At 40.4% G+C, this 121,896-nt stretch overlaps 2 protein-coding genes across 6 annotated transcripts; both read left to right on the top strand.

Annotated features, from left to right (window-relative positions):
- The first annotated feature begins 13,304 nt into the window (after nucleotides 1–13,304).
- On the top strand, nucleotides 13,305–61,376 carry Gfpt2 (glutamine-fructose-6-phosphate transaminase 2). Its single transcript, XM_047556431.1, is given in 25 exon segments — nucleotides 13,305–13,397; nucleotides 29,143–29,250; nucleotides 30,405–30,503; nucleotides 31,235–31,360; nucleotides 34,659–34,717; nucleotides 35,446–35,535; nucleotides 35,537–35,581; nucleotides 37,939–38,000; nucleotides 38,240–38,241; nucleotides 41,660–41,736; nucleotide 41,781; nucleotides 42,240–42,282; nucleotides 42,284–42,320; nucleotides 42,322–42,356; nucleotides 46,783–46,946; nucleotides 48,605–48,700; nucleotides 48,803–48,900; nucleotides 49,210–49,330; nucleotides 51,455–51,597; nucleotides 51,600–51,614; nucleotides 51,926–52,040; nucleotides 54,251–54,378; nucleotides 56,930–57,097; nucleotides 58,878–59,039; nucleotides 60,476–61,376. Coding segments are annotated over 25 exon segments (2,046 nt in total). The 5' UTR covers nucleotides 13,305–13,390; the 3' UTR covers nucleotides 60,521–61,376.
- A 10,332-nt stretch (nucleotides 61,377–71,708) lies between these two features.
- Mapk9 (mitogen-activated protein kinase 9) lies at nucleotides 71,709–121,499 on the top strand. 5 transcript variants are annotated; one of them, XM_047555472.1, is made up of 13 exons: nucleotides 71,709–71,924; nucleotides 73,871–73,925; nucleotides 82,525–82,695; nucleotides 92,444–92,573; nucleotides 95,142–95,200; nucleotides 98,272–98,410; nucleotides 109,023–109,188; nucleotides 111,514–111,585; nucleotides 115,454–115,636; nucleotides 116,968–117,092; nucleotides 118,149–118,212; nucleotides 119,690–119,761; nucleotides 121,114–121,499. In XM_047555472.1, exons 3-13 carry the CDS (start codon nucleotides 82,574–82,576, stop codon nucleotides 121,254–121,256), a joined length of 1,275 nt encoding a protein of 424 aa, XP_047411428.1. In that variant the 5' UTR covers nucleotides 71,709–71,924; nucleotides 73,871–73,925; nucleotides 82,525–82,573; the 3' UTR covers nucleotides 121,257–121,499. The 5 variants fall into 5 exon arrangements, with proteins under 5 accessions (XP_047411428.1, XP_047411427.1, XP_047411426.1 ...); XM_047555471.1 differs by lacking the exons at nucleotides 73,871–73,925; nucleotides 111,514–111,585 and adding an exon at nucleotides 111,084–111,155; XM_047555470.1 differs by lacking the exon at nucleotides 73,871–73,925.
- Nucleotides 121,500–121,896: the final 397 nt, after the last annotated feature.

The raw sequence follows: 121,896 nt of genomic DNA on the forward strand, positions 1-121,896 counted from the left end.
GAATGGGCAAACACTTTTTGTTTTGGATCAGCAGGAGCTAAGACAGTGTTAGCGTGTCCCTTTCAGGAATGCAGACACTTGTTAGCAGTGACTCTGCTCTGATTCCATCTAGGTACATCTAGGATATACTGGGCTAGAGAGCTGTGAATCTGGAAGATGGCTTGTTGTCAGCTATTTTTGCTTACCAATGTCTACAGACACATGAGAGGGCCCAAAGCATTTCACTCCACAGACTGAGATCATGACGTAATAATTTGCACATTTAGAGGACATAGAGTCCCTTGTTCTCCCTGCTTTGGTTTCTCCACCAAGGAGTAGACCAGCCAAACTGAATGGTGCCAAGAAGCCCATGGCTCTTGATTAGCAGTTTCGGGTAAACTAGGGAGGACAAGGTATCATGGAAAACAGTTGGTGGTGGGAGAGGACACTTGGACCCCATCACACCTAACTGGGTGTTATCCCTCCACTGAGCCTGTGATGGCCCCAGGACTCAGGGACCTGAGTCTACCTAAAGCTCTGGTCTACCTGAAGCTCTGCTCATGCCTCCCCAGCCTCTTGAGCTCATAGCTCTTCAGAGGGCCTGAGTCTGAGGACTGCCACAGGCCACTTAGCAGGCAGAACAGGAGGATCATGCTGCCTCTCCCAAGTATGGGGCCAGCCTCTCTGCTTCAAAGAGTACCATGGACAAGAAACTTCCCCTCTGCCTTCAGAAGCTTTTAATTTCTTTTTTTGGGAGGGAAATGATGAAAATGTTCCAAAGTGATTGGAGTGTTGGTTGCACAATTCTATTAACATGCTGAATTAACCATTGAATTGTACACTTCATTTTCCAGCTTTGTTGAGGCATAATTAACAAACAATTATGTACAAGTATAGTATACCACATAATGTTTTGGTAGATGAAAACATTGTGAAACGATTATCACAATCAAGCAATTAACATATCCACTCACACCCCTATAGTTGCTGGTGTTCATTTCTTTTATAGTGATAATATTTAAGATGTACCCTCTTGGTAAATTTCAAGCATGTGATATGGTATTATTAACTATAATCATCATGCTGTATGAATATGAAAACTTATTCCTCCTATATAACTGAAACTTTGTGCCCTTTGGCCAGCATCTCCCCATTTGGTACACTTTAAATGAATGAATTGTATGAGTGAATGATACCTCAGTAAACCTGCTAAATAGAAATCAAAAGCACATTGTGGATGATGTAATACAATGACATCTAGTGGTCTGCTTTAATCAGCTTTTTTGCTGCTATGATCAAAAGATCTTACAAGAACAATTTTAGAGGAGAAAAGGTTATTTTAGGGGCTCATCGTTTCATTCCATAGATAGTCGACTCCATTGCTCTGGGCTCAAGGCAAGGCAGAAAATCATGGCACAAGAGTATGGCAGAGGAAAACAGCTTAGGACATGGGCCCAGGAAGCAGAGAGAGAGAGATAGAGCTCCCTTCACCATGGACAAAATATAAATCCCAAAGTTACTCTTCTCCCACAATGACCCACCTTCTCTAGCTACACCCTAACTGCCTACAGTTTTATCACCCAGTTAATCCTTATCAGTGGATTAATGCACAGGTTAGGTTAAAACTGTCATGACTTGATCATTTCATTTCTGAACTTTCTTGCATTGTCTTATATGTGAACTTTGGGGAACACCTAATATCTAAACTGTACTTGACAATATAGCCTGTGCAATCATCTCAGTCTCAGGGCTGTATGACATTTCCTTGTGGATAAATTCCATTCACCATGTGACCAGTCCCCTTTTGATGGATGTTAACTATTTTCAGTATTTGCTAAGTTTAAAGAGCATTAGGTGAACATCTAGAATATTTTTTTGCTCAGGTATTCATTCTCTCAATGGAATAATGTAGTCAGAATGTATACATTTTGATCTTTGATATACATGGCCAAATTTCTCTCTAGAAAGTTATATTCTTTGAAATTTTCCTGGGCAATGTAGGAAAGGACCTGCCATCTCTGTATTATGGAAGAGGAGAGTGCCTGCCTAAGGCTGCAGAGTGTACAAGGCTCCACCCTGACCAGTCCTGCTCCAGGGTCAGCCCTCTCTGTGCCCTTGTACTGATTTTCTTGCCTTGCACTGTCATTTTCATCTGTCCCTTGCCTTCAGTGTGCTGGCTTCTGGCTCAGGGAATGCTACTTTTGCAGCAGCTTATGATCCCCACACATTTTCAGTGCCTGCTCCTGAGCCAGGAAACAGGCATCCTTGGGAGCACATTTACTCAGGCCTTGCAGGGGTGGAAAACACTTGTTACAATCGGACCATCCCAAGTGGGAGAAAACAAATGACATAGGGGAAGTTGTAAAAGTTTTTTATGGATAATGTTTTAAAAGTCTTAGAGACATGCCTGCCATTGTGACACTGTTTTGTAATCTGATTTAAACCTGTAAGGTTTTCTGCAATTTCAATTTCTATTTGTTTGTTTATTTATTTATTACAGTGCTGAGGATCAAACTTAGGGTCTCATACAGAGTAGGCAAGTGCTCTACCACTGAGCTACACCCTTAGCCTAGTTTTAAAAGGTATCTTTGAGGACTAGGGCTGTAGCTCAGTTGCAGAGCACTTGACTAACATGCACAAGGTGTTCCCTGGGTTTGATCCCCAGGAATGTAAAAAATAAAAAGAAAAGAAAAAAGATATTTTTGAGACAATTGAGGCGGTTTGAATATGAAGTGAGTGTTAGATTATATTAACATATTTTTGTTCATTCTCTTTGGTGTGATATTGGTATTGTGGTCATCAGAGTCTTTATTTGTAAGTCGAACCATATTAGGATTTGTTCAAGCAAAACCAAACCAAACAAAAACTGAAGGGACAGATGAAATAAGAATGGTTAAGTATTGATGATTGGCTTTGGGGGATAAGTAGGAGGAGGTTCTTCAGACTACTTTTGTGCATGTTTGAAATTTTTCATAATAAAAAATAGATGTGTATGTGTGTGTGTGTTTGTGTGTGTGTGTATATATATCTGCTAAGATCAAAAAGGTTTTCTAAAGATAATATTGTTGAGGAAAGGAAGTTGAAACGTGCACCCTCCAGTTTCAGTTCATGAGAAGGGGAAGATGGTTTTTGTAGACAGGTCAAGTTATTTCAGAATATAATCAAAACATTATCATGTCAGCAGAAAGTCTTTGTCTTGTCTTTCCCTTTAAAAGCACCAAGATCCCCATTCATGTCAGCTTAGGCTGTTTAGAAAAAAAAACCTTCATCCCTAGCAGCAGGCCCCTTACTGGTGCAAAATGGACAGAACAAACATCCAGGCAAGTGCTCCTGTGTTCTCTGGCAACTGGTTTCCCAGGACACTGTGAGTAATGGGATCCCCACTCTCAGCATTTCATGGGAAATTGAAGTTATGATAACAGTCGCCTCACACGTCATATAAGCAGGTGGCATTGCTTCCACACCCCATGAGAAACCTCAAGGGATTTCACAAAGATCAGTACTTGGAGGGCCACATCATGGGAAGAGCTACCTTGCACAGGGTAGTGCACATGAAGGTGATGGATGCCTAAGTGACTGGGTAGGCCACATGGAAACTCCCAACCCCAGCAATTCCAAGCCCAGAGAAGCAAAGGCCAAACAGTGTGATAATCCCTGGGGTCAACAATCAACCTTGCCAGCTAAGCCTAGGGCCCCACCTAAGCAAGGAACAAAAAGCTTTAGATATCCAGGGATGCATGACCAAAGGCAGATTGGACCAAGGCACGCAGGACTCTTTTCCTTTGTTTTATCCTTACTTTCAAATTCTTTCCACTTGAGGTCAAAGTAAAACCTCACAAGCTTGAAAACCTAACCTTACATTCTGACACCTTAGCAACTTCATGGGAAAGAGAGCCCCTCTTTTCTGGGTCCAGTAAAACTCCTCTTAGATGACACTTACTGCTTCCCCTTGCCCTGATGTAGATTCTTTGTCCAGCCCAGAACATATCCCTGTATATCAAGTGTAGTGCCCTTGGCATCCAGGTCAGGGTCACGTGTCCATTCCAGTACCTAGTGGACCCATGCGATCCAATAGCCTTTCAGCAGAGAAAAGGGTGATTCTCCAAAGGAAATTCAGGGTGCTATCCCCAGAAGGGAGGCAACAGGTACAGACGTCCGTTCTGCCCATTGGTCACCAGAAGGCACAACTACCTGTATGCCTAGTAAACACCAGGCCCTCCTCCCTCATTAGGAAGGTCTGGGTGGGTCTCACATCCAATTGCCTCAACAAACATGGAAACAAAATGATAAAATAAGCAGGGAATAGCTCCAGTCATTCTCAGGTGCCTAGTCCATGTTCGCAGGCTGGGATGACCCTTGCTCAGGATATCCTCCATTGTCTTATCTTTGTGGTTTACCTACAATCAACCCTTCTCTGCTGTCGGATGGAGGAACACCAAAAGGGTCCTGGTCCCAAGATCACCTCTCTATCCCTGACCTGGGCTCTAAGAATTACAGTCAAATGATTCTGCTAGACTGAACAACTTGGAGATGATAAAGGTATGGTTTAGATGTGATTTGTCCCCCATGAATTTTTGTACTGGAAACTTGATTCCCAGTGTGGTGACATTAAGAGGTGGTAGGACCTTTAAAGCTAGGGACTAGTAGGTCATTGATGGCACTGCCCTTGGAAGGAATTAAGATAGGTCTCAAGAGAAGGTTGTTATAAAAAAAAAAAGAGAGAGAGAGAGAGAGACTGACCCCTCCCTACCCTCTGGATTCCATATTGTAAGGTACTCTCTCCCTCTTGCACACATTCCTATCATTGTGCTGGCATCCACCATGAAGTGATGCAGGTGAGGGGTGGTTGTCTACAAAGGCAGTATACTGCCCCTTGGACTTTCACCGTCCAAAACTGTGAGCTAGAAAAACCTCTTTTCTTCACAAGTCAATCAGTCTCAGATAGTTTTCATAGCAATAGAAAATGAATTAATGCAGGTATTCACCTCCTAACTCAGAAAAACCCCTCTTCCTCCACCCCCAGGAATCTGTAGGACATCAGCAGTATATGGAGTAGTTGGTTTAGCCACCTCGGGGGCCAGGTTGGAAATTCAGATGAATAGGACATCCAGCACCTAGTCTAAGAGCAAGAATGAGGAGAACTTGGGGATAGGCCCCTCTAAGACACAGCCACACTCACTACTAGACAACTATTACCCTTGGGGTGAAGCCAGGATGGTCAGTTCTTCTCATTGGTCATGAGAAACTGGAAGTCCAGGAGACAGCTTTGGACACTTCTTAATCTTGACTTAGTAGATAAGAGCGCGAGGAAATAAAAATGCATGATCAGGGTCTGTGCAAAAATCAAGTGACAACTAGAGTGACCAATTATAATTATTTGCTCAGGACTGGGGAGTTCCCTGGAACATGGGAATTTCAGTGCTAAACCAGGACAGCCCTGGATAAACTCAGACAGCTGGTCCTTCTCAGTTACACCCTGAGACAGGGTAATTGAGAAGCATTTCTTGAATGTAGTATACAAGGTTAAGGGTATACCCAGCATGACCTCTCCTAGATCCAAAGAGGCCAGATCTGGGGAGAGCAGCTGTGGGAGAGGCCACTAGACAGATAGTGATGGTGGTGTTCAGGGAGGAGTGGTGATCAGGCTAGTGGCTAAGGTAGACTGAGTTCTTTGGAAGAGACCCAGTCCCACTTGGGGTGGGTAAATATTCCAATCTTGCACCCACTTCTTCCCAGACCACCTGGAGGGTGTTTCTCACTGGCCAAAGTCAATCAAAAGCCAGAGTGCCTGAGATCTCCCCATGAAACCATCTGTAGAGAACAGAGTGAGTGAGTGGATGAAGAACGTTATCTGCAAGGGTACAGGGTAAACACTTACACAAAGGCAAAACCAAAGTCAAGAGATCCAAATGCAGGCCCTTTCAGAAAAATGCTAACTCACCAAGGTAAAGTATACTTAGCCACTAGTCCTCATTCCTCTCTGATCACTATGGTGACTCAAGTGAGTGACACAGACTATTCAGAGTTCCTTTTGCCTACATCACAGCATCCCTCAGAGGATGTGGTCTGGGAAGCCTTGAGTCCCTCACACTGGGGCCCCTGTACAGGGTCATTCTCATCTCTCATCTTTCTGGTAAAAGTATGCAGATCTGGGTTTGGGGGGATTTTTGTTTTGTTTTGTTTTGCTTGTTTTTTTTTGTTGTTGTTGTTGTTGTTTAGTTGTAGTTGGACACAATACCTTTATTTTATTTATTTATTTTTATGTGGTGCTGAGGATTGAACCCAGTGCCTCACACATGCTAAATGAGCCCTCTATTGCTGAACCACAACCCCAGTCCCCAGACCTGGTCTTTTGATGATCCACTGTATCCCTTGTGCAGCCAGTCCCTCCCCCCATTTTCCTGGAATGATTCTGGGGTATTTTGGGGGACTCTGGAGGTCAGGCCTCCTATGGACCCTACCAGTTTCCAGAGCCTGGTTCTCTGGGCTTCCCATTGAGCATGTGAGCTCTTTACACACTGCCAATAGCCACCAGAGCCTTATACAGCCAAGAAGCAGGCTAGAGCAGCCCTTGCTGCTGAGGGTTTAATTCCATGGCCAGCCCAGGGCTGAGCACTTCCATTAAAGCAAGGGTCAGCAAACCAGGGCCTACTGCCAAATACTGCCCCTGGCCTTGTCTTTGTGTGCCCAGCAAGCTAAAATTGGTGTTCATATTTTAAAAGGATGTGAAAAAGAAATAAAATAAAGCTATTTACCTAATGGATTCTCTCTTGTCTTGCTCTACTGGGTCAAGCCCCAGGCCAAGCTCCTCACCATATCCCTCTCTGTCAGGGCATCTTCCCCTCTGATTTTACTAGGGAAGTGCCCCAAAAGGAAGAGGCTCTGATGGGGCAGGCCAAACCAGTGTGCACTGTTACTGCTTCCTCCCAGCTCTTCAGAGCACCCTGCCACAGCCTTTCAGGAAATGCCTGTTTATACAATGGGCAGATCAGTTAATATGAAATACCTACCTTTGAATTATTATTTTAAAAAATGCTCTTGGTTCCTTCCCTATCTGTCTCTGCCTTTTTTGGTATCAATAAGACCTATAAATGGGGCACATGATCCCTGTCTCCACATTCCCCACTGCTCCCTATTTTCTTCTATCACTTGCCTTTCTTATTTTCATTACCTGTTTGCATCCTGTGGGCATCTGGTCCTAGACAAAGTATAGAGGTTCAGCAATCACTGAATGCTTACTTCCTATGCCTGACATGCTTTTTCCCACCCCTGGGTCTTTGTATACGATATCTTTTTTCTGCTTGAAATTCTCTTCTGACCTCATTTGCTAGTTGAATTCTTTTCCAACTTATAAAATTCAGTTAGAATTGAAGCTCCACCCCGTGTGTGTGTGTGTGTGTGTGTGTGTGTGTGTGTGTGTGTAAGCCTGCAAGATTATGAGTTCCTCCAGGATGGAAACTGACACAGGACAGGGACATGGGAGTATCAAGGACTCTTTGATATATGAACAATCAAGCTTTACTTTGCCTAATGGTTCATGAATGTGAGGCTTCTCTCTGCTCCTGCAAGGTCCCCAATCTGTACTTTATATGGTGCCTGAGGAGATGCTTTGACTGAAATAATTAAGCAGCTTGTTGAGGGGTGAGCTTAGGTTGTACCATGTAGGAGTGGAAAGACCAATCAGCTGTCTCAATCCATATGACAAAATACCACAGACTGGGTGGCTTGTAAACAACAGAGACTTATTTCTGTTCTGGAGGTTGTGAAGTCTAAGATCAAGGCACTGGCAGATTCAATGTCTGGTGAGGACCATTCCCTGGTACATAAATGGCACCTTTTCACTATATCCTCACATGGTAGAAGGGCAAGACAACACTCTAGGGCCTCTTTTATGAGGGCATCAATCCCTTATAACCTTCCTTCGTGACCTGATCACCTCGCACATCATCCCCACTTCTTATTATCTTGGGGTTAAGATTTCAATATACAAATTTTGGGAGGACCCAAGTATTCAGACTGTAGCACCAGCCCACTTGTCTTGGCTGGGGGCTGACAAGAATTGCAGACTGAGGTGTACCTGCCACTCTTTGACCACCTCTGTTTCACAGATTTCTACTCATCCTCCATAGTCCCCTGTCCTCTTCCCACCAAGCAAAGTGAAGACCTAACTTTTCCAGGAAGCAATGGTACCAGAGGTACATTGGGTACACTGACGTTGCTGGGCTTTTCAGCAGGATTTGAAGTTCTTTCTAACCAGAAATCAAACTCCAGCTACAAAACAGTGTTACAATATGACCAAGTCATTTAAATAATGACTTTATGTGCAGAGAATAACATTTGGAGGGGTGTACAAAGTTGTCAGTGGTTAACTCTAATATTTCTGAAAATCAACACCTATTTCTTCTATAAGAAAAAAAGTTCTAAAAATGTAGAGTAGTCCTTTTTAAAAAAATTAACTTGGTCATAAAAGAATGTATGGATTCAACTTTGTGGCAGATCTTGTATGTTCCCCAGGAAGAAGGAAGGCAAAATCAGCTGTTGTCTCTCAAAAGCTCCACAGAAGAGTCACCACTGTGCAGCCACAGACTGGGTTGAAAGGGGCTGGGAAACTTCTATCTTGCTCAGTGCTGGGGTGAGGATGTGGGAGCCATTTGTGGGTCAAAATTTGGGCTACATGACCCTCCCATTGCTTTTTGCCCAGTCAAGCTTCTGATTAACCCTAGGTGAACCCCCACCATTGCTCTTAGGAAGGATTCCTGACTCAGTTTCACAACCAATTCTCCATTTCTGGCTGTCCTCAAACGCTGGCCCCAGACCAATCCCTCAGAACACTCCCTAACTTTTTTTGGCCCTACTCATCTGGTCATCCATCCCATCCCCACAGGTAGAGTGAAGGGTTGAGGAGGCCTTCCTGCCCCACTCCGAGGTCTGGCTTTAAGCTCTTCTGTACCTTGTCCCTTCCACCTTGAATCTAGCTGAGGGTCAGCCATCCTGAACCCACATTTTCCATTCAAGTCTCCATACCTGGAACAATTCATTTGGAAAAGTCCAGGGGCAGATTCTGGCCTGGTCTCCAAGAATCTGCCACCCTGGGCACCACTCACAGGTCCTCCCAGAATCTCCCAAATCCCCAGTGATTCAATGCAGGAATCCCAGCTGCAAGCCTCAGCACCTTGCATTCCCACCTCCCTGAACCCCTTTGTGGAAATCCAGGAAGCCCCATGTTTCATGGCCCTAGGTTGAAGGGTCTCTGGGCAACACTAAGAGCTGCCTGGCATTTCTGCATGGGGAGGGATAAAAGAAGATTTGGAAGATCAAATGACCATCCCAGGTTGCCCTATAGTCACAGCCCCGACAGATGCAGGTAGAGATGGGGCTGGTGGACAGTTGGTAACAAGACCCCTGATGACAATGTAAGAGATGACTAAAGCCCAGTCATGACCCCTGCAGAAGTTAGAGGTCAACCCTCACAAAGTCGCAGCCCCTATAACTCTTCTCAGACCCTAGGGGAAATATCAGAAGGAAAAGCAGCTTAAAAGGGCCTATGTCCAGGGGGATGACAGGCATATATCACGTCCATCAGGACAGCCATGGAACTTGATTAGTCTCTTTGCATTGGGAGCTGTAGGGAGGAAAAGAAGGTAGAACGGATCTCTGTTTGGGGAAAATCAAACCAGTGAGTGAATCCTTCAACTATAAAGAGCTTTAAAAGGCCTGTGTACTGAAAAAGGCAAGTCTATGGCTGCTATTTGAAATTCCAGCCTGTGGTCCCACCCCGCAGGCTGACTTGGTCAAGATACTCCTGAAAAGTGAAGCTAGAACCAGCTATGGAGCTATTCTGGGCACTGAACATCTGGAATCCACTGGAGGTATACTTTGTGCCCTGCTCCAGCGAGACCCCTTAGAATTCTGGCTCCAGTTGTACAAGCTCACCCTCCTCCAAGCATAGGTATGGGGCCAGACTGGGAGAGGCATCTATGCTCTGCTTCACATCCCTCCTCCAAAAGAGGCCATACCTGATGTTTTAGTCAGCTTTTTTTTTTTTTTTTTTTTTTCACAGCAGTGATCAAAAAGACCTGACCAGAACAATTAGAGAAGGAAAAGTTTATTGGAGGATCACGGTTTCAGAGGTCTCAGTCCACCGATGGCTGACTCCATTCCTCAGAGCCTGAAACAAGACAGAACATCTTGGCAGAAATGTATGGTGGAGAAAAGCAGCCCGCTGGAGACATGGCACCAGAAAGCAGAGAGAGAGTTCTCTTCTCTGCAACAAAATATAAACCTCAAAGTCACACCCCCAATGACCCACCTCCTCCAGTCACACCCTGCCTTCCTACAGTTACCACCCAGTAATTCCTGTCAGAGGATTAATGCACTGATTATGTTATAGCTCTCATAACCCAAAAATTTCACCTCAAAATTTTCTTGAATTGTTTCACACATGAGCTTTTGGGTGACACCTAATATCTAAACCATAACAACTGGGCTTCCTGATCCAGATCAGTCCCTTTTCCCTGGGAAGATTGCTTAATCTCACTTAGCACCCCTGAGCTGCATCAGGATAGGTTTCCAACACAGATGAAGTCAGGAAAGGGAGCTGCCTCTAGCCAGCAGGATTTCACAGGCCAGGGCCATCAGCTGCCTGTATAAGTGCTACCTTGTACCTCAGATACCAGTTCCAGCAGATTGAAAGAATCAGATCTCTACCTGATTGCAAATGACAGAAGTCACTTCACAATGCCTCGAGCAAAGATTGGAATGTGTTGAGCCTGTCTTTGTCCCTTGTGTGTAACTATAACAGAATACCACGGATTGGATCACTTATTAGCAATAGAAGCTTATCTGTCTCACAGTTCTGCAGACTGGGAAGTTCAAGTCAAAGGGTTGCATCTGGGGAGGACCTTCTTACTGTGTCATAACATAATGAAAAGCACCAGGTAGCAAGACAGCATAAGATACCAAACTCGCAGCCTCAAGCAAATTGTAAATAGCTTTAATTCATTCTTGAAGGTGAAGCCCTCATGGCATAATCACTTCTCAGAGATCCTAACTCTGTGTGTATGTGTGTGTGTGTGTGTGTGTGTGTGTGTGTGTGTGTTGCTAAGGATCATACCCAGGCCCTTACACATACCAGGAAAGCACTTTACAACTGAACCATATACCTCACCCAAGATCCCACCTCTAACACTACTGGGAATGTTTTCTAACAACATGCTTTTGAGGGGTTGTGTTTAAACCATGAAATTCTAATACTGAAAAGTCCCAGGGCAGATTCTGGCTTCAGCCCTGGCTGAATCCAGGGTCTCCTAAAATGTGTATCTTTCTCTATTCTACAGGATCTGCTCTGCTCTGTATTGCTCAGAAAGTTTTCCACTCCAAGGGTGACAAGAAGACCCCCAAACTCACAGGCTATCCTCTGTTGAGCTGCAGAGCTCAACTGCAGAACTGCAGTTGATCCAGAAGAGATCAACTCATCTTTTTCTGATGGTTTCTTCCATGTCTCTGAGCATGTTGTTGAGAGCTCAGCATAGGCCACATGCTGATCCCTGAACCAATGCTCAGGTCAGGAGGGTATGGTGGCTTTGTGTTCAGGCTCAGGCCCTTCCCTCCCAAAGGATTCTCAGGGGTTGGTGCCCAAAGCAGAAGGGACGCTAGGTGGGCAGTTGATACAGATGCCTCCATAGCAGTCATTCAAGACACTTCTCACTATAGAGATGTGAATCCCCAAAGAGGATAGAGGTAGGACCCGGGCTTCTGGTGCCTTGGTGCTCGTCGAAGGTCTGATGACATCACCCAGTTTCCACCTCAGTTACAAACAGTGGAGGGCAATATGAAGCAGAGCATCCTGATCTCCATACCTGAGTTCTGGCCCTCAGACATGGGACTTTTGCACATACCTTCTTCCCCCTTATTTAGTCTGTTAACTTCCTTTGACAACCTACCTTGACTCTGGACTGACTTACACCAACCCTAGCCCCAGTCCAGTCCCAGGCAGAGCCAGGCAACCCTCTCCACCTTTCTGACCCAGGCCTCTTCCTGTAGCCCATCTGGAATTGTCCAACTCTCTGTGTGACCACTAGTGTAGGATATGCTTCTCTGTCATTTTGTAAGTGCCAGGAGGGCACAGGCTGAATCTGTTCTCATTGGTCAAGTCCCTGGCACCAGGACGGTATGAATTGGATGCTTGGGAATGAGTGAATGAATGAATGACTTGGTAATGGGAAAGGGGCAAATGCTGTGGTCACCAAATCAACTCTATTTCCCACAAGCCATGAAAAGTTCATTCTTCGATTTCTCCTTCTTCTTTTTCCTAACACAACTGGGAAGGATCTGTTTAGAATTTCAGGATTATTTTTTTCTAAGTTAAAAAAAAAAAAAAAAAAAAAAACAGATGGCTTCAAAGTACGCAAATACTGGGCCAGTTCTCGTGACCTTCCTCAGGAGACGAGGGGCCTGGAGTTCAGTGGGGAGGGAAAGGACGGCCGGGAACCAGGGCTGGGGAACGCCAGCCTGGGTGACTCACAGAGGGGTCAGATTCAGGCTCCACGCCATTCTGGAACTGAGGGGGCTCTCTTACCCGCCAGCTGCAAGCGAGGCAGCTCCAGAAGGGGGCGGCTTTCTGGGCCGTTCCCAGTTTTGCTTCCAACCTGAGGAATCCCTGCCTCCAAATTCTGGCTTTGTGGTAAATTTCAGGTTAGGATTCTACCACTGCTGTAGTCATCCAGTAAAGTCCCTTTCCATCTTCAAGGAGACTCGATTTTCTCTTCTTTCAACCAAGAACAGTAGTTCTTTCTTCTTGGGCTGGGGACCAGGTTTATGGGTCTATTGTGTGACCCTGTTTTATGCTCTGAAAAAAGTCTGGCACACAGAGGGGTGCATACTAATAGTAAAGAACCCATCGTGGGGTTTTTCTTGCGCACGTATGTAATGTCTGACTTTGTGCTGTGCATTACACAGAGTGTTTTGAATCTTCACCTCGACCTGGGAGGTAGGTTCTATTGTTGTCTCCATTTTACAGATGAGGAAACTGAGGCACGGAGCTATAAGTTCCTTGCCCAAAGTTCCATGCCTGGACAGTGGTTGACTTGATCTGAACTCCCGTAGTTGGTGTACTCGAGCCCAGCCCGAAGCCCTCGCGTTACATTCGGGACTTCGCTTGGGAACCGCCTTTCATCCCCTTCCCTGACTCTTGGGGGCCCTGTCCCCACCGTTGTCTAGACAACCAGGGGCCAATGGGGAGCAGGCAGGCGGGCAGAGGCCCCGCCCCTGCCCCACCCATCTCTGAGGGCTATCCATTATAAGAGCCGGAGACCGAGCGGCGCTAGCCTAGCCCGCGGAGTGCAAAGCGCGCACGGAGTACACGGAGTATCTGGACTGAGCAGACAAGCGGATCCCGAGAGGAGCAGTCACCATGTGCGGTAAGTGCAGCGTTGATACGCAGACCCCTCCTCCAAGGCTCCTCCGCGCTTCGGCCACAGAGCAAGAGCAAGGGACCTGATGAGGGGCTCCTATCTGTCCCAGTGCCCGACCGTGGGGCTTTCATTGATCAGGCCTGCCTCTTCCCACCCCCTGGCCCGGGAGAGGTGTCTCGGGGAGGTGTTAGGCTGATGCCCAACCTCGGTCTCCGACATTGCGAGAGGACCCGGGCCAGACCCGTCCTCAGAGGGGAGGAAATCAGTCCGGTCCTGGACCTGGAGCCCCCGCAACATAGAGGTGTCCCCACCCCATGTCCAGCGAGGGCTTTTCCCCCCACTTCTCCCGAGTCGCCCACAAAGGCCGCCGCGCGCAAGCTCGCTCACCCTGGGGGCAGGGTGTCCAACTCGTGTCTTAGCCCATCGCGCCCACGGAGGAAAGGCAACCCCACGAGCCCTCCTAGCAGTCCCTCGGGCTCACCCCGGGGCATCCAGAGCAGCTCCTGGTGCGCTTAGAAAGGGCCTGTGCATCTTTCTCGCGACCCGAAATGAACCTTTTACCCCTAGAAGGGTGGATTCCGTGTTGACGCTTCTTTGCTGAAAAGAGCTCTTGGCAAGGTGGGGAAAAGGCAGTTATGGCCCGGTAGCCTATGTCCTAAGCTAGGAGAAGGAGTTCAGGGCAGACATCTGGGCACGGCTCCGGCTCCGGCGTCCAGATTACCGCGGAGTCCGGAGCTGTCCCGCTGGGCATCCGGGCAGTGGGGAGGGCGGCCATGGCCCTGGGCTCACATCTGTAATTCCTTACTCTCCTGGCTGGGCCGCCTCCTCTGGCTGGCCGGGAGAGACGGGAACTTCTGCTGGGACAAAAGGTCACTGTACTTTTTTTTTTTTTTTTTTTTTTTTTTCCTCCTTGAGTAGGATTCAGTTACCCATTCCAGCCTCCTGTGGCTGGAGAACCTGGTGGAACTTTTGAAGCTATGAAAGGCGTCTCTCTGACTTCGCTGAGGGATGCAGGGTGGGGAGTGCCAGCGGTGAGCCCAGGGCCAAGGTCTGTACAGGCCTGTTTCCCAGGCCAGAGGATCAGGGAAAACGAAGACTGACCAAGGAGTGGGCAGCTGGCTTTGAGATCGAGCCTCACCCAGGTGGAGTAGGAATCAGTTTAAATTCCTGAAACTTCAGCCAAAATCTCAGGACTTCCAGGCATCATTTGCAATGTGTAGGGCTGCCCTCGGGCATTTTGGGGGATAGAGATGAGGCAGTTTTGCCAGATTCCCCCAAGCTCTTCAACTTCCCAACCCTCAGGGTAATATTCAAGACCCTGACTCATTGGTGGCCTTAGAGCCAGACTTCTATGGTAGACCCTGACACTAGATAGGCTTCCCTTCCTCTTCAGATGTCCCTTTGTCCAACCCACCACCAACATCACCACCACCCCCACCCTGCTTCCTACTTGCATTTGGCTTTCTCCCATGTCTTTCTGTGCTTTGGGGACTCTACCTCCTCCAAATCTAAAAAATCATAGTTTTTGTTATGCTTTCTTAAAGGATTATACATGTGTTGTTCCTTCAGGAAAGGTTGAACTTTGTGTCATACCCAGTCTGTAACTGCACATCTTTGGTACTGATTTGTCGTTGTGAAAGAAGAGGCTTGAGGTCACCAAAGGACACACAAGGGCTCAGAAGCAGCCTTTGCCCACGGGGTTGCCCACTCAGAGCCAGAATCAAAGGGGATATGCTACATTAGGAGTCTTCCTCAGAGTTCATTTCTCTAGGGGTGATCCTTACTAATGGGGTGGAGAGGGGCAGTACTGCTTAGGGAATCATGTAGAATTCTTGTATAGGAAAATTATTTCTTTTTCAAGTAGAGCAAGAGAAAGTCTCAGCTTGGTGCTCATGTGGCTTAACATCCCTCTGACACTTGCCAAACACCCTTTGAACAGAGGCAGCCATTCCAGGTTCAGAGCAGGCAACAACAGCTGGCTGGAATTAAACATGTTGGTCTGGGTTTTTTCAGATTATAGTCTGCGTATGTATGGCAAAGAATACTGGTTTCCCTTTCATGGTTTTCTTTTATAGTGAATTCATTAAGTTTTTGAAAACCTAGTCAATTTTACAGGAAAATAGTAAAGAAATGATTGTTCCATTGGCACAAAAATACAGCAAAAATTGTGAAGATGCTAAATTATGAAGATGCTTCTGAAAAGAAACATAAAACCTCTTTGATTTACATTGGGGGAAATTGAGACCTGGAGAGGTCTGTGCACATCTGTGTCTGAACAGGAATTGTTTTAGGTCCTTTCTCTTGGCCATGCCTGTTACTGTTATTCAAAGCAGCCTCAGGTCTCAGATCTACTGGGCTGTTCCCTCAGGGATTAAAATCAAAGACCCTTCCTTATCAGTTAGTTGGTGATCATGTTCAGATTATGTCTTTGCTGCTTCATCCACAGAAGATCAGGACCTGACAGTATTGATCCTCCACAAACTGAGCAGACGGCACTGAGAATTTAGCTGAAATGACTCTTGGGTACTCATGTGTGGTTTTGTTGGCATCTGAGAGTTGCTAGCATCTTGCTAACTTTTTTTGCCAATAGGAAGGTTACTATATTTCCTCCCCTCCCCCTTTTCCTTTCTCTCTTCGTGCAGCCCCATGTAGATATCTGCTCATGGACAGGGCCTATATTTTCCAGGCCCTGGGGTTTTGAAAGTCATGTGGGTGTGATTACCCCTTAAGAGAAGGGGAAGGTGAGTTGGAAGGCCAATCTGGAGGCCAGTTACTGACCAGGGACTAGATAACCCAGCAGGTAAATGCTGCCAGAGAGAGAATCTCTGGCACAGGCTACAACCTGATAGTCCCAGGTCAAACCAGCCAGCTAGATACCTTTTTGTTCCATGCACAGGGTTTAAACATTTTTTAAAAAATTAGTTACCAAATTACAAAATCGGGAGAGTTCATCTAATTTTTTTTAACTTCTCTTGAAAAAAATCTGAAGATGTGAAGATTTGAAGATGATAAAACCTGAGTGCATATTTTGAAATAGTATATAGGTGGTCACTTGAACTGGGCACCAGCTTCCCAATTCTCCAGCCCACTTCCATCTGCCTTAGCCACCCCTGTTACCCATTGGTTCCCAGCAACCTGAACTTAGGATGCTGTCACAGAAGACATAAGAAACTAACTTTCCCAGAAGGAAAGGGAGGACCTGGGACAGTGCTCCAAGGATCCAGACTCAGGTTATGATCTCTGAAGAGTGAAGGAGATAACAGGCATGGCAGGCTAGGGGCACAGAATCACTGTAGTCTCTGCCTTCATGGTCACATCACTTTCTCTTCTGCATCAGAGTCCCTACTCCCATCTTAAAAGGACACTTGTTATTGCTTTTAGGACTCTAAGATTATCCAGGATAATCTCCCATTTCAAAATCCTTAACTTCCTCTCATCTATAAAGTCCTTCTTCCACATAAGGTAGCCTTTACAGATTCTAGAGATACTATTTATCTTGCTTGGATTGTCACTTTCAGGTGCCTCCCCCGCAACACACTCCAGACAGTCCAGTGCTGTGAATCCAAGATGCTTGAATCTTGGCCATGAGGACCTTAGCCAGCGGTCCACCAGCATCCCCCACCCCCATAAGTCCCATTGTTCCATCACTCTCAGACTGAACCCACAGTAGTTAGAAGATGAGTGCAGACATCAGTTAAATATCCTCTTCTTCCCTGGCATGATGCCACATACCCTATTGAACCAAACAGATTTAATAGTATCTTTAAATGTCAGTTATCACATCATATAATTGTGGCATTTGCTGCATCTTGCCATTTGTATACATAGGCTCCCTGTTCATCTCTTCCCTACAAGAAGCAGCATAGTTTTTATTCCCCAGAATCAAGAGGGGCCAGGACACACATACACACAATTCATTTGCCTGTAGAGCAGTCCTTTGAGAGTGCTTGTTGAGTGCCTCTTCTCTCAGCTGGAGTAGAGATCATTTACTGTGATAACTCAGGAAATGACAATTCAAGGAGATTAAATGACTCAGGGAAGGTATTACCTTTTTTCCACCTACTTCTGACTTAAAATTACATCATCAAATGTGATACTCCTTTCCTCCTTGTAATGTTTCAATTCATAGATGGATTCTTCAGAAGGAAGTGTTGTCTCTCATGAGGACTGAAATTGATGAGGGCATAGACTCTCGGGTCAGGTTGCTAGACTTTATTCCTCTCTAAACCTCAATAACCTCCCTGGCAGAAGAGTGTAAAACAGAGACCTCTACCCCGCGATGTGCTGATAAATGTTTAACACCAGGCTCTCTGGTTTGCCAATTTCTGGAGTCTAAATACTCCCCACCCCAACCATGGCTAGTGTCAGGCCATCAGTGTGAGGTCCCTGAATTGAAGTTAGGAAGTAATAATCCACAGTGAGTCTTGGAAACCAGTGCTAGTAGCTCCAGCACATGGCTGCCCCCACTCATAGGATAGACACTGGCATTCTTGAATAGGAAATTTAGATTTACCAGAGTCTGTGCACAGTAGCAACTGCCTCAACCCTGGCTGCCTCCCTCTTCTCCCGACTCCTCTTTCTTCCTAGCTTGTGTGCTTCCTCCACTGGTCAGACATATCTATCAGGGGTTTCCCAACTTCAGAGAAACCTCTGGAAATTTTGTGATATAACATTAGTAAAAAGTGTTTTTGTTTTGTTTGTGAATTGAATCCAGGGATTCATACATGCTAGGTAAGTGCTCTACCACTGAGCTACGTCCTCAGCTTCATTTTGAGACAGGTCTTGCTAAGTTGCTCAGCCTATCTTGGAACTTACGATCCTCCTGCCTCAGCCTCCTGAGTAGCTGGGGTTTACAGGCTGCACCATTGTGCCCAACAGTAAGCAGTGCTTTTAAATTAAGGGATTGGCCAGGCACAGTGGCACATACCTGTAATCCTAGCAGCTCGGGAACCTGAGGCAGGAGGATTGCAAGTTCAGAGCTAGCCTAAGCAACTTAGCGAGGCCCTAAGCAACTCAGTGAGAACTTGTCTCTAAATAAAATATTTTAAAAAGGGCTGGAGATGTGGCTCAGTGGTTAGGCCCCTCTGGGTTCAATCCCCAGTTCCCCCCAAAAAAGAAAGAGATTATTTTTGTGTTTAATAAAATTAGTTTTTAAAGAGAGAGTGACTTGAGTTTCTAATCAATCTGGGAGATGAATCTAAAGATGAATTCAGCACAGAAGCAATTGGGCAATTTAACCTGATCATCTAACTCTTTTTTTAGTTTTCAAAGGAAATATTTCTTACTGGAGGAAAAAAAAAAAAAAACAGTATGGCTTCTTTTATAGCCAAATTTTGGCAGTTTAAATAAAACTTCTGTTTTTTTCTTAAAACGTTTCTTTTAATAAAATTAGAGTATAAGGCATTTCCTGATTTTTTTCTTGGTGAAATCTTTAAATGACATGGACATCAGGAACTTTTCTAATAAAAATAGAAATGCCTTGTCTGTGTTCACTGCAGGAAGCAGAGTCTACTGTTATCTGGTAAATTTATCTGGAGATAATTTTAACCCAGGGAGTCCCAAGGAGGCCTGGGACTGGTTAAGATTAGAGGAGCCAAGACCCCCTGCTGACCTTGAGCCAGACACCAGATCCACTCAGGGATGCTGATGTGGTCATCAGGCCTTGTCCTTCTCTTTAAGAACTTGGCTGTAGGACCACACGTTTCCATGCTACCTCCACCTTTACCCTTGTATCTTTAAGGAAGCAGTGGGAATTATCATCCGCACCTCACTGATAAAGTGGCCTGTCCAGTATATACGAGAGCAAGGACTGGACAGTAAGAGAGGACGCAGCCTCCTCTTCAGCCTCATTATGGCTTCCTCACCCCTGTGTACCTTGCCCAGGAGAATAAACCAACAACTTCTTTCTTTCTCAAGAATTGTACGAGCACTCCTTAAGTCAGAAACCCATTTGGTCAACTTTTGTTCAGGCGGGTAGTAATGCAATTTGGGACTTAAGACTAGCATCTAATCTGCACTCGTTTCGTGGTCTTAAAAGGTCAACCACTTCAATTCTGAGAAATAATGGATGGTGGTAGAAAGAGAGGCCTCAGTATGGGGAGGGTCGCAGTCTGGGTGGGCAGTAATATAGCTCCTGTAGAACAAGTCCCTCCTCTGGGTGGGGTACAGGTAAGGCCTCTGTCAATGTGGAATTGCTCACTCTCATCCACAGTGTGGATACTGTTTTTTATTGGGAAACTGATGCACAGAGAGATGATGATATTTTCCAAAACAACATCAAATCAGGATGTGAACCCCAGCCTGTCCAGTCGTGAAGTTGACTATCTTTCTTCATCTTCCCGCCCCCAAGTTACCCCTCCCCCCTCCCTCCCAAAGGGCTCTGGGGATTGTAGAGAAGATTACAGGAGTTCAGTGCTCCTAGTTCTACTTGACAGCTGGAAATCCAGGGAAGATCACTTCCATAAGTTGGTGGTTGTCATTATCTATCACTTGGGGATTGAGATCTGGACTTGAGAGTCCCTTGCCTGTGTGGCCCTCCACAGGGCCTTTTGATCTCGAATTCCTGACTGATCTCTCTAGTCTTCTGCAGAGAGTGCTAGTAACCCCAGACCTCTGAAGCGAGATGGAGCTACTAGGTCATAGTCCCCTCTCAAAAAGGGCATCAGGAGATCCTCTGTATTTATCTGTGCCTTTCTTTCTGGAATCTTTCCTCATTCACTTTCCTCATTAATTTTAACAGTGGATCCTTAAAAAGTCATTTGAGACCTCTGGGTGCCAGGGCAGGAGTGTAGGCATGGAGTGTGGCTAAGCTGGAGTTGTTGGGCCAGGGAAGCCTCTCTGTCTGACACCCAGCCAGGCTTTCTGTGAATCACCTTGGCTCTCTTGCCTGTGAGAAGGGTGCGTAGCTCAGGGCTCTCTTTGCAGAGGTCACTGAGTCCTCTATTTTCAGACCCTCTTGCTTTCTGCTCCCCTGTTATCAAGCCCAGTGCTCTGTGCATTTCTCAGGAGCCCCCACAGCCCCTCCCGATCCAGCCCTTCTGAGTGCCCAGCTTCCACCATCTGGCTATATCTCCTACCACTCCTCCTGCCTTGGTATTTCACTTGATAGATAAGAGTGCTTCCAAATTCTTAGCCTGGTACCTATTCCCTGGTGGTTCTACAAGGAAATTGCAAGTGTAAGAAGAGGCACCCCATGGAGACTTCCTCCTTGATTTCTTTGGAAGGACCGAGAGAATCAGAAAGGGAAACACTCCCTTCAAAGAGGTTTACTGCCCTGACCTCTTGGCTTATTTATAATCCAGTCATCTCTTGGTAAGACCTCTCTTAAGTTATGGGCAACCCTTGGGGTAGAAGCCAGTCAGGGGCAAGAAGTGAAAGTAGAAAATTACAGATGTTTTGAAAAAAGGAATGGACAAATAAAAAGGGGAGTTCAGAGGAGAGAAGGACTGTTTTCCTTTAGGGTGAGGAGGATAAAGAAGACATCTTGTGAGAATTGGCATGGGGGCACTGCTGCCTGCTCAGGGCACACCACAGAAGTGGAACCTGTAGGTTGGGCACTGCAGGGGAGTGTGGAAGTAAGAATGGGTCAGATTCAAAGGAAGGAGAGGTGGATGCCAGTCTGAGGATAGCAACTGGCCATGGCAGGAAGAGAAGGGGAAGGAGGAATGTAAATGGAGCCGGCCTTGCTGTGGTTACCGAGGCCCTGGTGGGAAGAGCCTAGACAGGAAAAGAAAGGTGGAAGGAGAAGCAGGAGTGTCCTAAGGTGGGTTGGATCTCTCGGGAAGCAAAGGAAGAGCATGTCTATTTGATAGCACCTGGCCTGAACCCAGCCAAGGGAGTTCTGAATTCTTCCATCCTTTGCCAGGTGGGCATTTCCCTGTAAGCCAGGGACCTTCTGTTGGAGCTATTTTTCACCCCTTGGGATAGCTGCTGATTTGGGGGTGGAGGGGCAGTTGTGATGAGCCCAGTGTTGCAATCAGGTAGACCTGGCTGTGAAATACTCAAGGGTGTGCCTTGCCCAGGACCTCAGGTGCCTTGACCTTGGAACCTCAGATTGTCCATTAATGAAAACCACAATCTCTCAGCACAGGGTGTTGTGAGGATTCAACAGGATATGGTTTGGAAAAGATTAGCACACAGAAGTCTTTTTAAATGGTGGCGATGGTGGTTTATTTTCAATCTACTCAGCAGAATTCTGGAACCCTCTCTTAGGACCTGTCCTCATTTCAGTCCTGGGATCATCACTCTGTGTGGGGAGTAGGTGTAGGAGTAATGTTTAGGGACAATAAGCCTAAGCGTTTGAGGGTCTTGGGGTTAACCCTGACATTGGCACTCAGGGACCCCAGCTCAGACTACCCACCTCCCCAGCCTTTTTGTCCCTTATGAGTTCCAGAAAACACATCTGCTCATGGATGACTGAATGTGGTGTTGTCTCAGCCCCAGCTCCAAGGCCACTGACTTTGGTCATCCCTTATCCATTCATTTATTCATGCATTCATTTATTCAGCACTATGTATTGAGCACTTAACATATGCTAGGGCTAGGTACTGAGGGTGCAGCAATGGTTAAGACAGATGTGTTCCCATCATGAGGGTTGCAATTTAGTGGGGAGTCAAAAAGACAGGGAAGCAAGTGCTGTATAAGAAATAAAAAGGGCTCCATAGCTTTAAAAGGGGGAGGGGTAAAAGGCCTGCTTTAGGTCTCATGGGTAACCTGTCAGCTGAAATCTGCAGAATGAGCCAAAGCAGGCTTTGTAAAGAGCCAGCCCCAGGAGCCGTCTGATCCCCACTCAACAGGAAGTCCCTTTCCACTTCTCAGCCCCTAGCCCCTCTGCCTGGGACTTGAGAGGCCCCTGTATACCTGTGTCCTCTCTTGACCCATTCTGTGAGGTCCACCAGCACTTTGCTGCACCCAGCACAATGACAAGGCCCTCTTGAGCCAGAAAACTGTTTATGGGATGAAGTAAATCTTGCTCAGGCCACAGCCAAATCACACATTTGACTTAACCATTGTTTGTCCAGGCAAAGTTTCAAGGAAAAATAATGGCAAAATAGTACTATTTACCCCTTGTTTTTTCTTAATAATTTCTCATGGGATGACCATGCTCTGCAAGCACACCAGCATTTACACCAACAGCACCATAGCAGTAGGAAGCTCCTTGTCCCATTTTATTTGAATGTCTTGCTTACTATGCAACAGGCACTATTCTATGTGGTTTATGAAGACACTTTGAATTGTCACATCAACCATGGTGAGTAGATGCTACCATCACCTGTTTCACCAATAAGAAAATTGAGTTACAGGGATTCAATGGTTTGCTCAAGGCCACACCGAAATCAAGGAACAGGACTGGATTAGTATTTGGCTCTGGCTGTGATCTTTGGTCACCACTCTCTGTGCATCTTGTTATAGCCAGTAATGGCAAGAAAAGGAAAGAGGCCAACCCAGATGGGATGAACATGAGCCTGTCTTTTTACAGATGGGGAGATGTGCTCAGATGACCCTTTCTATCCTCTTGTGACTGTTCCTTCAGGTGAACAAGGCTAGGTAACCACAGTGAAGTCCACTTGGTTTGATCCAGCTCAGAATGTGGAGAGGCAGGAGGGCCTGGCCAGGACAGGAACTGCCATCTGAGGCCCTGCAAAAGAAAGGGGACTCTGTGAACAGCAGACTTGATGAACCAGGCTGACCATTCCAAGGTGGCGCTGTTCCTGGGAAAGCAGAGCCAGGCAGAGGTTTGACCAGAAGTCAGGTGCCTCGTCATCATTGTTCCTGTCCTTGCAAACTCTCAGACCCTCTTACTGGGGTGACCGTAAAATGGAATGGAATATTTTCTTATTTAGATCTTTTCTAACTATCTATATAACAATCATGGACTCAACACTGATTCATACACTAGCACTTAGGCACATGGTGAACTATCTTAACCGTAGAGAGAGGACACATGCAGTAGTAAGAGGAAGAAGTTTCTGCCACACATTCAGGGTCCTCTTCAAGGGTGACCACTGCCCCCTGAGTCTTAAGTTCCTTCCAGAAATATAGTTGTCCTTCCATATCAGTGGATAATTGGTTCAAGGGCACCCGTAGATAACAAAATTCACAGATGTACAAGTCCCTCATAAAATGACACAGTATTTGCATAGAAGCTACACACATCCTCCCTACTTTCAATCATCTCTAGATCCCTTATAATACTAATACCATGCTATGTAGATAGCTGGTACATTGTCTTGTTTAGGAACTAATGACAAGGAAAAAAGTCTATACATCTCAGTACACATGCAAATTTTCTTCCAAATATTTTTGATCCACAGATTCAACCAACTTTGAATGGAAAATATTTGGGGGGAAAAGTTTCAGAAAATTCTAAACAGCAAAATTTGAATTTTCAATGCACTGAGTACTATCTAGAATCCCTGAGAATGACATGGTGTGTAAGCCTTTTTTTAGGTATTCAGTTATCTAGAGAGGATTGAAAGAATACAAGAAGAGACTGGAGGTATAATTCAGTGACAGAGCACTTGCCTAGCACACACAAAACCCTGAATTTGATTCCTGGCACTATAAAAATAAAATAAAATAAAATTTGGCTGGGGATGCATGCACAAGGCTCTGGGTTCAATTCTCAGCACAGGAAGGAAGAGAGGAAGGAAGAGGGAAGAAAGAAAGAATAAAAGAAAGAAAGAAAGAAAGGAAGAAAGGAAGGAAGGAAGAAAGGAAGGAAGGAAGGAAAAGGAGGATGTGTGTAGGTTGGTTACATGTAAACACTACACCATTTTATATAAAAGATGTGAACATTTTCAGATTTTGGTATCCTCAAGGAATCCTAGAATCAATCCCCTGTGAATACCAAGAGAAGACTACTCTATGCAACTCCTTGCCCCACCCTGCATAATTTACTTATGTTTTGTAAGTTGCTTTTTTCACTTCATAGCTTGGAGATTTCTATTGCTTTCCAAGAGAATGCACAGCTTCACCTCATGCTCTGTGGAGGGCTACCTGCTGAAGTCTGTTCTGTGCACCTGCATTGGCTCTCCCTGGTCCCTGTTAAGTATCAGACTTTCTCTAGTCTTTGGTGACCACAAACAACATTGAGCAGCTATCCTTTCACATGCACACATGCATTTCTGCAAAGATGTCAGAAATGCAACAGCATTTCAAGAAATGCAGCAGCTCTGGTCGACATGTGTACATTTTGAATTTTGAGAGATTGCCAAATTGCTTTCAAAGAGGACACACAAATTTAAATTCTCACTTATTGTCAAACTGTTTGATTACTGATCTTCTAGCTTAAAAAATGGATTCTCATTGTAGCTTTTATTCATGTATGGAAGGGATTCCCAAAGAGATTTCTGTTATTTTATTATCTTCTTTTAATAATAAAAACTTGATAATAAATATCAGTATTAATGTTTTATTCACTTAAGTTCAGTAGAGTACAGAGAGAATCCAGCCAAGAGAATGAGCTGCACAAGGAAAAAGGAGGTGCTTAATTAAAGAAATTACTGAATAGAGATTTCATGTTGAAGATTAGATTTATGCCTTCTTGCTCAAAGACTAAAAACCACTCCTTGGCAGCCTTCCTTCCTGTAGTCAATTTCCAAACTGCCCTGAGTGGCCACTGAGCCTCCTGGCTGGGTTTGAATAAAGCCGGTTCCAGAAGACAAGGACCCTTTAATGGTCCCAGCTCACTGGGGGGCTCTGATGGCATCCCCTGCACCCCGCTTGTACTTCATTGTGGATCTGAGGTGCCATATAGAATGTATATTCCAGACACATGGTCAGAAGTAAAGTGTGGCTATGAGGAGGAGGATTGCAGAGGAGAATTAGCAAGTTGAATCCAAGAGGCTTCATGTGAAAACAGTCCAGATTTTAAATCTTTTCAGACTGTCCATGTACCTTTCTGGGTCTTTATGTCCTCTGCAATGCACATCAGCTCCCCTTAGTGAACATAGGTATTACTTTGGAACATTTCCAGGATGCTAGGAAAGTTTAGTTTAAAAAGACTCTAACAATGATCTACAATTTACCCTCTTATCCATGGGGGACTACCAGTAAAAGTCTCTGAAGCCTGAAACCATGAATCGTACCAAACCCTAAAATTTTAATACCTTTTCCACTTCTACTAAGCACTTATACAGTGTGACCATATAGTTGCAGCTTGAGGTGTGACAGCAAAACTAGCATGAATTTCATTTTCCTTTGCAATTTCAGATTCTTGCTACAGATCTTAGCAATCTCAGTATATGATTTATTTTTCTTTTCTAATTTAGTCAAGAACTTCTACCTTTTCAGTTAAAGGAAGTACTTTATAGCTCTTCTCTGGCATATTTGAGTTGCCAGCATCAATACTCCTGCACTTTGGGGCCATTAGTAAATAAAATAAGAGTCGCTTGAACACAACCACTGTGGTACTGTAGCAGTCTGTCCAATAACGCAGAAACTACTAAGTGACTAACGGGTGGGGAACATGTACAGTGTGGACATACTGAACAAAGGGAAGGTTCACTTCCTGGGCAGGAGTGGGAAACCATCCTCAGAATGTCATGCAATTTAAAATTTACGAATTGTTCATTTCTTGAATTTTCCATTTAATATTTTCAGACTGAAATCTCAGAAATCAAAATTCCAAATAAGGGAGGACTACTGCATTGAGTTGCTTTCACCCTTTACCTAACTGTCCTCCATAACTATGTGACTTTTTTTTTTATTGGAATTTGACCATACCATCCAGGAAACTTTCTATTGTTTGCAGAAAAATGAACATTGGGAATAATTTCACCTAACCGTAGATTGTGGCAATGGTTGCACAACTCTGTGAATATATTCAAAACCATTGCTTTAAATGAGATAATATTGTAAGATAATATTACATATTTATAATATATAAGTACATTTATATCTCAAGAAAATGTCAAAAATTTGAATGTTGATATTAAAAGGTAACTGTCTTTTTTAAATAAATAAGATGACAAAAATAGATACAAGGGTTAGATGTCTTTTTGGTTTGAAGTATAGGGTAAAAAGTGTGAGCTCCTGGCATCATAAATGGTCAGCAGCAACCCTGCAGTAGCAGGCACCTTCTCTAGAGGGCCCCTCGGTCCCACAGGGAGGGAGGGAGGGACCCAAACTGCACACACAGCCCTTATATTCAGCACCTCTCACCTGACCTGAGGTCAGCAAGGAAGATGAAAATAGCTTACCATCAAAATTGCCCTTGACAGCTTTAAAATTTAAAAAAAATTCTGTAACTGCTTAGAAAGTACACTGTGTATATTTTTATATCCAAACCCCATACCTTAATAGGAGGGTGCAAATATATCTCATGTACAATAATGTACAGTATTTAAGAATGCTAAATATAATTTAAGTACTGTTTAATTTTATGTCCTATTTTTTGACCAAGTATATGTAGATGAATGTTAGTAAGTTAAATGTTGGTATGAGGGGATCCGACCTATGGTTTGGGAATATAACATTTGTTTATTTGAGGTTTAGTGTTTCATTTGGATATACTATAAGAACTTGAATCTAATCTTCTTAAGAGTTGGAGGTATTATAGGTGATTTAGTATATAATCGTGGTTGGTTCTGGGTAATTCATAGGTAGGTTGTCCTCTGTGGAGGTGGATTGCTGGAAAAATTTTAATCCTAGTCAAATCTTCCTCTCATCTCAGCAAATGCAATGGGAACATAAACCTTCTTTAACCCTCATGGATTCATCCTGGAGGCAGCACTGTCCAGTGGTTAAGAACATTTAAGTCCTAAAGTCAGGTCTCCTTGGTTCCACTCTCTACTCTAGATGAATGACAGCCTCTCCAGGCTTCAGTTAAGAAGAGGATAGTGGCAGGATCAGCACTCAAGACTGTCAAGAGTTTTGATTGACAGCTCTATGGAAACAGTTGGCCCAGTGCCTGGCACATAGTGAGATTAACTTTTGCTGTGATCTGAATGTTAATGTTCCCCTAAAATGAATATGTTGAAATTCTCACTCCTACAGCAATGGTATTAGGAGGTGGAACTTTTGGGAAGTGATTAGGTCATGGGGGCAGAATCCTCATGAATGCAATTAGTGCCCTTATAAAAGACCCAAGAGAGGGCCTTCATCCTTCCACCATGGAGGTTAGAGTGAGAAGAGCTCTATCTCTGAGAAAGTGGTTCTTCACTAGACAATGAATCTGTTGGCATTCTGACTTTGGACTTCCCAGCCTTCAGAACTGTTCAGAATATACTTCTGCTGTTCATAAATCACCCAGTCTATGGTATTTTATTATAAGAGCTTGAGTGGACTTGACAGTTCTATGAATATCCCTGAACCCCAATAACTTCATGTTCCATATTATTGCTTTTTTTCCCATTAATACAGCTTTATGGTCATTCCATTCTACATACATTTATTGAACAAGAATTGTGTGCCAAGACATAGAAAAATGTACAGACATGTCAGCCTGTGTGCTCGTCATAGTCTTTTTGTGTTGCTTTTACAAAATAGCACAGGCAGATAACTTTATAAGTAAACAAGTTTATTTGGTTCATGATTCTTGTGACTGAAAGAGTCAAACAGCATGGCACCAGGGCCCTGGTGAGGGCTCCCTTGTCTGCATAACATGAGAAACAGAAAGGGAAAGGCTGCATACAGAAGAGACCAAATGTGGAGTGACCTCACTGTATAACAACGTTGTCTCATGAAAACTACAGGTCACCCCTGTAAGACCCAACCACACTGCAAGACCGGCAGTAGTCCATTCCCAGGGTGGAGCCCCCATGAACAAATTGCCTTTAACTAGCTCCACGGAACTCTTATAGGTTCCACCACCTCAATACCACCACACTGGAGACCACACATGAACCTTTGTGGACAGACCACATCCAAACCATAGTAACTCTTGTCAGGTACTGTAGATGTCCAATGATGCAAGACTTGCATCCATATGGCCCAGAGATTGGATCACTCTTGTCAAGAGCCAGGAGGTGGGGTGGGAACTGAGCTTTGAAGCTGGCAGTTCTTCCCAAGTGGGGACAAAGAGGTTGAAAGGACAGAGGGATGATGAAACGGAACACTTACAGGGCAGGAGAGAGGCAGATGCAGATGAAGGGCATAGTTGCAAATGGGAGTAGAAGAATGTGAATAACATGATTATTACTTCTGTTTGGAAAAATATTACTTTGAAATATAAATACAGAAAAAAAGGTTAAGTAAAACCTTGGCTTACCAGCCTAACTTGACAATAAGGATTCTCCAGGGGATAAAGGGGGATAAGATGGGTTTTCTTGCTGTAATAAAACTAGTGCTTATTTATGGTTCAACTCCAAACCATACAGACAAGTAGAAAGTGGAAACAAAGGCTCCAGCTTCTGTCCCCACCTGCCACAGGGGGCTGCTGTGACTTCCTTATGATTCATCTCAGGCATGTTCTGTGAAAATCAAAGAATGCATGGAGTTGGGGATTTTAGATGTCCCAAGATGACTGGGTTGCTTTGCTATCCTTTACAATGAAAGCTTTCTTCTGCAAGTACATCCAGAGGATAAATTCTCTGCAGTGGAATTGCATGGTCAGGGGTTCATGAGCATTTTTATCGTAAGGGGAAGGGCTGAGTACAACACCCTTATGCCAGGGAGAGTCACATTTTCCTCTGCAAGCAGCCCGAAAGCCTTCCTGAGATGCCACCGATGCCTGCATTCCCAGGTGTATTTTCTTTTAAACATGATCAGAGTGTTTTCTTAATGTGAGATTTTTTTCCTCTTTGAACAGGAATCTTTGCTTACATGAACTACAGAGTCCCTCGGACAAGGAAGGAAATTTTTGAAACCCTCATCAAGGGCCTGCAGAGGCTTGAGTACAGAGGCTACGATTCAGCAGGTAGGGGCTGCAGGTCACCTCATGGTCTTGGGACACTTGTGTGGCTTCTTCTTCTCTCACCCATTTCCTTTTTGGTGGGGCTTTCTACAATCTGGGCTTTTTTCTGGTACTTCACCTTCATGTTTCTTTTCAATATAAAAATCATACTTGTTCATTAAAGAAACTTGAAAACTACAGAAAAGTAAAGAAAACTACCTTTAAGAACTATAGAAAGGAAGAAACAAAGGTTGAAAAAAATTCATTGACAGTATCCCCCATCCTAGATATCTGATCTGTGCAATAATATATCACCTATGCTTAATGATACTAAACTGTATACTTAAAAAATTTGCACTGGGCAGTGGTGCACACCTGTAATCCCAGTGGCCAAGGAGGCTGAGGCAGGAGGATCTCGAGTTGAAAGGCAGTCCTAATCAACTTAGCAAGACTCTGCCTCAAAATAAAATATAAAAAGGGTTGGTGATGTGGCTTAGTGGTTAAGTGGTTTAATGCTTAGTTACTGGCATTAAAAAAAAAAAGAAAGAGAAAGAAAGAGAGTAGGTCTTATGTTAAATGCTCTTAGCACACATAACACAATATTAATACTAGTAATAATAATAAGGATAAGAGGAAACTTTTGGAAGAGATGGGTAAGTTTATGGCATCGATCATTGAGATCAATACTTATTTCCAAACTCATCAAGTTGTGCACATTAAGTATATACAGCTTCCTTATATCAATCATACCTCAATAAAGTATCCTCCATCTATATCTTGGTGCCCTTCATGTGGTCATCGTTGTACATTTGTATAGTCTGAAATGGGGAAGGGAAGAGATGTTATACATAGATTTTTGTTTGTCTCTTTTCCCTGTCATATTTATACAATTGTGTAATCATGTGTGTGTGGGTATGGGTATATTTTTTTCTTTTCTTGATGTTGGGGATTGAACTCAGAACTATTCTATTGTGATGGAAACATGAATTGCCATTGCCTCTTTGGGGGTGGAAAAAATGGATGGAAATGACCTAAGGGTAATTTCTGGGTAATAGAATTATTCTGTAGCTTGTAAGGTGTTTGGGTCACCCTAGTGTGTGCACTTATCAAAACTCACTGATATTTTGCATTTTACAATTTCAATAAAAATTAAAAATATAAAAAAATTTGAATTATAGGTGTGGCCATTGATGGGAATAATCATGAAGTCAAAGAAAGACATATTCAGCTAGTCAAGAAAAAGGGAAAAGTCAAGGCTCTGGATGAAGAACTTTACAGTAAGTAGGAAATGTTCTGCATTTCAGTGCAGCTTGGGTCACGTGAAAATACTATATTCCAACAGCACTCAAAACTAAATCTATGAATTTACCTAAGCTTGAATGAATAGCAGAAAGGGTAAGTCTTTGTTGCAAAAATATGTTTCACAGAGTGTAAATGGTTAATTTGAGACAGTGGCACATGGAGACTTTTAAAACAATTTTAAGTTACATATTTATTTTAATTTTTCTGGCAAATGAATGGTTTTTCTATCTGTAGTAGTGATATATCATTTTCTTTTTTTTTTTTTTTTCCCTTCAGTATTGGGGATTAAACTCAGGACCTCACACATGCTAAGCAAGTACTCTATCACTGAACTACATTCCCTGTCCTTTTTATTTTGAGACAAGTCTCACTAAGTTGTGCAGGTTGATCCCAAGTTGGTGAGCCTTTTGCTTCAGTCTCCAGAGTAGCTGAAACTGCAGGTGTGCACCACATGTCTGGCTATCATTTTCTTTTTAAAAGTGGCTTGTTTTGGTTAGGAAATGAGTTACGTTCTTAATAAGTAGTAAGTAAACTTCACGAAACATGGGTCTGGCTGAAATCCCCCTGGTGGGGCCTATGGGATTGATGGTGAGGATGTGCTATTGACTTGGATGATGTGTCTTGGTGTAATGACAGCAACTCTGCTTAACAGCCCTATGTCAATGCTTACTTTTAAAGTGCATCAAACTAGTTTTCCTTTTATTAGGACAAGACAGCATGGATTTAAAGGTGGAGTTCGAGACACACTTTGGTATTGCCCACACACGCTGGGCCACCCATGGGGTCCCCAATGCTGTCAACAGCCACCCACAGCGCTCAGACAAAGGCAATGGTATGTTGCGTGGCCCTTCTTCCCTTTTCTGATGGTCCTACCTCACCCTGAATTACATTTCAGGTATGATCCTTGCCAGAGTGGGTTCCATGCTCACCTGGAAATGATTTTTCTTCTGTCCTGTCTTCCCAAGATAATCCAAATGTCCCCTCTGCTATTGGCAGGTGGACCTAGGCCTTGGTCAGGAGGCAGACTCGACCTGGCCCCTAGGTGATACTAACCTCCCAGGCACCCATAGGAAAACAATGGCATTTTACTATGAGAGCAGCTGGCTCTTTGGAACCCAAACCCAAGAATGGAATATGGCAATGTATTAGTGCATTTTTCTATTGCTATAATAAAATATCCCAAGCTGGGTATTTTACAAAGAAAAATGGTTTATTTAGCTGACAGTTTTAGAGGCCCAAAGTTCATGTTCAGGCAACCCAATCTATTTGACCTCAAGTGAGCACCCCCTTGGCTTCATCACAACTTAGTGTAAAAGCAGAAAAGGAAACTGGCTGTATACGGAAAGGGTCAAACACACTGAGGATCTATCATCTAGCACATAAACCTGTGGGAAACACAAATGATATCCAAACCACAGCAGGCAGTGTGAGAGACTGAAGGGCCTTGGCACTGGTTCTCTCCAAGAGACCAAGGTGTTTTGGAAGCCTGGGCCCTTAAAGGGAAAGGTGGGGTTCCCAGGCCTCCAAGGATAGGCAAGAGTCTAAAATATAATCTAGGCCTTCCAGACGATGCTCATTTGGGGTTAGTCAGGTCAGGAGCTCTGTAAGATTTACACCTGGGCATGACTGGGGAGAGTGTTCAGCAGAGAAAATGAGTCGGCCGGCGGCCCCATGCTGAGATATCCCCTGGCATAGTACAAGCTCTTGCCATACCTTAAATTAGAGTAAAGATCAAATACCTCAGAACAGTTGTTGGGGGCTTCTTAGCAGGCACTAAGCTACACATTTGATAAACCTTATTTGTTAAATCAAACCAGGGAGAGAGCGAAAGCTTCTTGCTCACTGTCCTTTACCCAGTGTGGATCAGTGGCACCTCAAGGCAGTGTGCAATACCAGGCAGGAAAGGCAAACACCCCACCCTCAACACAAGGTGCAGGGTGCTACTTCTTCTCCCCAAATCACTTTGAATGGGTTTGCCAGCCTGATTTGGAAACAAAGGCATTTTCCAGAAAATGGAAGGAGAGCAGAGCTACTGGGGATACACCTGTGCCCATGTCAGAGTCTTTCAGTAGTGAGGGTTTTGTGGGGACTTTTCCTTGGGTTCAGTCCATATCCTGACCAACAAGGCATCCCACAATCAGGGCAGGTACCCTCTGAGGAGGACACCCAGGAGGAAGACAGCAAGCCTCACAGTGCTGAGAACCTGGCCAAACCCCAAATCAGATGCTGAAGCTAGTCCCTGAGCAGCAATGTGGACTAAGAAAACACTGCCAAGAAGACCATGTGCCCTGGAATATTGCAATTCAGCCATATCCTCCTGCCCACCCCAAAGTGATAAGGTGAACCTCATCAGAAAACCCCCAGTGCACACAATGATTCTGATTGTGTCCCCAAAGCAAAGAAGCTCCAAGGAAACCCACCCACACCCAAACTTGGAAACTCCTGCTCTGACTCAGGATGAGTAATTGAAAAAGAGAACAACAAGGGCAATATATAAAGATTTGTAAAATTTAATAATTTGCCAGTGGAAGTCTTAGCACCCAGCCACTACATCTCACAAGGAAATTACACAAAAAAGTTTTTGCAGGGCTAGGTGTATAACTCAGTGACAGAGTGCTCACCTAGCATGCATAAGGACCTGGGTTCAAATTCCAACGCTGAAAAAGAAAAAAGTTTTTGCAAAGAAAACATAGACTTTAGAGAGCAAATAAACTAAGACAATAGACTGAAATGGAAAAAAAAAGTGATAGTTAAGAAAATAACATACAAAAAATAATGCCACAATTTTTATAAAAATAAAAAAACTGGAGAGTGGGATATAGTCAGTTAATAGAGATCCAACATAGGGTTAACTTGTGTTCACAAGAAATGATCAGAGCAAATGAAATTATAAAAGAAGACATAAAGTTATATAGCAGAACTCAGCTGTGGCCATCACCAACTGCTTAAATTGGGTTTTTCTCTCTTTTTTCTTTAATTTTAAATCTCATTTTGAAACCAATACATAAAAACATTAAAATTATACATACTTATGGTGTACCATGTGATACTTCTACAGGTATGCGCACTGTACAATCACACAAACTTTTCTCATTTGTGTTCTCTCATTTTTTGTGTGTGACCTCACAAAAACAAGCAGATAATTTTTCTTAAAAAGGAATAAGTCATGGTGAACCAAAAGAATAATGGAAGAAGTTTTAAAATATGTAATAAATCTCTTCTGAATTGAAGAAAAACTTGAGTTGGAGATACAAAGAGTCCCTGAATAATAGTCAATACATGTAAGGGGTATCCAACACATCCCAGGGTAATTATGGATCTCAAGGGCAATCAAGTATCTATCATCTAGGACAAAGGGGAAAGAATGTTACTTGTGCCCCAAAACTCTCAGGTTGGCCTTAGACTTTTCCTCCAAGGTACTTATTCATCAGCTATTTATTGAAGCAACACAATGGTGACTGAGGCAAACATATCCCTTGCCCTTCCAGGGCTTCTCTCACCTGTGCAGGGAGCTGACCAAAGGGAGTAGGGTGTGCAGGTGGCCTCAGGAGAGGTGGGAGAAACTGCAGCTGGTAGACACTGCTAAAGAGACAGGCCTTTGATCACATAGGAATGTGGGTGAGCCTAGGGATGCTAGAACCTCCAGATTTTTCTCCCTAAGAAATTTTAAAGCAAAAACTCAAAAAAAAATTAAACTCTAATATTTTTACAATACAATGTGAGTCAAACAAAGCACACTGGCCCACTGTTAGTTTGTGACCTCTTTGAGCCTAAAATCTGTTGAGAATGCCTGTAATCATTTCTGGGTAATGAAGGGTTAATCATCCCTTGCTTGACGTAAATAACAAAGCGTATTTGATAATATTGTAGACCAAAAGGAAGAGCTCTGTGCATATATGTGGGTAGGTTGATGGATGCTTGCTATTGAAAGATAAATGTATATTTCCTCAGGTTTAAATTGTAATTATCATAGACATCAGTTCTAATCACAAGAAAAGACGTTTGCTTAACACAAGTCTTGTTGGGAACAGTTTGCAGAGAGTTTTCAAGTCATCAAATCCCTTTCCTTTGCATCTTATTTGAACTTCACTTCTTATTAACACTTCTGCCTTCACTAAACTTTCTTTCAGAATTTGTCGTCATCCATAATGGGATCATCACGAATTACAAAGATCTGAGGAAATTTCTGGTAAGAGACCTCCCCCGTGTAACATCTAAATCAAGTAATATTGATCTTCTCCTCAGAAACTTTCCAACCAGTATGTTTTCCTCCAAAAACATGGTCAGGGGCTGGGGAAGTAGCTATTTGATCCCCAGCACCACACACACACACACACACACACACACACACACACAGGGATTGAGTGAAACCCATTCTTGGCCACATCACAACATTAAGTGTGAACCTCAGCCCCAGCTGAGGTACCACACCCAGAATCTTGTTTGGGAACATACCAGGGCTTTAGGATTTACCTCAAGGACCACTGCAGATTCACAGAATCAAAAACCAGGGTTAGGGTTTTATTAAAATAGTTGTGCTGTGTAACATATCGACTCATATGCCAAATGGAATGCGGGCTGGGGAGTGAGACAGTGAGGATCCCCAGTGTGAAAAGGTTGTGTGGTGGTGGTTGGGATGTGGGTGGATTTGACTCAACTTATTTTATCATTTCAACTGCCGTTATTTTGCAATGTCTAGATTAATGGCAAGGACAAGTTCCTGAGGAGAGATGATCTCAGGGAATACTAGGATGACTCAGAGGTGTTTGGCTATGTGATTCTGGCAAACATTTTTTGTCTCTTCCCAGTTTTTCTTGTTCTCAACTTAAGTCAAATCATAAGGGACAAGAGGGAGTTGGCCAGGCCAGTTACACAATGACCATTATCTGTCACCCCATGTCCAACTTCATATTCCAGGAAAGCAAAGGCTATGAATTTGAGTCAGAAACAGACACCGAGACCATTGCCAAGCTGATTAAGTATGTGTTTGACAACAGAGAAACTGATGGACATTACATTTTCAACACTGGTCGAGAGAGTCATTCAACAGTTGGTGAGTTAGTCTCATCTGTCTAAATTATTCCTTCATTTTTTGTAAGCACTTAGTAGGCCAAATTTGCACAAAGTACTCAGAATGAAAGTTGGGTCATCTAGCACATCTGGACTTAAGAGGTTACATCCTTGTATAATTGGGAATTCTATATTTTATGTGGTAAATACCAAATAGAAAGTGCCTGGCTTCATGTTAACACCTTTGAGTTGCTGACTGCCTTTATAGTCTATGGTTAGGTACAGTCTCACGTTGCACATGTGGTCCTGGCAGCTCATGCTGCTGTCTTTTCAGTTGAGTTTGTGCACTGTTAGTTATATACATGAGATCCTCTCTAACAATGGTAGAGACTTAGAATTGTAGTCAGGGCCTCCTGATCAGTAAAACAATTTTTGGTCATAGGGGAGAAATGCCCACAATTACTAAATGGAGAAGGAAGGAAGGGAAGGAAGAAGTAGGGCCTGCAGATGCAGCTTTCTGATGTTTGATTACAGATGGGTACAGTCAAATGACTGAGGGACAGGAGAGTGATGCAGTTGTGGGAGAGGATTGTGTTTTTGTGATAGGTATCAGAGACACTCTACATCTACATGCTGAAGAGAATGGCCCAGAGGAGGGAGCAAGAAAAGTCAGTGATGTCCAAAGTACTATACTGAAAGAGCAAAGTCCCCACAAAGAGAGAACATTCTGGGGGATTGTGCAAGGGGAAGCCCCTCCTTGGATATTGAGGTAGAGCAGATGCAAGCCCTTGTGGGATGGTAGGAGGAGAAGAGGAGGATCAGCTATTCCAGAGCCCATCCTCCAGGGTGTCACTGCCATCCAATAGCTCCTCCAAGGCAGTGGCATCCTGGAGATAATGTTGAGGGAACAGAATCCAGGACATCCTGGATTAGGGGCTGTCCCAGGACCAACCCACCCCAAATACCAGATCCATGCTCAAGTCCCTTATATAAAATGGTATAGTATTTGCATATAACCTACGCACATCCTCCTATGTACTTTAAATCACCTTTAGATGACTTGTAATACCTAATACAATGTAATTACTGTGTAAATAGTTGTTATACTACATAGTTTAGGAAATAATGACAAGAAAAAAAAAGTCTGCACATGTTCAATAGAAGCAACCATCATAGGCCTAAGTATATAGTAGTATACATAATGACAAAATTCCATTTTTCAGCAGTTAGTTGAATCTGCAAATACAGAACCCACAGATATGGAGGACCAACTGTTCTTAAAATACAGTGTAATATACTATATAATGTACAGTAAACCAATTTGTTATTGCAGCACAAGTATTTCTACTTTTGTATTTGTAATTTTAAATTTTAGAAATGCATCCTCCATAATGGCACTTTTAAACCTGTAGCTTTTCTTATCTGAAGCAGCACAAGGCTCTTTCTGGCAAAAAATGGGAAGTGGATTTCTATTTAGTACTTTACTATTGACAAAAGCAGTAGGAAAAATGTGAGGCCACTCAGGATCTGCCTGAAACTCCTTCATCTCAGGCAGGACCTCTGAGGCCTGGGGATGTGGACCTTGGGTCCCCTGGCTGTGTGTCTGAGTCTGCAAACTAGACAGAGTACGTTGCTTCACTGGGCCTGGGTCTACCCAGGGTTCCAAAACTTGGGGGATTTCACGTGGAAATTTGGATTTATAGCTGGTTATACATAACTGAGGTCTACCAGGGTCCTGTTAAATTGCCACAGGAAGGTCAGAATGCAGGGGAGAATTTTGCACCAGGAATTTAAGTAGAAAGAGCTGTCAGAGTACTGAGTTAGAAGAGCTAGATTCTAGTTCTGAGTTTGCACAAACTCATTAAGCTGAAACACAGAGGGCAAATGACAATCACAGGCTAGAAATAATAACAGGCTTCTCTTGGATTCCTTAGAGTCCTGGCACTGTTCTAAGCACTTACAATGCATTAGCTTTTAATCGCAAAGGTATAAAAGATAGAACTATTCTCTTCTTGGTGCCAGATCAGGAAAATGAAGCACATGGAGGCTGAAGTCCTACCCAATTAAGAGATGGAGCTAGAATTTGAACCAGGCTCTAAGTGCAGTTCTGGATTAGCCTCTTTAATCTCACAGTTTCTCCCTGAATAGATACCATCCTGAGGCTCAATGCAGGGCACAAAATTCACAAGTTCCAGTCTTTGGTACTTCAGCCTGGTGCTCTCTCTTTGACTTTTTCTCTTGACCTCATCCTGCACAAGCTGCCTCTGCATTTAGCTTCCAAATGACCCCAGGACTACATGCTACTAAGAGGAGCCAAGGGAGACATGCCAGGGGCAATGGACTGCAGCAGCTGGACTAGCCAAAGTCATTGTCCTTCATCCTTTTTTGATGTGTTTTCAGGAAGGTGCATTTGCTTTGGTTTTCAAGAGCATCCACTACCCAGGAGAAGCTGTTGCCACAAGGTGAGACAAAATGCTTTGACATTTTCAATAACAAATAAATTAGATAAAATTACTTAGTTTGAGGTACAGTGGAGGTGTAGGGCCTCTGGGAAACTGGGAGGACTTAATGGAAGGAAAGGACACAGTGTCTTCACCCCACTTCAACAGTGTCTCTGTGGCATGTGGCACTAGAGCTCCTAATTTTTTTAGAAAGCGAAATCAGATAACTGGATTTTTAGGTGGAATCTCCAGATTTTGAGAAGTTGACAACAAATTCAAATAAAAATAAAACTGTATGGAGGGAAGGGGTCATATCCCAGTTTTGTGGGACTTGATGTCTATACAATTTGGGGGACCCCCTATAAGTAAAAGCATGCAAAATTATGAACATGAAACGAGGAATCACAGTGAACAATGATTTGTATTCGGTACTGAAAAGTCCTTGCAGGCTCAGAGCTCATGCCTCATCTCTTCATGGCAGGGCATCCCAGGAATCAGCCCATAGGTCTGGTTCAGTCCACACGTACCTCTGTTATATTTACCACTCCCCATAGTTCCCAGTGCTGCCTTGGATTCAGAGAAACAGATTATGTGTACTCTTGTTTTTTAAAGCATTCAGATGGATTGATCATCCATCCAGCCATTCAGCTATACTCGTTGAGCACTTACTAGGTGCTGGTTTGTGGGGACCTAGCAACTTTCAACCTGGTCTCTGCTCTTAAGGACTAGACAGTTGTTCAGGAAGACAGATAAAAGCAGAGGGTAGTGATACTCTGTTATTGGGGCTGGCAGTACCTGTGCACCAGGGACCTGAGGTAAGCAGGTGCCATCCTGGGGAAGGCAGGCAGCAGGAACATCTTCCCCAGCAGAGGGACTATATTGGAAAAGATAAGAGGCCAGAGACAGTGTGACACTTGAGTATCTCATTTTGGCCAGGATACTCGTAGGGTAGAGGGGGTCACTGAGACTTCCAATCTCAATGTGTGCTTACTGACACCTGCTGTGGGCCACACATGGAGATAGCAGTGAGCAAGGTGGTACAGACCTGACCCTTACATTCAGGTGGACAGTGAAGCTGTGGGCAGAGGACTGACTCTAAAGGACCTCAGTGACATACAGGCTGAGGACTTTATTCTGATGTCACAGGGGAGTCATCGAGAGTGTACGTGTATCCCTGAGAGACCAGGTCAGAGAGGGTAAGGCTGTCACAAAGACTGTCAGAGTATCCAGAGAGAAAATGATAAGAATTTATCATCATTTTATTTTTTTTAGGACAGGGACTTATTTATCATTTGGAATACAATTCCTTCAAATCATAGAATTATAAAATACCAGTTGCTTCTTAACAAATTTAGAAGCTCCCATTTAAAATTTGATAATATCTGATATTACTGTCTCAAATGAAGTAGAAGAAGGCAACATGAAGAAACAATAAAGCCTTATTTTTCTAAATTGCTTATAACTGATGGCTCTGTAACCTCCAGAACAATTTTTGGGATATCCTGGGAGAATTCTACATCTCAAAGTTTCGAGAAATCATAAAGCTTAATCTGCAACAATAAGATTTAGGGAGCTATTTGCCAAGAAAATTAGAATAACCACATATTTTCCCACTGCCAATGTTAGAAAGACGATTTAAGCTAGTTCCCCACAGGACCCAGAACTTTGGCTCTGATTTGCTTTAGACACAATGAAAGATTGTCTGAAGTATTCAAAGTGCTCACAGCATCTTTTTCCAAGCTGTGAACTCTGTCCCTCACCTTGAGAAGTCAGAAGAGGGATCCAAACAGGTCAACACTACCAGAAAATAAGGTCTGTTGTTGCTGAAGAAATAGTAAGGGTCTGTATTAGTTCAGGTTAACAGATCAGATGACACAGGTGGACTGAATTCAGGCTAATGAACAAGTGGTTCATTGATATACATTAGCAAGAAATTGGTTGAGATAAAATGTTACCTCTGTTATATTGAATTAATATGTTTGAGACAGCACTCGAATGTCTTATTAAAACATGCTCAGAATTTCTTCTTCTTAATATATTAGTTAAAATGCAAGGGGAGAATGGCTCACATCTCTTAGTAACTATATTAGTTCCCCTCACCTAAGGTTTTTGCTTTCCTGAAGTTTCAGTTATCTGTAATCAACCAAGGTCCAAATATCCAATGTTATTTCTTCCAGAAATAAACAACATATAAGTTTTAAATTGTTATAATTTTATTATAGTTGTTTTTAGTCTCTTACTGTGCCTAACTTATAAATTAAGTTTATCATAGGTAGGTATAGGAAAAATATCGTATTGTATATGTAGGATTTAGAACTATCCATGGCCTCAGGCATTCTCTGCGATGTCTTAGAAGGTACCCCACATGGGAAAGAGAGGATCACTAAAATGGAATTTTACCTGCCCAGTTCTGAGAATTAGAGGTCTAGAATGTGTGAGTTATAAAAATGATCTGCTTATTTCTATATATATCCAATGTGTATTTGATTTGCATACTGCAATTATAAGAATGAGCAAAGAATTCGGTTTTGAAGGCAAGATGCCATTAATCATGGAATACCTTAAATGCATTCCCCAATACAAGTTGTAAACCAGAAAGAAATATTGTGAAGTGCTTCACTGAAGATTCCTTTCTGAGAAATTCAGAGAGCCAGCGACTGGTGACTGAGACAGAAGCCCTAGGAAAAGAGACCTGAGTTAGAGGCCTTCACCCTGGTCACCTGTAGGAATTCCCCCAAGATTTCACCTTGTGAAATCACTGTCCCCTTTTATAATGAAGTCCACTTTGTATAGGTTGAAGATTCTAAACTTCAGCCAGGAGGTGTCACTCAGATAGAGCCAAAACCACTCTGAAAATTGCTTTAAGTAGCACTCAAAGTAAAGTACAGTCTTCTCTTGGTGTCTACAGGGACCCTGGAACCAATCACCCTTCAGATACTAAAATTCTTAGAAACTCAAGTCCCTTATGTGAAATGACATTGTGTGTATAATCTACCCACATCATCCCATATACTTTCAATCATCTCTAGTTTACTTATAATATTGAGCATAATGTAAATACTCTGTAAATAGTTGTGATACTGTTTTGTTTGGGGAATAATGACAAGAAAAAAGTCTTTATGGGTTTAATACAAACACAGGTATATTTTTTTCCTGAATATTTTTAACCTGCAGTTGGTTGAATCACAGATGCCAACTGTACACACAAAAGTCGGCTACCTTCGTGTCCATGAAAGCTAGAGAATAATGAGCTGGAGAAAGGGAAAACAAAAGGGAGACCCTGGTCACCTAATGTTCCCGCTCTAAGGGTTTGCAGCAAATGAAGGCTGCTTAGAGGAACAAAGCGTTCCCTCATGCCACCCAGGGTTAGCACATGTGGAGATTCAGGAACTGGAGGAGTCCAGATTCTGTGAGGGTGGGAGTAGAAAGGTTATCAGGTTATTGGGCAAGTGGTTGATGCCATGTTATTGATCCGGGATCTGTTTGCTAGCCTGTTGATCCCTGCTCCAAATCTTGAGAACATGTTTGTATGGTCAGGGCATCCATTCTAGGAGACCTATACACAATTTCTGCTCCAGAGAAAGGGCTAGATTTGGGAGTCCCACTTCAGATGCAGGGAAACTTCTAGCCTGGGTGTCCAAGGTGTTGGGTAACTTGATGCTTTATTCTACCTACAGGAGAGGGCAGCCCACTGCTAATTGGAGTCCGAAGCAAATACAAACTCTCCACAGAGCAGATCCCCATCTTGTATAGGAATGTAAGTTTCCTGAGGAAGACTTGAACAGCATAGCTACTGAACAGTGTCTCAGGACTCAGCAACTATTCTAGTGGGGTCGACTCCCCTCCAAGGAAAACAGACCTCACTCTAACTGGAAACTCAGCCAGCACAACAACTTTAGGTCTAAAGGATTTTCATGCCATGGAGACTTAGCACCATCATTTTAAAGCTTTTCCTTTTGGATATTTTCAAAACATATGCAGAAGTAGAAAGAACAGCATGCAGCTTGGTATAATGGCAACCATTTGATTTGAGTGTTTCTTTGTTTTTGTTTGCCTTACTCTCCACTATAGCCCTTTAAATGCTCTTGCAGTGGTACTGTGCTATTTAGGGAGCTTTTACAGGATTTGGCTGATGCAGTCAGAGCTAAAAATTTGCAAATTTTCTCCCACACATATTCAAAGGGGAAATGGGCTCCTTGCCGCATGTTATGCAAATGAAATAGTCTACTGGGATTTGCAATCCATTCCTTTATTTACTAGGTAATATTGAGAATGTGAAGAATATCTGTAAAACAAGGATGAAAGACTGACAGCTCCACCTGCCTTCATGCTGTGGGCGATAAAAGCAGTGGAATTCTTTTTTGCTTCTGATGCAAGGTAACTTCCCTGGTATTATGTAACCAAGGATTGGTCTGTCTAAAACACAACTTTTTTTTTTTTTTTTAAGTGCTGGGCATCTATCCTTGAGCTAGGCAAGCCCTCTACTGCTGAGCTATACCCCCATTTCTATCATTCTACTTATCCCATATTTCATCTGTTTTCTTGTGACTCAGTAGGACCTAGGTCAGGGCAGATTTCAGTCCCTGTGGCCTGGAATCCTTACGCTGTGAGCAACTGCGTGATTCTCTTGGATAGCACTGGTGGCCACAGCCTGGATCCACTGATGGTTATTTACAGCCTGCATGGAATAACTTTGAAAAAACTTAAAAACTTGAATTCTTAGCTTTTCTGGGAAAACTAGCAGATCTGAACTTGCTGGACTGTGCTCCCTTAGCCCCTGTTGTCTGGGAGTGTTCCAAGGCTGCTTCCTTTAGATGAGCCAAGTGTCTCAGACCTCATTCCTATACCCAACCCCACATTTGCCTATGATTGACCATTCTCAAAAGCCAGAGCCACAATTTAGAAGGTTTTGTCCAATCTTCTAAAGTCCATGTCCTCACAATCCCTAAATAATAATTTTGGAAATTTGAGAAATTCTACCTCAGTACAGAAGTTATATATATGCACATACACACATGTGCACACATACATGGAGGGAGGGAGAAGAGGGACAAAAAGAGGGAAGCAAGGGAAAAGAAGTGGGAGTGAGGACAGGAGAAAAGGGAGAGAGAAAGGAGAAAGAGCGAGCTAAATAGAAAATCACTGTGACTACCAGTACTACCTCTTTTGTCCAACCCTTTATTATTTCTTTTCATGCTGCAGGCTTTTTTCTCTTTCTCATCCACCCGCTGTTAGGGTCTTGCTGTGAAGCAGTGACGATTCCAGGCCAGGTCTCCTGGGAAATAGGAAGTAATAGGAATCTAGAGCTCATAAGTAACACCAATATTCATGGGCAGTATTTCTCAAAGTGTGTTCCTCAAAGCACTCTTTCAGTGAGAAGCTAATATTATTTCAATGATTCTAAAGCACACAATTAGTTTACAGATTTTGGCATCTATAAGTGGCATCTTGCAATTATAATTTGCTGAAATTTTTATTTCTTAGAAATGTACAAAATAATTATGATCTTACAATCAGTGGTACCTTGTATTAGGTGAAATATGTTATATGTTTCTCAAATTAGAGAAGACATGACTGCTTTGAAAGAAAATGATATAATTATTCAGAGGCAATACAATTATACACTTTTTATATCCAGCTGAAAGGCTGTTAGAACTAATACGAGCAGCTAGTCAGAAAATAAAGATGTGGAAATCTTACATCCCAGTAATAGCCACTAATCTATGAACTGCTGGAACAGGAACTTCATCAACCTTATTTCTTTTAGTGTCTCCTCACATGACTAGGCACAGGAGGCTCTCAGTAATTTTTTGTTGAATAACAATAAATACTACTCACCATAATTGAAGAAAAAAGTTTTCATTAAATTCCTTAGAATAAATTTTAATAAAAATAGTCCAGAAACTTGAGACTCTGAAAGTTTACAATGAGAAATAATAAGAGATTTGGATAAAGGGAAGGATTCTACATTCCTTGGTAGAGAACTTTAATATTACTTTTAAAATTATGGAAATTCAATTTTAAAATTAATTTAATAAGAATTTCCTTGATAATCTTGCTTCTCCCCCAAATCAATTTGTAAATTCAATGCTATAATTAAGACCCTCAATATTCTTTTGTTTGCTTGTTTAGGTTATTGAAACTTAAAAAAGTGATTCTGTAATGTATATTGTATAGATAAGAAAGCCAACTGTCTTAGTCCATTTTCTGGTTCCTATAGCAAAATACCTGAGACCAGATAATTTAGTAAGAATAGAACTTGATTTGACTCACAGATCTGGCAGCCAGGAAGTCCAAGAGTATGGTGTTAGCATCTACTTAACAACTGGTGAGGTACATCATAATATGGCAAAGAGAAATCTTGCTTTTGTAACAAAGCTACTCCTGTGGTGACTCATTAATCCATGAATGGATTAATCAATTAATCCTTTAATATATTGTGAAGGCAGAGCCCTCAAGACCCCACTTCCAAATACTGCTAGCATATAACTTTGAGGATTAAGTTTCCAGTGCATGAATTCTGGAGGGATTCCAAACCATAGCACTTAACATATATTGAGAAAGGAGAATCATAACGGTGACCCTCCCAGATCTGAAGAACATTTGGGCAACAACAGCCAGCATGTGCTGTGCACTTACAGCTGAGTGCTGTGCTGAGGGCTACACTGGGACTATCTCATTTAATAATCACAACAAAATCCAGATGAAGGCACAGAGATCATCTGTTTCACAAGGAGGAACCTGAGACAGGACCCCAAAGGGTTATCTGTGTTACCTGAGGGCACAGGACTGTAGTAGCACCTTGGGTCTGTCTAACTCCTGGGCCAGTTGTCTTAATGACTAGACTATATTACCATCCATTTTGTAAATTAAATTTATATTTAAACATGTATATGGACTTGCACGCATGAATATAAGCACATGAATGAACATGGATATAAACATTAAGCACTTTCAGGAGAGAAGCACTATGGCCTAAGCAGTGTTTATCTCTGAGAGATGGGATCAGGCCCTTTATACCTGATACTCTGTTTTCTACTTTTTATACAATGGGTGCATATTGTTATTTTTGTGCAGAGTAGTGTCTTTCCATCCTTTTTTCTGGATGCATTACTCTTAGAGCCTTAGAACTTGATGGTTTTTCTCTTTAACTTTGTATCAAAAATTTTAAGTGTTTGGGGGATTGTTTGTTGTTTGTTTGTTTGCTACTGGGGATTGAACCCAGAGTTTCTCAATTACACATCCCCCAGCACTTTTTATATTTTTATTTAGAGACAAAGTCTCACTAAGTTGCTAAGGCCGGTTTGAACTTGTGATCCTCCTGCCTCAGCCCCCCTGAGTGCTGGGATTATAGGCATGCACCACTGCACCCAGCTAAGTGTTCAGTTTTCACAAAGCACATTTGGGTATGTGGCCTGTGGAAAATGAGGGGTTTCCCTCCAGTGATCCTTCAAATACCACCCTCATGTTTTTTAACCATATCTATGTACTATCTGTGCTATTGATTACCCAACTTTCTTTCTCATTTATCCACTTTTCTAACTTAAACTTATTTTTAAAAATATTTTTTAGTTACAGATGTACACGATACCTTTATTTTATTTATTTATTTTTATGTGGTGTTGAGGATCAAACCTAGTACCTCACATGTGTTAGGCAAGCACTACCACTGAGCTATAACCCTTTAAACTTATTTTTTAAAGAAGCTTTCTAGTATCAAGGGAAAAATCATATCACTTTCCAAACAGACTAACTTATTGTAAAACAATGATCCCACATTTCACTGGTGGATACATCTTGTAGGTTTCTTACTGATCCCTCCCTTTTTGTATTGCTCTACCTGTGTACATGTGTGTGTTTTAAGAAACTGGGTCATTTATTTGATGAGTTTTCTACTATCTGGTTTTGCCGAGTGCATCCCTCATGGTGTTGTTTAACATGTTCTTCCATCCACCTTATTTCCTGTAAACTAGAGTTTACAAGCTTCTAGAACTTTGATCTTATTCAGGTATGATTTTTGACAAGACTACCTAGGTGGTGGTGTGTCTTTTCATCAGGAAGCACATATTGCCTTATTGTCTGTCATTTTATTCTAGGATCAGTCAGGAATTCAAGCATTAACAGCTTTATCCTTCCTTTACAGAGCTTCTTACCTCTTGGTTTCAACAGTCATGGGTGGTCCTTGATTAGAGCTATATTAATAATTAGCTAATAATTAGGAGTTCATAAATTGATTGTTCTATCATTCCTTCTTTGCTAAGCTATGTTACTTCTATAAAGAGAAACTTGTTTTCATAAACTACAGGGTTATTTTAAGTCATATTGTTTTTAAAAGCAACAAATGCTTCCTTCTTTCCTTTTCCAATTCAGAATAGTATGTTGTTTCCTGAGTGTTCTCCAAAGTTTGGATCCTGATTTGAAGAAACCAAATATAAAAGGATATACATGAGATTATTGAGGAGATTTGAGCATATTTGAATATAAGCTAAAGGATTTACAGAAGAACTGATAAAATGTTTCTATGCACTCTGTAATGGAATTAGGGTTAGAGTTAGGTTAGTTAGGTTAGGTTAAGTCAGGCTTAGGGCTAACCTTAACTAGCCTCAAAATAATTCCTGCAGGAGGGGAGAGAGTGTGGAGAAGAGGGAGTAGATTCACCTACATATTGAAGTGTTTAGTGATGATGTCATTGTCACTCCTAAAACACCACTGACCCCACATTTAGGAAATAGTGAGTGACTGCTGCCTTGTGATGGTTTAGAGCAGGGTGTTAATTTTTATATCTCTATTTCCCTCACTCTAGTGCCATCATAGAACACACCAACCGGGTCATCTTCCTCGAGGATGATGATATTGCCGCAGTGGCTGATGGGAAACTCTCCATTCACCGAGTCAAGCGCTCAGCTAGTGATGACCCATCTCGAGCCATTCAGACCCTGCAGATGGAATTGCAGCAAATCATGAAAGGCAGGTATCCTCTGAGAGTCTATATGCAACAGCTTCAGGGAGCAGATGCTCTGTGAGGGACACTCCTAACATGGTCTGCCCTGCCCTGGGTGGGGGTCATAGCCCTCCTGCCTACAGGGCTCAGGCAGCCTCTGGCTTCTGTAGCTGAGGGTCTGTGGAAAGCCTGTCCTGGCATATCCAAATAGGGAGTCCTATCTTTATCTAGAATCTGTTTGTGTCATCATCTGACTCCCTCATACATTTGTACACCCCAGTCATCATTTTTTTCTCTGAGCAGGAGGGCTACAGTAATGGGGGCTATGGACCACTTCTCTATAAAGTAGAGCCTGCCTCCCTGTACCCACTTTTGTCTTCAATCTGTACTCCACGGTTCAGCCTAAGTAAAACTTTAAGAACATAAATCAGACCCTGTTATTCTTCCACTTAAAGCCCTTCTATTCTCAAAATCCAGACTCCTTTCTGTAGCCTATGAGCCCCCCTCACCAAAACCTGGATCTACCACACTTAATCCTTTGCCTGCTGTGCCCTACCCACCCTGGACCTGCTGCCTCGCTGTTACTCAGGCAGGCCAACTGCTTGCCCACTTGGGGGTCCTTGCTTTTCTTGTTCTAATCCTAGGACTGACTCCTTTTGATCACTTTGAGTTCCCCTGAAATGTCACCCCTCCAAGAGTTCTTTTATCTTTGATCTGCCATGATCCCTCCCTAGCTCCCTAACTTACAAGGCCCACCTCCTCACTTGCTTTATTTGCACTCTGTGTAATATGTCATATGCAGCAGATAGGAAGAACATTCCTACCAAGTCTCTAGACACCTCTAAAGCATCCAGTGCAGCTCCTTAGGGGCTTAACCACCCTGCAGCTAGATGGTCTCTTTAACAATCATCCAGATCCATTCAGATCAAAGCCCCAGAAATGCATGTGTGGCTAGAAGAGGTTTTTCTTTATTATAGAAACTAGGGGTTGGGCTGGGTTTGTGGCTCAGTGGTAGAGCACTTGCCTAGCATGTGTGAGGCACTGGGTTCAATTCTCAGCACCACATAAAAATAAATAAGTAAAATAAAGGTATTGCATCCATCTACAATTGAAATATATATATATATATATATATATTTATATATAAAATGAAGCTAGGAGTTATTAACTGAAAATTGCTAGGGCTGAGGGTACAGCTCAGTGGTACAGCACTTGCCTAGCATGCCCAAGGCTCTGGGTTTGTTCCCAGCACCACAAGAGGGAAAAAGAAAAGAAAATTGCCTATTTCTTTGGAATTGCTTAATATGTAGTTCCCTAAGTGGGTGACTTTTTGGAAATAAAACATTTGACAAAACTTTTCTGGTCTTACTAAGGGGAGTATAGGCCAGGACAATCAGTCCTGCTATTTGCTCCTTGCATGCCTTCAACAAAGCCTCCTTTTCCTTAAGCTGCAGGGTCTATTATGTAAGCTGGAGATAGTCATCCCACCTGCCCTGCTTCCTTCTGACTTATCATCATGAGCATCAGGCAGGACAATACGTGAGGATGACCTTTGGAATTTGCGATGGGTTTTACAGTTGTCACTATCACTATTGCTTATTGAGTTTTCTTCCTAGTAAAAGTTAAACAATAGAAATACAACCAGATTAAAACTGACCCACCTCATTGATGTTTGTTTGACCAGGTAATTTTAGTGCATTTATGCAGAAGGAAATCTTCGAACAACCAGAATCAGTTTTCAACACCATGAGAGGTCGTGTGAATTTTGAGACAAACACAGGTACAGTAATCCTCTGCTGAGCGGGATCCTCCATCTGTGCTCTGTATTAGTGAATGCAGTCTCTGTGTAAAGTCAGTGTTTACATCCTACTATGTCCTGCAGTGCTCCTGGGTGGCTTGAAGGACCATCTGAAGGAGATTCGACGATGCCGAAGGCTCATTGTAATTGGCTGTGGAACAAGCTACCATGCAGCTGTGGCTGTAAGTGCAATACTCTGAACCCTTGATAGTGTGTGTGGGAGATTAACAGAAATCAAGGTTGAGACACAGTCTGAAATTTTATCATACATTGGCTTTCTGAATTTAGCAAAATGCTGTACCCATTCCCATCAGCCACCATGAGAATTGGCACCAAGCCCTTTCTTCTTTAAGGTAACCTGTGGATGATTGAAATTCTCTCACCATGTGGTCAGCAAGGCACTGTGTCATAAACTATCCCTAGAAGCCCAACTGTCATTTGTCCTTATGATGTCCATGACTGACTTTAGTCTCCATTCTTGTTGGCTTCAGACGCGGCAAGTTTTGGAGGAACTGACTGAGCTCCCGGTGATGGTTGAACTTGCTAGTGATTTTCTGGACAGGAACACACCTGTGTTTAGGGATGATGTTTGCTTTTTCATAAGCCAATCAGGTAAGAGATGCAGGTGTCGGGACCAAGTTTGAATTAGTTTACCTCTGGGCTCTCTTCTCTTTGCACCATACCATATGCTACCTTCCCTCCTTCAGTTTATCCTCTGTGCCACACTCTCTCATGCACCAGGTCATTTAACCCTTAAAGGTGGTGGGAGCAGTGGCATATGCCTGTAATCCCAGAAACTCAGGAGGCTGAGGCAGCAGGATCACAAGTTCAAAACCAGCCTCAGTAACTTAGTGAGGCCCTAAGCAACTTTAGCAAGACCCTGTCTCAAAATAAAAAGAACTGGGGATATGGCTCAATGGTTAAGGGCCCCTGGGTTAAAATCCTGGTTTAAAAAGAAAGAAAAAGAAAAAACTTAACCCTTAAAGGCATCAGTTACTGTAGTCATTGTATGGGGAGGGCAAGTGATGTGTAAGGTCATGCAGCTAGGGTGTGACAGAGCTGCAATTGGGTTGAGAATCTAGATCCACTGGTTTTTCTCGTGCCCTATGGCTTCTCCCCACTTCTGCCATTCCAAGTCCAGGTCTTCAAGAACAACTTACCATAGTGCTCATAAATATTTGCTGGGTTTACTTTAGTGAAGAACAAAAATCTCTTTGAAAATTCTTCTCTGTTGAGTTACCTCATAGAGTGGGCTTTATACTCAAGCCCCAACTTCCAACTGTGTGCAGTACCCACCCTTCCCAGCAGGGGGAGGCATAAAGAAACACTGCTGTGGTGCAAAGAGCAATTCCCTAACTGAATAAACCCTGCCTGAGCACTAGGTAAGAACATTTGCTCTACCTGGGTGGAGCAGTGGGCCAGGGAGATGATACTTGGCTATATGTTTGGAGTCCCCTTGAGCCTTTAGGAGGACTTTTGAAATTATTTTAATTATGAAGAATTCCAAGTTTTTTATAAAAGAGAAATCATGTAGTGTACCATCTAACCTGGACAGTGATCAACAATCTGGCTTCATCCATACCACACATTAACCTCTACCCTCTCTGGATTATTTTGAAGTTCAATTCCAGATATCATGTCCTCCCTTAAATACTTCAGAAGTTTGATTAAATGATAAAAGGAAAAACATAATCACAATTGTCATTATCACAACTGAAAAAACTGATGATCATGTTTTAACTATCTATAGGGGCTTTTAATACAGCTTTCATTTAGAATTTTAATACGGTTTCCATTAAGTAAAACTAACACAAATACACTTACGTTCTATCTGACTTAGCTTGCTATCCAGGGCTAGTAGCCATGGTTGCCTTTGAGTTGACCATCTCATCAGAGAATGAAATATTTCATTGGTGGTAAAGCGCCTCCGGGTGGGAGCCATTAATAAAAAAATGGAGGTGGATTTCATGTGAAAATAATGCAGCATGAACCCTAAGTCTGTACATAGCAATGTTCAGCTCATTAATGCAAAAAAAAAAAAAAAAAAAAAACTATCATAAGTAGGGATGTGAGACTGATGAAAATAGTGCTTCCTTCCCCCACCCACCCCACCATTTTTTATTTTGATATAGGATCCCACTAAACTGGTGAGGCTGACCTGGAACTTGTGATACCTCCTGTCTCAACCTCCCAAGTTCATTTAAGTTCATCATTGCAAGGCTGTAAGAAGTGTTTCCTTTCAAGCAAGGTTTATTTGAGAAACAACATATAGGAGCATTCTTATTTTTTTCAATGTCAAATCTGTTAAACCTTAGTACTTCCTGACTAAGGCAACTTAGAGTCCTAGAAAGGGCATTAGGAACCAGACCCACTTGTCACCTATAGCTGCATGACCTTATTGTAGGCATTGATTTCATCCTACCTCTGAGCCCTTCATCTGAAAAATGGGATGGCAGCCCCCACTGGGTTGTCAAGAGAATTCAAGGAAACAGTGGATGAGAAAGTGCTTGCCACATAAATAGTAACAAAGTCTTGAATCTAAGAATAAACATGAAAAAATGTTGAGCTTGCTTTTTCTTTCTTAAACACTGCTGCCTGAGTGTTGGGTACTTGATTTCCATGTAAGAGCCATGGGTAGATGAATACAGAGGGTGGGGGAGGAAAGGGGAAGAGTTTAGGCTGGCAGAAAAGCCCACACTTGCAGGACACGCACTGAAAGGGCCCCCTGTGTGGCAGGCGAGACTGCAGACACACTCCTGGCTCTGCGCTACTGTAAGGACCGCCGAGCCCTAACTGTGGGTGTCACCAACACTGTGGGCAGCTCCATCTCCCGCGAGACTGACTGCGGTGTCCACATCAATGCAGGGCCAGAGATCGGTATGTGGCCAGCACCACGGTAGGAGCCACGTACACTCCTTGGGGAGATCCTGGGTCTCATGGCTAAACTGAGGCCCAGAGGGGTTCCCAGTCATCTGCCCTCCTCTTGCTGGGACACTGGGATGTAGCTTATGCAGTTGCCTCTTCTCAGCTGGCATGCCTCACTTCTCCCTGCCCCAATCCTGCTGGTGATTTCCTTCTCTTTATTTATAATCTCATTTTATTTATTTATACATGATTTTCTTGTCTCTGTCCATGTTGTCCTTTAGCTCATCAAACATCTCTGTGACAACGTTTGAAAGTCTTTGCTGCTTCCTTCTTTTTCCATAGGCTTACACCAGCCAGTTCATTTCTCTTGTGCTGTTCGGTTTGATGATGTCCGAAGATCGAATCTCACTGCAAAACAGGAGGCAAGAGATCATCCGTGGCCTGAGATCTTTACCTGGTATGTTCCAGTACTTTGCATAATTTCAAATCTGGTAGGCTGTTCTTAGCTGCTTCCCCTTGACTCTCTTCTGTAAATGGTGCTATTAATCATTCTCTCCTCCTAGACTTTCTACCCACTGCTAAATCCCTTCAGCAGTTCCCAATGGGCCACTTCTCACCAGGCCTTGGAACCCTGCACACAGGGCCCTTGTTAACCTCTGACCTCATTCTACTCCCTCTCCTCCCTGGGCTGCTTCATCTACTGAGTAATAAGCTGCTTTGGGCACTTGGCAGACATTTTTTCAAAAATGAACATAATTAGCCTGACACTTCAAGAGGGAAAAAAAAAAAAAAAGGCAGTACTTCTTGCCACTAATAAACTTCAAGTTTGCAATCAGCATTTAAAATTTTTTAAAATTATATCTGCCTCCATGAGCTTGACTACCTTCCAGCATTTAAAGACTTCTCCATTGAGATGATGGTGATTTTAACAAATAGATTTCTAAAATATATTTTATAAATAATGTTGTCTAATTTAGGAGACTTGCTTAGGTTTGTGGCCAATGCATGACACTGCAAAATTGTTTTCAGATAGAAAGAACCATTTAAAGTTTTTGATAAGGTCAGGCATGATGGTGCACACCTGTAATCCCAGCAGCTCAGGATACTAAGGCAGGAGGACTGAGAGTTCAAAGCCAGCCTCAGCAACCTTCTCGAGGCCCTTGAGCAACTCCGTGAGACCCTGTATCTAAATAAAATATTTTAAAAAGGGTTAGGGATGTGGCTCAGTGGTTTAGCACCCCTGGGTTCAATCCCCAGTACCAATAAATAAATAAATAAATAAAGTGGTTGATAAACCAATTAATTTTAATGTAATGAAGGAAGAACTTTATTGATAGGACTTCAAATCCACATTTGCAACTTCCATTTTAAGAAACCACCACTTTTCACATTTGATATAGTATCTATCAAAGAGGAACAGTCATAATTATTTGAAAAACCTATTTATTCTTCCCTTTTCCAATTATGAATCCCTGTAAGGCCAGATTATATTTCTATATTTCAACCAAAAAAATCACAAATTTAATGTAGAAGCAGATATAAGCACCAACAGTCTTTTATTAAAAAAATCAGACATTAAAAAAGATATGCAATAATTTTAAATAATGCCTCTCTTCTCACTGTATTTTTTTTCCAGAAAATACATTAACATAATGGGTTTATTGTTATTTTTCAATGAACTAATAGATATTTTTAAATTTCTATGTTATTTTTGAATCTGGTCAGAGCTAAAACCCTCAAAAACAAAGGCTCCTAAGGACTCAAAATAGTTTTAGAAAGCTTAAAGGATTCCTGGGACCAAAAAAATTGAGCACCTCTGTCTAACTTATGTTGCCTTTGCCTAGGGACATAGCATACAGTGGGTGCTTTAGTCAGTTTTTTCGCTGCTGTGACTAAATGACCCTACCAGCACAACTGTAGAGGAGGAGGAAGAGTTTATTTGAGGGCTCACGGTTTCAGAGGTCTTAATCCATAGATAATCTTGCTCCATTCCTGGGACTCAAGGTGAGGCAGAACATCATGGCAGAAAAGTGTGACAGAGGGACGCTCACATGATGATCAGAAAGCAGAGAGACTCCACTTACCAGATACAAAATAGATACCCCAAAGACATGCCTCCAGGGACCCACCTCCTCCAGCCACACCCTACCCACCTTCGGTTAGTTACCACTCAGCTAATCCCATTGGGGGATTAATTCAACGATTGGGTTAAGACTCTCATAACCCAATCATTTCTCTGCTAAACCTTCTTGCATTCTCACACATGAGTTTTTTGGGGACACTTCACATCCAAACCATAACAGTGGGAAAGAGGGACATTAATTTGGGGTGTTCTGTGTCTTGCCAACTGATGATTTCATCTATGAGCTTCAGTGGCCCTACTATAAAATGACCTAGAAATAATAGTACCTTACAGGTAGTACCTTACAGGTACTCAAGAAAGTATTTGCTGAGATATAAATTATGATCCCAACAAATTTCTGGCTGGTCACTCATGTTATTTCTCATAATCCAAGTTTAAAACTCTTCTAAACTAATGCAGGAAAGCAAAATATGATGAGTGATTTGAGTTCTAAAACCTTGTGTTATACTCCATACTTTTCCTTATGAATATTGTTTTGAAATTGGAATGACCGTCTCCCTCTGCCCTTTGTATGCATGACTTAGAACTGATCAAGGAAGTGCTGTCTCTGGATGAGAAGATTCATGACCTGGCCCTGGAGCTGTACACACAGAGGTCACTCTTGGTGATGGGGCGGGGCTATAACTATGCCACATGCCTGGAAGGAGCCTTGGTGAGTCCCCCTCTCTGCTGAGCCCCTGAATCCAACAGACCACTATGAAGCCCCTCAGGGCAACATGAGATAGCCATAGGAAATGTCCCAAGAAATCAGTGGGAGGGAGAGCAGGACACATAGCTTGGGAAGGGAAGACCTGGAAGACCCACTGGTTGCCCCCTGAATTTGCACTGAGCATCGGCTCTCAACCAAGTTGTCCTAGTCCTAGGGACACAGATGAATGAGATAGGTGCCTGTTCCAATCTACAGGAGAGTAACAACAAGGGTACTGTTGGGAGAGCCCCTCCCAGTGTCTGGCCCATGCCAGACTCCATCTTGAGAAGCTCACATCTCATGAGCAGCTTCTGAGAAATTGGCAGTTGCTTTCCACACGATACCCAGGAAGAAAACAAGCCTCCAAAAGATTAAGTATCTTGCTCAAGAAAATTACATAGCGGAACTAAATGGAATTCAGGTCTATGTGACCTTTTTTTTTTTTTCTCCTACCACAAAGACCCTACGTGGAAGGATTTTAACAGATCAGAATTACTTCATGGGGTCTCTTCAGAGTTCCTTGTTATCCCTCAATCTTCCAAGGGAAACTTGAGATTCTGCAGGAATGAGCCTCAAAGACCCTGCATTTTTACAATTGGTGATTGACTTTTTTACCCCTGTGGGAATTATGATCCATGCCACGTGTAAGAGAGAGCTGATGGAGCAGAGGCAAGGTGCCAGGACCAGAGGGCTACCAAGATGTGGACAGAGAACTGTTCAGGGGTCTGAGTCTAGTGCTTGCCCTTTACCCACTACTCACTTGGTATTTACAGATCAGAATGCTCAAAAAATGTCAATGGGATATCAATATTCCAGATGAGGCAACATTGGGCACCAAAACAAGGGCAGCATTACCCAGCTGGGCTCCCCTCCTCTTAGATGGGAGGAAGTAGCTGTTCCCTTCCCATCACTCCACAACTGAGAAACAGTGCCATGCTGGTTGCAAGTGGTTCACAAGAAACATTCATAGAGTACTGCAGGTGGTCTTAGTTGGGAAGGCAAACCTGATCTCAATGAGCTCCAATTTCTACCACATCCATCTCATGGAGATTCTTTTATTTACTTATTTTTGTACATTTAATTGTTTATTATAAAAGATATTACAAAGATATTGATGAACACCAGATGAAAAGAGAAATGCATAGGGAAAGGGGCACAGAGTTTTATGACCCCTGGGCACTCCACCCTCCAGGAACCTCCAAGTGTTCAGCCATCCAGAACTCCCACTACTGTCCTTTTGTGTTTTTATGGAGACTTCATTACATAGGTATGATTGATTCAGTCATTGACCATTGACGGTCAACTTAACCTTCAGCACCCCCATCCCCTCCCCAGAGGTTGAGACTGAAAGCTCCAACTGTCCAATCCTGCCTTGGTCTTTCTGGTGACCATTCCCCATCCTGAGGCTACCTAGGAGCTGCCAGCCAACAGGCAATCATTAGCATTGAAAGACATCTGTCACATTAAAGATTCCAAGAATTTTAGGCGTTGTTTGCCAGGTAAAGGGGACAGAGACTAAATATATATCTTACAATATTACATTCAATTCCCAGTCTTTGGACTTGGATCAATTACAAGATTCTGACTCCAGCCAAAAGAAGCAAGGGACTGGCACATAGCACTTCTCGGGGCACAGGGAACAAAGGTCTGGTAGGGTGCACTTTTAGCCTCCTGCATGGCTTGGGGGTGGGGCTCAGCTGCAGTGGTTAGTGTACTGGTGAAAGATGCATATTCAACTGTGTCTCCAAGTGCATCTTTGGAGAAAGAAAGAAGTGTTATAGGCTACTGCTGGCACAAGTCAATGGCTCCTCTGTGGTCACTTGGAGGCTGGTCCTCCAGCTGTCTGCAACTTCCAGGGAGGAGCCTCACTCCTTATAGTGTTTCCTTGACCCAAATAAATAGCTCTGGGGAAGTGGAGAGATGTTTTTCTTTGGTATCTCATCAGTGCAATGATATGGATTTAATGATAGCTGAATAGAAATGTATCTACCTGAACATAGGAAAAATTCAAATAAGAGCCAAGGGCACATGATTTTACTTAATAGGTCAGTTAAGACAACCCTTCAGAAGTTATTAAGAGTGTAAAATTGGATAATCGTTAATCAACTAATGGGATAAGGGCAAATCTAAACAAAAATACAATGCTGCCATTATAAATGATGACTGGGGAGAGGCCATGTGGCTGGCTAAGGAGTGGGAAGAAGACAAGCTAGACTAATGCTGACTTTCAGTCAAAAGTGGGTGGCCCTGCACGGAACTGAAGAAAGAGGGAACTCTGGCGTCTGGAGGCTAGCCTAAGGACACAGGCTGCAAAGCTCAGCTTTGTGCATGCCAGACCTCTCTCCTGGTCCTGGCTTGCCCTCACTGCTGTTGAGCAGTCCTGTATCCATCTACCTTGTAAACCTTGGTTCTTACCTTCCAAAGTCATCCCTCAGCACCCTTTCTTCCCCTCTGGCTGATCTGTTCCAGTTCCTGTCTACCCAGTGTAACACGATTCCTCCTTGTATCTCCACAGAAAATTAAAGAAATAACTTACATGCACTCAGAAGGCATTCTGGCTGGGGAGTTGAAGCATGGGCCTCTGGCGCTGGTCGATAAGCAGATGCCAGTCATCATGGTCATCATGAAGGATCCTTGCTTTGCCAAATGTCAGAACGCCCTGCAGCAGGTCACAGCCCGCCAGGTGAGGTCTCTGCTCAGGGCTGGGCCACCTCTCCTCTGTTCTCTTCCACACATGGCCACTTCACTCACTGCCTGCCAGCACCAGGTATGGATGCTGCTGCTAGTGAGTGGGCATGACCACACACTCTTTCAGGCCCCCTTGAGAGTGGTGCACACATTTACAAAGAAACGAAAAGCCTGCAGCTAAGACTATCCCTAGCTACCCTGGAACCTAGGCCTGGAGACCAGAGGAAGTGCTCTTAGTAGAGAGGAGTTTTTCCCCAGGGTTGCTGAAGGGCAAATCTGGTGCTAAATAGGCAGAGTTAGGTGAGATTTCATAGGTTAAGAGCACAGTTCTCCACAACACTGCCCTCATTTCAGACACCAAACTTGAGGGTTTATGGGCCATCCACAACTTGCTGCAAATTTTGGAGTTCCCACAGTTCCCTCAGGTTCAATACTTCTCTATAACAACTTACAGAATTCAGAAGAGCCTTATATTTACTATTAAAATCTTATTATAAAGGATATGAATTAGGACTAGCCCCAAAGAAGAGACCCACAGTGTGAGATTTCCAAACATGAAACTTCTGTGTCCTCAGGTTGAGTCAACCTCCTGGTATATCAATATGTGCCACCAGAGAGCCCACCTGGACTTCCGGGTCTTTATTAACTAGGCATGATTGATTGAATCATTGGCTATATGATTCAACTTGATCTCCAGCCTTCCCTTCTGTCTTCTGGGCTCAAAGTCCCAATCCTCTAATCACATGGTTTGTTTCTCTGGCAGGGTCAGCTCCCATTCTGAAACTATCTATGGGCCCATCATGAGTCATCTCATTAGATGGACTCAGGTATAGTCCAAGGCCCACTTTGAAAAATGACATTTCTATTGCTCAGAAAAGGTTTATCATCTCCCTCCTAGGGACCAGGAACAAAGGCCGGATTCTTTATTATGCAATAGCTTCCCTGGGGTAGGAGGGAAGAACCCCCACAGATCCATTCTGTGAGGGCTTGTGAAGTCACAGGGAGGTGAAATCCAATAGGGTGCCTACGCCAGCTGCTGCCACATTTGTCTCAACACAGTGATGTGCCCAGAGACAAGCAATCACATAATTTCCCTACTGAAAATCCTCTTGCAGCTTCCCTTCAAACTACAGTGACCCACAAGCCTGCATTATTATCTGGCCCCTTCCTCCTATCTCACTGGTTCCAGCCTTCTTTCTGTTTCCCACTCATGCCAAACTCATTCCCGCCCCTGAACCTTTGCAGTGCATGCTCTCTGTCTGGAATGCTCTTCCCACAGATCAAAGAGATGCCCCTTCATCATGGAGATTTCAATCCAAATATCTCCTTTTTTGAGAGGGCTTCAAAAATCTCACTAATGTCTAGCAATCACATTGCCCTGTTTTATTACCCTTGTGGCATTTATCTAAAATTCATTTTATAGTTTGCATGTTTATGATTTCGTTTTCCATCACTAGATTATGAGTCCATTATGGTTAGGAGTAGGACTATCTGACACTTTGCAAGGCACTCTAAAACCACTCAATAATGGGGTGCTGAAGGACACAGCAAGATGGCAGTCACCTCCCCAGGAAAGGGGAAGAAACACTCAAGAAGCATCATGCATTCTGACCCATACGTGGATCATGCACATCACCTTATGGGTGCATAATTTGAGCAAAAACAAAAGAATAGTGTTATCACTGCAGTAATACTGATCCCCGAAATTCTTTTGTGTGTGAAGTATTGCTTCTTTCAGAGACAATCTATTTTATAGTCCTATTTCTCTGCTTTAGGGTCGCCCAATTATACTGTGCTCCAAGGATGACACTGAAAGTTCCAAGTTTGCATACAAAACCATAGAGCTGCCCCACACCGTCGACTGCCTGCAGGGAATCCTGAGTGTCATTCCACTTCAGCTTCTTTCCTTCCACCTGGCTGTTCTCCGAGGATATGATGTAAGTCTAAAAATGGCACTTAAAAGAGGAGAAACAACCCCAAAGTTCCTTTTTTAAAATATATTTCTTATTTTTAATTGACATGTATTTGTACATATTTGAGAGTTATAGTGTGGCATTTCACACTATACAATGTGTGATACCAAAATTCATTTTTGTTCTTTAAATACTTATTTGGTGTAGTCATAAGGGAAATAATTACATTTGTGGTAACTTCCTTTTAAGGTAGCTTATATCCCCTGAAAACAAGCTGAGAACTGCAAAAACATAAAGACTATCATTAAGCGATAACCTCGTTACCCAGAAGCAATATTAATTAGCAAATTTAATATTTTATTCAGATGCCTATGCATGTGAGTTTTATAAAAACACTTTTCAATATTATATCAAGGATAAAATTTTGCTTCCTACTTTTATTATTATATTTCAAGTATTTGTCACATCTTTATGAACATGTTACTTGCATATTTAATCATGTATAATATTCCCCCACAATCTTATGATTTTTGTAACAATTACTTAGCCAGTCTTCTTTTACATAAACTGTTTCCAATTTTTTATCTTCATAAATAATACTACAGTGAATGTCTTCATATGTACATCTTTTTTACACATTTAAGATTCATTCTTAGTCTAGCAAATTATTCAAAATTTTGAGTCTTCCAATGTATGTTGCCAAATTATTTTCCAGAAAAAAAAATTTATGATATCACCAGTAAGAACACATATTTTATTGTGCAAAGAAATACATGTTTTATTTTGAGAAACTTTTAAAAATACATAGCATTACAAAAAACAATATAGCAAACTCATGAATGTGCACATATCACTCAGGGTTGACATTTCTTAACATTTTGTCACATTTGTTTCTTTTCTGAACTTATAAACAAAATGTGACATTGCAAATAAAGTCGAAGCCCACTTTATGAACCATTCCCAATTATGTTTCCTTCCCAGCTTCCACCCTAAAATAACAGGTCTTTGAAATGTGTGTGTATCCTTAACAGAAAAGTGCATTTTTCAAATTGTGTGTGTGTGTGTGTGTGTGTGTGTGTGTGTGTGATACTGGGGATTGAACCCAGGGCCTCATGCATGCTAAGCAAGCACACTACCATTTGAACTACATCCCCAGTCCTGAAAATTGAAATTTTAACAGTACACTTTGAGCTAGTTGTTTTTAAATGCATGAATCATATTCTTTTAATAGCGCTAACACAGCATGACACACGTCAGGTGCACGACAAATGTTTATTGAATGAACTAAACATTACACAGTTAAATGAAGTTTCTAGAGTAAGGAATTTTCTTCTAAGATGCAGGTGTCAGGATAGCTCATGATTGGTTTCAGTGAACACCTGTCACTGAAAATAGTTGTTAAGAAGTAGCATGTCGACAAGATCTGTGGGGTCCTAAGAAGCTCTTTTCTTTCCTTTTAGGTTGATTTTCCGAGAAATCTGGCCAAGTCTGTCACCGTGGAATGAAAACGAGACCCTAAGGAGACCATCACCACCTTTGGTCTGCTTTAAGACCCATCCCAACTACAGGGATGTCACGTGGGGAAAGTGGGCATTCTGCGTGTTCCCAGTAGAGCTGACAGCTTCAACGTGCCTTGTACCCAAGTGCTTTTGCTTATAGCAAATACTGTTTCTCTGTGTCCTGAAGTTGCCAGGGAGAAGGGGATCATTGTTTACACATGGGGATCAGAGCAGACTTTTCCACTACTGTGCAATAGAGATATGGCTCTCTTCAGAGTAACTGTGAACCTTTTTTTAAACCAACACTAGTTTTAAAAGACAAAATATTTATAATGATGATTGTATAGCTTTTAAGTTATTTTTCTAGTATGTGGCTTTCTGTAGCCATGGTAATGCCCAGACTGTGCATTTCAGCTAGCCAATGCGCTGTTTCTGGACTCACTCCTGGCGAGTGGCTTTCATCTCAGATTTGAGCACAAAGCATTGACCCTCTGGACTCCTTTCTGTTTTCCCTTCCTTTCTAGGCTGCTTCTGATTCCTGTCCCCTGACATCAGTGAAGTCTTTCCAGACATCTTCCTATGCCTCCTATAAATCCAATTGAATCTCAATTTCCTTCAACATTTTCTTCTTGTCTGTGGCCCATATCCTTTCAACTCTCTGACTTCTGTCTAATGAGATCATGGTTCTTTTTAAGCCCAGCATTTTGGTCCCTGCTCCCTTCCCATAGTAAAACAGCTTGAAATGCCCTGTGCAAGAGGATAGTTTCGAGTGGGCTGCCTTGCTCTCTATTTAAAAGCGTGCACAATCAAAATACTATGCAATTTTAAGACAATAAAGAAGTACAGATTTTTTGGTCTTGTGTGTTTGAGTTTGGTTAGCCTCATTCTTTTTGCGTACTTTGGAATTTGAGAGCTCCTAGGGAACTCAACAGTGTCTGGGAATGGCCCTGTTTGTTAGTGCTATGGTTCACATATGGTTTGAGTGTGTCCCTCAAGAGTTCATGTATTGACATTTAATCCTCATTGGGAGGTACTGGGAGGATGGAAATTTAATCCAACTATGACGTTCAGGTCTTTGGGAACTGATTAGGATTAGATAAAGTTATCAGGGTGGAGGCTCCATGATTGAATTACTAATGGATTTATGAGAAAAGGAAGAGAGAACAAGATACAAGTGTGCACATTCTCTTTGTTTTTTCTCCATGTGATCCGCTGCACCACTTCAGGCCTGTGCCAGCACGAGGACCATTGCCAGATTCTGCCCTCAATCTGGCACTTCCAGAATTGTGAACTAAATAAACATCTTGTCTTTATACATTTTCAGTCTCAGGTATTTTGTTATAGTAATGCAAAACAGACTAATACAATCAATAACCATGGGCATTGTTCACTCACCCACGACCTGTGTGCTTCTAGTGCAAAAGTAAGGACCGTTTTACACAAGACAAGAAAATGTAGACTTGGGACTCATGGCTAAGGGTCTGATAAACCTGGGTTGGGTTAAGTCACATGATATTGCTCGAGATGGTTGCCCAGGACTTAGAAGCAGCATGGAGGGGCAAAACCCAAATTTGTATTTTTCTCCCAATTTATAGTCACAGATCTTATTACAATCAAGTAGAAAGAAAGCCAAACTGAGTTCTGAAGTTTCATCAGGTTGGAACTTAGGCTCCCTATCACACAGAGCTTGATAAAATCTTCATGACAGAGAATTGGTGGGTGTGGCACTTGTATCTCATTAAACTTTTGTTCTGATTACCTATGAGCTCTGTAACAACTTTACCATCCTGTTCTGCATATTGTGCTTTCTCTACATTTGCAGATTAATAGTGAGAGGCACCCATGGGAGGTTTGGAAGATAATGGAGGGGCAGAAATCCTATAGATGGTCCCCAACTGATGATAATTTGATTTATGACTTTTTTTACTTTACAATGATACAAAAGCAACATGCATTGATTGAAACCATGTAGTAGTCATAGGACCATTTTTCTTTTTTCATTTTCAGTACAGTACTCAAGAAATTACATGAGATATTCAATATTTTATTATAAAATAAACTTTGTGTTAGATGATTTTGTCCAACTTGGCCTAATGTGTGTTCTGTGCATGTTTAAAGCAGACTAAAGAGCTGTGATAGGTAGGTTAGGTGTATTAAATGCATTTTCAACTTAACAATGTTTTCAACTTCTGGGTTTCCAGACATAACCCCACAGTAAGTTGAGGCACATCTGTATTCATATCTGTTCTGGCAGAGACAGACAGAAGTGTGGCTTCAGAAGACAGGGGGTTCTGATATGGCCCTCAGGTACTTCCCAAAACTCACCCACCTCAGGGCTCCAGGTAGTGATGGCCACAAACAGGTTTACTGAATCTTCTCTGAAACTCAAGAGCCATGGTGACTTTCCTTGACCTGTATTCCAGTCCTCACAAATTAATGAGGTGGTAACTCCTGCCAAAAATAACTAGATTGGTTTTTCTTCCTGACCAAACCATGGTCAATACAACTCTTAAGATTAGGAGACTGTTGCTGGGGACAGTGGCATATGCCTATAATCCCACAGGCTCAGGAGACTGGGGCAGGAAGATCACAAGTTCAAGGCTAGCCTGGGCAACTTAGCAAGACCCTATTTCAAAGTAAAAAATATAAAGACAGGAGACGTAGCTCAGTAATAAAGTCCCCCTGGGTTCAAGCTGAGTGCCAAAAAAAAAAAAAAAAAAAGATTAGGAGTCTGTCTATAAACTAGTCAGAACATTTGTATCTAGTTAAAACCTAAAAAACTGTATTTCATCCTTATCCCAAGAAGCAATGACCATCCTGACTTTTGTGCTAATTTCTCTCTTGAGGTACCTTCTGGTTCCATCTGTGTATCTATCCTCATACCATGTACAGTTGACCCTCTGTGTCCATAGGCTCCACATCCATGAAGTCAACCAAACACAGATGGAAAATACTTGGAAAAAAAAATACCCAGGAAGTTCCAAGTGTAAAACTTTAATTTTCTAAACACCAAATACTATGCTGAATTAACAGGATAAAGTGATGTGTAGTCATTGTATTAGGTATCATAAGTAATCTAGAGATGAATTAAAATATGTGGAAGGAGACCTGTAATTATATATAAACACTATACTATGTTCATAAAGGACTTTGAACATCCTTGAATTTTGGTATCTGTGGGAGGGATGGTCCTGGAAACAATCTCTTATGGATACTGTGGGATACCTGTACTGCCTAAGTCTGAAAATGAGGATGAGCATACACTGTCTGCCCTGGGCGGAAGCTCCAGGTGGAGGTGAGTCGATCAGTTACCAGGTGGTGGTCTGACTTCCACTTCTCTGGCAGTTGACAAAGCCCCTTCTGTGGAAGTCATGAGTAACATCATCAGAGGGTCTTCAGAGACACAGGGCTCAATGCAGCTGGTGACTTGGCAGGGTGAGGTGTGGAGCAGATCCTGAACATGCAGCTGAAATATGATCAGAGGAAGGAGCTGCTCTATACTCTCTGCTACTAACCTCACCGTGGCCTACTTCCTGCTCTTGGTGTGAAGTGGAAAACTTTTGTGAATGATATGGGTGTCCTTAGCAGAGTAGGGGGGGAGAGAGCCTCATCAGCACCTATTCAAGATAAGCCAAGCTGTTGAAAACCTGAGCCAAGCTCTCCTGGGCATTCCGTGCTCAAGTTAAAAAGACGGCTGTGTAAATGGAGCTCTTGGCAGTGACAGTCTACCTCTTGGGTGGCGTTGCTGCAGGATGGTTCACATCTGTGCAGAGCTGTCATAACAGCCTCACTTTTCCATATCCTTCTAGGGATTCTTTCTCATCTCATAAGTTGGGTTCCTGTTTCCTCTGTCTTCCTTCTTCTGAGTTTCCTTCTTTAGTTTTGGTGGAGCACATCACCCTTGAGAAAAGGCTCTTGGGAGATGCTATGGTTTGAGCTGGTTGTGGTGGGGACCAAAACTCATGCTTAAATGTGACCCCCATTGTATGTTATTAAGAGGGTAAAAACTCAATCCAACTATGGCATTTGGTAGTAGAGTGTTTGGGAGGTAATTAAAGTTGAATGAGGCTATGAGGGTGAGGATATAATCCAGTGAAATAGTGGTTTTATAAGGACAAGAAAGACCTGAGATAGAACACTCTGCCCCTCTCATCACTTGATGTCCTGTACTGCCTCAGGACTCTAGAGAGTCCAGACCAGCAAGGACCTTACTGGATGCAGCTGCCCAATCTTGAACTTTCAGCCTTTAGAACTGTGAGTCAAATAAAACCTCTCTTCCTTATAAATTCCCAGTATGTGATTATTTAGTTATAATAGAAAGTGTGTTAGTCCATTCAGGTTGCTATGACAATGTAAAACCATTAATTAGGTAACATAAATATCAAAAATTCACTTTTCACTGTTATGGAGGCTGGAAAGTCCAAGGTCAAGGCACCTTCAGATTTGGTGTCTGGGAAGGATCACTTCCTGGTTCATAAATGGACGACTGTATTCTCATATGGTAGGAGGGATAAGGATGCAATACGGTTTGGATGTGATATGTTGCCCCAGAAAAGATCATGTTAGAAAATGTAGGAATGTTCAAAGGTAAAATGATGTGAGAGCTGTAATCTAATCGTCAGATTAATTCATTTGATGGATTAAGAATTTGAATGAATTACTGGGTGGTAATCCATATAATCATGGGCAGGGATGGTATGGTTGGAGGAAGTAAGTCATGGGGGGTCATGCCCTTGTGGATCATATATCTTGTCCCTGGTTCCTTATGCTCCTCTCTTTGCTTGTTACTTGTTACGAGCTGAACAGCTTTCCTCTGCCACACCCTTCTGCCAGGGTGTTCTACCTCGCCTCAGGCCAAGAAAAATGGAGTTGGCAAATCACCAACTGCACCTCTGAAACCATAGGCCCCAAATAAAATTTTCCTTCTCTAAGTTGTTCTTGTCAGCTATTTGGTCACAGCAAAGAAAAACTAACACAGGGAACTCCTTGCGGCTTCTCTTTAAGGGCACTAATCCTGTTCATGACCTAATCATTTCCTGAAGCCCCACTTCCAATACCATCACACTGAAGGTTAGGATTTCAAAATATAAATTTGGAAGTGGGGGTGCATTCTCCCACAGCAACAGGTAAATTTTCTGAGAACTTACGGATCTGGAAACGACTTTATAATTCCTACTTATTTGAGGATTTACCCAAGTATAGAATTCTAGGTTAGAAAAAACTTTTTGTTCAGAATTTTAAAGGTAATGCTCTATCATTTGGGTTCCACTATTGCTGTTGAGTCCAAAGGTGCTCTGATGTGTCTTTGTAGGTGACTTTCTTATTGTCTTCTTTTATTCCTGTGTTCTAATATATCACAATGTAGTATCTTAAGTCTCTTCATTTGGTGTTGAGTTCAGCCTGGTAATTGATACCCTTCGTTTCTAGAAAATCTTGAATTACTTTGGTTGTAGTGCTTTCTCTGTTTCTCTGGTCTTTCTGGAATGCATATTATTCAGAGGTTAAATGGATGGATTGGCCTCTACATTGCTTATCTTTTCTATTTGTCCATCTTGTCTTTTTTACTCTACTGATTGTGAAATTTCTTCAATTTTCTTTCCCAGCCTATCTACTACTATGATTTTTCATTTCTGCCAACATGATTTAGTTTCCAAGAGTTCTTTGCCTTGAATATATGTACATACATATATATATGTCATATATTTAAAAAACTAAAGTCTATACTTTAATCATATTTACTTAGTTTTAATTTAATGTTCTTTTTCTGTTCTTGTATGCCACATTACATGTTCCTTAAGACCTTCTGGCTATGACAATTTCTCATACTTTCCTTGTTTCTGATGACCTTGACAATGTTAAGGAGTACTGCTGGGTATTTCATAGAATGGCCCTCAGTTGGGTTTGTTTAATGCTTTTCTCTTGTTGAGAATGGGGTTATGGGTTTGGGGGGAGGAAACCAGAGAAAAAAAGTCATTCTCGTCACTTCAAATCTTAGGGGTTCATTCAGTTGGCTTTTGTGTCTCATTGACATACCCCCATCATGGTGTGTGTTTGTGTATTTTGTAAGTACTTCTTTATTGAACTACAATGAACTCCAGACTCATCTTGTATATTCTCTGCCCAAGTCCTAGAATCAGTTATTTATCCAGGAACCCTTGGTGATTTTTATGAGAGAGTGGCATTAGAAACCAAGATCCAAGTTTTAGGTTTACTTGCTGCTACTTGGATGTCATTGCTTCTAGGTCATCTCAGTTGAGAGAGCAAGGACATACTCTTGTATACTGAATACTTTTTAAATGAATAGATCTTGTCTCAAGGATGTGATTTTTTTTTCATTTTTTTCTGAACTGCATAGGTTTTAGTTTTCTCTTGAAATTTCCTTCTCCACATAGTCTCTACTTTCTTTATTTACAGCAATGGGAAAATGAATCCCAGACTGGCCTCAAATTTGCAATCCTTCTTCCTCAACCCCCCAAGTAGCTGGAATTTCAGATATTCACCACCACACTTATCATCGTTTTTGTTTAAGACTGTTTTATTGTCTTAGTTTTCTTTGTCACATGAACTCAGGCTGTCTGCTCAGATTTGAGGTGAGCAAATCAGAAGTTCTGAGTATGTGATAGGCCTTACTGATGCCAAGATTCACTGCTAGGAAATCTGGGAAAATTCTAGGGGGTGTAGGGTGTCATGTTAATATCTCAGGTCTTGCCTTTAGGACTGCTCAGACTTCTGGAAAAGAACCTTCTGGTCCCCTGAGAGTGAGGGTACAGCTGCTGAAACTTTGGAGGATACCTGGAGGAAGAGGGCTGAGGGCTACAGTATTCGTTACTCATTTCTAAAGTCACTGAATAACCTGGGTCTATATAGCACTCACACCCTCAGTTATGCCCCAGCTATGACGTGTTCTTTCTTATGTTTGTTATAGGACAATTTCTTGGACCTCTGCCTTTCCCAGTTCAGTCTGTCTTTCACTTGTTGTGGTCCTTATGTGAGCCTGATTGTCCAGCCTAACTGACTAACTAGTACAGGGGTGGAAGCCACACCCAAGGGGGTTCTCACAGGACTTCACTATGAAATTTCAAACCAGTTTGGGACAGAATAAAACCCAGGTCAGTCAAGGGTGATTAAGATCATAGCCATGTAAATCCATCAGCCCTGTGGATGCACATACAGCTGACTTCTGGAAAAGCCACTATTACCCCCAGATCAGGGAATGGAGGCCTGGGTTTCTCCTGTCTCCTATGCTTTCTTCTACTTGGTGAGCCAGTGTGGAGCAGGGAGGTGGGCAGTGTCTCTGTCAGGTGTGGCACTGAGGAGTAGCCAGAGCTGAGAGTCAGGACAGGGAAGGAAGCCAAAGGAGGCTAAGGGTTTCAGAAAGAGAGAACAGGCAGGTGACTTTCATCAGAGAAGGTACCCAGTCAAGGACCACAGAGTCGAAGATAAGCACAGGGAAAGGGGGTAGGCAGTCAGGTAGCTAGGAAGCAGGCTAGAAAGGGTTTTGCTCTAGGTAGGGAGGAAATCAATAACAATTAATCTGCAATGAGCTACCACTATATGCCCACTCTGATATCTACACTAAAGAACAGTGTCAAGTGTTGGTGATGACATGGAATAATTGGTACTTTCAAGCACTTTTGGTGAGAAAGCAAAATGGTGCATCTACTTTGCAAAAAACAGTTTGGCCCAGGGTAGAGAGCTCTACTCCAAACTCAAGCCAGGAACTGCAGCTTCCTCTGGCTCCCCTTTCTGCACTGCCCCCATGTTCCACTTCTCATTAAGACCTAAGAATTTCAATCTTTCATTCTTTTCCCTTTGTCATTTATTTAAATATAAGTTAGATATTAAAAGTTGCCCTTTCATAGGTGCATAATCCTGAGTTCTAATAAATAGTCATATGACCACCACAATTACAGTATAGAGTATATCCATCACCCCAAAATTTCAAGGTGGGCTGCCATAGTCATTACTCTCTCCCAACTTGACTACTGGCAACCCATTGATCAATTTTTATTTTTCCAGAATGCCATAGGAATGGAATCAAGAAGGATGTAGTCTTATGCTCTTCTTCTTCTTGGCTTCTTTCACTTAGCATAATGTTTTTTCTGATACTTATACATGTTGCACATTTATCAGCAGGTCGATTCCTTTTATTGCCAAGAGTCCACAACATGGATGTAGTTTGTTTATCCATTCACTGGATTATAAACATAAAGGTTAGTTTCAAGTTTTTGACTGTTTTGAATAAAGAGGTTATACACATTCATGTTTTTATCTTTCTTGGATAAATACCCAGGAATGGGATTGCTGGATGATATGACTGGTTTATGTTCAACTTTATCAGAAATTTGTTTTTGCAAAGTAGATACACCATTTTGCTTTCCCACCAGCAGTGCATGAGAGTTCCAATTGCTCCATCATCACCAACACTTGTTATTTTTCTTTAGTACAGGCATCAGTGTGGATATGTAGTGGTGGCTCACTGCAGATTAATTTGCATTTCCTTAGGACCTGAAACAGTTTTAGATTCAACTCCTTCCTATTGGCACCTACTTCCATGGCCCCAGGTTAGGGCTCAGTTTTTTCCAAAAGGGCCTATGCAATAGTTCCCAACTAGTCTTGTGGCCTCATGCCCCTCATCCCCCACATCTCACAGGCCTTAGTGATCTTTCTGAAATAAACATCTAACCATGTCACTTAACTCCTTGCTTAACACCCTTCAACAGTTGCCTTTTATGCCACAGCCTGGTTTTCATCCTCTGAAGTCCCCAAAGGTCAGCAGCTAAGAAATTAAAGAAGCTACAGCCAGATGTGGGTCATAGGGAGTATAAAATGGTAGTAAACTGGAGACCTCACCTAAAAGGAAATATAGGCCCTATGTTGCCAGATCAAACTATTCAACAGACGCCAACAATGGTTTGTTTGTTTGTTTGTTCGTTTAAAGTAAAGCCTCCCAATTTTTAAATGTTGACAACTAAGTGAAAAAGCAAATTAAAAATATATTCCAACCCCTTAGGAATAAACAAGGCATATCAGTGAGCTCATACCAGCCCAGGTGCCACTAGGTAGCAGTGCCAATGCATCTCAAAGGTTATTACTGCTCCAGTCCCCTCACATTCCTCTCCAGCAAGACTAGGTGACTTGTGGTTTCTTGAACACAGCACACAATCCTTGCCTGAACCACTGGCCCAGCACATTCCTACTGGCTTTCCAGCCTCAGCTGGGGCTTTCTCCTGTCCAGGAGTACTTCCTCAACTGCTTTTTCCCATTTGGCAGGCATGATCAGATATCAGTTGTGTATATGTATCCCATTTGGTTCACATCATACTCTTGGCAGAATCTTCTCACTTATAGGCCTTGACCAGGAATCTTTGTGCTTTTCTAAGGCATGGACAGCTCCTCTCTCTGCCATGTCACCTCAGGCTCTGCATTCATAAATGTTCAATATATTTCATAAGCCAGAAAAAAAGTGTCTCTGAAATAAACAGAATGCTTATGGAAAACCCAGCATGATATATCTAGGTATGAATGCATACATAGTGAGTTGGGGTTATTTACCTTGCATGGGGTGAGTATTATAAAATCAGCTTTGTCTAAGAACTGATGGCCTCGTCCTAATCTGAGGGGAAGAATCCATGGATACCCCTTGGTGAAACCACAGCCAGGCTTTTTACTAGTTTACCCAAATGGCAATTGTTGGTGTTGTTTTCTATTGTGCACTTGAGGCAGGTGGCAGGTAAGGCAGAGGTGAGAACAGGTATGTATGGTCATGAGGCCACCAGACACCTTTTTCAAGGAAGCCTACACTTAGGAGCTAGAATTATTTTAAGCAGAGAGGAGCCATACTCAATTTTAGAAAACTCCCTCTGGTGGCCAAGGTGGTGTGGCTAAAGGGGGAGATTCTGGCAGGGTCTCTTCCTCTATCTCCCTCCTCCTCTGAGGCCCTGGTGCTTCACCAGCCCTTCTCAGGAACCTGGGTCTAGGGCTTGTTGCCCTCCCCAAATTCTGCTGCCACCTTTCATGTCCTCAACTCCTTGACCTCCCCATTTGCCCTGGTTACTTGGTGAATTCTGGCATCCTGTGACTGCCACTCTACCTTCAGAGTCACCATTTGTCAAACACTGCCTCCTACTCCTCCAGTCTCCAAAGCTCTACTCCCACAGTCTCTCCCCATCCACAGGTCCCTGAGCTTTACCCCAATGTGTCCAGTCTCCTTGCCTCACTTCCAACTTACTATCCAAACTCAGATCTGTCAACGCTCCAAACCCTGCATGTTCCCCAAACATTTTATACGAACCTGGGCCAGCTGGAACCGGATCTGAGGGCAGAGGGCTGCAGAGGATAATTCAAAAGCAGCTCAGTGTCAAGGGACCCCAGTCCTTTGGGGTCCCTAAGCACTGCTCAAATCCCTCCTATACCCCAACAGAGGCCTGACTCCTGTCACCAAGAGTTCTATCCCTTTCCTGTCACTGAGTTGTCGGGTTCAGGGTCATTTTTCCTCACCACTCCCTCCCTACAGTAACCTGACTTCTGGCCGCACCCTTACAAACTGATTCAGTGTGGCAAGCGCAGCGCCCCTCGCTGCAGCAAGCAGCGGAGTCTGGACCCTGTGCTCCTCCCTCCTCCCTCGCCGCCTTTGCCTCCTCCTCCTCCCGGGTCCATTATACGACGGGTTCCTGGAAGCCGAGGCCCCAGCCTGTTTCTGAACTGGCGGGCCCGGGTCCCTTTCCAAGCAGCCTCGCCGCTGCACGCCTGTACCTTCAGCCCCGAGGTCCTCCAACCCCACAGCAGTAAGGCGTCCCCGCCCCGCTCGCCGGTCCAGCCCTCGCGGGTTCCCGGTCCCCTCGGTCCACCCTCTCCGCCGCCTCCCCACTCTGCGTCCCGCCGCCGTGCTGCGCACCTCCCCACTTTCCGAGGGCGGGCTAGGCAGGCGAGTCAAGCTAAGCATGCGTCTCCAGCCCGCTGCGATCACAACGCAGACCCGAGCGCAGTGGCCCGTCGGCCGGTGGGGTAGAGCCCCCTAGGGGGCGCTGCTCCCACCCGACCCTGGACCAGGCCTGGGGGGCCTACACAGCTCCTGGCCCCTCCCTTATCTCCCGGCAGCGACCCGCCCCCTTGGCACGATTGGTCGCGCCTGTCCGACACTCCGCGCGCTGATTGGTGGGCCCGAGGGTCTGTCAGGCAGAGCGCCGTGGCGGCGGCGGCGGCTGCAGCGGAGGGGAAGGGAGCCGGACCGGAAGGGTCGAAGCGCCCCGGCGCCCCTCACACCCACTGCGGCGGCCGACGGGGCGGAGCAGAGCGGGGCGGCAGGGCGGCGGGCCGAGCCCCCGGGCAGCGGAGCCGGGAACGGCTAGCGCGCTGCGCCGCCAGTCTACCGCTCGCCCTCTCCCTGGCGCGGCGGCGGGGAGGCGAGGTGAGCCCGGCGGGCGGGCTAGGCCTGGCGGGGGCTGCTTGGGCCAGGCCACTCTGGGGAGGGGCGGCGGGAAAACCCTCGCGGCCGGGTTCTGTGGGGCGGGCACGGAGCGCGGGGCCGTGTGGGCTAGGGTCTGCCGGGCGCTGTCCCGGCCACGGCCGCGCCCCTGTCCTCCAGGATGCCGCAGTCGCCCCCTCCGGTCCGGCTGTCAGCAACTCCGGGGCTTCGGGTCCGCTTCTGCCTGGCCCCAGCAGACCTGTCCGAGGGGTCTGTAGGCGCCATCCCCTCCTGGTTTGTGGGGTACACAGCTGCGCTCCGGTACAGGGTCGTCCGGGAGCCCTGAGTCTGGTCCCCGCGACCTTGGCCAAGGGCTGACACTCGCTTGTCCTCGGTTTTCCCTCAGGAAAGTGGGGGAATGTCTACTCGTTTTTGGACAGTTTTGTCCGTGTATATGACTGTATGAAAGCGTCTAGCAGCACCCAATGCACATTTGTAGAAAACTGGGCGGGATATTGCCCCTTGGTGGTGTGACTGTGGTAGGAATCCCCTCCCAGTCAGCCCAGGGTGCTCCCCCAACCCCGCTTCCTGCACACCTCCAATGCCTTGTCATTGCCACTGTCCCTGGCAAAGCCAAAGTGAGCTCTGCCACCTCCTCTACCACTTCCCCCGCCACACACACCCAGAACACTGCTCTTCTAACTCACTCATCCCACCTGGCCTTGAACATGCCAAATCCATTTACCTCAGGACCCTTTGCACCTGCTGTTGTTTCTCTTGTTAGGAAGTTGTCATTGGAATTTTTTACACAGATGGCTCTTACTGTGCCTTCCTGTGGTCAGGTTTTTCATTTTTAGTGAGGCCTGCCTTGGACCACCCTTTTTCTTCCCTAGTCATTCTATTCTATTATTTTATTTCATTTTCTTTCTAGCACTTATTCTGGTTTGACACCTTTTTGTTTATTTGCCTGTTTATTTTCTGTAGCTTTATGTAAACAGGTAGTTACTTGATTTGTGCAGTGCTTAGGAAGCACACAGTAAGTATTTAGTAGTATCAGTTCAATGAATGATGTCAGGAATGCCCCTGCCTGCCTGTTGTCCTCTGCTTTATCTGTACGTTTAGTGACTTCTGTTGAAACTTGCAAGCAGATGGAAGCTTGTTCTTTTTTTGTGAAATTTTTAAATATCCTCGACCCCTTTATTTGGTAGCTATCAGAACAAGCTGTGATATAAATCTTAAATTTTTGGAAGACTTTAGCCTCTAGTTTCTTTCCACACATTAGAGAGACAGCTGCTGAATTCTGCATATCTAGGTCATGCTTTCTGCTAGGCCTAGGGACACAAAAGAGATAACAACAAGGTCCCTTCCCCCAGAGAGCCCAGGAACCCAAAGAGAAGACTGGTTCCAGGACAGGGTGTTATGCTTGCCATAGAGGAGGTTCTGTGCCATGAAAATGTGGAGGAGGTGACAGGTGTTGCTGGTGGGCCTTTAATGTTGACCAGAAATTTTCCAGGCAGGGAGAGGCACAGAAATGTGAAAGGGCAAGACCAATGAAGGACCTTAGTCCAGAGAATCAGCCCTGGGACAAGTGTATGATCATGGAATAATAGGGACTGGGGGAGAACTAGCAATTTTCTTGTAGCAATTTTTACAAGTCAGAACTCCAATTTGTATCTGTACTCTCCTGGTTTTTAAGTGCTGGCAATACCTAATTAAAACTTTTCATAAAATGCCATGAGCCAAGAAAAATACAGACCTCATTCAGCCTTGATTGCAAGATTGTCAACCTCCAGGACAGATTATGTGGGAGGGAGGAGCTGTGAGGATCTGGAAAAGTAGCCTAAGGCCAGGGGAAACTAGGCCCTGTTTGCTCAGGTACCAGCCCAGGTACTCATTTGATTGTTGCTGGAGCTCTGGTGAGTAGCAGCTATGAAACTCATTTTTTACAGATGAGGAAGAGGAGGCCTCACAGCATTTTGCAGTCTGTTTCATAGCAAGTGACTGGTAAGTGGAATGTGAACCCAGATCTTCCCCCAAATCAACATTCTTTCTTCAGCTCTTGAGTATTTTTGTTTGGCTTTTAATTTGTTCTGGAAAAAATAACAACCAGTCTTTTAAATGTTTTCCTCCTTTTAACCTTCTCTTCCCCCTTCCAGGAGAATCCTGTGAGGTTAGAAATAATTCTTTTTTGGCATAGTCTCTGGAAAGCTTTGATTTTTTTTTTTTTTTTTCAGAAATTTAAATCTGAGGTGGCCAAGACTTATAATAATTTGTGGTAGATTAAAATGTGTTTGTTTGCTCCCTTAAATAAATGTTGAAGATACACTTGAATTTGTCTATTTAAATAAGATTTTCCAAGTGCCATACAAGCAATTAATAGGAAGCTCATTGTTTTCATGATGTACAAGATAAAACATTAATCTTGTTTCATTCCTAACCTTATTCACTTACACATTTTATTCCTCTCATTATTTCTCAGCAAATCCTAATATTGCCTAACTTCATCGATGATTTTATTCAGTATAGGTTCTTAAAGATAAGGACCTTTTAAACTTGAATAGGCAATAATTCATTCATGTCAAATAACCAGTTAGTATTAAATTTCTGATTATGTTATGAATTCTGTAGTTTCTTTAATCACTTGAAGGCAGATCCAGGTAAGATCCATATGTTGTGATTGGTTAATGTGTCTTTTTTTTTTTTAATATATATGTTTTTTTAGTTCTAGGTGGACACAATACCTTTATTTTTATGTGGTGCTAAGGATCAAACCCAGAGCCTCAAGTGTTCTAGGGAAATGCGCTACCATTGAGCTACAACCCCAGCCCGGTTTATGTATCTTTACATTTTTTTTCACCTATAGATTTCCCCCTCTGTTTTCTTTTTACTTTCTCTTAAAGTTTACTTGTTGAAGTACATGGGTTTTCCTTAGCATTTCCATAGTTGAGGTTTTACTGACTATAGCTCTGCAATGTAACTTAATGCTTTTCTTTGTATTTCCTGAAAATTAGTAGTTGGTTCAGTCAGATTCAGGGTGCACTTGTCAATGACACCTTCTTGGGTGGGCTTCACTCTCCCATCTAAAGGTACCCTGACATTCTGTGTTCATCTCTCTTTTACAGATGACTACTGTCATTTGCCCCAGATCACCCAGATAAGTGACTGACCCATTGAGAGTCTGACTCCAGAGTACTGATCTTAAACATTGCTCCAAACTGCCCTACCACATTAATTCTTCAATTAATTTCACTCTACTAAACATTGATTGGGCACCCACTATGTAATTAGTAGGAGATTGAGAAATAAGTCAGACCTATTTTCTACCTTTAAAAAGCTAAGAGTAGAGGTGGAAGTAGACTTACGATGCAAAATAAAATAAAGACAAGTTGTGACGGCAAAAAACGGGGGCAGGCCCAGCACAGTTTGAAGGGAAAGGCTGTAGAGGAAGCTTGAGGAGGAGCAGATGCTCTAACTACATTTCAAGGGAGGATGAAGGTTGGCCAGAAGAAAAGAATTGAGAGGGAAGTCATTTCAGACTGATGAAACTGCTGGGGCATAGGCCTGCAGGTATGCAACAGGTGCATCTGCTCGTCCTAGGTAGTTTGCCCAAGAGTGGAAGAGTACCTGCCCTCTCCTACTAAGATTTTAAATCTTACTCTCAAAGTTACTATTAAAGAAATTCAAACAGGAGAATGCTATGATCACTGCATATTTTCAACAAATCTCTCTTTTTAAAAATTCCTTATTGTGCAATAATTATAGACCCATAAGAAGTTGCAAAAACCCATGAACCTTTCACCCAGTCTTCTCCAGTGATTGTATATTTACATAATGATAGTACATTATCAAAACAAGGAAATTGGCATTAGTACAGTGTGTATGTACAGTTCACTGTTATTTTATCATATATGGAGATTTGTAGAACTACTCCCACTGCCACAATAAAGATACAGAACTATTTTATCATATCAAAGATCTCTTTGTGCTACACCTTATTCCCTACCTTGCCCCCACCATCTAAAACCCCTGACAACCACTAATATTTTATACAGCTCTTTAATTTTGTCATTTCAAAAATATATGAGATTTTATAGAATGTGACCTTTTGAGATTGATTTTTTTTTTTTTTTTTTTTTTTACTAAGTAGAATTGTCCTTAGTATCCTTGGGGAATTGATTCTAGGACTCCCCTATAGATACCAAAATCCATCGATGCTCAAGACCATTATATAAAATGGTATAGTATTTGCATATAACCTATGCAAATCCTCTCATATAACTTTTTCTCTAAATGATTAACAATACCTAATAAAGTGTCAATACTATGTGAATAATTGTATAATTTAGGGAATAATGACAAGAAAAAAATGTCAGTATTTTACATGTTCAGTATAGATGTAGTTTTCCCCAAATGTCTTCTTTTTTAACTTAAATTTATTTTTTAATATTTTTTTAGTTGTCAGTGGATCTTTATTTTATTTATTTATATGTGGTGCTGAGAATCAAATCCAGTGCCTCATACATGCTAGGCGAGTGCTGTAACACTGAGCCACAACCCCAGCCTTAAATTTATTTGTAACTGATACATAAAACATAAAAATTATCCATATTAGTGGGGGTACCTACACTGTTTTGATACATGTATACATCATATAATATTTAAATCAGGTCAGACATTCTACCACCTCAAACATTTGTCATTCTTTATAGTAAAAACTTTCAAAATCTTCCAGCTTTTTGAAATGTATACCTCATTACTGTTACCCATAATCACCCTAACATACAGCAATAGCACACCAGAACTTTATCCTCCTCTCTTATTGTATCATAGTACCCATGGATCTTCCAAAATACTTTCTGTCCATGGTAGATTTAATCCTCAGATGTAGAGGTTATGGAGGGCCAACTGTATCATGTCCTTGAGATTCACCTGAATTATATCTTTTGATGCTGAGCAGTATTCCCTGGTATGAATGTACAGTCATTTAACCATTCACCAATTGAAGGACATTTGGATTATTTCTAGTTTTGGTCTGTTAAAAATAGTACATGAGTATTTGTGTACAGGTTCTCAGGTGGACAGTTCTCTCTAAAGTGGCTTGTGTGCAGTGGTTGGAGGTAACACAAATGGAGGCTCACATAGTGCTTCTGATGTTTCTGGATTCAGAGAGTGATAGAAGACCTACCCCACAGCTGAGAGTGGAGACTGAAGAGGATGAGGATGGATAGGCCCAGATGCCTGAAATCAGGGCTGGTGGAAAGAAAGCTTCCTGGATCCTTAGGATCCAATAGTTGGTGAGTGATAACCAAATACTAGTTGTTATTTGCATTGTAGTATGTACTGTCACTTAAGAACTGATGTTCAGAATGGCCCTGCAAGGCTATAAGGTTCTTGATGATCAAAGTAAGTTTGGTCTGGGGGTATAGTTCAGTGGTACAGCACTTGCTTAGCATGTGTGAATCCCTGAGTTTGATTCTCAGCACTAAGGAAAAAAAAAAGTTTGTTTTACAAAGCTATATTTTTCATAAGAATTAAAGTAGGACAAAAAACAAGTTTGATAATAAAAAATTCAGGAGAAACTATTGAAACAAAGAGGGTGATTGTGAGAATCTGCAGTTAACCACAGCAAGTCAGATCATTTAAATATTACATGTCTTGAGTATTCTGAAGCTGTTATGTGATTAAAGGTTTGAGTGTGGATCACTGAATCATCTTTATCAGAAGAAGAAAAAAATGTTTTGGTGTCGGAAAGACAAATATGTGATGAAATGAGGCCTGTCATTTTTCTGGCTTAGCCCTGACCAACCCTTGGACACATGACTACTTTCTAAATAAAATTAGAGATTAGAATGGTATGTTGGGAAGAAAATGAATATGTGGTCAAACACACTTCAGTTCAAATCTGGATGTACTGGGAATTTGGGCAACTCTTTTACTATCTCCAAACCCCAGTTTCCTCATTTGCACAGTAGGAATAGTAGTACACCCCTCATAAGTTGTTAGAGCATTTATCAATGTGTCCCTTAGAGCCTGGCCCACTCTCCCTCCTCTAGTCTCATCTGCCTTAAATGCATCCTCCATATGGGCATCAGAAGGATCATTTTTTAGCTTTTCATTTAAAAGTTCTTATAATCAGGTTTTTAAAATGTGAAATATGTGCATGGTTTAAAAAAAAAGATCAGAAAGTTGTTATTAGGAAAAGGGAAATCTCATTTCTTATTGTTTCTCTGTACTTGTTTATATTGTGTGTGTATGGACATGGACATGGACATAGATTGGCATTTACTATGTATACTCTTCAATTTGTTTTATTTCTTTTCTCTATCTTAGACATCTTTCCATATCAATATATATAAAGTCCCTGCATTCTATTTAATGGCTTTAATGCCACTTTATGCTGTGATTTTAATAATTCAATCTTTAGTGTATATTTTAGGTTATTTGTAGGTTTTTGCCTATCACAAGAAGTGCTACAAACATCCTTGCACAAATGTCTATGAATACTTATGTATTTGTTAGATACATTTATAGAATTGTAGTTAGGATTTGCATGCGCATGAAGTTTTCATTAGCTATTATTTGTTTCAAAAAACAAAGTATTTTACCAATTTATAGCTCTGAGTAGCATGTATGAAAGTATCCACATTCTCATGCACTGGTTGATACTGTGAACAGGTCAGGTCTTGCCTCCTCCATGAAGCCTTCCTTCACTTGTATCTCTCTACACTTGTTTACTCCTTTCCCCTCCCTGCTTTTTTTGTGGTGGAGGGAGAAGGGCAGATGCTGGGAATGAATACAGGTCCTTGTGCTTGATGGGCAAGTACTTTACTGCTGAACTATACCCCCAACCCCTTCCTCCCTACTTTTTTTTTTTTGTTTGTTTGTTTGTTTGTTTTTTTGTACTGGGGATCGAACCCAGGGCCTCGTACTTGCAAGGCAAGCACTCTACCAAATGAGCTATCTCCCCAGCCCTTCCTCCCTACTTTTGAGGAGCTTAAAACCTGGGGGAGGAGGCAGACCTGCAAAAGTTGTTATAGTCCAGGCTGGTGGTTGCTACCAAATACAGAAGTGGTATGGATGGAGGACCGTGTTGTACTGATGATAGTGACCATAGCAACACAGTGTGGGAACCCAGTCGAGGAACCAGCACCCACTGGTGTGAGAACTAGAGGCAGTGAATACAGATTTTGATGTGATACTAATGTGGTTGTACTTCCCAACTTGTAAAACTTTTTCTGAGTCTCAGGTGATGCTTCATTTTATTGAAATACAATCTTAACAGAGTAGATTCAGTAATAACTAAATTTGTGTGGCTTTCTCAGGTTGCCTTGAGTTTTTTTCTCTTGTTCTCATGAAACCCAAATGTGACAGAGTAGGGGGCTTTGACAGTTTCTCTCTTAGGTGATTTTTTTTTTCTGCCTAATAAGGGCACTTTATTTTAATTTTAGAATTATTTTAAATCTTGAGATGAAATTACATTAATAATCATAGATCCTAGTATGATTGGATATTCTCCCCAAATTAAAAGATTTGTACTATATTGTACCAGTAAGAATATGGGTTGCAAGTAGCTATAGAAAAGGGAGTTAAAAGTGCTCAGCAAGGTCAAGATTGATTTGTGCCAACCTCAACATGACTCCCATTTGTAGTCCAGAATGGGAGGTGGTTCTGTGCTCAGAGTCATTCAGGAATACAGCTTTTCCATCTGTGGTATGTGACTTCCACCCCTGGGTCTGTGACAGCTAGGTTGGAGAGTAAGCAGCTTTCTGTAAAGTGAAGTTGCACACATCACTTCTATTCATACCTCAAAGGTCAAAAGTTGGTCATCTGGCCATACCTGGCAGCCAGAAAAGCTGCCAGCTATTGTCTCTACTTGAGCAGCTATTTTTCCAGTAGGTTGAGATGGATTCTGGAGTTTATAGTAGCTGGTGCCACAGTTGTGCGGCTTGTCCATTAGCATTTCAAATTCACCTTCCTCAAACTGAACTCACCAGCGCTGTGTATATTTCATGCTTTACCTTCAGCTTTCCTTCTCACCCTCATTTTTCCTCATCTCCAGGTCAGCAAGTCGTATACACTTTCTCAAAACTACATTTTCTTATCCCCCACGTGCTTCTGTCCTGTCACTTTTACCTGGTCCCTCTCTCTCTCAAGTCCCACCCACTCTAATCCATCATCTTCTCATCTTCCCACATAATCTGTTTGAAAAGCAAGGCTAATTGTGTGTGTGGTGCTTTGACACCCCTCAGGACCAAGTTCATATGACTCTGAGTGGCTTTCATGGCCCGTGGTGATCTGACCTCATTTTCTCTTTGTCATCATTTCCCCACTACCTGGCAAACTAAATCTCAAATGACTTATCTATCCCTCTCTGTAGGTGCTCATTTTCCCCAAACTCCAAAATCTTCCCTGTACTTTTGGGTTCAAGACCCTTCTTGTGTTGGGTCTCTTTCTGAGTGTGCCCACAGCACATGCTTTATAAATTCACTGAGGACAGGCACTGTGTTATGACATGGGATCTCATTTGCATGGGTAAATGTTTTGTAAGTGACCAGTATCACTGGTGTGCTTACAGTATGGCAAAGGAATGGCAGCCCCCAACAGAGCAGGTTTTAGTGGGTACCTGTCCTTTTGCTGAATCTGTTTAATCCTTTGCTCTTGCACCTTGCTAGCCACGCTGAGCAGTTTGCCTTGTTTAGACAGTCAGTTTGAGTTCTGTGCCTCTACTGTCTGTCCCTACCAAAACAGTCTAAGATAGATGCAGCCTTCTCCATGAAATCTTCCTTATCTTCAGTAGCCCTGCCATTATGTAGGATCTCTTCTGCTTTTTGCCTTTGTTTACATTTTTCTTATGGCCATTACCTCATAGTATCTTGTGTTCAAACATAAATAATGGACTTGATCCTCATACTTCTCCTACCAATAGTGACTGCTATTTAAAGACTGGTTCAAAATTACTCATGGTATATTTTCTGTGATACCACTTTGTGTACAAAGGCACCCCCTAAAGGTTGAGTTAAATTGTTCCAGTCTCTTGGGAACTATGATATGTGGAAAAGGAGATTCATTCAGATGTCAATAACATGAAACAGCATTACAGGGAATCATTAAATGTTGGCATGTCGGTCAGTGAAGGTTTATTGAATGCTCAGTGTCCCATAGGCCGACCCGTCCTAACCTGTCCTTGGAGTGTGAGATGCCATGGTGAGCAGATAGACATATGCCTACCCTCCTGGAGCTTGAGGTACAGTGACCTGCTAACCTGGGACTGTTCCTGAATCCCTTCTACACAGAAGTGTGGCCTTGGCAGTTCTGGTTCATGAAGCTTTAGGTTGTTCCAGTGTAAGATGGGATGATGATCCTGCTGGAGGCAGGGGGCAGTTTATGTGAGCAGTCATGTTTGTCTAACAGCTAGTGCAAATGGTCCCTGGAGGCACATTCTGTCCAGCTGTACTAGTGACTTTCAGCAGGAATGGCTGGTCAGGTAACTCAAGAATAATGAGAAAAACATGGGGTAATTGTCAGTTGGAAAAACTGTTGATTTCACTTCACATCTTTTTTTAGGTTGCCATTAATCAATTTATTTCCACGTTTCATGGCAATCCTAGACATGGTTGTATTGAAATACAAATCATCACTACAAAAAACTGATTGGGTTAAATGTTAGATAGTTGAACAAAAGGCAGGGATTTGATGGAGTTATAGAAAAAATGTTTTTTAAACATTATGGGATGTTTACCTATATGATTTTATTGTTGACTTTTTAATTAAAAAACAAAATAAATAGCTTACTAACTTTTAATAAATGTCATCAGACAAGAGGTAGGAAACCAAGTAAATGTTTGCTTGTTTTCTGTATAAAATCAGTTAGGTTCCTCAGAGTGGAAATCTCAGCCTGCTGCTTAAACCACAAAGAAGCTACTTACTGCAGCTATCAATTTATGCTCATACATATGTGAATAAACTTTGTAGTGTTGATATTTTCTACTGTAGGGCACAGCAGAGTTTATGAGGTGCAGGGGTTGCAGGCAAGCATCATAAAACAGAGGCTCATCCATGATTACATATGGCAAATCCCCAAGTTGCCAGTCCTCTAACAAACCATCATTTAACATGAATCTTGCTTTCTGTTTATCACTTTAACCTGGATCTGTAGATGTAGGGGAAGACTGGTTCATTTGCTTTTCTTCAGGAATTATAGAAGCAATCATTTTGAAATAATGCCCTTATTTGTGGTTGAAAGTGCTAGGCATAACTGGTCCCACAAGAAGCAAACTGATGAGAAGCATTTAGTAGTGTAGTTTTACCATTGCTAGCAATAATATGTTAGTCTTCTCAAAAGGGGTTATTTTCTAAAGCAAACCCTTAAAATGCTGTCTTGCTGGACCTCAAAATTCCTTCCTTTCATCATGTGTTCCACTGAAATGTCTTTGCATTTATATCTCCATTTTTCGTGTCTTGCTTAGGTTCAGAACTTGGTCCAACTCAGTTTATCAACTAACAGCCACATTGTCTTATATCCCAATGTATTTGAAATGCTATTAAGTGAGATGTGTAAGTATAATTCCGTAAGAATGCACATTCATTTTGTTTCTCTTTTAAGGAATCTGACAGCAGTACCAGCTCTTCAGAATATTATATGACACTACATCATGAGTGACAATAAATGTGATAGTCAGTTTTACAGTGTGCAAGTGGCAGACTCAACTTTCACTGTCCTAAAACGTTATCAGCAGTTGAAACCAATTGGCTCTGGAGCCCAAGGAATTGTTTGGTAAGTCTGGTCTGTTTTAATAGTGTGGATTGAATTTTTGCTTTAATAAAAAGTAAAACTAAATCATCAGAATTTAGAAACACTAAATGATAAAAAAAAAATACTCTGTTATAGGTTTATGAGCTAAATTGAATCAACCTCTTGCAATAGTTATATGTAGTCAGGTTTAGGAACAAACCCAAATTCTTAGAATGCTGCGTTAATAGGTAGCAAATTTTCTTTTGCTTCGTTTGTTTATTTCTATTTTTTTTTTTTGGTTTTGTTTTGTTTTTCATTTCCCTTGTCATTATGATATCAGAGTAATAGGTATGACAGTGAGGTATAACAGAAATTTGGAGTTTTATTCATTTCTTCATCATGGCCACCTTTTCCCCCCCTCCCCCTTTTATTCCCAATCACTCCTATTCATTTCTAGGCGCCATCATTGCAGTGCCTTGCCATTCATTGGCAGGATGAGGCCAGTCAGTGTCATTATCACACCATGGATTAACCAGGAAGGGATGCTGTGTGAGGGGTTGGGCTGGCCGTCTCTTCCTTGGTGTCTCTCTTCAACTATGTGTCCAGCCCAGGACGTCAGAACCGTTATTCTGACCCTGAACCTTAGTCTCTTGCATGGTAAGACAGTCAGCTGCTGCGACATCACTGGCCAGCTAAAGGTAAAGTTTTTCACATGTTTTCTAGACTATAGATATCAACACTTCCCAAACATTTTATCCCTTATTTTTCTGGGCAAAACTTTTGTCCCCCTCTTTCTGGTCAATAAAAACAAGATTATTTTTGTCTCTAAAGAAAATGTAATGTTTATAGCTAGTGGCAAAAGGGATTAAAGATAAAAGAATTCCTTTGGGTGGTAGAAGAGTTTATCTTTTCATGTAGGGATGCTGAGCTTAGAGAAATTTCCTTACCAGTTTTTTACCGATCCTTTGTTACAGAGATATATGATTAGGGAAATTAGTTGTTCTTTTTGGCCTAGGTGGTTGAAGGCCCTCAGTGCTAAGAGGATTGTAGTCCAGAATTTGAAAGAGAAACTAATGAGGGAGAAGGGGCTGTTTGGAAGGAATGCCCAATTTATATATAAAATAGTGGTGATCTTAACTTCCTAATGACAATATACTCTATTGCTATGGGTTGAATATCCTTTGTCTGAAATGCTTGGGACACAAGTATTTTGATTTCAGATTTTTTTTTTTTCAGATTTTGGAATATTTGTGTAGACTTAACCAGTTAAGCATCCCTAATTTAAAAAAAAAATCTGAATCTGAAATACTCGAAAATCTAAAATTTTTTGAGCATCATGTGAGTGCTTGAAAAGTTTCAGATTTTGGAATTTGTCACATTAGGAATGCTTAACCCATACATAAATCCATTGTGCCAAGAGAAGTTTTAAAATCAGTGGATTGTTCAAATTAGAAAAATTTTGTTATTAAAAAGTTATGAATAATAAAACATTCTTTTGATTTATAATCCATCTCTTATTTGGAATTAGATGGTAACTTAACACAAATAACTTGGCAATTGAGAAGGGAGGGAAGATAGTAGCAGGACATAGCAAAGATCTTCAGGGAGTTCACTTTGTGACTTTAAGACAGGCAGTTATTTTAAATACGAACTACTTTTAGCTCAGTAGACTTGTCATTCACTTAGTTTTGAAGGTTAGTAGTAATGTGAATAGTGTATATTATCTAATCACTATGAGCTCTACCATAACCCTCACTGTATAAATGGTGTAGTTAAGGACTGGGAAGATGCATTGACTTCTTCCTGTCTCACAAGGTATTAGTGGTAGGCCTGGAACCAAAACCCAGTTGTTGGTCTTTTGGGGGACCTTGTTGCTTGAGTGAGGTAGGAATTATTGATGACCTTGAACCACTGATACTTTTGGTATGACAAGGACTCTGACCTAACCTCTGATTAGAGTCTTAGCAATAATGAGTAAATAAATATTTATTAAATACCTACTTGAAAATTCTCAGATAATTGTATTTATCACCATAGGACAACTTATATTCGAGAACAGTTTTAATTTTATAACTAGAACTGATATTCAGTTTTATGGTATCCTCCTATCTTATGTTCTAATTTGGGAAAATAAAAACTTTAGAAGTGATTTTTGGCTTCCTTTATCCCCATTTTATCCCCCTTTTCCCTTTTACCAGGCTATAAGACACCACATAGGAGAGGGGAAATAATCTGGTAATGGCGCATTACTGTTTAAACAAACAACAAACTTCCTTTTGCTAAAATAAACTAATAAAATAATAAGTTCCATCCCAGGAAATGAATTTTCTTTCATATTGCTTATTAAAATATTACCAGTTTACTGTTAATTGATGATCCAAAAATTTCTTTGGTCAGTATTGTTCTTTAAAATTGATAGGCAGGCAGAATAATGTCCCTCCCTCCCGCCTCATGTTCACCTCCTAATCCCTGGGCCCTGTCAGTATATTACTTTATACAACAAAAGGAATTTTGAAGATTTGATTAAATTAATGATCTTGAAGTTGGAGGATTAGCCTGGATTAGTCTGGTAGATACAATGTAATTAAATGGATCTTTACAAAAGGAAGACGAGAGGATCATAGTCAGAGAAGGAGATGGGATAACAGAAACAGAGTTTGTAGTAATGTAGAGCCAAGAAGCAGGGAATATTGGAAGCCTCTAAAAGGTAGAAAAATTAAAGTTCTACTGACTCCTTGATTTTGGCTCCATAAGATCCATTTTGAACTTCTGACCTCCAGTACTGTAAGACAATAAGTTTGTGTTGTTTTAAACCAATATTTTTGTGGTAATTCATTATAGTAGCATAAGGAAACTAATACAAAAGACTGTGCATTTACAGTAGCGTGTGGTTTGTAAAACTTGTTAGTCTTTATTAAATTAAAGTATTGTAAAGACATCGGGGCAGGTATACACATAAAACAAAAGTACAGATTATTGACTTGTGTAGAATTAAATGAAAGGACTGGAACCAGAATAAAATATTCTGACACCTAAATTTGTTGTGTTTTGTTTTACAGTGCTGGGGATAGAATGCAGGGCCTTGTGCATGCTAGGCAAGCACTCTACCACTAATCTATTCTCCCAGTCCCCAACTCCTAGTTTTGAATTGTTTTTAAAGTTTTTGTTGATTTGTTTCTATGTTTTATTCATTAGATGATATTGGTAAAATTTATTAGGAAATAAATTTTTAAATGTTTATCATTTTAAAATGCTCATAAACATCAACTAAGTTATATAGTAATATTAATTAATTGGAAGAGTACAGAAAACATACATATACCTTTTCTTTCTCCTTCTAAAATATTAAACTGTTCAACTAAAATAGGAAAAGTTTTTGTTTTTATTTTTTGAAACAGTTCTATGAAATGTTTAACCTTTTTTGAGTGTTTAATATTAGATCTGGTAGTACAAAGGTCATTAATAGTTACAATCTTAACATGAAAGAATTGGTATTCTTTTATTCCCTTCTTCCTCCAGTTTTGTATAATCATGAATATTGGCCTGCTCTTAAATTGTTTTATTTTTCTCTATTAGTGTGTATGTGTACATATGTGTATGTATAAACATAATATTCACAAAAAAATTTCCATTATAAAAGAGATATTTAGTATGAAGCACAGAATAGCTGTGATTTAGAAGACATAGGTTCTAAATCCACTGTTGATCCTCACTGCTATAGTTCTCTGTGACCTTGGGCAACCCTCTGTGTCTTCATGGGTCTTAATATGGTTCATCTTTAAAATGATGGTTTGGAATTCCTTGTTTAAGATGGTAAATGATACACACAAAAAGAACAATGGCAATATCAGTGAATGAATGTTTTTAAAAATTTCTGACATATTAAAAGTAGTTGGAATCTTGATAAGACCAAACAGCAGAGGAAGTGAGAATAAGTAAATTAGTCATTTGTAATAAGAAAGAAAATCTTCCTTTAATAGATCCCTAAAAGCCTGTGAATATAGAGATGACAAGTACAGAAAATGAAACAAGTGGCTAAAATTAGGGATGTTAATTAAAAATATGCTATGAACCAATTGTGCCAGTTTGCTCACAACATTCCCACCCCTTCCCCCATGCTCAGCATTTGTCCCTAGAGAGCTTATAAGTTAGTGAAGAATTATTAAATTGGAATCCAGGAAAAGACAGAAGTCTAGTGTGGGGAGTCCAGCATTTGGGATTGTCTTTCCCTTGGGGATGTTTAAATTCTGAAAGGGGCAGATGAGAGATTTGACTAGTGCTTTGGACTGCCTTATAGCTAAGAGATGGGGATTATTGTTCAGGGTTTTCTAATAGGGCCTAGCAAATTTCTTTTGCTTTGTATTGGGACCATTAAAAAGCTACATCCTAGAAGTAAAGATGAACCAGAGAGAGTTAAGCCCATGAAGGCACTGCCATGATGGTTCAAATCATTTCATTTGCTGAACTTCTATAGAAGTGAAGCTAAATTATTAGTGTCCTCATATGGTTAACAGAAGTAAATATTAATTCTCTCTGGAGGAAGATAGCATTATGCTAGATATCAAATTATTTCTAGATGACAGTTTTTACAATGCTAGGCCTAGCACACAATCAAAACTAACTAGACATACAAGGCAATAAGACAAAATCCATCAGAAACAACAGATAAAAGAAACAGATTCACAGGAGATGTTGGTGTTAGATTCACATTTTTAAATAATTATGATGGTATGTATGTTCAAGGTGATAAAAGGCAAGATAAAAATTTTAGGTATAGAAATGAGAACTTTTTAAAAAGAAGAACTAAATGAAAATTCTAGAACTTAGAACTATATATAGTAATTGAATTAAGAATTTGGTAAGTTTAACAATATGTTAGATATAACTGAAGAAAGAAATAGTGACCTAGAAGATATATCAAAAAAATTTTCCAGAATAAAACCTGGAGAGACAAAAGAGTAGGAAAAATATAGAAGAGAGAATATATTAATTTTCCACTATTGAATAATAAATTACCACAAGATTAGTGACTTATAACAACCCACTATAGTGACCTATAGTTCTATAGGTCAGAAATCTGAGCCCGCTTGCCTGTATTCTTAGCTCAGCATCTCACTGAAAGCTGAAACCAAGATGTTGGCTAGGCTGAACTCTTACATGGAGACTGTGGGGAATAATCTTTTTCCAAGCTTATGTCAGGTTGTAGAAAGAATCTAGTTCCTTGCTGCTCTAGGTCTGTGGTCCCCAACCCCATGTTCTTTCAACCAGAGGTCATTCATTGCTTCTAGAGATTGCCCATTTTCCTTCTCAATTGACCCCCTTCATCTTCAAGGCAGCAATGGCATAACCAATACTTCCTATGAATCATATCTTTAACTTGCCCCCTTCCTCTAGCCAGTATAAACTGTTTTTAAAGGGCTCTTTAAAAAAGCCTGGGAAATCAATGTAATGAGATCCCATCTTAAAAAAAAAAAGAAAGTTCAAAAAGGATACCATTTAAAATAGGATAACATTTTTCTAATTATTATGTTTGCAGGGGAAAAAACCATAACAAAATGTGAATGACCTCTGCAAAAAGCTAAAAAATATTAGAAAAAAAATAAACAGTAGTGGGATATATCATGTCTATGAGTTAGAATAAATACTATAAAGGTATCAAATTTCAAACTTGTCTATAGATGGATTATAACCTAAATCTAAATAGCATTTTATTAAAAAACGAAATTAATAAGATGATTCTAACGTTTATATGTAAAATTAAAGTTTCAAGATTGATCAAAATACCCTTTAAGAAAAATGGGGAAAGACTCACACTTCCAGATACAAAGACTCAGTAGGAAACTATAGTGATTTGGTGGTGTGATATGAATACAAGGAGAGACAGTAGACCAGTGGACTACCATAGTAGTGGTCTTACCAAGCAGTGGGGGAAAGGATAGTTTTTTAAATAAATGGGCATGCAAATATTTATGTGGAAAAAAGTGAAACTTGACCCCAGCCTCACCTTATATTCAAAAATCAACCTCAGTTGAATTGCTGTAAACGTGTAAGGCAAAGCATTAAAGCTATCTGAACTTAAGATAGGAGGATTATTTTTTCACGATCTTGGGGTAGAAGACATCTTTAAACAAGACATAAAAAAGCATTTACCATAAAAGATTCATAAATTTTTTATTAAAATTATAAGCCTCTAGTTATTAAAATTAAGAAACTAGAAAGACAAGCATAGAGCAAAAGAAGATACACTCTGCCTTTGGTATCCCTAGGTTCTGCATATTGAAAATATTCTGAAAAAAAATATTGTATCTGTATTGAACATGTACAGACTTTTCCCCCTGTTATTATTCCTTAAACAAAACAGTATAACAACTATTTATGTAGTATTTCATAGGTATTATAAATAATCTAGCGATAAAGTGTATGGAAGGATGTGCTTAGGCTATATGCAAATATAACACCATTTTATATAAGGAACTTGAGTATCTGAGTGGGTTCCTCAGTTCAGTCCCCCATGGATACTGAGGGATGAGTATAAACTGACCAAAGTCTGTTATCAGAATATATAAAGAGCTCCAATCAATAAAATAATCAGAGGTAATCAAATAAGATGCCATAAAAGAAGAAATTCAGATAACTGATAAACAGAAAAAAATATGCTTAATGTCATTGTTCATCAGGGAAATGCAAATTAAAATTGTATTCTTACTTATACAATGAAATACCACTGTACAGTCAGCACAATGGTTAAAAATTAAACTGTAGATAGTACCAAGTATTGGTGAGAATGTGAAATTGCTCACATACAACTCCCAGAATTAAGTTTTTCATGTAGTGCAGGTGGACCTAGATATTGATAGAATCACTTTGGAAAAGAGTTTGGCATTGTATACTAAAATAGAATATATGCATTCTCACTGTTAGCTATCTAACTTATCAGAAATACATGCATGGGGGTGCTGGGGATATAGCTCAGTTGGTAGAGTGCTTGCCTTGCAAGCACAAGGCCCTGAGTTCAATCCCCAGCACTGCAAAAACAAACAAACAAACAAAGAAAAAAAAAAAAACAGAAATACATGCATAGGGAACCTGGACCTGAACAAATAATGTTTATGACATTATTTCTTATAGTTACTTTAAGACAAAAACAACTAAAATAACTGTCAACATTAGGTGATATGGTCATGAAAGGAATATTATAACAATGATTGAATGAATTACAACTATACAGAATAATGGATGAATTTCATAAATACAATATTGAGCAGAAGAAGTCTTCAAAAACCAAACAAAAATAAACTATGGGACCTTAAGGAAGCACATTTAGCAAGTGAAAACAAGAAGTGATTACCATAAAAACCAGAAGTAGTTCTTATCTTTGGTGGACAGGAGGGATAACAGTTGGAAGGTTTGTGTGAGGAGGGCTTTGAGCAGCTGACAGAACATGGCTCTTTGTGATAAATCATTGATCTGAAGAACAAAACACAAAGTGCAGGAATGAATATCAGACAGACATAGCCTCCTCACCAGCAACACTCAAAGCTGGAAATCAGTGGGTCAGTGGCCTGCAGGTTCTGAGAGAAAATTGATTTTTAACTTAAAAGGAAAATTGTCAATCAAGGATGAGGGCAGAGGAAGACTATTTCTCTTCCATGTCCTTTTTCTGGGGAAATTCCTTGAGGATGGACTCTAGCAAGAAAGACAATGCCATATCATATAACATGAGAAACAATGGAGGCCAGTGAACAGAAATCCCAGGTTAATAGCTGTGTGGTAGACTTTGAAAGAAGCTCCAAGAAGCATGTGTGAGTGGCAGCAAGGGTAATGTGGTATTTAGAAAAAGAAATGTAATCCCAACTCTACAGCTAGTAATATTTACATGTTCTCATACATATACACACTCAATGTATTGGTTTTCAACTTTTAAACACATCCTAAAGCGGATACACAGAAGGCTTTGCTATAAATATAAAATATATGTGTTAGCAAGCTTAACCATTTAAGACTGAATTTTGGAAGAAAAAGGAGGATGGTAGAGAGCAGAAGAGGAGATAGAGAATGCAATAAAATTGTCTCATTTCACATACTTGAAAATCCAGAGATATGTTTGAAAATTGATGGAACAAGAAATTTAGGCATGTTATTTAAAGTTACAAAGGCAAACAAAAGAAAACCTAAAATTAACATAAGATTAAAACTGGGAGTTGTTAGGAATTTCAACTATATGGTTAAATCCTTAGTTTTTATATAGGTAGCAAATAGTTACTTTCTAAAGTTGGTAAATAAATAAATAATGATTAAAATATATTTTCTGAAGCTAAGAAGTAATCACAAGAACCCAAACCAGAAATACCTGAAAGTCATTACTTCTGGAGTCAGAACCCAGAGTGAAAAAGCATGAGTCTACTCAGATGCTTAAAATAGGTCCATTTGGCTCATTTTGAACAAAATGTTTTTAACTGACAAAAAGTATATATGGTTATCAGGTAGAGCATGTGGTTTTGAAATGTGCACACATTGTGGAATAGCTAAATAGCTAATTTATACATGTATTCACATACTTGTATTTTTTGTGGTGAGAATACTTTAAATCTGTTGGCAATTTTCAAGACTGCAATACAGTGTTATTAACTATAGTCACCATGTTGTACAGGAGAACTCTTGAATTAAACTCATAACTCCTGTCTAACTGAAATTTTAGACAAAACTTTTGAAACCAAGGTGTGTCTGTTTTCAAATTGTTGTCTGAGAAATATATAGGTGTAAATGTATACAAATAGATTCATCTTTAACATTTTATGATTGATATGAATGGGCAAGTGGGTATGTGGATTTATGTATGTGTATACATATATACATGTACTATGAATTAAAAAATAGAATGACATTTCTAATAATTCGAGTTGTTTATCCAAAAAGCATCATTAAAAGAAAAGAATAAGTATAAACACTGTATAGACAATATAATAAGTAGGAGCAATATTTTAAATGATGCCTAGGTTCTAAGGTGTTCTTAAGCTGTTTTTAACCCCTGATGAATAATCAAAAGGCAATAACCCTAATAATAGTATTTAGTGCTAGTTTGAAACCCGAAAATATGACATTAGGCTACTCAAATTTTCATGTCTATTTTCTGAAGGAAAATGAACACCAAATTTCATCAGGGAACTTGAGATGCTGGAAACACAAACCCTGGATTTTATTCTAGGAGGTATTTCCAGCAGAACTTATATATAGCAATTGCTCACATTAGGGATTTTGTATCTTGAGGATTTACCGTGAGCTGAGATTTTGGCTTCTTTTTCTTTTTAAGATTCTTTTGACTAGGAAAATAAAATCAAAATTTAGATTTTAAATTCTTTTCATGAGCTTAACCATTTCCTCTGCTGTGACACTCCAAAATATATTTTACTTACTGATAATAGTGAATATTTTCAATTTCTTGATTTGAAGATTTCATTTCTTTACCAGTCTTAGATGTTCTGCATCAAATGACCTAGATCTGAACATAATTATCTCAACTAACATAATGAAAGTTTAACATACAAAGGATCACTGCATTCCATCCTAATTGCAGCTGAAATTTCCATGGCTCTGTACAGGATTTAGTTCATCCTGCCATCTTAGCCAGTACACTTTTTTCTTCATGTGTACAAGTACCTTTACTGGAAAGAAGTAGAAAGATTTTCCCAAGTTACTCATTTTAAAAGGTGATTTCTTGGATATGTATTTTCCATTGTTATTTTTTCCAAAATCATCCTAATGGATTGTTTATTATATTTCCTAATTATAGTGCTGCTTTTGATACAGTTCTTGGGATAAATGTTGCAGTCAAGAAACTAAGCCGTCCTTTTCAAAATCAAACTCATGCAAAGAGAGCTTACCGTGAACTCGTCCTCTTAAAATGTGTCAATCATAAAAATGTAAGTTATATATTTGTTTCTTCTGTATGTATGCTTTGGTGTTGTCAGTGATGTGATAATCTTTTGGAGATTCATTGAGTTCAGACCCAGGATAAATGAGAAACAAAACCTATTAAAATAATTGTGTTTTATTTGCAAAATTCTTAATTATCACTGGGAAGATGGAAGTTAGAAAGAGGCTTCATGATCCATATGAATTTAGGTCACTCAACTAAGGAACACCTGTCAATTCTGTACCCTTCTGTTTTTGTAAACACTACTTCTGTTTCTATTAAATAGTAACATATTGACCTAACAAATTAAAACACAACTAAATATTTTTTAGAAAGACTTTTTTGGAAAGACATCATGTAAGTAAATTTTTACTTTGTATACAGAGATCTCTGCCTTAAACATGTTTTTAGATAATGTGACATTCAGGATAGCTGTACTTGTCATCTGCATAGAAGAAATACTAGATCTCTAGAAAATGAGGTTTTGCTCAAGTACATTCTATTCCTACTTGTGGTCTCTGAGCATAGTTTTGATACCCTAGCCATGTAGTAAAAATCATAAAATTGGAAATCTAGAAGAGGTTTTAGAAATCAATTCTTGAGGACCCCCCCCTTTTTTCTTCGAAAAACAGAAGAATAGGTTAAGATTAAACTTTATATTGTTCCCTTTGTTTTAACATTTAGATCTTTCTGGTGTAGGACATTAAATACAAAACTAAGATGAATTCATTCTTTGAATCAGTGGTTTAATTGATCTTAATTTCTTCAGTACATGCTTATTTTATTTAAAATTTTTTCCAGGTTATAAAACATATGGTTTTATTTATTTTTAATTCAAACAATATCAATAAGAAAACAAAAATTCCTGAGTTCTTCCATCCACAGATCATGCTCATTAACATTTTGATGAGCATTCTTACACATATGTGTGCATATTTGTATAAAGAATATTGTTATTCTTCATCCTGGTTTATCCCCTGGTGGATGTCAGTAGATCCCATATACTTAAATGAATATAGCTATAAGTGGTTTTTTAAATTGGTTCCATAATACAGATGCATAATAATTTATTTAATAAATCACACATTGTTTGCTAGATTATTTCTATTTTTGTGTGTGTGGTTATGGGCAATGCTACAATGAGCATACATGAATCTTTGAACACTTATCCAGGTGAATTTCTTGGCCAAGAATGCTGACTAAAGAATATTCACACTTCTGATTTTAATATATGCTGACAAACTGACATCGGGGAGGCTGTCAATTTTACACTTTCATTAGAATATCCGAAAATGTCTTTTGCTTCAGAATTCCCTAGCATTACATATTGTTGGTTTTTTGCTTGTTGGTTTTTCTTTTTGCAAGTTTGATAGATGACAAATACTATCTTATTTGTGAACTTAAATTTCTTTTTATATGTTTATTAGTCAGTTTGTATTTGAGAATTTGCTTTTCAGGGTCTTTGTCCATTTTATACTTTCATTTCTTATGCATTTTTAGGAGGTTTTTGTATATTCAAACAATGAACTTCTTTTTCCATTTATCATTATGCTTTTGCCATACTGATTTTTTATCTATTTTTTTGTTTTAATTTAATCAGACATCCTAAGTTTGCTGCCATGCTTAGAAAAGATTTTTCTGTACCAGGATTAAATAATTGTTTATCCATATTCTAATGTATTATATTTTATTATATTATATTATAATATATTATATTTATATTATATTATATCTAATGTTTCATATTCCAGATTTAAATCTTTTTTCCATTTTGAGTTTATTTTGTAAAGATATATGGATACAATTTTATTTTTTCTATGATTAGCTAGTCACCCAATCTTATACAGTGAATAATTCATCTTTCCCTTGGTCATTTGAAATGATTGAGAATGTGAGGTTTTTCTTTTTAATATATATATATATATATATATTCTTTTTTAGTTGTAAACGGACACAATACCTTTATTTTATTTGTTTGTTTTTGTGGGATGCTGAGAATCCAACCCAGTGTTTCACACATGCTAGGAAAACGTTCTACCACTGAACTACAACCCCAGCCCCAAGGATGTGTGTTTGATGCTCAGAGAAGTGAGAAATTGTTTAGAACTATGCAGGCCAAGAAAGAGATCTGCAGTCCTGTCAACTCTTTAATCCTCTTTAAGTAAACACGTAGTGCTATGAGGCATTTCATCTTTATCACACCAAAAACTACAAGCTTAGCCTCCATATTTCAAAACTTTTTAGAATTTTGTAGATAGTATTTAAGTTTTCAAAGTTTACACATTACTTTAATTAGTGTTTTCCTACCCATAATTTTGTCTCTTTTACTTTCAGAGCCAAAAAGATACTCTGTTTTTAAATTCTGTAATGATAGTTTAGGTTCCTAGGGACATATCAAATGCCATGTAATAGAATATTTTGGTAAAAACAACAACAGTAATAATAATGGTAATAAAATATTGAGTTCTCTGTGCTTTTTTTTCTAATTCTAATACATTTTAATCTTCAACTTAACTTTTATATGACTCAAGTAGAGTCATCTGACATACTTATATAATTAATTTTCTCTTTTCAGATAATTAGTTTGTTAAATGTGTTTACACCACAAAAAACTTTAGAAGAATTTCAAGATGTGTAAGTATTGCTTAATTTGGTAATGTACTATAAAAAACACTGAAAATTTTAAAAGTAACTGCTTTTTACACTTAGAAAATGTAGGTGACCATACAATTTTAATGGTATCATAGATACTTTTGTCTATGGATGACAAATCCTAAGAAAATGGATAATAATATTCAGATTTTGTGCCCAGAATGTTTTCATCTCTATAGCAGGTAAAGGATAATGGAAAAGAATTCCTGTGAGCACACAGTGACCCTTATATGCTGCTACCCTTATAGTTGTACTGAATTATAAAATGTTTTCTTCAGGCCCTGATATCTAGAATTGCAGAGTTTGGATGTTTTGAAGTATTATTTGAAATTATATGTCATTAAGTATCATATGTTTCCAGACCTTTATTTAGAGCCATCTTACTTACAGTGGAATAGAGTACTAATCTATATATTGAGAAATAATGCCCATTGATGTATTATTGATGTATTCAGTCAATTCGGTGTGATTGCCCACACATGCTCTCAGGATTTGGTATACATTAGTAACTGATACAAGCAAAAATTCCTTTTATTACTTAAAAATTATAGATGGTAAACTCCCTCCTAGAGCCTTGCTGGGAAAGCCAGGGAAGACAGATAATAAATATAACATATAAGGAAAACGTGTAGTTCATCAGAATGTGTTCAGTGCTTTGGACAAAAAGTCAAGCTGGGTCAGGGATTCAGAAATGCTGGGACTGGGAATCAGGCTGCAGGGTGGTGTATTGGTAAGGGTTCTCTGGAAAGACAGAACCAATAGGAGATGTAAATAGATATGTGAGAGGGGATTTATTAGGAAAAAATGGCTCACTTGATTATGGTGGCTGAGAAGCCCCATGACAGGCCATTTGCAAGCTGGAGACTCTGGATGCTGCTAGCATGGCTCAGTCCAAGTCAAAAGGCTGCAGATCCAGAAAACCAATGGTACAGCTTTCAGTATGAGACCAAAGGCCTGAGAACTAAGGAGATTGTTGATGTGTAAGTCTTAGAATTAAAAAACAGGAAGCCTAGATTTCTGATCTAGGAAAAGCTCTTGGAGAAAAAACCAACTCACCTTCTGTGTTTTATCTCTTTGGACCCTGGGCCAATTGGATGGTGCTTGCCCACATTGATAATCTTCCTTACTTAGAGCCCTCAGACTCAACATGCTATTCTTTAGAAACACCCTCCCAAACACACCTCGAATAATGCTTTATCAGGTTTTCTTAGTGTAGCCAAATTGACATCTAAAATGAAACATTACAGTGTAACTGGGGAAAGACCTCAGTGAGTTAGTGACATTTGAAGACAACTTTGAAGGAGGTGAGGAATTTGGTCCTATAGATATTTGGGGTAAGGTGTAATGGAGATAGAAGAAACAGACAGTGCAAAGGAACAGCAGTGAAACCTTGCCTGGTGTGTGTGAAGCCCTGCAATAGGCCAGTGTGGCTAGAGTTGGTGGAGGAACGGGAAGAAGAAAGTGGGCTCAGAGGAGTGTCATGCAGAGGCCTCTAGGCCACAATAAGAAGGTCCTCTCACTATAAAACAGTAATATTTTGAGCAGAGCATTGAGTTCACCTGGCTTATGTTTTAAAAGAATAACTGTTTCCAGGTTGAGAACATGTTTAAGGGGTAGGATCCCAATTAGTAACAGAAGTTATTACAGCTATTCATGTAATAGATTATGGTGGGTAATAGGGCGAGGAGAGGATACTGGACCCAAAACTGTTTAGAAGGTAAACATGCAGTATTTTCTGATAGGTAGGATGTATAGTGTTAGAGAGAGGACTTGAGAACCACACCTGGATGTTTGAGCACCTGCATGAGGAAGGAGCTCTCAACTGAGATGAGGAAGGTTATGAGAAGAAAGATTAAGGGTATGAAACAGGTGGAACCAGGTGTTCAGTTTTTGACATGGACATTGATTTATTGGACTTCTAAGTGGAACTGTGAAGTAGGCAGGTAGATAAGTGAACCTAGGTTTCAGGAGAGAAGTGTGTGCTGAAGTTTGGAATTTGGGAATCTATAAATGGTACTTAAAGCTGTGAGCCTGGAGGTCACCAAGAAAGTGAGTGTAGTTAGAGAAAAGGGCCAAAGATGGATTACTAGACACTCCAACAGGAAGCAGTAGTCAGAGATATGAAAGGTCAGGACTATCAGTCAGGATCAGGCCATTGGATTTACCAACATGAAGGTTATTGATGGCCTTGAGGACAGTTTCAACAGAATGATGGAAGCAAGAATCTGATCAGAATGTCATTAAGAAAAAATGGGTGAAGAATTATAGTTAGCAAATATAAATACCTCTCTGGGGAGTTAAGCTTGCAGAGGGAGCCAAAAAAATGGAGCATTTAGTTGGTGGGGAAAGTGGAATTTAAGGTTTTCTTTTTGTTGTTGTGTGATTACTTTTTAAAAATATACTTTTTTATTGTTTTTTAAGCAGTTTAGAAGGGCTGGTGTTGTGGCTCAGTGGTATAGCTCTTACCTAGCACATGTGAGGCACTGGGTTTGAGCTTTACCACAAAAATAAACAAATATAATAAAGGTTAAAAAAAAAGAATGCTTTTGAAAAAAAAAAAACAACAGTTTATACTCATAGCAAAACTGAACAGAAGGTACAGAGTCCCCACATATTCTCTCCCTCCTTACAGAGCCCAACAGAATAGTCCATTTGGTAAAGATTGATGAACCTGTAACAGCATGGTCTATATGTTGGTAAGAATGATCAAATAGAAAAAAAAATTTAAAAAGAAGGAAAATTTGTATGAGATTCTATTTGCTATGATATAAAAGTTATTTTATTTTTAACTTGAAAGACATTGAGTAAGTTAGTTGTTTTATGACCTTTGGAAAATTTTTACAAAGTTCTATTATGCATTTGATTCTTTTGAAGATACCTTATATATATATTTAGAGAAAATAAGTTACCTTTTTACTTTAGGCAGTGAGATGATTAGATAAATTATTACTACTTCATAATAATTCTGAAATTCTGGTTTAATAAACAAAGAAATGTTAGGTAATTTTCATGTACATAGCTAATATTTTTCATTTGTTTGTTTTTATCCTCAGGTATTTGGTTATGGAACTAATGGATGCTAACTTATGTCAGGTTATTCATATGGAGTTGGACCATGAAAGAATGTCCTACCTTCTTTACCAGATGCTTTGTGGTATTAAACATCTACATTCAGCTGGTATAATTCACAGAGTAAGTATTTTTAAAATAACCATCATTTGGTTGTCACGATCCTCTAGTTCAAGAAAAAAACCTTAATTTTTTAAAGAAAATTCAACAGTGTTGAAAATTCAGATATCTTATGGAATTTTGTTGTGTTTCAAAATATTGTTCAGATCAGAAAACATTCGTAGTATGGTGGCACACAATGAGGGAGCTATATGGATACAGCTCTGCAGCTCAGTCTGGTACTTCAGAGGAATCCTTTTTTTGTTGTTGTTTTTTAACTTAGAGGAAAAATTGGAAGAATAGAACAAAGGATTCCCAAATAACATATTCCCAAATTCTCCAAGTGTTAACATTTTTGCCCTATTTGAAATCTCCTTTTTATTGAGCAAGGAATTTAGGTTTGGGGTGAGGCCACATAGTATGATGAAATTACGTGCACTGTCAGGAAATAATACTTAAAAACCAGGGAGATAAATGTAATTCTTTAAGCTGGATGTATTTGTTTTTATCATTTTGACTGGTACTGTGACATAAGTAGGACATCATGGTAGAATTTTTTTGAAGCACCTAAAATAAAATGTTAAGTGAGATTTAGAAGCAGAGATAATATAATTTTATTGGAAGTAGATAGTTGTAGCATTCCCTAAATCATTTTTAAAATTTTTTATTTGTTCTTTTTAGTTAAACATGAGAATAGAATGTATTTTGACATAGGTACATGGACTATAACTTCCATTTTTGTGGTTGTACATGATGTGGAGTTACACTGGTTACATATTCATATATGAACATAAGAAAGTTATGTCCAATTCATTGTCTTTCCCATTCCCATCCTCTACCCTTCTCCCCACTGCCCCTGTCCAAAAGTGAACCTCCATTCCCCACTTTTCACCACCTATTGTGAAGTCAGCATCTGCATATCAGAGAGAACATTGGGCCTTTGGTTTTTCAGGACTGGTGCATTTCACTTAGCATGACAGTCTCCAGTTCCATCAATTTATTTGCAAATGCCATAATTTCTTTATATCTGAGTAATATTCCTTTGTGTATATATACCATATTTTCTTTATCTGTTCATCTGTTGAAAGGCACCTAGGTTGGTTCCATAGCTTAGCTATTGTGAATTGAGCTGCTATAAACATTGTTGTGACTTTGTCACTATAGTATGCTGATTTTAAGTCCTTTAGGTATATGCTGAGAAGTGGGATAACTGGGTCAAATGGTAGTTCCATTCAAAGTTTTCTAAGGAACCTCCATACTGCTTTCCAGAGTGGTTGTACCAATTTGTAGTCCCTCTAGCAATGTATGAGTGTACCTTTTTCCCCACATCCTCACCAAAATTTATTGTAATTTGCAGGGTCTCTATGCTAATGCCTAAGTCCCTGATCTACTTTGAGTTGATTTTTGTGCAGGGTGAGAGATAGGGGTCTAATTTCATTTTGTTACATATGGATTTCCAGTTTCCCCAGCACCATTTGTTGATGGTTATCTTTTCTCCCATGTATGTTTATGGCACCTTTGTCCAGTATGAAATAACTGTATTTATGTGGGTTTGTCTCTGTGTCTTCTATTCTGTTCTGTTGGTTTTTCTGTCTGTTTTGGTGCCAATACCATACTCTTTCTGTTACTATAGCTCTGTAGTGTAATTTCAGTTCCAATATAGTGATGCCTCCTGCTTCACTTTTCTTGCTAAGGATTTCTTTGACTATTCTGGGCCTCTTATTTTCCTAAATGAATTTAATGACTGATTTTTCTATTTCCATGAAGAACATCATTGGAATTTTAATAGTAATTGTATTAAATCTGTATAAGCGCTTTTGGTAGTATGGCCATTTTAACAATATTAATTCTGCCCATCCAAGAAGATTTTTCCATTTTCTAAGGTCTTCTTCAATTTCTTTATTTAATGTTTTCATTGTAGAGGTCTTTCACCTCTTTTGTTAGATTGATTCCCAAATATTTTATTTTTTTAGGCAATTCCGAATGGGATAGTTTTTCTAATTGTTCTTTCAGTTGATTCCTCACTGATATATAAGAACACAATTGATTTATGGGCATTAATTTTATATCCTGCTACTTTGCTGAATTATGAGTTCTAGAAGTTCTCTGGTGGAGTTCTTTTTGGGTCTTCTAAATGTAGGATTCCTAATATAGAATCATGTGTCAGCAGATAGGTATAGTTTGAGTTCTTCTTTTCCTATTTGTATATTTTAATTTCTTTCTTTTGCCTAATTGCTCTGGCTAGAGTTTCAGGGACTATGTTGAATAGAAGTGGTGAAAGAGGGCATCCTGTCTTGTTCCAGTTTTTAGAGGGAATGCTTTCAATTGTTCTCCATTTAGAATGATTTTGACCTTGGGTTTAACATATATAGCTTTTACAACGTTGAGGTATGTTCCTACTATCCCTAGTTTTTCTAGTGTTTTGAACATGAATGGATGCTGTATTTTGTCAAATGCTTTTTCTGCAAGTAGATTGTCTTTTGATGGTATTGATTCTTTTACATCATTTAGGTGTCAGGGAAGGTTCTATCACACCTCTGAACAGAGGCTTACCACAGTGACACCCACCCAGGAGAGGGCAGAAACCTGACACATCATTCTCCTAGAGCCCTGCATACTCATATGCATCTGGTTTGCCCACCAGTGTGTTGTTATTTAAAATGTAGTCTTTGCTGCCACCAAGTGATCAGTTAAAATAATATAAATGATCATGTTGAATTCATTTTAAAATCTATAACACTAGACTCCAGAATTAAAAAAAGATTCCTGGATGAACCATTCTGTTTCTACTCCTCAAATTTTCACAGGCCTTTAAATAATGTAAGGAACTCTTACTATCTCATAAATACATTTTTTCTGGTAAATTCATGCTTTAGAATAATTTCCTAGATTCTTAGACCCTTCTAATTTTAGAAGGGGAAATAGTTTGCCTTACTTGCTCCTGCCCTCTTTGGCCCAGAGGTAAGTGGAAAAAGAATATCTCCCTGTTGCTGGAGACCTTATGAGAACTTCAGCACACACTTGCCTTTTAATGGAATATCCTGTCCACTCTTACCAACCAGCTAGCAGGTCAGAAAGGACCCAAAGTGTATATGGTTTGCCTGCCACAGTGTTTAGAAACCTATGAAGACCTGAGAAAATGATTCTATGGCCAACCTCTGCACTGTCTCCAACCTTGAATAACTGAATTCCTGTGTTCCCACCCCTGAAAATGGGTTCTCAACCCAGAATCCAGTTATTCATCCACCAGACCTTGCCACTTCCTCCTCATTCTCTAGTACCTTCCTACTTCACACATTCACATGTGTGTCTACTTGTAAAAGTAACATACACACATTGAGGAAAAGTTCCAAACAATGCACAGGTACATAAGACAAAGAAAAAAGGCACCTATTACTGCCCCACTCCACCCCTATCCAGGTTCCAATAGCTAAAGAAACCCTAAATTAACCCTTTAGTGTGTTAACCATCTTTTTTTAAAAATTTTTTTTTAGTTGTAGGTAGACACAATACCTTTATTTTCTTTTATGTGGTGCTGAGACTTGAACCGAGGGCCTCACACATGCTACGTGAGCACTCTACCACTAAGCCATAGTATATGAACTATACCAGTCCTTTTTCCTCTCTACAATACCAAACATAGAGATACATACTTTTAATTTTGCTTATTAAAATAGCATCACACTAAATATAAACTAATTTGAAAAGTCAAGTTTTACACCACAATCTCATCTCTTTTTATTTCACATAATTAACAAAATTAGAAGTGTAAGTACCCCAGCCCTCCTACCACCTGGAGATGGCCAGTAAAAACATTTTGGTGTATTTCCCTCCAAAGTTTACATGGATGTCTTTCTATTCACTTGTGATGATACCAACATATCTACTTACATATGTCCTTTAAAAAACAAAAATGAGGTGCTAGGGATGGAACACAGGGCCACGAGCACGCCAAACAAACATTCTACCACTGAACTACATCCCTAACCCTACTTCTACTTCTTTTGGCTGATTATTTTGGTGTTTTATTCAGTATCATGAAATAATATGTTTATATCTCTTTTCATTTATCTTTTCTTTGGAGCATAAGATTCTGATTTAATTCTCTTTTACAAACCCAGTCCTCATCCCTACCACCTCTCCTCTACTCCACCCCCCTTTCACTTTAGTTATAATGTAATTTTGTTTGGCTAAAAATTGACCATGTTAATGTTTTTCACAGCTGAATCTTACAGCCTGATTATATTTCTTTCCCTGTCAACATTTTAAACCTGGAGTTTACAGCACTTATCTTTTGTTTGAGGAATTCATTTATTTGTTTTAAGGGAAAGTAGTACTCTCTTCTTATTGTTAATAGAACCCTGTTTTCTTCCCTGCATCTAAATCTCTCAGTACATCCAGATGTCTCAGGTCTTTCATCAGTTTCATCTTGTCAACAAACCTCTCTTGGAGCCTGCCCCTCTTTGTTTTGGCTACCACCATATCTGATACAGAAGACTACCCTGAATCTCCCCCAACATTTTCCTGAGGATTTCAGTCACCTCCCTTCCAGGTTAAATGTGCCACTTCCTGACCCTCCTTATCATTTTCTCTCTCAGATTACTCCCTTGTTTTGGGTGGAATATATCTTCCAATGACTTCTTTAAAAATGACACATGGAGGGAAAGACCTGTGAGGGGAAAAAGTAGGAGTAAGTAAGAAGAGCTGAGAAAACAGTCAGAGGGCAGTACAGCAGTCAGACCTTAAATGTGTGGAATTCTCTGTTCTGTCCTTTCACACCCTGAAGAGTTTGGTTGGAAGTAGAATTCTTGGTTACAAATCAGCTGCCTTCAGATTGGTGAAAGCAGTATCCCTTTATAGGGAGGTATCTGATGTGGCTCCAGAGTTTTCTAATGTGATCTTATTACCGATCCTCTATTAAATGCCCTGGTTTTGATTTTATTCTGAGTTTCTCTCTGGAAACTTTTCAATAATTTCTTTATTCCTTGATGTAGATTTATTGCCTTGATATAGACATTTTCCTCATTAGTTGAGGTGAGTGTGTAGCCCCTCAGTCTGGAAAAAACATTTCATAGAGTTCCAAGATGTTTGTATTATTTCTTTCAGAATGCCCTCTTCACTCTGCTCTTTATTCCCTCTTTCTCCAAAGCATAATTTAGTTAGAACTTTAAAGTTCCTTTTTTATAGCATTTTGATTTCATTTCAGGGAGTACTACCATATCTCTGAGGGTAAATTTTTTGATGTTTTTTATTACTCTGTGCATTGTTTATCTCTTTCCTGAGTTTCTTTTTTAGTGTGCTTGGTCTCTCCCTGTAATGTGTAAGGTTTTCACCAAATGACCACTCTTTATGGTCTAATCACATTTAAGACTGAAACATTAGAAGGCTGATTGGAAGTGCTAAATATATGTTACAGGTTTCTTTAGAGTAGTAGGTATCATCATCTGTAACACTTTTCTCTGGAAACCATCTAATTTCTCTAGAAAAGCCTTCTTCAGTCTCTTATGGAGGGATATAAGTCTGGCTGCTGGCATCTTAGGGCTGTGTGCGGTGGAGCTGGGATTCTTATGTGGCAGAACAGACTTCCTCTAAAGAACACAGTCCTCAGGCTGGATCCCTCGTCCACACACTTCCCTGTACTTAATACCAGTATAGTTTCTTGTATTATCCTGCAACCCTTGAGTCAGGTTTCAGTTTCTCTATGTAATTGACAAGCTGGAATATAGAAGAAGCAGATGCTTCTAGGACGGGAGGTGAGGCTCTGAGAGATCTACCTGCTCCTTACCTAGAACTGAAAATTTAAATCCCTTGATGTCCCACTCCTTGCCTTTCCCTGCTTTCCACAGTATCAGGGGTTCACTTCCTGGGCCTTTCCTGAATCTGGTGGTCCAAATTATCTTGCTTTGGGACCCACCTCAGTGGTTGGAATCTCAACTCAGGCTTCTATTGCTTCTCCCCCACTTCCCATCCCCATAGATCATAGAGTTTTACATTGAAGGCATCAGCAGTCCATAGTGGGATTAGACATGCAAGAGATTTACTGGGAGAAGACCTGTGAGGGGGCAAAAGTGGGAGCAAGTCAGAAGAGCTGGGAAAGTAATCAGAGGACAGTACAGGCTTGACCCCTAGGAAGAGGAAACAAGGTTAGTAAGACAATTGCAGGTCACAGTATGACTCTAAAAAGCTTTGACTTGGACATAGAACTCTTCAAATATCCCATTAGTGGACTCTGGTGTCTTACAGGAATGGGCCCAGCTCAGTTTTTCTGCCTACTAGTCACTTGCTGAGAGCCATCTTGTGGGGCAAAGCCATGGAGTAAACAGAGTAATAGGTTCAGAAAACAGTAACTAGGGTCATCTTCACTTGTACTTCCAGAGCAGGAGGCCATCTAGTACATTCTCGTGGCTTCACTATCCTCAAGCCTTCTCATCTCTACTTCTCTGCATGGACTGGGGAGCATCTTCCCTCTAGTTTCCATGATTCCTTCTTCCTCAGGGAAATTTGGAAAATGGAGGTTAGTGGGACAAGATCCTGTCAATGCAGATATTCTCAGAACCACATGAGTGTTCTTTCTCTTCCTTCTCCATTATTCATTCTCATAGCTATCACTTTGGCAGGTATCTGTGGCATACCTAGTTTGCAACCTAAACCTTCATTCCCAAGGGATCTGAGTCCCATGGCTCACAATGGGCCACTGGGTCCTTGAACCAACCTATTGGACATCCCCCCAGTCCCTAATTGTATGACTGGAACTGATACACTTTGCGGTTGGAGTGAACCCCCCACATTAATTCCTTAGCATGTGAGGTAAGAGTTTCAAGAACAGGGAAGACCAAATGGAAACCCGAAACTGCCTCCCTCAAGATAATAAAATCATTCTTGCACCCTGCAGGGCTAGAAGGATAGATAGAAATTGGCTTAACCATTAAAACCTCAAGGATGCAAGAATGATGGTCCCTCTCACATCTCAGTTTAGTTCATTTGTCCAGCTCTTGAAGACACTAGATGGATCCTGAAGAACAGCCATAGATTAGCATAGCCTTAACTACCTAGTTGTCCCATTTGCAACTGCTCTGCCAGGTAAGTATAGTTGATAGAGCAGATTACTAAGGCTTTAGGTCCAACATATTGATTAGACAAATGCATTCTTCCATACTGATTACAATAGAGGGTCAGAACCCATTCATACCCATGTGGAATGGTCAGCAATATTCTCTTACAGTTTTTCCCTGAGGTCTGTATTAGCTCTCCCAGATTCCATTTACTACCTGGCCTCTACCCGATTCCCAATCAAATGCATTATGCTTGGGGGTCTTAAAGTTTCAGCATCTATCTACTTAGAACTTTCGTCAAAACATCCTCAAAATGTCTGGTTGTTCCTCTCTCCCATTGTACAGCCACCTGAATAAATGATCATAGGTTCTTATGGGAAAGGACCAGAGAAATTCAAATAACAGATACTTGTCATGATATGCAGGGTCCTGCTTCCTAGGACACCTCTTCAGTAGGTGAGTCTGGAGCTGGGAATTGAGCAAGCTGTGGTGCCGCTCAATCAGGATGACCCTGCTCGGGCCCCTGCCCCTCTGTTTTTGCTTCTTGTTTTTTGTTTTCTGTTTTTTTGGTTGCAGATTATTTTCATCTATTGGCTATCCCTATGGATGCCATGCTCTATTAGCCTTCTTTACAACCCTGTGTGGGTCAAGTGTCATTTGTATGTTTACTTGTGTTTCTTATTTTCCTTGTTTCTGATGGTTCTCAAGATTTGAAGAGGCAGAACTCTTGACTCTACAGTCTTGAAATTGAAAATTCAGTTAAGTTTTGGAACATCGACTTTGTAGAGAGTCTGTGGGTAGGTAAGAATTCTCAGGAACCTATGCATCCTCTTTAACCACTTCCTTTTTGGCAGACATCAGCCACTTCTCAATGCCCATGGTGCCTCACTCAAGAGCACCACGTGTGAAGACTGCCATTCACATCATAGACACTCCAGAAATGTATTTATTATCCTAGTTTTCCAGCAGGTGGCAGTAAAGTGTGTTGTTTCCACAAAATCAAGTATATACTGACAGTTTTTTGGCAAATGACAGGGTATTGAGATAGGCATTTTCTGATTCACTCAGGGATTCATCAAGCTGGCAGATGAAGATAGTTTCCACTGTTGAGATGGTTTCCACTATTGCCATTTGTCATTGTTAGAACCAGTGTTCCTCTAACCATCTTGTTCTTGAAGCCATGCTATTAGTTCATTCTGCCTTGATGTCAGAGACTGCTGGGCAGTACAGTCGGCCCTCCATATCCTTGGGTCCCATGCCACAGATTCAATTGAATACAGATCAAAAATACTTGAAAAACAAAAATTGCATCTGTTCTGAGCATGACCAAACTTCTTTGCTTGTCCTTATTTTTTAAGTAATATAATAACTATTTCAGTAGTATTTCCATTGTATTAAGTATTGTAAATTATCAAATGATTATTTAAAATGCTGGAGGAGTATATGCAAATACTATGCCATTTAAAATACGGGATTTACACCTCCACAGATTTTGATCACCATGGAGAGTCTTCTAATTCCTCTCTGATACTTAGTGATGATTGTATTTGTACAGTACTCTGAAGTGGACTAGAGGGCAGGGAGATTCTATATGGGGCTGGTTGAAAATTTAATTGCATTTTTAAACATATATTTACCATTTTAATTTCACAGAATCCAGGAAGTTTAGAAAGAGAGCATTTAATAGTATTAAAAACTAATTGTCCGTTTTATAAATTTTTTAAATGGCTTTCTGCTTCTCCCAATAACAGCTTCATAGATGACCACCTCAAGGTACCCCTGCAACCTGTCTGTGGCCCATCAGCTGGGAAGTTTTTTTGTTGTTGTTGTTTTTGGTATGTGTTTTTGGTACCAAAAACTCGGGGGTGAGTAACCACTTAGCCACATCCCCAGCCCTTAATTTTATTTTAATTTTATTTAGAGACAGGGTCTCACTAACTTGGTTAGGGTCTTGCTAAGTTGCTGAGGCTGTCCTCAAACTTGAAATCCTCCTTCCTCAGCCTCCTTAGCCACTGGGATTACAAGCAGGCACCCCATGTCTGGCTTGGTTGGGAAGTTTTAAAGTCAGATGCTGGGCAGTTTGATGGGACCTGAAATTCAGAGTACCCCCATATTTACTGTGTGGCAATTACTTGATGGTTTGACAGTATAGTATACGTTTGAATTCTCCTGTATTAGAAAAGATGTAGATTATTGAGAAGTCACAGTTTTTAAGGGTGAATTTGTAGACTGGCCTTCCCAAGCATAAGTCAAATTTCTGTGGTCTGAGGAAAGGCCTGGGATGTCGGGTATCAGCATGAAGAAAGGGCCTTATGTTATGAAGGAAAAAAGTAGTATGTTAAGACTTTGAAAGTATGGTAGAGAATGATATATGCATTCATTCAACAAACATTTTCTCAGTGTCTGCCTCTGCCAGGCAAGCCTTTGAATCCTGAGGGCATAGCTAGGGCCCTGTTATCCCAGAGTTAATGTTGGAGATGAGAAGAGGGATGGGAACCTAGGAACCAGAAACTAAGCAAATGATTTTGTTTGTACACTATACAGGCAATGGAGTTGATAACACAGGCAGTGTGGTAGGGAGTGGTGAGTCCTTGTGAGGGAGGAAAGAGTTGAGATTAGCAATCATGAAATGCCTCTTCCAAGAAGAGAAAAAGCCACAGTAAGATTCCCAGATCAGGCTGGCTGCCATGGTACATGCCTGTAATCCCAGCGACTCAGGAGGCTGAGGCCAGAGGATTGCAAGTTCAAGCCCAGCCTCAACAACTTAGCAAGGCCCTAAGCAACTTAGAGAGACCCTGTCTCAAAATAAAATATAAAAAATGGACTGGGAATGTGGCTTATTCAGCCCCCACCCCACCCCCCCCAACACACACACAAAAAAAAAGATTCCCAGATCAGAAAATTCTGGACTTGTGATGTCCAGGGTGGTAGCCACTAGCCACATGAAGCCATTGAGTACTCAGGATGCGGCCATTATAGAAAGAATGTAAAATATCTCATTAACAATTTTTATGTTAGTGATATTCTAAAATGGTAATACTATAAATAGATTAGATAAAATATATTAGTTAATTTCACCTGTTTCTGTTCACATTTTAGCATGGCTACTAGAAAATATAAATTACATACATGATTTGCATTATATTTCTTTTGAACAGCATGGCTCTGGACTGATAAGTGTGAGGACCTTGGGGCTGTGGGGTGGGGTGGGGGGGTGGAGGTTGAACTGTTGGAGGAACTGAGGGAAGAACAGATATGGAAGGAGAAATGGGTAGTGGGAATGAGGAAGGAGGGTGGGCAGGGCAGCCTGCAGGGTCTGGGAGACTACAGTCAGGGATGTGTGGGCTCTCTGATTTTAAGCCAAGGAGCAAATGAAGGTGAGAGAGACAATTTGACTTCTTTAGGCTGATTTATATTAATTTTAGTTTGGCGAATTTTCCAAAATTGTTCCCAAATTCCAGAGTTGAGTTTTACCTGTCCTTCCTACACTTTTACGTACTGACTTCACAACCCCTTACTAGTGTGAAATTGGGTCTTAAGCATGCTTTGGTTCATTTTATTAATTTAAATCATTTCTTTCCTAGGATTTGAAGCCAAGCAACATTGTAGTAAAATCAGATTGCACCCTTAAGATCCTTGACTTTGGCTTGGCCCGTACAGCATGCACCAACTTTATGATGACCCCCTACGTGGTAACTCGGTATTATCGGGCCCCTGAAGTCATCCTGGGCATGGGCTACAAAGAGAATGGTGAGTACAGACAGGTCTGGAAGAGCCTGTGATATTTTACAATAGCACTAGTGGTCATCACTAACTCCGTTTCCTTTGAAATGGAGACTGTGTTACACATCGATTATCATAATCCAAAGATAAGAAATTATCTTTGGTTAAAATTATTGACTTTTAAAAATTCACTTGAAATTAGTATTTTTGAATTTTTTTTTTTTTTTACTTTAAAGGTTAATATTTTATTCAGGAATTACCCATCAGAAATAGCTAACTTAGTAAGGTCCAACAACAACCACCCCTAACAACAGAGATGGCAAACAGAATACAAGTAAAATTGTAACAGAAAAATAATATTTTCAGGGTTGCACCAACACTATCTACCAGGAGATTCAAACTTGGAATCCTTGAAAGTGACAGCTAGTTTCCCTTCAATACTTGAGGGGTTCATCGAAATTTTAACAGAAACAGAAACATGGTAATGTTAGGACTTTAAGAGATTTGACATTTTTGGTAAAGGAGAAAGTTCAATCATGACAGTAAGGGCAGTATTAGTAATGCTGACTGATGGGGGGATTATATAGATGCTTGTTTTTGAAATGAAAATTGTGAAGGAAAAAAATACTAATCTCTTCTGAACAGAGCAATGTAATATAAGTAGATAGACAGTTTACAATAAAAACAAGACAATTCTTAAAATTAATTTGAAAAAAAGAACGTCAGAGTTTGTTTACACAAAATGTTAACACTTTATACCAAATTAAAACTCCATTCAGTGATGTTAACATGTCACCCTCTTCCAACAAAGTAAGAGACTGCCAGGCAGAAAAGACCCAAGTAACTGTGTTGGAAAGAACACTGTCAAATACTGTCAAATAGTTTGGCTATAAGCAGCCACCCATCAAGCACAAGGACCATAAAATCGGACCACCCCTTTTATCAGAGCAACAAGAACAGAGTTACAGGTGCTGTTACATTAATACAAATTGTGAGCTTACAAAGTCCTTAGTAATTGTGCCTTAGGACTCCTTAGCGATTGTGCCTTGGGAAACAAAAATGAAACCAAAAATGAAACAAGGTACAAGGAAAACTAAAGTTTAAAGAATTGAATTATTTTTATCAATGTGTAACACTTATAGAGAAGTATACATGTCCTGAGTATACAACTGGCTTTGAGCACACCCACATAATAGCAGTACTTGGGGCTTCCCTGTGTTCCCTCTCTGAGTTTCAACACATAGCTTAGTCATTATTCTTATTTCCAGCACCATAGATTCTTTTTACTTGTTTTTTAAACTTTTGCATAAATAAATGTTTTTTGACAACAAAACTTTACTTATTCTAGTAATATCAAAATTATTTGAAACTGAGCTTTTAACAAATTTATCAAAAAGAACTAAATCACATTTACTTGTAAAAAAAGAAAACAGAGTAAACATTTGCTCTTCTGAAATGAGTTTGTGAGTTTATTTCAATGCTTTGATGCTTTCAATGCTTTTATTTCCTGTCGTGAATACAGTTCCATGTGCTTCCATGTACAGAGAGAATATCAGATTCCTTTTTAATTTAGCCCCATGTGCACCCACCAGCAGGGACATTTAGATAGCTTGTGTATAGTGTCTAAGGCATGGAATTACAAGAGGGTGAATGCCATGGAAGTTGGGGCACTTAGCAGGCCCTGCCTGGAGCACAGTCCAGCAAGCCCACCCCTGTGCAGTCCATTCCCCACTGAGTACTACTTCCTTTCTGATATGACAGTTTAGAAAATGATAATTCAGAAGGTGTGGTTTCAGTATTTTACCAAAGGTCCCACTGATGAGCTGGTGAAGTTTACTGGGTCTTTTCTTGTTTGGGAGGGGGTTTAGAAAAAAGAGATGTGGGACTCTCTAGCTGGTTTTTAATCACCTGGTGTTTGGTAGTGGACATCTGGTCTGTCGGGTGCATCATGGCAGAAATGGTCCTCCATAAAGTCCTGTTCCCAGGAAGAGACTGTATCCTTCTCAAGGAGAGACCCAGCACTTGACCATGGAGGCTGGAGGTGGGGTGGGCATGTGATCCTGAAAAACTTTGTGTTCATAGGCACTTCTTGTTTCGGTTCTTTGTTTTTGTGTTTGTTTTTGTTTTTTAAACTGTAAAATACTGGAATCTTTGGCACTAAAACTCCAGATTGCTGCAAACTGAAGGCTAAAATAGAGGTCAGCAATCATTCGTATTGTGTAAAAAGTTCACCCTGAGCTAGCAATTTATTTTTCCATATTTGTGTGTTTAGTGCACTGCTAGAATTCCTTTTTCTTCACCTTTGTTTTGTTCATGGCACTTCATAATTTTATCATTTCATTTTATTTTCAGTTGATATCTGGTCAGTGGGTTGCATCATGGGAGAGCTGGTGAAAGGTTGTGTGATATTCCAAGGCACTGACCGTATCCTTCCCCAGGACCTTGACCCTGGCCATGCTTTCCATACCAAGGGCAGCATGATCGAACCTATTATATGAACGCTCAGAAGGAAAATGCCGTATTTCCAGATTGTGTTCTAAGGGGGTCTTTGTTATGTTTGTTAAATTAGTGTCACACCAAGTGGTTCACATGAACATTTTCTTTTTTACTTAACTACCTATGATGATTTTGTTGAGATTTAGAGATAAATCAAACCAATTGTATTAGCTCCTAATTTTATCAAAACAGCTAAACATGTAGAAGAAATTATTTACTTTGATAAGTGTATTCTGACACTTAAATGAAAATATTTTATAATTTAGTTCATTCCATTAATTTAGGTAGGTAAGGTGCCATCTAAATTTAATAGGCTAATATGCTTGTGTGATTTAATTAATATACTATTTTCTTAGTTATTGGTATACATTAAACTGTTTTCCCCCAAAATAAGAATGGAAGCATATTGTGTGAGACCTATGTGGAAAAGGTTAAAATGAAAATTTTATGAAGAACAATATATTAAATTTTCTTGTTTATTACTCTGCTGATATTTTATAGAATTTTTTTAATCCATCAAGAGGGCTGTTTTGTGTACTGGGGAAGCTAAATATAAAGTGCAAAAGATTAACTCATACCATGGTCAATAACTCATTAATGATATAGTATAATGGAGAATAAACAATGTAAGAGTTATAATAGCTTACTTTCTTCATACATTCTTCCATCTTTAATATTTTTACCCTAACATAGTTGTTCACATGTACCCTTTTTCATTTGTGTTCTAACCTTTCAATATTTTCATTAGTCTTTGATTTTTTTTTTTTGTTATGAAAGCTTAAAGTGGTCTCTTTCCAGTAGCAGAGGAATGGTTGTGTTTAAAGGAAATCAAACTCTCTAAGCAGGGTTTTGTATGTATTTCACAAAAGTAATTTTAGTTTTTTATAATTTAATGAAGGCAGTTTTCTTATAAAATACAACACAATTTGCTACATCATAGATTACATAATATGTAAAGTTAAATATAGCATTTATTTTGTTCTAATAAATTTTCTAGCAGTTTTCCATAGTCTTACCTCAGATTTGCTTGTTTCAAACTATAAATAAGGAAGCCTCTTTTTATTTTTGCAAGTAAACACAATTAAAAAGGGAAAAGTTGAGGTATTCTAAAGATAAATAATTTGGAAGTATCTACTTGACATTCATTGTGTCTCAATTTTTATTCATTTTATGTCTTGTCTCATTTTATTAAGAAACGTTTTCTCCAGAAGGTTCAAAAATGAAAAGATGTTGGCACTTTTTGGTGCCTCTTAATAACTTAAATTTTCTACTTTACATATTAACATGTTGCAACATCAGTAACTAATGGCTTTATATGTAGATATAGATATAGATATAGAGTCATCTAATGTTATTCATTAAACTCCCACAGAGACTAAAATCATTTTCTAAAGTTTCATCAACATTTTCAAACATTAGGTTGAAAATTTGTGGGATAGAAGAAAGTTCTAATAGCCAGACTGAGGTTCTCAAAGATTTGCTTTAGATTTTTGACCTGAAGTAGAAAAGGAACTCCTCCTGTCCCTGCTGTGATCTGTAAGAAAGAAAAGGCGTTAGCCGGACCATAAGGTACAAGTTGAGACTCTGCCACATGGTAGCTGTGCATCTTTGATAAATGCAGGGCCCTCTGAACCTTGGTTTGTCTTATGTTAAGTGAGAAACTGTATTCTCCCCTCAGGATCACAGGAGTTCAGTGACAAGTGTCTGCTCATGCCCAAAAGATCCACTAGTCTTGCCCGTGGATTCTTTTCTGCCTCCCTAGTATCTATAAAAATGACATTATATCATTGACCTAGCAGATATTTATTGAATGCCCACCCATTTCTAGGTTCCTAATCTGGCTTTGGTTTAAAATGCTCAGTCCAACAGCTGAGTTGATGGTAGACTGTCAGTGACAAGCAGAACACTGCTACAGAGCCTGTTAGTTTTCCAGTGGGAAATGGCAGAGGCTCCTGCCAGGCTGGTAGGAATGTAGACAGGGAGAAAGTCTACTCTTCACACAGCCTTTTGGGGAATTGGAGGTATTTAGTAGTAGAAATATTGAGTGTGGAATTCCAGGGATAGGTATGGTATAGAGAAATAAATGTGGGAGTTTTTGTTCTATCAATAGCATTGAAGTCTTGAGACTGATAATGAGTACTTGAAGAGAAATGACCAAGGACTAAGATAAGGACTGAGAATTGATCCTTTGATGTATTGATGGCCACTGGCAACCTTGATGGGCACAGTTTTCATAGATGTGTGGGTGAAACCCTGAAGAGAATTTGTTTAAGAGAGAATGAGAGTCTGGGAATTAGATATACAAGTATAGATGACTCTTTAAAGGAGTTTTGCTACAAATAGAAGTAAAAAAATGCAGTAATAGCTAGCAGGGACTGGGGATGTCTAAAGAAAATGTCTGTTGTGTTAACATAGGAGGAAAAAAGCTGACTCATGTTTGTTGATGGAATGATCCATTTGAGAACCAAATGTTGATATAGGAGTAAGAATTAAAAATGATAGGAGCTCGTACTTGAATAGACAACAGAGTACAGTTGACTGAGGTGGGGTGAGGTGGCTTTAGCTAGGAGCTCATACAGTTCCCAGTGAATGATATGCAGATGCTGGGTTAGGTACATCACAGAAAGGGGCATCCTGTGATTGGTTCCATCTTCACAGCAGGGAGTGAGCATGGGGAAGAGCTGTTGAAAGTATAAGGGAGAGGTGTAAAAGTGTTTTCATAGAATAGGTAAATAAAATTCTGATTTGCAAAACAGAGAAGTGAAGGGAAAATTGCTAGTGATTTGAATCTCCAAAACCTACTTCCCAAGCAGGTCTTCTGAAGTATAATATTTTGGAAGAACTGAGTTCATGTGTCTGAGACCTAGGTGATTTCTAAGACATGCTTCAGTGAGTCAGTTTTTTGAGCTGCTATTTGCATGATTTTTTTTTTTTTTCTGGCTTGCATTGCCTTGTGTGACTGCAATTTCAGTATCACTTTCCACAACATTATCACAGCCTAACAAGCGCCCTGTGAACTAGGCAAAGCTGGTATTATCTGCATTATGCATCTAAGGAAGTTGCCACAAGGAAGATTGATTTCCCTGACACTTTGAGTACTGAAATCTAGGTCCTACACTTTGAAAGGAAATAAAATTCATTTCCAGATACTGCAGGGATAGTTGGAATAAGTCAATGCTAAGTAACACAGGATGATATCTGAGAACAGTCATTGCTCAGTCTAAGGCCAGTTTCTGGAAGGAATTTGGTCCCATGGGAAAGGACCAGCCCAAAGATGCACAAAGGCCATAGCCTTAGTTCCTGCCCCTTCCTCACCATGCCACACCAGGCCAGGCTATTCCACAGAGCTTTGGTTGCCCAGCTATAAACTAAGGAAGTTAGGTAGATCTATGAAGTTCTGTCCTTTCGAAAACTGAATCTAAAGTAGCTTTAGTATGAAAATTGATTTCAGTTTCCTTATGTTTCTAATTTCATATTAACCATTTCTATCTTAGGTTTAATCATTTCTGTCAGAATTTTATTTTGAACTAGAATGGGAACGCATGTAAACCTTATTGTGTTGGTTTAATAAACTGATTATAAAGATACATAGTGTAAGTTTTTAAAAAAAAATACTCTAATTTGGAAAACCAAACTTTATTTGAATGTTATTTCAAAATGTTTCTTCTGACCCAGTGGGGTAGCCTAATTACTTACCTGTCCAAAGGTGTAAATATAATTTCCTTCAAATGATGCTACTACATTGCAATATGAATACAAGGCATTTCAGTTGTATTTTCCTCAAGAGAATCCTTAGATATTGATCAATGGAATAAAGTTATTGAGCAGCTAGGAACACCATCAGCAGAGTTCATGAAGAAACTTCAGCCAACTGTGAGGAATTATGTAGAAAACAGACCAAAGTATCCTGGAATCAAATTTGAAGAACTTTTTCCAGATTGGATATTCCCATCAGAATCTGAACGAGACAAAATTAAAAGTAAGATATCCTTTTATTCTTATACTTGTTTTCATAATCCAGGTGACACTTCCACTTTTTCATGTTTGTATTCTAAAACCTGTGAACATTAGAAAATAGAACAGTTGAAAACCTGAAATAAAGGCACTTAACAGGCTGGAAGTCTAATGTATAAAGGCATTGCATAGAGTAAACTTTAAAAGTTTTGTCCTCAATAAAATGACTTAACTGAAACCTTTGGCCAAAATTAAAATATTCAAATCAGTCTAAAAAACTCTTATAATTTCAGCAATTAGAATTCAAGAAGTTTTCAGTTATAAAAAAACACTTGAATAAAAATTCTGAGTCAGGAACCATATAATAGTAGTTCAACAAAAGAAGTCCTCCCCACCCTTATCCTGAGCTCTTTATTAAAATGTGATTGATGGAAGAAAGTTTATTTTCCTCCATTTCAAGATAAGCTATGCCTTATTTGAAAAGCCCTAGTCTTTCCTTTGCCTAGATATGTTGTGTACCTTAATTGCTAACACCTAGGCAAGTCTTAACTAAATTATTGAACCTGTTGTTGATGTTTTTCCTAATCACCAGTCTCTAAATTAAAAAAGAAAAAAATGTGGCCTGGCACAGTGGCACACACCTGTAATTCCAGCAGCTCAGGAGGCTGAGACAGGAGGATCACGAGTTCAAAGCTGGCCTCAGCAAAAGCGAGGCACTAAGCAACTCAGGATCTGTCTCTAAATAAAATACAAAATAGGGGATGTGGCTCAGTGGTCGAGTGCCCCTAAGTTCAATCCCCAATACCAAAAAAAAAAAAAAAAAGTATGTCACCAACGTTGTATACAGCTAGGCAGAGGCATCTGTGAGGTGTGTCATCCTGTGGGAATGTAAGATTATTGTGTGGTTTTAAAAGTTTGTTCTAATTTCATTTTAATGTGACTTGAAGAAAAAAATACTCCCCTCACTTCTTGCCCCCACTCTTGGCAGTGCCACCCTGAGCTCAGCCCTTTCTGCCTCCCTAGCTATAGTTTCTGAGTTTGAGGCCCTGTGTGGATGGACAGTGGACTAAGGCTGCCTCGTGCCCTTACCCCACACACTAGTGCCCATGTTTTCCCTCATCCTCTCTCAGATCCAGAGACAAAACACACATACACACACATTTGAAAACCTTTTCTTAAAAGTTTGACTTTTCTAAAAAGTGTTTGGGCTCTGTTGATTTTAAACCTATCAAACTTTTCTCCAAGTTAATATGTCTTTGTTCTAATTGTGTTATCACACTTAGTTCTTTATTATATGGTTTTCTGTTTCACATTAACAACATTAGGGTGTTAATCTAGTATTTGTTTTTACCCTAGCGAGTCAAGCCAGAGATCTGTTATCGAAAATGTTAGTGATCGATCCTGACAAGCGAATCTCTGTAGATGAAGCCCTACGTCATCCATATATTACTGTTTGGTATGATCCCACTGAAGCAGAAGCAGTAAGTATTTATTTGAAAAAGAAGACATATGTAGAGGCAGGTCTTACTTTCCTTGACTCTTCTGTTAGTTTAGAGGGGCTGCACAAGGATAGCAAGTTTTAGATTTTAGGAATCCTAATTACAAAGAAGACCAAGGTCTTTCTCAGACCTGGGTCACTACCCATTTGGGGGCACTTGCTTTGGGGGCTGTAACTCAGTACTTCAGAAACGAACATGCTTGTGTTGTGATGATACATTTGCCATCATTTGTGTAAATGCTAACACATAATAATAATTAAGCATCTATTTTGTTCCTGGCACTGAGCTTTGGTTACATCTTTTAATTTAGGCTTCTCAGAGAGGCCAAGCAACTTGCTGGAAGTCATACATTTGTTTATCCTCCTTCAAAGACATGAGGCCTCTCCTATTCCCCTACTATGGGAGTTCCCTTCTGAATTTGGTGCTCATGTGCATTTTTCCATAGCAACACTGGTATAAATGTTCTTTAGCTGTGAATGAAATAACTCACATGCTTACTTCATAACATCAGTGGAATACAGTTTTATGTCTAGGCTATGGATTTAACTACCATTTTAAGCATTGTTTTATATCAAAAGAAGCCAGATTTACAAATAGCCTTTTGGAACTGTCCACTTATGAGTTGGGAATTAGGTTGTGGAGTCCTTACATGATGAAATGTAAATGTGAAGTGTGTTCTAAGAAAAAACTGTACCTTGCACAACTCTCAGCACTGTGCCTTGTCCATGGGGGAGTCTCAAGGATGTAGCCTATGACTACTAATTTTGTAATTACATTTGTACCAGTGTCTTAATAGTATATTGAGGTCATGAATAAGAACATTATTATTAATAATTCTCTTTTGGGTTAATTTTTTCTTAATTATTTTGATTGTAAAACTTATGTAATATCACACTTATAGCAAAAATCTTTAAAAAAAAAACCCTGTGTTAGTGAAACTAAATCCATATGATAAGATTAAATTCTAAGTAGTGTTAACTTTTTCTTTGTGTCTCATTATTCTTTGAACTCTGTTGACTTTACATGTCTTAATTTCAGCCACCACCTCAAATTTATGATGCACAGTTGGAAGAAAGAGAACATGCAATTGAAGAGTGGAAAGGTAAAGGCAGCTTATTGATTGCTATTTATGACATTTTTTGTCTGTTATTATTTATAACAAAATGAGGGCTTTTTACATCTTGTAATAGCTCTTCAGAAAGAGACAAGAGGACCTCCAGCTCTCTTATCCTCTTGCCCCCAACTTTCCAGTAGAGAAAGAACTGAAGATAACATCATTAGAGAGAAACATGTATGAATCCATACTGTTTGCTTCCAGAGTGAAATATAGGGGCTTTGTTACATGCTTTTACATTATCAAATACTAGTTTGTAAACTGAACTCAGTAATTGTATCACATTTATCTTGGGAACATATTGCAAATTGTCATGTAACCCCTATTCACAGGCCACATACTACCTGCAAAGTTAAGCAGACATGGGGCAAGGCCGGGCTGAGGGTCATTTGAACTTCTGCATATATTTTTAAGCCTTATGGTTGTATATGTTTTAAAATCTATTTCTGGGAAAATTGCTAATCAAAAATATGCAAGTTGGGTATTATTATAAGATTAACCAAACAGTGCACAAAGAACTAAACTCATAATGAAAAGACCAAATTAGCAATACTTAATTCAAAAGCAGGATCAGTGGTAACTGAAAACCAAGACCAGTATGAGTCAATACTAGTAATGGGTTGGGTGGATCCTTCCTGGGATACGGTGTGCCATTTACTAGCATGTGCACACACTTAGTATGGCAGTGTACACAGCCATGCTCATAGTACTCAGTGTGTGCCTGCAGTATATTAATGTTAGATGATGAATACCAAAATCTAGTAATATAGATAATATAGTAATAACTTGCTTGGTAACCAATTAGTTGTTCTTAAACAATAAAAGTTGAAGATAAGACAGGAATTAATTTTTAGAGCCCTCACATGGATATTGGTTGTATCTGGAGAACCACAAAGAATATGGACAGAAATACATTCAGGTAATTTTGAGATCATCCAAGCCTTTAAAATGTCTCTTTGAAAATGTATAAATGTATAAATGCATTCTACTGTCATGTACAACTAATTAGAACAAATAAAATTTAAAAATAAAAAATAAAATGTCTCTGAGCTACTCTCCATGCTTGCTCACTCAGTCTCACTCTCTCACATGTGTTCTCCCACTCACTCTCTGTAAAACCCTGGTATAGATTCAGAGCAATCCTATGTTTTTGGCTCCACTGAAAAGATAAGATAGAATGGGGGTTAGAGGCTATAGCTCAATAGTAGAATGCTTGCCTAGCATGTGCAAGGTCCTGGATCTGATCCTCAGCACTACAAACAATTTCAAAAGGAAAAAAAAAAGATATAATATTTCAAAACATGAATGTTTGGGTCCAGGTAGGCAATAGTAATGAATTAACTGTATATCACAATTTAAAATAACATATTACAGTGCTCTTAGAGTGATTCTGGTTGATTTGAAAGCAGTGTTTAGAGATGCAAAGAAACTGTTAAAGCATTTTAACTTGCGTTTCTGTTTGAAGAGCTAATTTACAAAGAAGTAATGGATTGGGAAGAAAGAAGCAAGAATGGTGTTGTAAAAGATCAGCCTTCAGGTTAGTGATCGCTTTAATCATGTGATCATATAATATTTTCATTGTCTATTCAACTTTTACCAGTGGCAGCAATGTGTTAAGTGATTGCTTGGCCACCATTGGACTTTAAAACCCCTTGCATGAAATGGTCCCCCACTTATTGGCTTGTCCTGGCAGTAGTGATGGTGACTGCAGCACTAAGTTAAGTACATTTTAACATTCTTGTTTAATCTTTGCAACAACTGCTGTTAGTTCCACTTATCAACCAGGAAATGGAATTTTCACTGTGTATGGCTTTCTTTATACTCGTCCCATCTAGTTTTTAAAAAAAAGAACAACAACAAATTAACACAAATTTAGGTAAAATGAAATTTGATTTTCTTTTAAGGAAATTATTCATATAATTCTCCCATTTTTATGTACTTGACCTACCTAGTAGTAGTGACCTAATGACTACATAATTATATGACTATGAGAAACTCTGATATTAGTGGTACTAATCTATGTCTTAGGTTTCTACCTGCTTACTAATGAAATTCTTCAGCTATATTTATTTTCTCACTTCCACTTGAAATCACAAACATGTGTGTACAGAGTGTAAATTGCACAGCTTACTTCTTTTTCTTGAATTTAATATTCAATATGACGTGTTAAGCGCATAGAGATTATATAACTTTAGTGAGAATTTAGGTGCTTTTGTTGTTAACCAAGTACAAATTTAAGACTGCAAACACTGATCTCTGAAGAATCCAAATGTTTTATTTTTGCTTAAACCATACTAAATGTGGATAGTGTGAAATATGATAATTTCGTTTGCCTTCAAAGATTAAAATGTCAGTTTTCTGGATTCACAAGTATATTCTAAGAAGCCACTAAGTATTTTCCTCTTTTTATATACAGTCTATTTCAGAAGGTGTTTTTATGGAAAATAATTTCTTTGAATGTTAATGCTTTTCCCCAACAGACTTAGGCATATGTTATAATTGAAATGTCTAATGACACTTGAATCCTGTTCAGGCTTAAGGGTCTTGTGATGCTTTTAGGATAAACTTAGCAATTTCTTTTTAAGGTTTATTTGAAATCAGATTTTTTTTTAAGTAACTAATGTGACTATACATGACCATATACATATTTAGCCACAGGGAAGAAAAGGAGAATGTCACAGGAAGAGACACAGGAATATTTGGGATCCTGGGACAAAAGAAAAATTCAAGGAAAAGTTTAAAATATACAGTTGACTAACTTCTTGTTTATATTGATAGTTAGGATTAGAAAACTGCAAAAGGACAGAAGAAATGACATAAAGTTTCATTGCCTAAATATGCAGCAATGTCGTGCCTCAGATTTTATTCTATTTGGTTTTCTTAGCACAGATGCAGCAGTAAGTAGCAACGCCACTCCTTCTCAGTCGTCATCTATCAATGACATTTCATCCATGTCCACTGAGCAGACCCTGGCCTCAGACACAGACAGCAGTCTCGATGCCTCGACGGGACCCCTTGAAGGTTGTCGATGATAAGTTGGAAACAGCAAACTTGTCATTGGCAAAGGAATTCTTGCTTCCATGGTCCTGAAATGTGTGGGAGTTGATGGAACCAAATAGAAAAACTCCATGTTCTGCATGTAAGAAACACGATGCCTTGCCCCTACTCAGTTCTAATAGGATTGCCTGCTTAGATTATAAAATGAAGCAGATTATGTCTGAGAAAAAAAAAAGTACAAGCCACACTTTAGAGATTTTGTTTAAGATCATTTCAGGTGAGCAATTAGAATAGATGAAATTTTTACAAGTTATATGGTAATACTGGTGACAATTCTTTATCATATGTAACTGTTGGGACTTTTATGCATGTGACCACAAATGCTTGCTTGAACTTGCCCATCTAGCACTTTGGAAATCAGTATTTAAATGCCAAAAAATCTTCCAGGTAGTGCTGCTTCTAGAATTATCCCTTAATTCTCCTAAGTAATTTGATGTCTGTCCAGAAAAAATAGGTTTATGTGTATTAATTGGCCACCATCATATCTTACCTCTTTTATGGTATGATTTATTCTATCTTTTGTATTTCAGAAGGAATATAATTAAATCTATTTAATAAATAAAAATATAGCTTTTGTTAAATTTGTGATGTTTTGGGCTGAGTATTATCACAGCT

This window comes from Sciurus carolinensis, chromosome 6 (genome assembly GCF_902686445.1).
Source record: "Sciurus carolinensis chromosome 6, mSciCar1.2, whole genome shotgun sequence".
NCBI classification, from domain to species: Eukaryota; Metazoa; Chordata; class Mammalia; order Rodentia; family Sciuridae; genus Sciurus; species Sciurus carolinensis.

Bases quoted from the DNA above. Each gene is read 5' to 3' on its own strand.
- Mapk9 (XM_047555472.1), top strand. From the start codon at position 82,574: ATGAGTGACAATAAATGTGATAGTCAGTTTTACAGTGTGCAAGTGGCA. The intron at 95,201-98,271 runs GTAAGTATTGCT...TTTTATCCTCAG, and splicing joins TTAGAAGAATTTCAAGATGT to GTATTTGGTTATGGAACTAA. The intron at 117,093-118,148 runs GTAAGTATTTAT...TCTTAATTTCAG, and splicing joins ATCCCACTGAAGCAGAAGCA to CCACCACCTCAAATTTATGA.